A 121,896-nucleotide genomic window follows, 5' to 3' on the forward strand; every position below is an offset into this window, starting at 1 on the left:
ATGTTTAATCCTTTTTGAAACAGCACATTGAGCATGTCATCAACCCATACAGTCTGTGCAGCGAGAGTGCAGAAGAACAGGACATATTCGGCGGCTGTGTTTCTTCTTTGTTAGAGAGAAAGTAATAGATCGCCCGCACTTCTTCCTCCCTCGGGATGTTCAAACACCTCGCAAAAGTGTTGTTTGAAGCTGATAAATGAGGTGAATCTCGAACCCTCGTTAGACCACACGGCAGTAGCCCAATCCAATGCCCTCCCGGTGAGCAGTGAACATACAAAGCAAATGCGACTCTCCTCAGTGGGATAAAGTGTTAGCTGTTGGCCCACGAACATTGAGCATTGCATCAAAAATCCCTTACATTTAGAAGGTGTACCGTCAGACTTATCTGGGAGGGCGAGTCGTGGATTGGCGGTGATGGGATTCGGTGTTGTTGGATTCTCCACGGGAATTGGTTGAGGTGTTGGCGGAGATGGATTTACCGCGGGCAGGTGAAGGTTCTGCAGCATCTTCACCAAATTCTCTGTTAACAAGGTAAGCCATTGTAATTGTTGCTGATGAACTGCCAATACACCAGCCTGAGCGGAGAGCTTGTTGGAGAGCTGAAAAATAGCTGCTGGATCAGTAGGTGGCGAAGTCTTCTGTAACATAGACTCAGGAGAACCAGAAGTTAGAGCCATTTGCAGCTTTACTTGTAAAGTCACAGAGAATATACAGAGGTCAGTATTCAGGCAGAGGTCAGTATTCAAAACATACAGCAATGTAGGCAAATCTAATAATTGAGGTCAAAAACAGGCAGGCAGAAAACCATCACAAAGTGTATATCCAGGAACAGATCAAAGTCAAAAGGCAGGCAGCAGTGAATCAGGATGACAATAACAGGCAGAAGTTCAAACACAGGCAGACTAATACGGAAAAACGCTCAGAAATGTTAGCCGGGGAAAAAACAAGACTTCGCACTGAACCCAGTGTTTGCAGTGCTTAAACAGTCCATGAAATAAGGTACAGGTGTGTAGTAATCAGTCCCGCTGAGGATGATGGGAATCGTAGTTCGTAAGAAACAGTTAATACTCGGGTGACGGCGCTCTCTGGTGGTTATCGAGGGGAGTGTTCGTAACAATATATATAATTAAATATATATTTTTCTCCAAAACACATTTGCCACAATTATTGGCACCGCTAGAAATTCTTATGAATAAAATATATCTGAAGTATATTCCCATTTTTTAGTACACCTGGTTGACTAGGAACATGAAATTGTTAAATAAAGTTATGATGTGCGGCAAAAGGTTGTTGAGCTTTACAAAATGGGAAGTGGCTATAAGAAAATAACTAAAACATTGATAATACCCATTTCCACCATCAGGGCAATAATTAAGAAGTTATCAACTGGAGATGTTGGCCTGGAAGATGACGTGTTTCTATATTGTCTCCATGAAAAGTGAGGAGGATGGTTTGAGTGGATAAAAATTCTCCAAGGATCATAGCCTGACAATTGCAGAAATTAGCTGTGTCTTGGGGTCAGAAAATCTCCAAAACTACAATCAGACATCACCTAATTCACAACAAGTTATTTGCGAGGGTTTCAAGAAAAAAAGCCTCTGCTCTCATCCAACAACAAACTCAAGCATCTTCAGTTTGCCAGACACTACTGGAACTTCAAATGGGACTGGGTTCCATGGTCAGATGAAACAAAAATAGAGCTTTTTGGCAGCAAACACCAGAGATGAGTTTGGCACGCACCGAGAGGTAGCCATATGGAAAAGTACCTCATGCCCATGGTTAAATATGGTGGTGAATCTTTAACGTTGTGGTGCTGTTTTTATGTCAGAGGTCCTGGACATGTTGTTGGGATACATGGCATCATGGACCCTATCAAATACCAACAGATAATCAAAAATCAAAACCTGACTGCCTCTGCCAGAAAGCTTAAAATGGGCCCTAGTTGGATCCTCCAGCAGTACAATGATCCAAAACACACATCAAAATCAACACAAAAATGGTTCACTGACCACAAAATCAAGGTTCTGCCATGGCCATCCCAGTCTCCTGACCTGAACCCCATAGAAAAGAGGTGAACTGAAGAGGAGAGCCCACCAATGTGGTCCTTGGAATTAAAAGGATCTGGAAAGATTCTGTATGGAGGAATGGTCTCAGATCCCTTGCCACGTGTTCTCCAACCTCATTAGGCATTATAGGAGAAGACTCAGAGCTGTTATCTTGGCAAAGGGAGGTTGCACAAAGTATTGAGTAAAAGAGTGCCAGTAATTGTGCCACACATATTTGACAAAAATATTTGTTTTTTGATAAAACTTGTGTTGTGTTTGCAGTTGTTTGATATCCATTAGGGGATAGATTTTTGTCAATATTTTGAATACAATTTCAAAAGGATAAACAATAAAGACACATTTTTGCCTTCTTTGCTCATGTTTATCAAGGGTGCCAGTATTTTTGGCCACAACTGTATATATGTTTTTTTAATTTTTCATAAGACATTTCAACAACTAACATTGTTGCAGGGACCATAAGGAAAACCAGATTTTCAAGCACTTAAATTTTGCTGTGGATCTTTTGATATATGTAATATGATCTACTAAACCACCTATGGTTTTACAGTGATACATCAATAGAATCTTACTGTTATGTATGATGAAAAATAGTCTGTTCTTAAGTTATTTTGTACTTATTTTAAGGTACATGCCATACCTATAACAAAATGGGATCTGTATGGGAATTTGTTATATAAAATTGAAATTTACATCAGTACTGAGGCCTTATTGTTAAAGCTTTGGACTTCCCAAAAACATGTCAAGCGACAAGGAAGTTCATCAAAAGTTTACATGCCACTGGAAAAAAATCCCTCAGGTGATTTGTACCTTGGCTATGATGCACTGATACTAAATATAAATTTGACATTAATTGCATTAATGTTTGAAGTCTTGAGATTATTATAGTTAATTTTAAGATATCGACAAACTTAGGCTATGAGATCATGAGTAGAAATTAAGTGTTTAATTAAGTAATTCCACTAATAGACCAGCCGCGGGCCATGCATTTTAAGTCTAGGCCTCCAGTGTGATTCATGCCATTAAGAAAACACAGTTTCACAATGAATAAGATGCCGTATGCCCATCATACATTATGTGGCAGTCAATTAATAATACCAATTGACATTTTAAAAATACGTCCATGCACAAAAGCCAGAACCAGGGAGGTCTAATACCAAGAAAAGCTCTCTAATAATATTTGCGATTTAAATTTTGCTTGCAATAAATTTTGTTTCGTCAGGGTACACGGTTACTTTTCAAAACATGATCTGACACTGAATGCTCAAGCAGCCTAATTTACACTTAGAAAACTCCTGATGTTGCTATAACAAAAAATTTTTTTTTGCAATGCAAAAAGCACTTACCAATTTGCTTGAAGTGAAAATCAGTCTTCCTCTCCTGTTTAATAAATCAATCACACGATCATGCAGAACATCTCAGGTTTTAAATCCATAAGGATCTCTTTCTCAACGGCAATACCAGCAGTGATGGCAGCTGACTCGTCAGCAAGATCTCGTGCTCCTCGCTTTCAAATTACATACATCACTTAAAGCGTGATTGCGTCACTCAAGGCCAGCTAGAAGGACTGGACTAGGACATAACCTAAAGACCACACCCACAAGAACAAATATATCAAGCTGATGAATCTGACCATCTGACTTTAGATGCCTGTTCACTTACACTGTTGAGGGATTCTGTGGAAATTCTGAAGGGGTGGAGCTCAGACTCACGCTAAGAAGCTAAGGAGCATGGTTTCGGGCATGAGATTTGTGAAACTTTACTTATAAGCATCGAGGAATAAATTCTGATTGGATAATTTTTTTTGTTTTTTGCTATTCGTTTGTAGATTAATTAGGAGTTGAAAGTGATTGAAAATACATATGCAAAAAGGTCAATGAGAATGAAAGGATGAAAAAATATTTATTTATTAGGCATGTTACGCCAGCAGAGAAGGCTTTGCTGGCCCTGAGAAATTGCCACTGGTTAAATGTACAATTCAAGATATCCAAGTAATTATGCTAAATATTTATTGGAGGGCCTGAATTGGTCATTAAGAATGAGTATTTATCAAAGCATTAAAATATTATTCGACATTTGAAGTATCAACATAGAGTTTATGCGCTAGAGTTAAACGGAAAAATATTATGTCGACACTCGTGCAATTCTAGCGATAATTTGCATGTCCATCAGCTTTATTTTGATGTGCTAAAGTTGTTTTTGCAAAAAATCCTTGGATAGAAACATGATGTATAGGCCTATACCTTGTCGTCATGATTAACACAGGCTAACGATTGGGGTGAATTCTGTCAAGTGACTATATTTTTGCATTAATGCCTATTTTCTCGACAAAAAGTGTTTCCAAATCAAATTTTTTTTTTTTTTCGGCATTTGAACTATAGACATAGAGTTTATGCGCTAGAGTTAAACGGAAAAATATTATGTTGACACTTGTGAAATTTTAGCGATAATTTGCGTTCCCATCAGCTATATAGGTAAACTTTTTGATGCGCTACACTTTTTGTCACAAAAAAAAAAAAAAAGAAAAGAAAAAAAAGAACCTGGGAGGAAAGTGATGCCTTCAGTGTGTAAATGGGTGATCACTGGACTTTCCAGCAAGACAATAAAAGCAAGGATACATCTAAGTTGTCCAAAATCTGGTTCGGGGATGGGTCCTGGAATGTTGTCCTTGAATGGCCCTCCCAGTCTATCATTAAAATTCCAATGAAAATCTTTGTTGGGATCTGAAGGAAGCAGTGGCAGCACAGAAACCAAAGAATGTCAGTGAGCTGGAAACTTTTGCTCATGAGAAATGTGTAAAGATACAAATAGAGAGGTGTCCGAAGCTTGAGAACACTTACCTGAATCATTTATTTGATGTTATTAATGGTAAAGGATGCTCCACATGGCTGAATGATTTTGTCATGACATTTGTGGAGAGAATGAGTTATTTTTTATTTTGAAATTTAAGTAAACTGAACTCTTTGTTCTCAAAACCACTCAAATGTGTATTAAAAACATACTTTGTTTTAGTTGATGTGATTTAATTCACATCACCAGAATGTATTGCTGGTCAGGGGGTTGAATAATTTTGATTGCAAATGTATATCTGTATATCTGTTATCAGTTTGGCAAAGTTGTTTACCTGCTATAATGCTTGAATATGTGGTCTGGTAGGGTAGTTGAAGCTTACATTGGTTATCATACTTTTATGAATCAATACTCGTGCGTTAACCGATGGGGATGTATCTAAGTTGTCAGGGGAAGTTACTGTGACATGTTTATGTATGACTTCTGAAATGTACTTCTTGTAATTGTTAAATTGCATATTTGAGCATATTATTTTCATATTTAATAAAGTATATTTTATCCCCATCATTACTGAATCCTTGTTTTATATTTTTAGTTTACGGTGTTATTGTGTGCGTGTACAGACTTGTAGTATTATGGTTCACTTGCATTATCAACTGAGGCTGTACAATATATATATATATATATATATATATATATATATATATATATATATATATATATATATATAAAAGTTGTCTATTGAACTTGTATCAGCCATAATACGAGTTTCATTTCTTAAATGTACAAGTGTACAACAATACAAACCTTAATAGTAGAAAAAACACTTGAAAAATTTTATTAAAATATACTGGTAACTGGTGTATAAGGAGAGTCACCTATTCTCTATGTAACAGTGCTTTGAGTGTATAGTGTCAAAAAAGTGCTATAAGTGTAAAATTCATTCATTCACAATATGTAAAGAGTGTTTTTCATCAAAGCAAGTAATAATTCAGTTTTAATTGTTTAACTGTATAACATAATAGCCACATAAAAATAGCACGTTATGACTCCGGCTCTGAATATCTCCCAGTCATGATCACACACAGGCTATGTCCAGGTAAGCTCAAATCATGAGATTCATCTGCCAGAAGAGCAGTGCCGAAACACAACTGTGTTCTTCAGCAAATTGCTTACAATTTTATCTTCCAACCACAGATGCCGCTAGAAAGAACAAAGTTACGTAGTGCAGCTTTAATAAAGTGTTGGATAAGAGACTAGAAATTTGATGCCTGTATTGTATCTGAAATTGTTTCTGATATTCTGTTTATTGATTGGTTCTATGGTCTCTATTTTCCTCAATAGCAAAATAGTTGTGAAGTTTGTCTTTACATATGTAACATGCCTGCTACCCCCCACCAGATCACCAGAGTCCACCCTCGCCCAAGTTTTAGATCTCTCATTATGACCCTCATGAACATAGATGTGAATACCAGAGATTCTTCTTGTTATCACAATTTGTTTATCCTGTCTTTGCTGTATGGGTTTGCCTTCTCTTTGGCTTTAGATTGGGATTTGTTCCTTCATTTAAACTAAACCTATGTGCATGCCTAATATTTTAAAAAGTGTTTTGTCCAAAGATTTAATTTTTGTCATACAAGCAGTGCAGACGCCACCAGAATATGAATATGATTTTTTTTCTGCAGAGAGATGTCTTTCTCATGCACCAGACAGTCCAGTTGTTTTTGCTAGTGTGCTTTCTTAGAGCTAGTGTTGTAGTGAGTTGTCTGGAGTGCTGGGACCAGTCATGCCTTTATCTTCCTTCATTTGTTGCTCCTCAACCCTAGACTTGGATGTAACAACAGGTAAAACAATGTGAACTGAATTGGCCTTTACAAAGAGTCAAGTCATTATATTTTTATAGTAATTTTCACATTGTTTAGTCTTGTTTATTATCTGCTTTAAAGAAAATAGTACCTTAATAAAACCAGTGAGCAAGCCAAATGTGACTGTGGCAAGGAAGAACTCTCTACTAAAATGTTTAGCTAGAGAAGGACAACCTTGAGCAGAACCAGAGATTCCTGTAGCCCATTCTCCCCAGGCAGGCACATACAGAATGTGGTATATGTCACATAATGTGTAATACTAGCCATATGTTTATTCAATAAAGTATGAAAATTAGTGTGTTCAGACGATTACTACATTGTAGACATAATTAGACATAACTGACATAACAGAGGCATAATTATATTTATATATATAAATTGTAGTCTTTAAAGTCCACAAAGATTTTTTGAGACACAGCCCTTGACTGTGGCATTTACCGAAATGCCAATTCCAATAGGCAATGAAGTAACTAACAGACAGAACACATACGCACACAAAAAAAGCTTTCAGATGCAAATTTTCATCAGCCCCAGCTTATTCATCTTAAAATCTACATTTGAACCCACATTTACAAAAGAAAATAGTAATTAAAAATCATTGCACCTGTGTCATTGAGACAGCGGTCCTGGACTCCCACACATGCCAAAGTAATATTACACTATTTGTCTGTCAGACTGTTGCATGAAGCACACCTTAGACCATTTGGGGTTGTGTTGGGTTCTAGAATGTATTTTGTGCAGATTAACCCATTATACATTTTATATTCACAAAGAAACATATTTATTTCATTTAAGAATACATATGTATATAATGTGTTATGATATTGTTTTGGTATTGTGTGAATCACTCGATTGCTCTCACCTGGCAGACTGCCATTGTTACAGCTATCTGTGTTGCAGCAGGAAACACTGACAGTTGTGTTTAAAAAGCCATAACCAACAGATACAGTAGCTATTGAACTGTTTGCTGTCCCAAAGCAATTTTCAATTGGTAGGCAAGTCCGCACAACTAAAGAACTGCCTATAGCACAAAACTCAGAAATCGAAAACAACACATTTATGGTTTGAGTAATTAGATATAATACTAATTTGCTGAAATAAGAACATACAGTTAAGTTTAGCAACTGAAAATGTGTCAAAACAACCAAGGAAAGAACTAACCTACACTGGTTCCATCAGCTCTTATAATGGCACAAGACTGGTGGCAGCACAGGTTGTTAAAAATGCATTTTGACAGGTTGCACTGCCACACTGGAGATATTGCAGCATTTGAACTGTTCATCACAATAATTTAAAATAAAAAAAGGAAATGTTTTCAAAAATTAACACTGAGGTTTAATCCATTGATTACATACTCATAGAGAGTAATCTTAACTGTCATCAGTTACAGATCATCTCATTTTACATTACCCGAGTGGAGGAGTGAAAAGGTGAAACTGAGTCCCAATAGTAGCCACATGATGAGAAAGACTCAACTGTTGAATTAAAAATAAATAAAGTTGTGTGAAGGCAGCAGAAAAACAACAGAATATAGCAGTGGTGGGGTAATTGTTTTTTTTATTTTTTATTTTTTATTTGTTTTGTGACAGGTAGCTACCTACCTGTCATTTTTCAACTCAACTCAGACAGGTTTGTCAAGTCTTAGTTCAATAAAAGTATTCTATTTCTGCTTTATCAAGATTGTTCTCTGCATGGGAATAAAACTAGTCTGACATTTGAGGGTGACGCATAGGCATCATTTACGGGTGGGACATGTCCTACCACTTTTTGCCTTTGCCAGTTTAGTCCCAACCACTTTTTGAAATAGCTTCCAGCGATGGAGTTTATTTTTAATGTTATAATGTTTGCTCGTTGCGGCTGTTATTGTGACATTGAGTCACAGCAGGCGGCGATGTTCTCTCTACATCTGTGTCCACTTCCGCAGTTAATTCAGAATGGACTTTAAAGACTTTAGTCATTAATCTTACAGTTCAGTACAAAATCTTTTTGTCTAAACATTTGCCCTTTACTCTTACTTGCTTTACTCATTTTAAACCATGACTTGTACTACACATTAATAACTGATATTGGCATAATATTCATGTTGTTAGCCTCAGGGGAACTGGTCCCCACCGTAAGCCTGGTTTCCCCATGGTTATTTTTCTCCATTAACCAACATCTTATGGAGTTTTGCGTTCCTTGCCACAGTTGCCTTTAACTTGCTCACTGGGGGTCTAAATACAAATATTATTTACTATTTATTTTAAGGCACAATTTACAATCATGTTTTTTATCAAACCACAAAATTATGACTCTAAGACATTACAGATATTAAAACTTATTTTTCTGTTAAAGCATAATTTTCTGTAAAGCTGCTTCAAAATGATGTGTGTTGTAAAAAGCGCTATACAAATAAAAATGACTTGACTGTTTCACAGCTGGTGGTCCTTTCCAATTTAATAGTAAACCAAAATGCAAACAGATGTGTCCCCCAGTCTCATGATATAAATCAACTGGTGTACAAATGCAATCTTTGTTATTATAAAGTTATGTTAAATAAACTGTCCCCCAAACTGTCACCACCACTTTTTAAAACAAAGTGACGCTAGGGTGAAGAGTAGAATACGATCACCTTTTTTTCCCTTTGTCAGTGTGAGTGTGTATTTACATAAGTACTGATTAATAATAATTAACTACCCCAGAACATTTGTACATCTTAAATTTTTTAATAATATATATTTTGAGAAGCTAAAAAATATGCACCAATAGGGATATATTTGTAAGATGTAGAAAATATTTTTCACATTTATAGAAAAAGGCCCTTTTATACTCTGCTACTTGGCATCTGACATTACATTTATTCATTTAGCAGACACTTTTAATCAAAGTGACATACGAGGAAGAATACAACAATCTATTCATCTTAAGGAGACAGCACACAAAGTGCTGCATTACAAAGTTTCAACTGCATCAGAAAAGACAGCAAGGGAATCTGCTTCACAGATAGAGTTGGGAAGGTCTCTCCACCAACAAGCAGTGATTTGGGTAAATAGCTCATAAAGAAAAGGATTAGTAAACTAGCAATAGTAGAACATAATAATCAATATTTAGCTGTCCTTTCATGATGCATAGTAGAAAAGAGGTTTAACTTTCAATGAACGGAATCTGTGTCAGTATTCTTTCTGGTCTAATGACAGACTATCAGGTTTTATCGTTGTACTGTCATGTCTGTTTAATCAACAAGGGACAAAGAAATACCAAACAGTGGATGAATTCTTTCAATTGAAAGAATGAAAAGGCATACATCATGGTATTAATGTAACAGTTTGCGGTATATAAAGTTTTCTAGTGACAGCACAGCTTATCGTGGTGTTGTTAGTGTTAATGTGCAACCAACTAACCATGTATAATGCACAGTTAGGATAGCAAAATTCTGTTGACAGGCTTACCTTTATTTTAAAGGAAGAAGAAAAGGCTTCCCATATATTTTGCTGTTAAAGTCAAAGGCCATCAGACCACACAGAAGAAACAAATACGAAATGCATGTTTTTATAAAATGTATATTTTATCCATGCATATACTTCTATATACTCAAAAATATAGAATTGTAAATAAAGTCATTACATTTTAGGGTATTAGTTCACAGCACCTCCCACAAGATACTGTTGCACAGTACACATATATAAATTAATATTTTGTTCGGCTGACTTATTGATTTGTCATTAAACATATATCTTCATCACAAAGTTTGACACCTTAATTTCAAGCAGGCACAACGTACAGAGAATGTGACAACAGTCTAGCCCATTATTATGTGCTGCTTTAATTTGTGTCTTGGAAACTTATATTCAGTTTGCAAAATGGCAAGTTATAATGTAGTAAGAGCTAATATTGCAGCCGGTTAGAGTATACTGTAAACTTTGACATAGAATAAATGATAATGGATAAAATAAATTATGTCAGTCATAAAGATTCATTCTAAACTATTCAGTTGAAGGGAACAATGTTGGTATATTAACACATAGTTCACGAGTTTCATTGACCAGCATTTAAGTGCTTCAAACATTTCATAGAACATCATACTAAAGCTTTCTAAATCACCTCTCAGGTTTTTTCTTATCAGTCCCTCGCTCTCTGCTGAGATGTACAGATACTACAGTATGACGGGAGACATACTGGCAACATACTGTAACTATGCAACTATAAAACTAATTTCCCTGGAACGGTTCTGTACTGGGCCTGACACAATAACTCTCACATAGGACACATCAGGCTATACTGAGTCAGGCCTTACATACATCCCAGGGGGAAATGTTACAGAAAAGTGCAATAAAAAAGATAAATAAATATAGTGTGCATCTGATAATTACTTTGATAACATTCATAGGTTATTCTTCATCGCAAAAATATAGTCACATTACCTGAAAATAGAAGGCCAAAACATGTAACAATGTACCATGACTGATCAACGCAAATGTAACATTTTGAAAATAGCTACAGCAGCTGTGCTTCAGGACAAATGAGGACCTTATGTGAAGTTTAGGCAAGCCCACCCTCCATGGCCTTTTTTATAAAATGGCATATTTGCTTAGCGTACAGAAGGTCATTTCTGATTGGCCATTTGTTGTTAGGTAGAGAATCTGCAAATTTCTGGCAAGTGCTGTCTCGATATTGTTGACTGTTGAGCTGCCCAGTAGAGTCTGTTTGAGGCAGTAGAAAGATAAATGTGGCAGAGCCAGTTGAGGATGAAGACAAGGCCTTTGGACTCAGAGTGGAGCTGTAGGATCTGTGACAGCGGTTGGATCAGCATGAACATTCAGAAGGTCAACTATCTCAGAGTGGGAAAACTTCATGGCTACTGACAAAGCTGTATGTCCATCCTACAAGAGAGAGTGACAGGGGTAAGGATGTAAAATGTATACAGTGCATCCGGAAAGTATTCACAGCACTTCACTTTTTCCACATTTTGTTATGTTACAGCCTTATTCCAAAATGGATTAAATTCATTATTTTCCTCAAAATTCTACAAACAATACCCCATAATGACAACGTGAAAGAAGTTTATTTGAAATCTTTTCAAATTTATTAAAAATAAAAAACGGGAAAAAAACACATGTACATAAGTCTTCACAGCCTTTGCCATGACACTCAAAATTGAGCTCAGGTGCATCCTGTTTCCACTGATCATCCTTGAGATGTTTCTACAACTTGATTGGAGTCCACCTGTGGTAAATTCAGTTTATTGGACATGATTTGGAAAGGCACACACCTGTCTACATAAGGTCCCACAGTTAACAGTGCATGTCAGAGCACAAACCAAGCCATGAAGTCCAAGGAATTGTCTGTAGACCTCCGAGACAGGATTGTATCGAGGCACAGATCTGGGGAAGGGTACAGAAAAATTTCTGCAGCTTTGAAGGTCCCAATGAGCACAGTGGCCTCATCATCTGTAAATGGAAGAAGTTTGGAACCACCATGACTCTTCCTAGAGCTGGCCGCCCGGCCGACTGAGCAATCGGGGGAGAGGGGCCTTAGTCAGGGAGGTGACCAAGAACCCGATGGTCACTCTGACAGAGTTCCAGTGTTTCTCTGTGGAGAGAGGAGAACCTTCCAGAAGAACAACCATCTCTGCAGCACTCCACCAATCAGGCCTGTATGGTAGAGTGGCCAGACGGAAGCCACTCCTCAGTAAAAGGCACATGACAGCCCGCCTGGAGTTTGCCAAAAGGCACCTGAAGGACTCTCAGACCATGAGAAACAAAATTCTCTGGTCTGATGAAACAAAGATTGAACTCATTGGCCTGAATGGCCAGCGTCATGTCTGGAGGAAACTAGGCACCGCTCATCACCTGGCCAATACCATCCCTACAGTGAAGCATGGTGGTGGCAGCATCATGCTGTGGGGATGTTTTGCAGCGGCAGGAACTGGGAGACTAGTCAGGATCGAGGGAAAGATGAATGCAACAATGTACAGAGACATCCTTGATGAAAACCTGCTCCAGAGTGCTCTGGACCTCAGACTGGGGTGAAGGTTCATCTTCCAACAGGACAACAACCCTAAGCACACAGCCAAGATAACAAAGAAGTGGCTACGGGACAACTCTGTGAATGTCCTTGAGTGGCCCAGCCAGAGCCCAGACTTGAACCCGATTGAACATCTCTGGAGAGATCTGAAAATGGCTGTGCACCGACGCTCCCCATCCAACCTGATGGAGCTTGAGAGGTCCTGCAAAGAAGAGTGGGAGAAACTGCCCAAAAATAGGTGTGCCAAGCTTGTAGCATCATACTCAAAAAGACTTGAGGCTGTAATTGGTGCCAAAGGTGCTTCAACAAAGTATTGAGCAAAGGCTGTGAATACTTGTGTACATATGATTTATTTATTTATTTATTCGTTTTTTTATTTTTAATAAATTTGCAAATATTTCAAACAAACTTCTTTCACGTTGTCATTATGGGGTATTGTTTGTAGAATTTTGAGGAAAATAATGAATTTAATCCATTTTGGAATAAGATTGTAACAACAAAATGTGGAAAAAGTGAAGCGCTGTGAATACTTTCCGGATGCACTGTATGTATGTGGAATTTAGAATAAAATGGCATTAAACATCTCACTTGATCAAATGTTGTTATGGGCCAGATGGAATCTGTGCACGCAGATATCCACAGAAAACTCTTCAGATTTCCGCAGAATTGCGACATCTGTCATTCATAGAAGTTCTACGCATTTCCCATCACTTAAATATTTTGGCTAAATTCATGATGCTTTTAGCTACTAAAAAGTGTACTCTCAGGTACATTTGATTCATTTTGGTCTGTTTATATCCCATCCACAGAATTCTGCAGACTTTTCTTAAAAATCAGCGTAGAAAATAAAATTTAAAAAATTGTCTGCAGATTCTGTCTGGCCTAACATTCTGAGTCAAACAGCAACTAAAAAGTCTTTACTAAAAAGACTTTTTGAATGGATTCAAATTTTGGATCCTGGGAGATAGATGAAAGATGTCATAAACAGAAACAGAACAAAAAAGAGAAATCAATGATTTGCACAATCTTTTTTTTTTTTTTTTTTTTACCTGTATTCAATCGAAAACACTAAAAATTCTAAATAATTACTGTTTTAACCAATAAACTTTGTTATTTCATGAACAGTCATTCTAAGTTTGATGTCTTCAACACCCAAAAAAAAAAAAAAAAAAAAAGATGAAAGAAAGGGGGACTTTTCAAATGAGCTTTGTACTTTTGTACAGCTTTATTATTATTTTTATTTTTGTTTAATAACTACAATACAATAGTTTAAATGTACTATTTAAAAAAAAAAAAAAAAAAAAAAAGGATTAAAATTGAAAAACTAAACTAGTGAAAGGTGAATAACCCATTTAAGGCTACATAAAAATTAGCAAATAATTTTTACCACCGGGTGGCGGTGTTGCATTACCCTGAAATATAGTGTGGACAACCCATTGCACAAGCTTTATGTGATTCTTTGGTTGTGGTTTGAAGTCTCATATTTTCTCAGAAATGTTTCTTCAACAAGTTTTCATCTATAGCTGTCAATTGTACAGTAATAACAACTTTCAGCATCATTGCATCAGTAGGCACATTTCCACCATCAGGCCGAAGGGTTCTCGTTGCGGAACCGATCCGGTGTCGTGCCGATTTTTGACTCCCTAGTGATGTAACGATCTCACCAGAGGTGGAGGTTACACTATTAGAAAGTTCGGACCTCTGACACCACAAACACAAATTATAAATATAAAAGTAAACAGACCGCAAATGTAAAGGGTAAATAAACTGTGTATTATTAAAATGTACAAGTGAACAACAGCAAGATTATAAACACACTCCCAATAGAAATATCAAAACCCACTCATGAGTCTTCGTCTCTCACTAAGATACTATGAACGATTTCTCGCTTCGGGAGTCCATTTATAATATGTACATATATTTCTGTCAATATGGAATCGATCTCACCAGTAAACTAGGGTGACCATATTCTGGTTTTCCAAAAAGAGGACACTTTTTCAAAACAGTCCCGGATATTTTCGCAAATTTAGAAATCCCGGCCGGATGCTTTTTTAAGGTCAGATAAAGAGGACATGTCCAGGAAAAAGAGGACGTATGGTCACCCTAAGTAAACTGGTCCTGGGAGCGATGTTCCAATGAGCTACTGGGAATAATCCGATCCTCAATGTGAATATATCCAACCGTGCAATGGTCTTAACCAAGTTCAACGAAATCCAGGTCACGACAGACATTAATCCAAATTAGAGCTTGCTAGCAAAACTGTGTGTAAGAACATTATCCCCTTCTCGATAACCTGATTGCTCTCTGGAAGTAGCTGCTGCTACTTCCTTTTAAACAGTCTCTGAATGTGTGCCACATCACCACTTCCTGGTGTCGTGAGGTTATGATGACATGGGCACAGGTATGGCAAACAATATAGGATAAACATATACCACAGGATACCAAACAATTAAACACAGGGGAAAGACAGCAACTGGGTGAGTGGAATACAACTACATAGTGCAAAACCACAACATACAATGTATTGCACCCAGATCACTATGTACAGTGCATCCAGAAAGTATTCACAGCGCTTCACTTTTTCCACATTTCTTTTATGTTACAGCCTTATTCCAAAATTTATTAAATTCATTATTTTCCTCAAAATTCTACAAACAATACCCCATAATGACAACGTGAAAGAAGTTTGTTTGAAATCTTTGCAAATTTATCAAAAATAAAAAACGGGGGAAAAAAAACCATATGTACATAAGTATTCACAGCCTTTGCCATGACACTCAAAATTGAGCTCAGGTGCATCCTGTTTCCACTGATCATCCTTGAGATGTTTCTACAACTTGATTGGAGTCCACCTGTGGTAAATTCAGTTGATTGGACACGATTTGGAAAGGCACACACCTGTCTATATAAGGTCCCACAGTTAACAGTACATGTCAGAGCACAAACCAAGCCATGAAGTCCAAGGAATGGAAGCCACTCCTCAGTAAAAGGCACATGACAGCCCGCCTGGAGTTTGCCAAAAGGCACCTGAAGGACTCTCAGACCATGAGAAACAAAATTCTCTGGTCTGATGAAACAAAGATTGAACTCATTGGCCTGAATGGCAAGTGTCATGTCTGAAGGAAACCAGGCACAGCTCATCACCTGGCCAATACCATCCCTACAGTGAAGCATGGTGGTGGCAGCATCATGATGTGGGGATGTTTTGCAGCGGCAGGAACTGGGAGACTAGTCAGGATCTAGGGAAAGATGAATGCAGCAATGTACAGAGACATCCTTGATGAAAACCTGCTCCAGAGCGCTCTGGACCTCAGACTGGGGCGAAGGTTCATCTTCCAACAGGACAACGACCCTAAGCACACAGCCAAGATAACAAAGGAGTGGCGGCGAGACAACTCTGTGAATGTCCTTGAGTGGCCCAGCCAGAGCCCAGACTTGAACCCGATTGAACATCTCTGGAGAGATCTGAAAATGGCTGTGCACCGACACTCCCCATCCAACCTGATGGAGCTTGAGAGGTCCTGCAAAGAAGAATGGAAGAAACTGCCCAAAAATAGGAGTGCCAAGCTTGTAGCATCATACTCAAAAAGACTTGAGGCTGTAATTGGTGCCAAAGGTGCTTCAACAAATTATTGAGCAAAGGCTGTGAATACTTATGTACATGTGATTTTTTTTTTTTTTTTTTCGTTTTTTCTTTTTAATAAATTTGCAAAGATTTCAAACAAACTTCTTTCACATTGTCATTATGGGGTATTGTTTGTAGAATTTTGAGGAAAATAATGAATTTAATTTGGAATAAGGCTGTAACATAACAAAATGTGGAAAAAGTGAAGCGCTGTGAATACTTTCCGGATGCACTGAATGTTACATAGACACCCATGTTCATCCCACGTTTCATGCTTATCACTGATGTAAAAGGCAATCATCACCTTCAGTGTCCTGTTGACTCTCTCCATCAGATTGGTCTGTGGATGGTAGCTTGTCGTCAATTTCTGTGTTATGCCCCAATTCTAGCAGGTGGCCTTCAGGATCTCAGACGTGAATTGGGGTCCCTGATCAGAAATCAGGTATTTGGGGACTCCCCCAGCAGATAAAGATTTCCTCCCATAGGATCTTCACGATCTTGGGTGTCCTGCTGTCTTTCATAGGGAATAGCTCCACCCACTTGGTGTAATAGTCGACTATGACACGTAGATACGAGTTGCGATTATGGCTGGACGGGAACGGTCCCATCAGATCGATTCCCAGGGTATGCCCAGGCTCCGGTACTTCGGTTGACTGCATCAAACTGGCAGGCTTAGTGTTCTCGGCCTGATTCTGCTGACAGGTGGTACAACGCTTCACATACTCCCACACGTATTTCCTCACGGAAGGCCACCAAGATACATCCAATATATTTAGTAAGGTCTTTAGCCTTCCTAGGTGTCCTCCTAATGGATTATTGTGGAAGTAGTGAAGGGAGTCTGGTAACAAGGTCCAAGGCACCACCAGCTGGAACTTTTCACCTTTGTCCCGGAGCAGCAGTCTTCTGTATAACACACCCTGGTGACCTTCCAAAGTGATCCTAGGTGTTATGGAATTACGGTCCTGATTCTTGGTGGATAGATGTTTCAGCTCTTGGTCTTGTGCTTGGGCTAGAGCAATTTTGGCCAAGGTGTGAGGTAGGTTGGTCTGGTTAAACTGTTGGAGGCTGAGTGTCCACCTTGTTAACTAGACAGTTAAATGAACAGGATAATGCAGCATGGTCTGTGTAGACCTCAAAATCCACTCCTTCAAGGAAGTGCCTCAATTTTGCCACAGCCCAGACTACTGTCAAACACTCCTTTTCTGATGTGGAGTAGTTTAGCTTGGCCCCTTTCATCACTCTAGGTGCATAGATTATGACTCACTCTCCTTGGTCCATCTGTTGGGTCAATATGGCCCCCAGTCCCAGGTCACTGGCATCAGTGTGGACCTGAAAGTGCAGAGAGAGGTTTGGTACAGTACAGGTGGTTTCTGTAGTGCCCCTTTGAGTGCTTAGAATCCTGCCTGACACTCAGCTGTCCATTTCCATTGGACTCTCTTCCTTTTTAGGTTGTTGAGTGGAGCAGCCAGGTCAGCGAAACTGGGGATGAACTTAGGTACCATCCTGCCAGCCAAGAAAGCACTGGAGAGACTTTACCTACGTCGGTTCAGGGTACTCCTGGATTACTGCTGTCTTGGACGTGTCGACTTCCACTCCTTGGCCTGAGATGATATGCCCCTGGAACTTTACTCTTTTTTAAAGAAGTGGTACTTGTTCATGTTGAGGGTGAGGTTGGCTTGGTCAAGTCTTTGGAAGATGGTGCTGAGGTCCTTGGAGTGCTGCTCTGGGGTCTTTGAGTAGACAATGATGTCATCTACAGTATATATGTCAATATACCTGACCATGCAATGGTCTTCGCCTAGTTCAACGAAATCGATAATCCACAGGTTAAATGATATAATCCATACAGGTCACGAGTCACGACAGGCATAAGTCCAAATTAGACCTTGCTAGCAATACTGTGCGTAACAACATTATCCTCCTTCTTGATAACCTGATTTCTCTCTGGAAGTAGCTGCTGTTACTTACTTTTAAACTGTCTGTGAATATGTGCCACATCACCACTTCCTGGTGTCATGGGGTGATGATGTCATGGGCACAGGTAAGGCAAACAACGTAGGACAAACATATACCACAGGATACCAAACACTTAAACACAGGGGGAAGACAGCAACTGGGTGAGTGGAATACAACTACATAGTGCAAAACCACAACATACTGTACAACGTATTGTACCCAGATCAATATGTAGAGTTTCAGTGTGGTTATGTTTAGGGGTAGGTGTAGGGGTGGCCTTTAGGGATAGGGGACAGTGAGTCCCTATTATGGTCAGGGGTGGGCTTTAGGGATGGGACCAGTCAGGCAGCGAGGAGTACGAATCTGGCGGCGAGTCAGATTTCGGCACAACACAGGTCCATGCTCAAAACTGCTCAGTCCGATAGTTTAAAAGGCTTATAGTTGCATCACTATCATGTGCACCTACTTTGGGTGCTGACTGACCAATAAGAATTAACCTTAGATCTCACTCTTAAGTTTCACACACATTTCAGTAGCAACTATATGAAAAAAGTGAAACAGAGAAATGAGAATGAGTACCAAACATCCAGATAGCAGTGTAAACTTATCAAATAGTATATGCATATATGCATATAGTAGCCCCAAAGTATTTGGACACTAATATTTTGTGACCTAATGCAATGAAATTCATACATACTATCCTTTAAGAGTGACTTAAAGTGATAGTTCACCCCAAAAGTTCAGTAATCATTTACTTACTCTCATGTTATTCCATACCAATATGATTTTCTTTCTAACTTGGGACACAAAAAAAGGAGATGTAAGGCAGAATGTTAGCCTCAGTCACCATTCACTTTCTTTGCATCTTTTTTCTTTTTTCCTGGGCTGCCAGTCCCTAAGGGCATTTTCAGACCAGCAGACCATTTGCTTTGTTCTGAAATGGGGACTAAATTGTTACAATGTCCAAAACTATGTCAATAAAAGTCACATGTGAGCAAACTGTCCCCTTATTGGTCACTATGTTTGTTCGCTGTTCCAGGATTAAGCTCATCCGGTATTGATATACCGGTTAAAATTATATGCCTGTAAAAAATGTGTCAACCGTTACACATTTTTTAGAATTTTGAAGTGTCGCCAGTCATGGTTATTTTTATCCATCATTAGTTGCTTTGGCATTATTTCTCCATTGAAATGTGCCTGTTCTCACAGAGTTCTCACTCTCTCTCTCGCATGTACATGCACACACACACACACACAAACAGCGGAGTAAAGCTGCGTAAAAAAAAATAATATTTGTCAAAAAGTTGCTAATGCCATCCTACCAGTGTTCTGCCACTATCCAAAAGAGAGAAACGATCCTAGTAAAATTACCTCAGTAATAATAAAACAGCTCCTATTTTAAATGTGCAATTATATCTGATATAGTTGCCAAAAGGCTATATCCACGTTTTGATGATGAATTACAGAGAAGTGCTGATCTACAGATGTCTTCTCCAAAGATCCCTCAGTTATTTTCATAGTTTTTATAGGGATATTGCTTGGTTCATTGGTCCGTTGGGTCGGTTTGCATTCTCACCACAAGCGAACTGCTCCAGAGTTCGTTTGCAATCGGTCCGAGACCACCTCATTCAAGCAGTCTCGGACTGAATGTTTTGGTGTGGATCCGAGTGTGATTGCCATGTTCATTTATGCCTAAATGAACCGAACCAAGGGAGAAAACGTGCCAGGTTCCGAAACAAATGCTCCAAATGAGCCAGGTGTGACGCCCTAACATTCTGCCTAAAAACTCCTTTTGTGTTCTACAGAACACAGTTGTGTTTTGTGTCATACAGGTTTGGAATGAGATGAGGGTGAGTAATTGATGACAGAATTTTTATAGGTTTAAGATCAATGTGTCTCTTACCTTATCTGTGAGTGATGTGTCACAGTCTTGTCTCTCCAGCAGCATTTTGGCTATTTCAGTATGGCCGTGCTCACAGGTACACATCAGGGCAGTGGATCCATCCCGGTCCTGTATATTCACATCAGCCCCGCATTCCAGAAGAACCTGAACCATCACTGTCCGGCCATGACTAACTGCAAGCATCAGTGCTGTTTGCCCTGACTGGTGGAGAGAAATGAAAGAAAATAAAAAATCTCATTCAACCTCTCTTTGAATTTTTTTACAAAACAAATCCCTTACACCATTAACAGAAGAATTTCAATATTAAATAATAACTCACTGCTGCACACAAGCACATTTAGTCTCTTTAGAAGGCATTCAGTAGTACTGAGTCAGAACCCATTGATTGTTTCTAGTTGTGCTGTGTTGCAAACTCAAACTAATGAATTTTTAAATAGAATTTTATTTTTCAATTCTTGAAAAAAAAGAAGAAAAAAAAGAAAGGATTTTCTAAAATGACATTTTAAAATGAATATGGTTTGACATTTAGCTATGTTTTGCATGGCGGGGGAGAGAAGGAAACCAGGACCTATAAAATGTGTCTTTTGCTGTCCAGTAAGACAATTTGAATTGTAATATGATAAACATCTAAATGTTAAAAAAAAAAGGTTGCTGCGCTGCTCAGCACACACCTGCAAGAGGGTGCCACTTGATCATGCATTGCTGACTGAAGCGCTGAATGCAGACTTTTAAGGTTTTGTCGCCGCGAAAATCCATATCTCATTTTATTCTTAATTCAATCAATCGTGCAGCCTTAATGGATGTCTACGGGGTCAGAGTCTAAAAGTTTCAGAGCGTTTTGGATGGTTTTTCCCTCTACAACTGTCATGTCAGCAGTGCCAGTTTGTCTTCATTTATGTGAAAATGAAAAAGAATAAATATTAAATATTACAGGTTCTTTGGAGTGCCAACCCTTCTACATTCTGTGGCTACTATTATTTCAGGATTGTGCAATTATAGAATGGACTCTAAAAAAACAAAACAAAAACAAAATAAAAATCAAATTATTCGTACAGCTTTTTATTTAAATTATTCAAATAAATGTATTATTATTGCACTATTTTATCTCTGTGTCAGATTTAGAACCGCAGAACTCTAGATCTAGCGATCAGTTGATAATAACAGCTTTAATCAACCACTGCTGGCAAGTGCCCATGGTATAAGCAGGATAATTCACGGCTAGGTGTGCGTTAAATGATTTTTATGCACTTCGCGTAGGAAACCACCCTCAGCTTCGCCTCCACGTCGTGCTTTAAATAATTTAACGCATAATTACCCTTGGATTATCCCTTATAATTATTTTACAGTGTATATTATATGTATTATATACATTAATATATATACAGTGGCATGCAGAAGTTTGGGCACCCCTGATCAAAATTTCTGTTGCTGTGAATAGCTAAGTGAGCAAAAGATGGCCTGATTTCCAAAAGGCTTAAAGTTAAAGATGACACATTTCTTTCATATTTAAGCAATTTTACTTTTTAATATTCATCTTTTACAGTTTCAAAATAACAAAAAAGGAAAAGGGCCCGAAGCAAAAGTTTGGGCGCCCTGCATGGTCAGTACTTAGTAACACCCCCTGGCAAGTATCACAGCTTGTAAAAGCTTTTTGTAGCCAGCTAAGTGTCTTTCAATTTTTGTTTGGGGGATTTTCGCTCATTCTTCCTTGCAAAAGCCTTCTAGTTCTGTGAGATTCTTGGGCCGTCTTGCATGCACTGCTCTTTTGAGGTCTATCCAGAGATTTTCGATGATGTTTAGGTCAGGGGACTGTGAGGGCCATGCCAGAACCTTCAGCTTGCACCTCTTGAGGTAGTCCATTGTGGATTTTGAAGTGTGTATAGGATCATTATCCTGTTGTAGAAGCAATCCTCTTTTCATCTTCAGCTTTTTTACAGATGGTGTGATGTTTGCTTCCAGAATTTGCTGGTTTTTAGTTTAATCCATTCTTTCCTCTACCAGTGAAATGTTCCCCTGTGCCACTGGCATCAACACAAGCCCAAAGCATGATCAATCCACCCCCGTGCTTAACAGTTGGAGAGGTGTTCTTTTCATGAAATTCTGCACCGTTTTTCTCCAAACATACCTTTGCTCATTGCGGCCAAAAAGTTATATTTTAACTTCATCAGTCTGCAGGACTTGCTTCCAAAATGCATCAGGCTTGTTTAGATGTTCATTTGCAAACTTCTGACGCTGAAATTTGTGGTGAGGATGCAGGAAAGGTTTTCTTCTCATGACTCTTCCATGAAGGTCATATTTGTGCAGGTGTCGCTGCACAGTAGAACTCTGTGAGCAGTCTCTGAACTCCAGAGTCTGCTAAATCTTCCTTAAGGTCTTTTGCAGTCAAACAGGGGTTTTGATTTGCCTTTCTAGAAATCCTATGAGGAGTTCTCTCTGAAAGTTTTCTTGGTCTTCCAGACCTCAACTTGAACTCCACCATTCCTGTTAACTGCCATTTCTTAATTACAATACGAACTGAGGAAACAGCTACCTGAAAACGCTTTGCTATCTTCTTATAGCATTCTCCTGCTTTGTGGGCATCAGTTATTTTAATTTTCAGAGTGCTAGGCAGCTGCTTAGAGGAGCCCATGCTGCTGCTGATTGTTGGGACAAGATTTGAGGAGTCAGAGTATGTATAAAGATTTGAAATTTACATCACCTGGCCTTTCCATTTTCTGTCACAACACAACAAATTACTGTGAAAATAAATAAATTTGAATATTGCACTGCATTATGGGAAAATTGTGTTTCGTTTGAAGTCACCATTATGATGTTTAGTGTTCCCTTTGGATGGGACCTTCTCTTATGTATTTCTAATTAAATTTCTCCCAGTTGATGCAATTGTGTTTAAGAACACAATTTATTGTACTATAATGTATGGAGAAAATAGTAAATTTTATGGCTGACTTTATGTTGGCCTATGATGTATAAACTACAACATTTGAGTTTAAATAAAACAATAAGGAAGGGATGTTTGCAAGCAAGGCTATAATATGGTTGGTTTGATCGCTCATTAACTTTTTATCTTGAGTTGTCAGTCAGGCATGCAAGATATCAACACTTAGCATACAAAACTCAAAGATGGTGACAATTAACAAACACTGTAGATAAAAAAAATACAGATGATAATTTTGATTCTACAACACAGCACTGCTATATTACAGTAATTTATTGGTCCTGTTCACTGTGAAGTCACAGTATACAGTTATCTTAATTGTAATAATTTGTAGAAATACTACTCTAAAATATACTGATATAAAAATGTAAACAGACAGGCATATTTCTATGACAGTGACACGGAAATTTCACTTTGAATTAACGCTCTCACAGAAATTCTATAAGACGTGTTCGGTCGTTGTGCTTTGCATTGCGCTGTGCCTAGTGTGATCACAACAATAGAGCCCACCGTGTTTAGTGATTTCAAGGGAATCACCCTACGCATGGCTTACTTGCAGAAGTTACACACTTCAGCTTTAATTTCACAACCATTGGTACTGATGCTAAAACAGCTTTCACTCTTCTGGGAAATTTGCTCCCATTCAGATAAATGAGCATCAGTAAGATCAGGCACTGATTTTTGATAATGGAGCCTGATTCGGCATTCCAATTCATCCCAAAGTTGTTCAGTGGGGTTCAGATCAGTCAAGGGGCCAGTCAAGTTCTTCCACACCAGACTCGGTACACCATTTTACTGGTGGTATTCTATGACAGCTCCACGTTTATAGCCACTGAGCTCAATGGTATGCCCCATTCTAATAATAAAAAGTTTTTTTTAGGAGATTGCATGGTAATATGCTTGATTGAATGCACCTTTTAGTGATGGCTGTAGCAGAAATAGGTAAACCATTTAATTAAAAGGGCCCTCCACATACTTTTAGTTATGTAATACAGTATTTAGTTTTGAGACTGTTTACAATAATATTCTGTCTGCTAAGTAAATGCATAACATTGTTACATGTTGTAGCAGTACAGGATGATATGCTGTCTTGCTGTGTGTACCTGGCTGGCTCGTGCATTGATATTGCCCATTCTCAGTAGCTGCTGAGCCACTTCCATGTCCTCAGAGCTCTCTGCCGCAGTAAGAGCTGCCAACATTATAGCAGTGTAGCCCGCCTTGTTCTGGTGATCCACCTCACACAGCCCTGAATAATAGAATTAAAAAGCATTTTGAAATATTCAAGGGTTTGAAGTGAGAAAGGGAAAGATCTAAAGACCATCAGCTTCCATGATAAACAATAGACATATTAATGAGATACAAAAATGTATTGTCCATGTATGATAAGAGTGGAAATTGCAGCTGCAAATGTAAATCAAATCAACATTAATTTAAACAAGAACTTTAAATTAGCGATGGACCGATATATCAACCAGCACAAGTATTGGCAGATATAGTCTTTTTTGAGATTATTGGCATGGGCTGATAATCATGTCTGTTTGGCCGAAGTGTTAGTTTCCCCTTTTATCAGTTCCAAACTAATTACAACCTGTCCAATGGACTACAGCACATTTTTAAAATACATTTTAAGTACATATTGTCTGTAATTTCAGTAATCTTGTGGACATCTTATTTGCTGTCACTACATTTTATTAAATATATTAACATTTGATTACAGTCTTTACATCCAGTCTCTCTGGAATACTTGATTCTGATTGGTCAACTTTGATTCTGATTGGTTACACCATTTTGATTGGTCAAATATTTTTGTATAATGACCACTATAGAATATATTTGACCATTGCACATAGAAACCAGTCTCCTACAATGCGCTAGTTTCATCTATCTCATAGCACTCCACAGCCTCTTCCTTCGCACATAAAATAACTCAAATCAATATTTCATGTCCATTTATTTATTTATTTGGTAAGTAGTCTTGTAATGAGTGGGATAATGTGCAGTCAGTCGGTTATTATCACAAAATAAACCCCTTCAGGATGATACAAGATCCCTCCACTTTGCATGGGGGTCCTGATCACCCAATTGAGGTTTATTTTGCGATAATGACAGACTGACTGTACATTATCCCTGATATATCATCCATCGGCCAACTTGCTTTCTAGATATTGACATTGTTGACATTGTTGTTTAAAACCCCACATTGGACAACCACTATTTTAAAAAACAACTTTAAACTGTTGATAACAAATCCTTATATTTCTCAGGTTCATCTTGCATGAGGTATGTACATGTTTGTCTCTTACCTGTGTCTAATAGCAGCTTGACCACAGAGAAGTTGGAATGGGACACACTGTAGTGCAGTGCCATGTTGCCATTACCATCAGCCAGGTTCACTATGTAGCGCAGAAGAGTGGGTGTGTGGAAACCAACTTCCCTCAGGTACAGAGTGACTGTATCAGCCTCTGAGTCCTTCTGACTGGACACACGGAACCACTCCTGATAGAGCACCATCAGAACCTGCCTCTGAGATTCACACAGAGAGTAAGTGCACTTTAATACATTACAAGTCAAATTATGAAGTTATCACATCTATATTGGTAGGGAAGTGCCTTCATTTTCATGTTATATACAAAAGAGTGCAAAATAACTTTTCTAGACAACATGGAATATTTCACAAATGGTAGATATATGGAATAAACTCCTTCATTGTAAATACTATAGGTGTTAGGATGGTTTAGGATGTGTTTAGGGATAATTACTGGCTTACAGGCAGAGCTCAGATGACTCCGTTAGGACTGACTCCCATGTAATTTTGCATCATGCAAGGACAGATTTTTAAAGGGATAGTTTACCCAAAAATTAAAATTCTGTCATCATTTACTCAACCTCATGTTGTTTTTAAACCATAAGACTTCCATAGAACACAAAAGATGTTAGGCAGAATGTTAGGCTCAATCACTATTCACGTTTATCGCTACTTTTTTTTTTTTTTTTTTTTTTTTTTTTTATCCATACAATGAAAGTGAATGGTGAGTGAGGCTAACATTCTGTCTAACATCACCTTTGGGTGAAGTTGCATGTAGACACCTTGCCTAGTTTATATTCCATTGACAAACTGTTGGTATATTATACTGGCAGGGTTCACTTACCCTGTAACAAAGGTAATTAAAGTTATAAATCAATGATAACTGCTTACCATCTCTTTATTTGGGGTAGCAACTTCAGCCATGCGATCCTTCAGGAAATGACAAGCAGCCATGAAGTTCTTATCAACTAAATCACTGCAACAACACAGTCAACAACACATATTTTACTGCAATTCAAATCACAGTAGTACCTTAAAATGCATATTTCCAGGTCACTGTCTTTTTTTTTGCACGTATCTGTTTATAGAGAGAGCCTATGAGAAGCTACTACCTAAAATGTTTAATGTAGGGTTATTGTCAAATACAGATTGACTGCAGACCTGGGCTGATCTGTATTTGACCAAATGAAATACAATGCTTGAGAATCTTGGTAACATTATTTGAGACTGCCTCATTCTGGAATGCCCTCTCAAGCAAACTGTTACCAATATTTGAATGGCACATGCATCTTCATGACAACTTTTGGCTCTGGCACATGCAGTTTCTGCCAAAGGTCTGTCCCTTGAAGAGTATTATGAGCTTTGTTACATTGTGTTGCTTAACATGCTAACATAATTCAGGTGAATATGTATGTATAAAATCTATCACCCCACTCCATATACTGCAAAGAAAATCCTGGTATTTTGATAACCATAAAAGACCAAGCCCTCTGCTTTTCCCTTTTGGCCACATAGCTTTAAATGGTTCTGCCTATTCTTGTGGAACGCTCCTTTAAATGGACTGGTCACTGGGCATATTAAACCTATCACTCAGCACTTGTTTCACAGTGCCTTCCTGCCAGATGATGGGCAGAACAAAAGGCAGGATTGTGTTCGATTTATAACAGAGGCTCCTGCCCATGTGGATCATGCATGCAGTGTCATTGTGCATTTTAATGTGTTATGCCAGCTCATATTATAAGCGAATTATCTTTTCACACCAGATAGGAAAAGCAAAAGGGGCAACCACAAAATAAGTCCTGTGGATCGTTTTTCTCTGTATTCTCGCTGTCGTTTCCTTTCGGGTGGCGGTTGCAGACCCCCTTTCAAACCGGGCCCCAGTGCGGGCCCTTCCTGTAGTTATGCGCAGGGGTTAAATTGGGGTGGAATGGTCCGGAACGGCTTTACGGCACCTCCAAGTGTTTGTCATTTCATTCTATTTCCTGCAGGCATGCTCCAGTTTAGTATTTTTTTTTTTATGCATTACATATCCATTTAGATAGTGTGCTTGCTCGAAAACACCTTTAAAGTGAATTACATAAGCATTATGCTTCCGTCTAGTCTGTGTCTGAACCTGGTCCACTATATTCACCTAAAGCGGCACTCTTTTAACAGGGTGTCAGACATGTGCACAAGGGTAAGCAATATAAATTAACATTGACTTTATTTGTCCTTCCAAGCAGGACAAAAACACATTAGGTGTGTTTGACTTCAACTGCGCCTTGCCTAAATGGGCGGTCAAACTACACTTCGCTCTCCAATCACTCCCATTCAAAAGCATCAGAAGCAGAGATTAAGATTGCATGACAATTTTACTGTTATAAAAACACGGATTTGTGAGAGTTTAGCAGAACTGAATGTTTCAAAATAAACACCTTTGTAATGACATACTACCATACTTCTCTTTAAACTGATATGGCAGAAGTAGTAAGAGTAGTATGGGTAGTATGCCATTCCGAAATCAGCCTCTGAAGTGCACATCATCGTTGTCATCGCAGAGTCTGGCCAATTACGAATAAGCTGTCATCATCAGAGCTTGTGCAGCCACTTTGAAGCAACTACACCAGCTGACCCAGCCAACTCATTTATCCCAGAGCATACATCATGGTAACGTGGTGGTGGTGATGATTAAAGTCAGATAAAATTTCTAATCGACAAATACCACTTCAATTTAGGCGCCCATCGGTCTGCACACAGCGCTGCATGAAGTCAAACAACACCTACTGACTGAAAGTTCAATGTCCAATAGGCAATCAAATGCAGATCCAATGCAAATAGTGCTCATGAGGTTCCCATACGACTCCCAGAGGAGTTTCTGGTTGGGACCAAAAATGATGCATTTAGAGCCTCTTGTCCAAACGCGACTTCTATGGACATATTCATTTAGAATATGGATTGCGTTACTTCAATGAACAGTGCAATATTAATGTGTGATATTTTACACTTTTATTTGCTAAAATATTGAAATTCATAAAAAGTAATATGTATTTTATATAGATTATCTGTACATATATTAAACTTGTCACTGAAACATTACAAGCTGGTGCTTCTTGAATAGTCTTAAAGCAATCACTAGGCTAGCTATGCCCCTGTTGAAGGCTAATAGCCAACAAGAATGTAAAGTCACTCCAGTCCTCTCTTTTTATCATGGCCCTCTTTCTCACCTGACAGGCTGCTCCTCCTGGGGACTCATGGCAGCCTGACCGGCATCAGGCTCCACAGAGCCCTCTGCCACCTCTGCCTGAGCTGCGTCACCTTCCTCCCCAGTAGCAGCAGCCTCTTCCTGGGTCATTGCACTCTCCTCTCCCTGCTCCACCTCAGACTCCGAGCTATCCACCTCCTCCCCCTCTTCTTGATCCTCCTCCCCACTGGAGTCCTCACTGGAGGTGGTCTCATAGCTGGGCACACAGACAACTTGAGTCAAGGGGGTTCTTTTCATTTAGCCCCTTTTGTTGGGCAAACCTTCAATGATATGGATTTCCATAAAATAGTTAGTTCACCCAAAAATGAAAATTCGCTACTGGCCCTCATGGTGTTCCATACCTGTATGACTTTTACCCTTACATGGAATCCAAGAGGAACTATTTTAAAGAATGTTGATGTTGCTCTTTTCCATAGAATGAAAGTGAATAGTGACTGAATGCCTAACATTCTGTCTAACATCTTTTTTGTTAAACAGAGGAAAGTCATACGGGTTTGAAACAACATTAGGGTAAATGATGACAGAATTTTCATTTTTGGGTGAACTATCTCTTCAAATAAGTTAAACCTGAGTTTAGTTACCACAAATACCAACAGACTTGTATGTGCGTCAACACATAGAGTGCAAAATTCTTGAATTTTATGTGTAAAAAGTTTAGCTTAAAGAGAAAAGGGCTTTGGAATGTAGGGTTGATTAATCATTTATAGGTTTAGTGAATGTTTTATGTGTTTTCAACACAGTCTGTTCTTTACCACTAATGGCAAATTAATGTAATTAGTTTGTTGTGAATGGACATGCAAAATGCAAGAATGTTTATTCAAGCTGTTCAAATGAGAGGGACCTCTATGGGGTCTCAGAGAGGTTCTTGTTTGGTGAGTCGTTATGAAGAATGCAGCTCCTTCATGGATGTTTTTTAGATATACAGGAGGAATGGCATTCCCTCAATTCCTTAAGAGCATGGGTGAATGGAGGCCTATAGCTGCGGGTCAGGTGACTATACATTTATTAGGGTTTTGAGTATGAGGGCCTCTTTTGAGTATTTCACATTAGAGACAAGGGGCCAATGCATAGGTTGTTTGTCATAGATCTTTGTTATTTATAAAGACCACAAGGGCTTAATAGGATTGCTATGTGGCTACCATCTGAGTAACCATGATTTACTAATGTGTTTAATATAATACAATGGCTTTGAATCACATAATATGGCATATATTTCATAACCAAATGCCTACGTAATGAAAAATTTGATGGAGAAGGACAAGCTGGACAGCCAGTGATGGAGATAGACACTGTTATTTTTGGCTGACAGCACTAAATAGCAGAATGGAATGAAGTTATAGTAGTTTGGTCAGGACTGTGTGCAAATTCTGAAATCACCAGCTGTCATCTAACAGCAGCAGTGCAGGGCCTCTCTCAGGCTAATCACAGTCTATCAGACACAACTCATAAAATCTGCCAACACTGCTCACAAGACCTGAGTATTTTCAAAGAATACTTCAACACACCAATATAAATGAAAGGAATAGTTTATTGAAACATGAAAATTGATTTACATAAGTGAATGAGCTTCTCTCATGTACTTAAATTTCGGGTTGTTGCTCACCAAAACCTGCCATATGCTTTTAGAAGACTTGAAATATGATGCATGAGTCAAATGGACTATGTTTATAATACTTTTGGGTCCTTTTTAAGATTTAAAGTGAAGCACTATCCACTGCCATTTTATTGAAAATATGGACCGGGACATTTAAATATCTCCTTTTGTGTTATGCACAAGAGAGAAAGTTATACAGGTTTGGAACAACATGAGAGTGAGTAAATTATAAAAGAATATTCATTTTAGGGTGAACTATTACTTTCAGGGTCTTACCTGTTACTTGATGCAAAATTCACTGTTCTGGAAATAACTATTAAAAACTATTGAAAAAGGTTATGATGCAAACTTATTACCTCAGTTAGGTCCTAACTGTTTTTGTCACAAGTTATCTGTGCAAAATATTTCATGTTCAAAGCTCTTAAGCAAATAAATAAATAAATACATTTCAGTCATGACAACTTGCGGAAAGATTTAGAATGTTAATGTGGGTATGACATATTGATAGAATATTGGTCTTGGCTGACTAGATCTGTTACGCTGCTGCTGCAGAGCAAGTACGGAGACTTGCTACTGCTAGAACATACACAGACATACTGAGTTAAGTATGTGGACATGGTGCTGCACATTTAGAAAAACACAAGACATGCTGCATCAAGCATATATGAAATGCTGCTGTACAATTAAACAAATACAATCCCCATGTAGCAGATCTAGACCTAGCGAGCTAATTGGCTAACAGTGCACGGAGTGTATTCTAGCTAGGTTTGCCTTGGCCTGCTTGGCCAAATGGCATGAAGCTAGTGAACTAAATCTCTATGTGTGCCTGCTTAGCTAAAAGGTTTAAATGGCTAGACTAAATGACCTGACTCATAATATTTATCTGGACCAGGATATCCCAGACCTTATTAAACTAGTGACTTAGCCTAGCTGTGTGGATTTATTCAAACTAATGACCTAAGATATGTGCCAGTGCCTGATTTGGCTACGGCTTACCTTGATAAAGGGGCACTTCTATGTGTCATGCCAAAGCAGACCTTACTATGCAAGCTGGAAGAAGAAAAAGCCCCAGCAATAGAAATTTCGCAGCATGCTGCAGTGAAATCAGCATACTTGAAAACAAAGCTAATTTAAATGTTAGGCAAAAAGAGAGTACGCAAGTTGATTGGCTACCTGATTACACGTCAAAGGACCTATCAGCTTACACAATGTGAGCCGATTGGCTTCACATGTGAGCGAGCTGATTGGCTAACAGATAATAAGTTCAAAGAACCTATCAGCTTGCACCATTCAGAATTACATGTCTGAACCGAGTCATAAATCATCACAAAGGTCTTGTATATTTTTCTGATAAATCAATAGTAAAAATAACTGTACATGATACAGTGCTGACACACATAGCCATAGTTTCACAATTTCTGAAAACTAATGTGAACTAATTAGGCTTCAGCTTTTTGTTTTAGCTCAGGGGTCCTCAACACAAGTAATTGTGTATTAAAAAATAAATAAATTATAATTTACCTAAACCAAAAAGGCTAAAGTTCAGCATTCATGGTTCCATCCACATTAAAATGTATTACAAATGTTTAATTTAATGTACTAGTATATGACTCTATACATCAATAATTAGTATATTATTGTCTTTGCAATGTCAGCATCAAAACAAAATATGTACTATAAATACATTATACTCATGTTATTATAGGCCAGGCTTAAAATGCAACATTAAATTTTATAGAATATGTAACAGGGCGACTCTGTCTATCCAACAATGGGTCCTTGGCCTGAAAAGGTTGAAGACCCCTGGTTCCATTCTAATCAACTGTATGGAATGCCAGCTGTTTGACCAGCTCTATCAGGATAATTATCTTATTGTAGAAGGCTGGTCAAATCCAAATCTCTGCTGCCAAGCTAAGCAAATCATTCAGTACACAGTAACAGGCAGACAGACAGATAGACAGCAAATGTGAGAGAAAGTCAGAGAAAGGACTTTGTTCTCTGTTGTCCAAATGGCTTCAATCATCATGCTAAAGCACTCACAGAAGACAATGCAGACACCTCATGGGATATTTCTAACAGATCACTGTGATTAAGGATAAAACAGATTAAGGGATTCAAACAGACAGGCTGAACATATTGTTACATGATGTCATGGATGTTGATGAAATAGACTTATCTGTCAACACTTCACATGAAAACACCATTCACTGTGATTCTGGGGCAATTGTTAAAATCAAAATCAGAGTTTTGTAGCTTTTAGTCCAAGTCTATTACCTTTGAAGCGATCTATTTGTTAATGTACTTCTAAAGGTCTTAGAACAAACACATGTAAAAAATTTACAGTCTTTCTCTTTTGGGAAAACAAACTTAAAGTATAGCTGCAAGCAGAGATGACGGGCCCAACTACCATGGGTCCATTTCCACCCCGTGGCTTTCGGAAAACAATGCAAGTGGACACATGCATTTGGAATTTGACATTATTCTAAACTATTTTGAAGAAATTTAGGTAAATATAAGAGGACTATTTTAAAGTCTGTTGTAAGAGCTACACTTATGTTTCATGTTTTCTGCTTATGATCCGATCCAATGACTGAACAGCATGCATTTCATTGTGAGGGTCCACTGATGAAAATGAACTTAACCATTTTATTCAAAACATCGAAAATAGGGGGTAAAATGGGGAAAAAACCCAACTGATCCTCTATTTTTGTTATCATGTAATCAAACATTTATAATTTCAATAAAATATTGACACTAATTCATTTTATACTATCAAAATCGATGTCTCCCCTATTCTGTGGACTCTTCCATGTATTTTGAGCCCACCCACACCTTGATCTGTGATTCACAGCCAGAGCTCTCATTCAACACAGATGTCATTCAACACAGATTACAAAATGCGCATTGGCTATTTGCCTGGATCAATCTGGCCAATAGATCTTTAGTAATGGTTTGACTGGCAGGTCATGTAGGCAATAATGTGAGGTTTCCATGGTTACATGGGCTGGCCTTTCCCAGTTTAGAAAGCGACATCAACCACGTGATCATTTCGAGTGAAACAGAGGAGGGGCTCTTGACATCTTAACTGCCTGGAGGCATAACGTCTTCCACTGCTGCTGTGTGTACATGACCGATCGGACCAAAAATAAAATGTTCTCACTCCTTTTTTCGATGGATCTATGCAAATATACGATGCTTTGGATAAACTAATGTATTTGGTAGAAATTCCGCACAGTTTTGATGAAGAATACTCGATGTACGGGCGGGAGCGCATTGGTCTGCTCAGTCACTTGAGCAGCTAACGGCTATCCCTGCTAACACACAATGTACAAGTTACGTAATTTATTCATCCTTTTTGGTAATTTCATGACTTACTAACAGCCAACATCACAGGCCTGTAATTTCATTACCATTAAATTACTAATTCACAACATGGTCTTTACGTTCTTCTTATGTCTGAAGTTTACCCAGAATGGTCAAGTTACGTAATGTATTCGTAATATTTGGGTGATCCTGTGACTTATTGGCGATGTAATTGTAACGTCATAGGTCCATAATATAATTACCACTTCACCTTCCAATTCCATTTTTTTACATTCTCCTGTGATCCAAAAAAATCATAGTCCGAGCCCAGTCGCAACACAGGAAAATTGCATTTCTATTACAGATTTGTGTTATAGTAGTTTAATAATTGTCATCATTAAAATTTTGTACAATTTATTTGGATGATTGAGTGGACATGAAATGTGCTGTAACAGATAAACAATGGGCAAGGAGGAGGAGGGAACCGGCTGAACAGTAAACATAAAGTTTAATGGTAAACTTAAACCAACATAAAACAAAAATAAACAGACAAACATGCAACGCGGCCACGTGCGTCTCTCTCTCTCTCTCCCGAACTGGCGCTTCTGGCTCCCCTTTATCTCGCTCTCCCGCTGATCAGCTGATTAAGCGTCGGCCTTGCATCATCACGGCCCGTCCACACCCTCCTCATCACACTCCTTCCCCGCCCGATTCAGGCCAGGGCACCACCAGTCTGACCAACTCCCCCCCATCTCTGGAGGAAAGAAACTGCCCTTCTGGCTGTTCTGTCAGCCGGTGGTCCACCCTGCCTCCTGTGAACCTTGGGGAGAGATGAGGGGAGGCGTGGAGAGAGTAAAAGGGTGAGCGGAGAAACACAGAGAGAGAGAGAGAGAGGAGAGAGAGAGAAGAACTTGCTCGCCGGTTCCCGGACGAGTTGTCGCCCGGTCCTCAACCGCTCCTCCGCCCTCTGGCGGACACCAGCTCTCTCCTCCCCCAACGGACGGCAGCAAGTCCTCCGGCCCCTGGCAGACGGAACCACTCCTCCCCTTCTTTAGCAGACGGCAGTGATTCCTCCGGCTCTCGGTGGCCGGCAGCGACCCTTCCGTCCCCAGGCAGATGGCCACGGCTGCTCCCCTGGCGGATGGGAACGGCGAGGACTCCGCGACAGCGCATCCTCCTCCCTCCCGGAATTCAGCACCACTGTAACAGATAAAGGAGGAGCAAGGAGGAGGTGGGAACCGGCTGAACAGTAAACATAAAGTTTAATGGTAAACTTAAACCAACGCGGCCGCATGCGTCTCTCTCTCTGATGAACTGGCGCCTCCAGCTCCCCTTTATCTTGCTCTCCAGCTGATCAGCTGATTCAGCGCAGGCCGTGCATCATCATGGCCTGGCCACGCCCTCCTCCTTGTCACATGTGCCATTATAAAACAAAATGTTCCGCACCTCAGTGGATGTACACTACCGTTCAAAAGTTTAGGGTCACTTACTCATTCTTTATTTTATTTTTTATTTTTTTAATTCACATTTTAGAATAATAGTAAAGTCATCACAACTATGGAATAACAGAAATGGAAATATGGGAATTATGTTGTGACTAAAAAAATCCAAAAATAAATCAAAACTGTGTTATATTTTAGCATCTTCCAAGTGGCCACACTTTGCCTAGATTTTGCAGAAATGTACTCTTGGCATTTTCTCAAACAACTTCTTGAGGTAACACCCTAGGATGCTTTTTAAACAGTATTGAAGGAGTTCCCATCTATGTTGGGCACTTAGTGGCTGCTTTTCTTAATTATTCGGCCCAAGTCATCAATTTCAAAAACTTTTTTTTTTAAATACAATTTTAGTTTTGTAATTAAATAAATTAATATGTTGGCACAATTATATTTTTGTCTACAAAACTAATTTCAAACATTTAAGCATATGCCTTCAGATCAAAAGATTTTTAAGATCATGAGAAACATTTCAGTCAAGTGACCCCAAACTTTTGAACGGAAGTGTATATCTTGAGTGGGGACACATTTGTTTGTATTTTTCTATGGGATTCGACTGAAAAGAGTGCAAACTGCGGAACTTGCAGCAACGAGGAGCACTCGCCGCCCATTCTTGATTCCTCAACTACACCACTGCGGCACATAGGTTGCTATCTTCTTAATACTGTATAAATAATGCTTAAGTTGTTTAAAGTTAAAAGCAGTTCATGAGCATGCAGTTGTTATTGAGTATATACAATAAAGATGTTTATGGAGTGCAAAGTTATGAGGTAGAGAAGCAGAGACCAGTTCAATGCAAATGTCTATGAATATAGTACAAGGTGCAAATGAAGAAGTATAAACACTGAAGGTGCATTGTACAGAATTAAGTATAAATATGTAAATATATATATATATGGCCAGTGACCATAACAGTGCAAGTGGCATCAAGAGGTAGAAATTATGTGCAAAGAAATGTGCAAGGGAATGTGCAAAAAAAAACAAAAACAAATGTAGTCTGAGTGGGGTGTAGTGTTCAGCGCCTGAGTTTAGAGTTCAGTAGGCTGACAGCTGAGGGAAAGAAACTGTTCCCGAGTCTGCTGGTGCGACAGTGAAGACTCCTATAGCGTCTCCCAGATGGGAGAGGAGTAAATAGACCATGGTTGGGGTGAGAGGTGTCTTTGATAATGCTTCTCACCCTCCTTAGGCAGCGTTTGTGGTGAATGTCTTTGATGGAGGGTGGCTGAACACCAGTGATGTATTGGGCAGTTTTCACCACCCGCTGGAGGGCCTTCTGGTCTGAGACAGTGCAGTTGCCATACCACACTGTGATGCAGTTTGTTAGTATACTTTCAATAGTGCAATGGTAAAAGTTCAGCAGGATGTGGGGGGACAGATGAGCTTTCCTTAGCTTCCTAAAGAAGTAAAGGCGCTGTTTCGCCTTTTTGATCAGAGTGGAGGTGTTGTAGGTCCAGGAAAGATCTTCAGAGATGTGGACACCCAGGAACCTGAAGCTAGTCACACACTCCACTTCGTCCCCATCAATGTAGATGGGAGTGTATGTGTCCGCCGGTAGTCCACAATCAGCTCCTTGGTCTTCTGGGTGTTGAGTGTGAGATTGTTGTTGGCACACCACACTGCCAGGTGCTGTACCTCTTCCCTGTAGGCTGTCTCATCGTCGCTGCTGATCAGGCCTACCACCGTGGTGTGATCTGCAAACTTGATTATGGAGTTGGAGCCATGCTCAGGTATGCAGTCGTGGGTGAAGAGGGAGTAGAGGATTGGACTCAGCACACAGCCCTGTGGTGCACCAGTGTTCAAAGTGAGGGTGAAGGAGCTGTGGTTGCTGATCCTAACAGACTGTGGTCTGTTAGTGAGAAAGTCCAAGGTCCAGTTGCACAGGGAGAGGCTGATTCAAGATCAGTGAGCTTGGAGATCAGCTTGGATGGGATCACAGTATTGAAGGCAGAACTTCAATCAATGAATAGCATCCTGACATATGTGTTGTTTTTGTCCAAGTGAGTCAGGGCAGAGTGAAGAGCTGAAGCGATAGCATCCTCAGTTGACCTGTTGGGTTTGTAGGCAAACTGATATGGGTCCAGCATTGGGGGCAGGCATGTTTTCAGGTGGGAGAGGACCAGCCTCTCAAAACACTTAGCGGTGATGAGAGTAAGTGCAATGGGGCGGAAGTCGTTGAGGGCCACTGCAGCAGCATGTTTTGGTATTGGTACAATGGTGGCTGTTTTGAAGCAGGTGGGGACAATGGCCTGGGCCAAGGAGAGGTTGAAAATGTTGGTGAAGACATCTGCCAGCTGTTCTGTGCAGGCCCTGAGCACTCAGCCAGGGATGCCATCAGGGCCAGCAGCTTTATGTGCATTCACTCTGCTCAGGGTGGAGCACATGTCGCTGGTGGAAAATGTGAGCTGCTGATCATCAGGTGGGACCTCAGCTTTTATGGGTGGTTCTGTGTTTCCATGATCAAAGTGAGCATAAAATTGTTCAGTTTGTCTGGGTGGGTGGCATTACTGGTTGGGGGGGTACTGTTTGCTGGTTTGTAACTTGTGAGGGCATGGATGTCTGTCCTCATACGTCGGAGGTCATTGTTCTTAAATTTGTCCTCAATCCACAGTTTGTAATTGTGTTTGGCTGATTTAATTCCCCTCTTCAGATTGGCCCTGGATAAATTGTAGACTTCCCGGTCGCCAGATCTGAAAGCAGCATCAAGTGCCTTCAGCAGGTGTCAGACTTCCTTGCTCATCCAGGGTTTCTGATTGGGGTATGTTTGAATTGTTTTATGGGTGGTTACCTTGTCGACACACCTGTTGATGTGTTGCAGAACAGAATTTGTGTATGTATTAATGTCCGTGGGTGAGTCCAGGTTGGCCTGAGAAGCAAACGCATTCCAGTCTGTGTTCTGGAACTCATGCTGTAGTGTAGAGTCTGCTACTGCTAACTGCTAAGCAGTTACACATGCTTAGACTATACATAACAGTCTGCGCATGTGCGAGAAGTTGACGAAAGAGGGATCCCTTCTGGACACGACCCGCAAAATTCTGGAGGGACCGAGATGTGGTTTTTTGGGAATCATTCACCAATTGAGCATGGCTGTCCTCTGTTGGACATTTCTGGTACTGCGTCTGAACAAATTAATTGCCACTCAGAACTGGGTTAGACATATGGCTTTGATTTTCTAGTATTTTTAAATTTCAGTTGATATTTTTATTATATTTTATTTATTTAAATAATAAAAAGTTTGTGCAGCATATTTTCATTACAATAAATTTAAACTTCTCTAGCTTTTTTTATTTCACTTTAAAAACTGCTTTCACTTGCACAATAAACTGCCATGGCAACAGTATTTAAGATATCAAATATTCCTTTACAATTTTACATCAGCAGTGTGTTGACATTATTCTAAATAATTCTGAAGCAATTCATGTAAGCACAAGAGGGCTATTTGAAAGTCTTTTAAAATTGCCTTACTTCCTGCTGCCAGTTGGTGGCACTATGACCGTGACCCATAATAGCCGCATCCATGTGATCAATCCCCATTACCAAACATACAGCTGAATTTTCATAAAAATCACAGAATGCAAACACAAGATATAAGGAACTTCCTGTTTTCTATTTTTCGCCATAAATGTATTGCTTCGCCATGGCGACACTGTTCATAATATCTAATTAGCAATTTGGCATCTTCAATGTCTTGGCATAATATTGCCTAAATTTAGTGACAATCACATGAATCTGAAAAGGGATGTGTTACAGAGCCCCCCGAACATGTCCATATTCTAGGTGGCGCTACAGAGCCCCCTCTACATGCCCATGTATGAACTTTTGCCAAGCCCTAATGGCCAACGACTCTGACGCGTGTGAAAAAGTTCATGAGTTTTTGAGAATGTTAAGTGCCCCAAAAGCCCCCGAAACCTTGAAAATAATAATAATAATAATAATAATAATAATAATCCTTAGAAGAACAATAGGGCCTACACATTTTCAGTGCTTGGGCCCTAATTATTGATGATTAATCTAGCATTATATAGATTTTTGTCAAATCAAATGCTCTCAAAAAATGACATTGTCCCTCCCTCTAAAAAAACCTGCACCCAAGTAGCAAGTAGCAAGTAGCAGATCATGTATATTGGCTATTTTTTGTTTTTAAAACGAGGCAGGGACGAGCCCTTCTATTTGCACCTGCGCAAACTTAATGTTTCAATAGGATATATGTAAACAAAGGAGTGAAATCTTCTATTTTATGGAGTCTACATCAAAATAAAAGGCAAATCTTAAGTATGCTTCTCGCTTAGAAGTTGCTGGAATTGTACTACCAACAGGTTTTGAAGGAGTTTCCTAACATCCTATAATGCTTAATTACTTAAAATATTCTTTTATAACTTCAACACAGATAGTGATTTTATGAAAAGCATTACCATCAACCACAAAAAAATGTAATAATGTTCTGTTTCAAGTAGGCAAATATGCCAAAAATGCATAAAAATCATACCCTCCATTTACGCCAACAAACTTCAAGTTCTTCTTTGCTCCCCCGTTGCTCTGCTTGTCAGGACAGTCATTCTTCTTCATGATGGATTTTAGGCCTTATATGGGGAGATGGTCAGATATGTGAAAATGTTAGCCAAGCCTGCACCTGTTCATCCTCCCAAACACCTGTTTCACATCGCACGCCAAAGCGGTGTGTCCGTAAAGCTACAGCGTAACTACAGCAGCAGACTTGCAGTGGTTTTTCACACTAGAACAGCTGCAACTTTCTACAGAAAATAAAGTGTTACAATATTGAGTATTTCCTTTATTAATGACAATAGCTTATAAAATGGTTTTCAGGAGTAGATCATTGATAAAAAGGATTACAAACTTGACCGTCATGACTCTGGTTTACATGATGTTGGTGTAACCCTAATGTACTCTTGTAGAATTATTTCAGTTAGTGGCAGCCAACACTAGAAACTCTGCTCTATACAAACATCATCATTCAGTGAAGAAACTAGGTTTGTAAATGAAGGTGGAGGGCAATGAGCCATCAAATGTTGTTTGCACAACACGGGAAGGCGATAACTCAGTTCGGCTCGATCAATCGGCTTTAAAATATAGTCAGAAATAATCTCTTTGTCAAACACCAGCTGAAACTTTTAAGTGTTGAGTACTTTCCTTATATGAAAAAAGACACACTTACAAAGAATATATTAAAATGTTAACTTACTATCTGCACCAACAGTCAAATCAACTGCATCCTAACCTTTTTCTTTTGTTAATTAACCCTTATAGACCATTTCAAGAGCGTAAACAAAAACAAATAAATTAGAAAGGTCCAAACGTATTTCCGGATCCTTTCAACAAATCTCTTTTTCAAGGTAAGTCTGTCCATTCGGCGGCCGTTTTTGGAACGCTCTTGGGCAGTTTGGGCAGCTATTTTTCTATGTAAACAAGCATCATGACAGTGCTCCTATCTTCTTGAATGGGAAAAGACCAAAATCTCCAAAATGGTTGGTCAAGATTATGATAAAAGAACATATTTCAAATAAGCAGTAAAATTTTATTGGTCCGAGGCACGTGTGGTGGCCTGGCCACGATGCATACTCCAATCCCAAGTGTCATATTTAACTCGCACTGGGGGTGCGGGTCCGGAGTCGCATCTAACTCACACCGGACCCTCACTGCTCCGTTCCTGGACCCGTGAAGATGCCAGCAGGTAGAGATTAGTCTCCCGAGGAGAGGCGCACTCTGTGTTTAAAGGCAGCGGTGATGAGGCTGTATTTTTTTCATTGAACATTGGCTGCCGTTGGGCATTCCAATTTCTTCCATTCATTTTAATAGAAATGACCCATTTCTACTAAATGGTTTCTGTTTTGACAAGCAAGAAATGTTCACGAAACAGTAACGTCACTTGACGTCACCAACGAACAGTCCTTGAAATGGTCTATAAAAAGTGTGTTGAGGGTCATAGAGAGCTTTGATTCTTCACATCCACAATCAGTGTTGTCTTATCCAATGCTGTAGACTTGCGAATACAAGAATGAAGTAAGCTGCAAATTTACCGACCATCTGGGCTGTTGCATGTAGTTTACTACTGCCAGCACACTCGGCTGCATACGGGTAGTATTGCTGTTAAGCCTATAGACCTGCTTTCTGTATTAAGCATATAACTTGTAGTATACTGTAGCTTAAAATTATAAAACTGTACTTCTGCTTGAGCTATAATTAAATTAATTTCAATTTGTTTTTGTGTCATTTTACTGGTAATAGTGCTTTCTCTTTTTTGATGTTGTTTTCCCACGTGCTCTACATATAGAAACACACTAGATTACAATTATATGCTTTTTGGTGAAATTTCTACTTTTTCATGTCATCTCATGTTCATGATGTCAATCAACAGTGTGCTGTCACTTTAATTCAGCATGAACAGTGCTGCAAAGATAGACTGTGCCAAAACTCTGGCAGCACTGCTGCTCACACTACGCTCCTGCTACTGTCTGCCATGCTTCTTCAGCTCCCATGTGTGAATACTCTAACCTGTTAACATTGGCACTGAAAAATATATGTCCTGCTTACGCTTGCAGTGTGAAATAAGCCTAACAATAACCAAACTTTGTACACTATGCAGTCCATTTGACTGACCTAAATATAAAGCATAGTCTATGTAGTAGATAGGAGAAAGAAACACTTGCATCTTTAAAAACTGCTCATAGAATGAAAAATACCCTCAATAAATCCTTAATCCTTAAATTAATCTAAATAATGTGCCTCATGTGGGCATGTTTGATCATTAAATACCCTGCTAAACTTAAGTTTAAACACTCTAAACTGGTTGTTGGGCATTTATTTCATAGCGATAGAATGCAGAATTCTGAATCAATTTCTTCTGAATAAATGTCTCAGTATCCCTGTACTAGAAATAATGTGAAAGACAAATTGCTGAATCTTTAACTTCCTGTTCTCCACAGAATAGGAAGTCAGTTGCATTCATCCATAATGCAGTACACCATACTGTCAAAACAACTGTTACAGTCACAGAGAAACTGATGTTTAATTAAAAATGGCTCTCAAAAAGAGAACTGCCACAGAAAATGTTCATCAATCATGTGATCCTGAAAGGGTTGGAGCAACACAAAGCATTTGTTCCCATGTGTCAGTGTTTGTTGTAGAGAACAGATGTGCATAACAGGCAGTGGAGCCTGTGGATGCAATTACAACAAAACACAACTCATCAAATACTCTGGAATGCTTCCTCAATTTGGCAAAAACCTCAGAATCTCATAAGACTATGTGCATTCCACAGAACATTACATGGTAAGTTTGAATCAAAAATAGTCAGGACACTATCCTTTTACTAGTAAGACTGGTTACTTTTAAGTGACAATATTGATAGTGTTAAACAGAATTGCTACCAATGTAGAAAGTAAATACCTGATAAGAACCAAAGAGCACAGTTAAGCAACTGTGTTCGCACAAATGGTAATGTATGCCAATATTTACAGTATGAGACAACAACATCTTGTAAGCAATGCAATATGAGCCAGAAGCTTTTAAAATGTCAACACAAATTCCCAAATAGTCTTGACATACAGTAAGCAACTTCAGTATCAAAGCATTTTAATACCACTTGGTCTCTGCATGCCAACAGACTTTCTGTGCAAGTTCCTGTGCCACACAAGCAAAAATATGCATATTTGAACTTATTATTTCAAGTTGACTTTGTCCAACAACATATGTTTTAGCTCTTTAGATTGTCTGGCTTTGCATGACTCTTAAAGCCTGCACTTCAAACTCACTGAGGCAAAGGCCTGTCATTTTCACCTAGTGTGTACAGCTTGTAAGTGGTATATTTTCATTTTGGTAGCCATTTTAACAAGTTAAAGCATCTACACAGCATGCATAAACAGCACATAGTAGCAGAAGCTTTCCTCTGGCATTGAATATGCAACTATTATCTGAAGAAAGTTTTCAAAGTATGTGCATGCTTAGCAGAAATTATGGAAAACAAATGTACTGTAAACTTATTTATCAACAGGATCTTTTGCAATAGCCTATGTTGTTATGAAGCTACACAAAATAATGGAGTTAATTACTTGCAGGGTTGGGAGTGTTACTTTTTAAATGTATTCCACTACAGATTACAGAATACATGCTGTAAAATGTAACTTGTAACATATTCCATTAGATTACTCAAGGTCAGTAATGTATTCTAAATACTTTGGATTACTTCTTCAGCACTGGTAGATTTTTTTCACTTGTTTTGACTATAAAAACTCTGCCAGTACAGTAAGACAAAATACACGTTAAAAATACATTCACTGAAAAACCTAAATATCTTATGCAGTGTTGTTTCTAAAACAAGATTAATCAAATTGATCTTGTTTTAAGGATTTTTAGATATTTTTACAGGAAAACAATACAAAAATTATTATCAAGAATATGATTTTTGACCTAATATCAAAGGTCTTACTAGAAAAAAAGAAATTATGATCCAACGTGAATTTTCTTTATAAAAAATATGATTGTGCCTGGTAACATGTGCATGTAAAATGGCTAGAAACAGCATTTTAGATTAGCGTAAAGCTGACAATTTACACAAGGTTTATTTCTATTTCTTCTGCTCCAAACTTACTTCAAACTTACTTCTCTGTCTGCTCGTATGAATGTAACACATCATAAGAAAGTGTTTCACCGCTGTTCAAATGCACTTTGGATCACATCATTTATATGTATAAATGTTTCCATCTGAAAGGACTAAATATTAAATGAAACAAATGACAATAAAATGCAAAGTAATCTCTTCAGTAATCAAAACACTTCTTGAATGTAACTGTATTCTAATTACCAATTATTTAAATTGTAACTGTAGTGGAACACAGTTACTTATATTTTGTATTTTAAATACGTAATCCCAATACATGTATTCCGTTATTCCCCAACCCTGATTACTTGTATGCATTGAAAATTTTCTATACAGGAAGTCTGACTGAATCCAGTTGATTTAAGCAGTTTAGCACACTTTGAGTTTTGTGTAAATGAATTGCCTTTTTTGGTGTAAATGTGTTTTTTCATGACAATTAAGTTTGTAAAAGTTCTCAAAGGCCAACTCCTGATAACCATTTAAAACGTATGGCAAAATTTAAAAATGGCTAAATTATAATATATGAATTTATTTAATGTTATCTATGGAAATACTCAGGGGGGAATTTACTATGAATTAATTGCACACAGTAGAAGCACACCTTACAGTATATGCATGCGCTGACTGTGCTGGTTAAGCGCTTGATTCACTAAAGGAATTATGCACAGCAGACAACCGCATAATCTGTGCTGAACGCAATTTGCATGGCGCAGTTCGGATCTTGCAGGCCAGTTCTGAGTGCTATTTAACGGAGGATGCAGCAGACCACTGCGATCTAGTACACTCTGTCAAGACTGTACAGCATCACTCCACCACTGTGATCCATTCCAGACACCTGAATCATCTTTTTAACATGCCGAAAGTGCGCTCGACTACACAGCGCATCTGGATATAAGCTATGTTATAACGCTTTTCTCCATCATTTGAAAATTATTTGATGAATTACTACTGCCATTATCAAAAGAAAATGCATACAAACATCTCTTTTTAATAAAATTCAGTTTACCGCCTGCTTTCCTTGGGTTTTGTGAATGCAGTGCAGAGTTTTGTGCATGAAGCGCAATCTACAGTATAATGAGCCTAATTTTACACAGAAAGGAAGCATGTTTGTGCGGAAAGAATGACAATAACTTAATTTGTACTCAAAACGTAGTGCTATTTAAGCACTGGTTGCGACTGCTTAAACTTGTTTGCAGGTGGTTAGTGAATTAGACACAGGTTTCTGTGGTGAAATACCATGCGTACAAGTTTCGTGAATTTTCCCCTCAATGTGGTAACCCAGAAATCACTAATTCTCTTATTCAACACAGACTATCACATATGACTTAGAGATACGCAATAAGTTGAGATCATATTTTGTTTTTATTAAAAATTTAACTATAATACTTAACAAGGTCTACACTTATTATGAAACTGCTCAAATCAGTCATTACTGTCTATTAAATGACCATGCTGAGAAGGCACATGAATGACAACATGGAAAGAGACTTCATCCTACCAGATTGTTGTGCAGCCCCTCCTTTCTGAACAGGTGAGTAGAAGGCAGACAAGGCACTAAGGGAGCCTCTCAGGTGGCTTTGAATTGAGCTTATTTTGGATGCATGAGGTTTCTGGGAGCTCTCTCCTTTTGCATCCTGGCCCCCACTTCCCAAGCTGGCCCACTGCTCATTGAGAAGCCCCTGTATACGATTAACAACCTGACCGATTGCAGCCGGAGAAGCAGAGGCCTCAGCTGCCCTCTGAGGCTGAAGGTGTGGTTCTTCTTCTTGTGTGTACTTTTGCTCCTGTTGTGTTTGTAAACCTGTACTTTTTTCAACTCTTGTTTTATCTGATACTGTGCTTCCAACACTTGCATTCTCAACAGATTCTTCCTCTGCAACTGAGGTCTTAAAGACTTCACTTTCACTGGCCATATTCTCAACCATGACACTTTCTATCATTACGTATTCTTCAATGTAACTCTCTGCAACCACATTTTCACTGACCTCGGTTTCTTTAATTTGACTTGATACACTTTCTTCGATATCACCCTCTGTTTTATTGTCTTCTACTGCATCTGTCTTCCCTAACATTTCAGAGACTTCTCCATGACTAATATCTTCAAGATTATCCTGGACTTCATTCTGCATTGCCCGGTCACACATGACAATCTCTACTCCTACAATTTTGTCTTCTGTAGTGACTTGTGCCAAGACTTCAATGTCTCTTGCTTCCACAGAATTTGTTTGAGTGCTTGAGCATTTCATGTCTGTTTCTTTGGGACCATCATCTGGTTGAGGTTCTGTTGAGATTGCTTTCTCCAGGACACTTTTGCTGTCTGTACTGACTGATGCATCACAAGTGAGAACAAGTTCAGGACCTTGAGTTTTTTGCTCCTCGACTCTGTCGATCAGTTCCTGTATTCTCTCATCCTTTCGTCTATTCTCGTCCATCTGCTCCCTCAGTAAGGTGTTTGTCATTTCCAGTTCACAGCTGGCCTTATTTAGACATTTTTCCAAAGTTTTCAGTTTTACTTCTAGCTCCTGGTTTGTGAGAAGCTTCTGCTCACCAGGTTGGGAGATTGTATTCTCTGCAATTATAATTACACTTGGTCCCTCAGCCAGCATTTTTACAGCATCTCCTTGAGTGGACTTACATTCAAATGTAGCACCTGATTCCTCTGTTTCTGAAATTCCTTCTGAGATTGTGGACTGTTCATCTCCTAACAAAGTCTCTGATGATTTCTCCTGCTTTTCAACTGGATCTGAAACATTCTCTGATGCTTCTGCCTGAAGTATAGAATCATTCAAAAGTCTCTCTGATTCTTCTGGATCAGTGGGTGTTTCTGCCTTCTCTATGAGTATCACTGGCACAGACACCGGAGCTGGCACTTGTTCCTTCTTTGACTCTGCATCAGTTACCGGTTCATATTTCTCAAACTCTTTCTCTACAACATTCTGTGCCAGAACATTTTGTTTCTCCACCTGTTGTTCTGTGGTTTTGTCTGACTGTACTACTTGAGGCTTTCCATGATCAGATGTAGTGTCCGTGGAAAGGGAGGGAGTATCTGTCCACTCTATTATAACTGGACAGACAGCTTTGTCTTGAGATTCACTTTGAGGAACCTTACTCTCCAAATGCAAAGGGATCTTTTGTTCAGACTGCTGCTGCTGAATTCTTTGAAGCAGTTGCTCCCTCTCTGCTCTAAGAGAGCATATTTGAGACCTCAGCTCTGGGATGGTCCTGACTTGATCCTCTAACTCACGAACTCTTTTCAGCGCAGCCGTGATCTGTTGGTGTATGCTGGCCCTGTCCTGGGGAACACTGCCTCTCCTGTCGCCATCGTCTGCCGGCCGAAAAAGTTTCTCTGCTGAGCCATTTTGCGATTGTGAACTCTGTTCATCAGTTGAGTCTGAACCTTTCCGGCATGGGACGTTAACAGGCATGCTAGAGGCTCTAAACAAATTAGGCCTGACATTAAGGCCCATGGACTGTTCATTGGAGGTCTGTATTTGAGACTCTTCTCTAGCTTTGGGGGAAGGGAGATAAGTATTTGCAAGCACCTTTGACTGGCTGGCAGGGGAGCTTCCACTACTGCTACTACTAGTGGCATCACTGGCTTGGAACTTGAAAAGCTGCTGGACTTCAGTGACACGTGACTTAGGTTTGGACCCTAAAGTGGAAGTATTGGCCCATGTATCTTTGGCTAGAGGTCGAGCACCATGCCCAGGAAGGCTGAAGTTCCGTGGCAGTGTGCTGTATTTTGGCCCCTTGTTCTTGCGCTGGATGTGTACCCTCTTGATTGTGTTCCCCTTTTCGATGTCATCTACATATTTCAAGAAGTCCAGATCCAGGTGAAACCCATAGGGCGTCTCTACGGAATACGGCAGCTGTTTCCTCTGCAGTCCACTCTCAGATGTCTTGGAAGGAAAGCCATTTGCTGAAATAAAAGGTATATGATCACTCATTTTGCATTCTTTGCTTGTAATTCCAATTCAAGCAGGCATTGTATTATGGAGCATATTGGACATAATTAGACAAGACAACAAAGCAGTTGATGGTGTCATCATTGTACATGATTTGGAAAACATGAAATGCAAACACACTTTTGCTTTGCTAACTTATTCCTGATGAAGAGACGCAGGAATACATTTACACATTTGAGAAATGACAACAAAAAGTTTGGTATTCTTACCACTTTTCTTATCCATTATTTTAGTTTTTTGGGGTCATGGGATCTGCTGAAAATGCGGAAAACCTGTGGGCAGATAAAAAATAAAAATGAATAAAAAATAAAAATGATTATTATGCATTAATATTATAAATCATCTAATATTTCAATGACAACAATATTTACAGTTTGTACAACACTACACACATCAGTGTGATCAGGGTTCATTATGTGAGGCAATGACAAAAAAATTACAGACTACACTTCCAGTGCAATGATTTTACCTGAGAAAAACATGAATGTTTATGGCATTTAAAAACCCCACACTACTTATTCAAAGCACAATGTTGTCTATGCATACGTTTTATTTAATTTACCCCAGATGGGGACGCTAGAAGCCGAGGCTCATTGTTTACGTGGGATTGATGTAAGCAATGGAATTTATTTTATTTTTATTTTTTTTGCCATTTTAGATTTAAGATTCTTCAGGGGCTTACGTAAGGCCGCTGATCAAAATGCATCATGTTAAAACACACTGAATACACCCTCAGACTGAAGGTCTGGAGATTTACTTCCCAAAAGTTCCCAAAATATGTGCCCTGTCATATTTTGAAGTCCCTCTAACTCATGTAAATGTGTTGAACAACATATTACAGACAAAAAGACAGTTTCACATAATAATGTGAGAAAAACTGCCCATGCCTTTGATTTAGTGTATGAGCACTTACTTTTCAGAAGTCACAACAAACTGCAAAATTCTGTAAATCTGAAGCAGCAATATACTGTAGGTTGCCCTTTAAGTTTTCTTACAAAAATGTTATAATCTCAGTTTACTGTGCCTTTACTAAACAAATATACTGTATGTTACATTGTAACAGTGTTTGATGTAGCTTCAGACAATGTATCCAAAAGAGCCCTTGAGATGTATTTATATTAGTGGTCGACCGATATTTTTTTTTTTTAATGGCCGATGCTGATATCCAGAGAGCAGGTTGGCCGATAGGCTGATACAATGCTGATATATCACACAATTTAATATAGTAAATAACAAACAAAAAAATTATAAATAATAAAAATAACAATAAACTATTATTTAGAACTATATTTACTCAATTTCACACAAAAATAAAAAATTATATTGTATTTTAAATGGTAGATAGCAGTTTTTTCACATATCTGTTTAGTCATCAAATTTTAGTAATTTATTTGCACATGATAAAATTGTTAATATATTATAAAGAAGTAAATAGCAGTACACACAGTATAGTAGTCCAGCAACCATGGATGTCATGTCCACTTCATCAATCGCATTTTCTCAAAACATACCGAATCAAACCAACTGTACATACAGTGCACAGTGAATAAGACGTTTACTTATAGCACACGTGAAGCGCTTTTACCTTGGGCTGCATCCAAAAACGTAGGCAGCTGACTTGCTAACTTGCTGCCTAATCAGTTAATGGCTTAACTGACAGCTGTTTTGTATGAATGGAACTCTTAAGGAAACTGGTATCTGAACATTTTGAAAAGCACATTATTTTCCTACCTCCGTATACAGCCTCCAATGGCAGGATTTTTTTTTTATTTCGGACACAGGCTTGAAGTTACATTCACGCGCTCGTACGGATCCAGCGCAGGCCTCAATCTCCTGACAGTTTAAATGGCCTGGATCACCTGCTTGAATTGTGACCATTTGTGACTGATTTGTGAATCAGAGGAACTTCTGATCCTGATCCTGAAGTTTTTGATCTGGCTGATAGAATACGCGCTTCAGAGGAAGATAATAGATGAGCGCTCGACGGGAAAAAACGCTGGATTTTCGTGAATGACATCTTTTTAAATGAGATATCTTCATATTTGTAAACTGTATATAATACAAGTTTTCATTGACATTTGCCTTTTTATCATTAGACAAGACAGTTAAAAGTTACAGGGAACTGTTGAGGAGAGAGAGGGAGAATGAAACAGGCGAGCACTTTAATGAGCCCATATTATGCTCATTTACAGGTTCATATTTTATTTTGAGGGTCTACTAGAATAGGTTTACATGCTTTAATGTTCAAAAAAACATAATTTTTCTCATACTGTACATTGCTGCAGCACCTCTTTTCGCCATCTGTCTGAAACACTCTATTTTAAAGCCCCCTTTCTGAAAAGCCCAGTCTGTTCTCATTAGTCAGCTGGCCCAGTCTGTTGGGATTGGTCAACCGCTTAGAGCGTGTGTCGGAAATGTAACGCCCCTTACCATAACCGAAGTAGCCCTTAGGTGGGCATTATGCAAATGTGTTACATAGTGACATAGCTAAGTAATGGCTGGACTGCAATCCAGGCGTTTCAGGCAGATCAGTAGCAGTGTTTTCTGTGGGAGAGAGTAACTCCCTTTGGTATGGACTTTGTGCTTTGTAACTTTGCAGACCTTTTACATGCACAAACAGCTATATTACACACTAAAGGAAAGGTAAAATCCAAAAAAGCATAATAGGGCCTCTTTAACATTATGAGCTCAAATGCGTCTGCCGCGGCTCTGATATGTGGACCGTTTTAATGACACTGTGTTGCACACCGGTCTATTATTGTAGTAACACGATGGCATGTAACAACAAAACGAACTGTGACTGGTCATTCACATGTCTCAGCCATTTCACATGCAAGCAGGCGATTTTCAGTGACCTCAAGAAAAATATCAGCCAAACAGGAAAATTTATCGGCTGATGCCGATAATTAAAAAAGTCAGAATATAGTCTGATTTATCGGCCTCGCTGATATATCGGTCGACCACTAAATTATATAGTCAAATGATACATGAAATATAAACCTTCTGCTAGTGATGATGATCCTTCTCATACCTTTTGCTTCAGCTGAACCACAGTCAATCCCCACAGGGCTTGTTTGCAGATCTTAACTACGCATGGCACTTATGGGAGAAAGATTACTCAAAGATGTGTCATCTGGCTCTGATTTCAATGTTGCAATTTGGGCCAGAGGTTTGCAATTCAAGCTAAGGAGGCTTAGGGCAGTTTGGAAAAAGGATTTTCTTCAAAAGTGCTATATGACAATGTCTCATGAAAGCTAGATCATGGGATTTATCCTGACTGGTATAGATAAAAAAGCTAGATGCTGAAATATTATTTCATACCTCTCAACCTCTTGGAGTTGAAGCTACAACAAAAAACTGTGCATTGAGCTGTGCGCCATTCAGAATCTTTGGGGTGAAGTTGTTTCCTGTTTGAAAGGTGTATTTCAGTAAGTCAAACAGGGATAGAAAAATGCCTTAGTTGCTGTTTAGAAACAGACTCTGAGCCTTGGTTTTGTTGAGAACTCAAGAGCTAAGCATTCTGAAGCAAAGAGGTATAACAGAGTGCCGACACAGCATTTGGTGAGTCAAGCATCGATCGACTTGCTACCACGATTTCCTTTCACAATACATTCACTTTAGAGAATAATGTTTCAAAAACCATAGTAGCGTGAAAGAGAAATAGGGTGGTGTGGCATAGAGTTAAAAGGGATAGTTCACCCAACAAAACTGAATTCTGTCATCATTCACTCACCCTCATGCATCTTTGTCCATACAATGAAAGTGGATGGTGACTGAGGCTAACATTCTGATTAACATTTCCTTTTGTGTTCCATGTAAGAAAGCAAGACAGATTTGGAACAACATTAGTAAATGGGTTAGTAAATGACAGAATTGTCATTTGTGAGTGAACTGCCCCTTCAGCATCAGTTTCTTCCAGTGGGTCTGTCCCTGTAAGAAGTGTACTACAAGTTGTTTTCAATTAAAACATTTGCTAAAGGACTAGTTATTAAACAACAGATATTGACAGAAAATTCTGAAAGTGCAATAGGTCTTAAAAGTTAACTTGCAGGTAAAAATCATTAGGGTGACATTAGGGTGACCAAACTTCAAGATTTTATGCCATTCTAAGCTATATCCTGCATCCTGACAAGCCTTTTGCCCCGGTAATTAGTCTTATCTTTAGTTTGATTGCTATAAAAGAACATTTTAAACTGACATTACTGTGATCCTGCTTTTGCTATATTGGGAAAGCAGCAGCATTGTGATTTGTCCCATATTTTAGCTTTGCACACCCAAATTGCTAAGAATGTTTCCTAAACCTAGAGAAATGGACATGAAACACACACCTTTTACATGAGATATCGGCTGTGAATCTTTACAAGGTCGCCACACTTGACATAAGCGGCTGGGGGAAACATCAATGCATGTTTTCTGTCATATTTTCAGTCAGATGCAGGTAATTTTGCCATACATAAATGTTTTTGTATAATTTGACATACAGCATTCGAGTGCATGATTTTGTTTATCACCATTTTGATTTAAAAAACACCAGTAATTCATTATGTGAAATTACATTGCATATGTCAGTGCTTGTTCTGGAAAAGAGAAAAACAGCAGCACTTTTAATACAAGAGACAGACACAGTGGGAGTGGCATCACAGAAAAGGGGAAATAAAGTGTCAGTGGGGAAATAGTGTCCAAAAGAAAGGGGGAATCTGGCATCCTCGCTGTGAAAAGGGGCTTATTAAATTGTGCCCCTCCTATCTCCTGCCCAGTACTGTTGTGAGCCTGGCTGAAGGACGGCCAAAACAATGACACTGTAATCGAAAGATAAATGCACTATTTCATGCTAAGTGTTTTCTCTCCCAAAAAAATCCATTACAATGCATGGTTGCTTAAAACAGTAATAAGATTTGTACTGAGACAGTGGCCCTGGAAGGCAACATTATTTTTTTAGTGATATACTGTATATACTATTTTTAACACATTAGTCACATACTGTCTGTCTACAAACTGATAAGCCCAATTTTAAATGGAAAGTGGGTTCACTGAGCTTTAAAAATGGAAAATCCTTAAGCTTAATTATGGGGAAGAAAATGCTTGACAGAAGAAATATTGTCTTTCTCCTTTTATTGCAGCTTCGTTCTTTTGGCAAAAAGTAGTGTTTATTAAAAGTGAAGATTGAAAGATTTGGTTCTTCCTGTTGTTGTATTAAAGCTGTATTCAATCTAAGTGCATTAGGGGCCGTTCACACCAAACCTGCTTTTGCGTCCATCCGTGCTGTTTTTTAATTATTTTTCTATGGCATCAAGCTCTAGGTTGACCTCCTTAACCACTGCGCAGCATCTCACACCGGAGCACAGTTTAAAAAAACAGTCCCGTATTTAAAGCTGGAATGTCCCGTATTTGGCTGATAGAAAGTTGGCAATGCTAGTCATGGCGCTATCTTGTAGTGTGTACATGTGATTGTGACGTGTGATTGACTACACCTCTAACTTTGTCTCGAATGCAGCATAACAAGAGGGTATGTTGATTTTTGATTCATTAATAGAATGGTAGCAATAATATAAAAAGCTACATCTGTTGCTTCCTCCTCAAAAAATATGGATTTGTTAGTTGAAAACCACTGGTGCACCATTTTTTATTTATTTTATATGCTGGCACTTGATAAAGTGATTTAAGCTAATTGCTTAGAAAATTAAACCTACTGTACTCACTTTTGAAAATGTTGCAAACAATTTCCATTGCCAGTAATCTCAAAAACATTAGAAAGAGAAATTTTAAGCTGGTCAGCAAAATTTTTCAATAAGTTTGTCTCATTGTAGTGTCTAAAAATCTGGTATATCCAAGCCATTTTAAATAAACATTGCTTCTTTAATCTCCTTTTCATTCTTTACAAGCTTGAATTAAAACAAAAACCAAAATCAAACCAGGTCGGATTCAAATTGGATTTTGTGTTGCCCAAATATAAGTGATTTCACACAACATGTTGGAGGACACACACACACGATCTACCAGAACACACCTCTGGCATGTCCCAGTTTCTATCACTGTCATCTTGTCACCCTAACTAAAATATTAACAAATTAATTGTTTGTTGTGATGGCACCAAATTCTAATGCATCATTGCTACAATGGTAATTAAGGAAATATTAAGCATCTTAATAAGACTCCTTAGTGTACAAACAGCCAGCATTTATCCCAGGATTCTGCTCAAGGCAAGCCCCATATACTGTAACAGTGTGAGTCTGAGCTTGACTGACAGCTGAATCCCCAGAAACTGACACACTGCAGCAAGCATAGAAAATTTTCAGCTTCTTAAGTCCTCCTGGAGAAGGAAGGAACAAGACAGGGACAGCAGGGGATAAGGGGCATACCCAGCCCAAGAAATGTTTAATGTGATCCAAATACACCATCTGTCCTTGAGTCTTAATAAGCCAGAGCTGGAATGCTGTTGTAATTGCTGAATAAAGTAAGGTCTAGCCCCTTGTCAATTATCCACATGGAACAGGAGAACACAACACTGCCTATTTAATTAGGTACTAAAAGAGAGAGAGAGAGAGAAAGAGAGTTAGAGAGAGAGCGAACAAGTAAGGAAGTGAGTGGGAGAGAAAAAATGAGAGATGGCAATTCATGTTCCCTGAAGATAAATTACTTTAATAAGAAGACTACCATGCAATCCTCTGTTGGCCTTGTTTAGAGGAATCTGTTTTAACTTATATAACTGGTGGTGATATAATTTGAGTGAATATAGCTCAAGACTTAATCAGTTTATGCATTTGATAATAAATTTATTATACACATTATTATAAACAATTATTGCTTGGATATTGAGTTTTCAGGTTGTCCCAAGATTAGTGAGTCGGACAATATTATCGACCGATATTAGACTTTCACAGATATATCGGTTTCCCTATCTGTCACTCACTCGACGTTGTGTCAATGTAGTGACACTAGGGGTCACTCTTGGGAGCCCCAAAACCTCTGCTTTTTGAAAAAAGGCCAATGGGAATTGGCGAGAGGAATTTGCATTCCACTCCCCCGGACATACGGGTATAAAAGGAGCTGGTATGCAACCACTCATTCAGATTTTCTCTTCGGAGCCGAGCGGTTGTGTTCAGCGAGCTGAATTACTCTGCTGATCCATTTACCTCGAAAAGCTGTTGGATTTACGGCGCATTACAGCGGCTTCTCCCCCTCTTGCACTGGTGAAGTGCAGAGAACGCCCCGGCTCATCTAAGGGCAAGTTTGCAATCTCGTTTCGGCGCTCGCGAAGTGGATGAGCTCTCGATTGCAACATCGGAGAGTGGACTGTCCAGTCTGATGCTGAGGACTCGACTGGGCTCCCACCTTCAGGTGCGGTCGCCCAGTCGCAGCCTGATGCGCAGCTGGCAGCCATGCTTGCACAGGCGGCTGCGTGTATTGGGCTGGAGTGGAACCCTCCACCCCCCTGGAACCCTCACAGCCTGACGATTGGTTCCTGGGCCCAGAGCGCCACTCACGGCCGCGCCTCGCCCCGGTCCCTTTCTTTCCGGAGGTGCATGAGGAGCTCATGAGGTCGCGGTTGGCACCTTTCACTACCCAGACCCGGTCTCTGAGCTTCTCCACTCTCACTACCCTCGGTAGTGGGGCTTCCAGGGGGTACTTGGCGACTCCCCAGGTGGATAAGGCGGTTGCGGTGCACCTGTGCCCGCAAAACGCCGCCACTTGGTGGGGCCGCCTGAGACCCCCGTCCAGTGCCTGTATGTCATCTCTGGTGACTAAGGCCTGCGGTGCTGCTGGACAGGCCACCTCCGCCCTGCACGCCATGGCTCTCCTGCAAGTACACCAAGCCAGGGTGTTAAAAGAGCTGCACAAGGGTAGTTCTGACCCGGGATTGATGCAGGAACTGCGCTCGGCGATCGACCTCGCTCAGGAAAGTGGGCGTCCGCATCCTCAACTATCTCGACGACTGGCTTATCCTAGCTCACTCTCGGGATGTGTTGTGTGCACACAGGGACCTGGTGCTCACGCACCTCAGCCGACTGGGGCTTCGGGTCAACTGGGAAAAGAGCAAGCTCTCCCAGGTTCAGAGCATTTCTTTTCTCAGTTTGGAGTTGGACTCAGTCTCGATGACAGCACGCCTCATGAACGAGCGTGCACAGTCAGTACTGAACTGTCTGAAGGTGTTCGGACAGAAGACAGCGGTTCCACTGAAACTTTTTCAGAGGCTCCTGGGGCATATGGCACCCTCAGCGGTGGCCACACCGCTCGGGTTGATGCATATGAGACCACTTCAGCACTGGCTTCAGACTCAAGTCCCGAGATGGGCATGGCGCCATGGGACACATCGCGTGGTCATCATGCCGATCTGTCGCCACCTCTTCGGCCCTTGCACTGACCTTGCATTTCTACAGGCAGGGGTTCCCCTAGAGCAGGTCTCCAGGTGCGTTGTGGTTACGACGGACACCTCCAAGATGGGCTGGGGCGCCGTATGCAATGGGTACACAGCCGCCGGCTCCTGGACTGGCCCACAGCTGTGTTGGCACATCAACTTCCTCAAGTTGTTGGCAGTACTGCTCGCCCTGCGGAGGTTCCGGCCGTTGATCCAGGGCAAGCACGTGTTGGTCCGGACAGACAACACAGCGATGGTAGCATACATCAACCGTCAAGGCGGTCTACGCTCCATTGCATGTCACAACTGGCCCGACCGTCTCCTCCTCTGGAATCAGCAGCACCACAAGTCGCTGCGAGCCACTCACATCCCGGGCGACCTCAACACCGCAGCGGATGTGCTGCCACGACAGGTTACGGTCAGGGGAGAGTGGAGACTCCACCCCCAGGTGGTCCAGCTGATTTGGAGTCGATTCGGTCGAGCACAGGTAGACCTGTTTGCTTCCCGAGAATCCTCCCACTGCCCGCTTTGGTACGCCCTGACCGAGGCACCCCTTGGTATAGACACGCTGGCACACAGCTGGCCACCGGGATTATGCAAATACACAATTCCCCCAGTGAGCCTACTTGCACAGACCAGGTCAGGGAGGACGAGGAGCAGGTCGTCCTAGTAGCACCCTACTGGCCCACCCAGACGTGGTTCTCGGACTCATGCTCCCCCTCCACCTTGAAGGTGTATGTAGCCGCCATTTCGGCACATCACGATGCAGTGGATGGTAAGTATTTGGGGAAGCACGACTTGATCATCAGGTTTCTGAGAGGCGCTAGAATGTTGAATCCCTCCAGACCGCACCTCATCCCCTCATGGTACCTCTCTGTAGTCCTTTGGGGTCTACGGGGAGCTCCCTTTGAGCCCCTGGAGTCAGCTGAGCTTAAGGCACTCTCTTTGAAGACTGCCCTCCTGACTGCGCTCACTTCCATCAAGAGGGTAGGGGACCTGCAGGCGTTCTCTTTCAGCGAATCGTGCCTGGAGTTCGGTCCGGGTTACTCTCACGTGATCCTGAGACCCCGATGTGCCCAAGGTTCCCATGACCCCTTTTAATGATCAGGTGGTGAACCTGCAAGTGCTGCCCCAGGAGGAGGCAGACCCAGCCTTGGCTTTGCTGTGTCTGGTGAGTGCTTTACGCATCTATTTGGATCGCACACAGAGCTTTAGAAGCTCCGAGCAGCTCTTTGTCTGCTTTGGTGCACAGCGGAAAAGAAGTGCTGTCTCCAAACAGAGGATCGCCAACCGAGTCATTGACACCATCATGATGGCATATCACGCTCAGTATGTGCCGCCCCCCGTGGGGTTACGAGCCCACTCTACAAGGAGTGTAGCAGCCTCCTGGGCCCTGGCCAGTGGCGCCTCTTTGGCAGACACCTGCAGAGCAGCTGGCTGGGCAACACCCAACACCTTTGCAAGGTTCTACAATCTTTTGGTTGAGCCGGTTTCGTCCCGTGTATTGTCAGGTACGAGTAGGTAAGTTTCGGGACAGCTGGCCGGGTGTACCGCTTGCGCATAGTGCTTTTCCCCTCCCTTGAGGTGAAGATGTGCGCTTTTGACTCCCAGTCGTGTTCACAAGCTGTGATCCCTGGATGACTTTCCTCCTTAGCCCTGTGGCAGACGAGTTTGCGGAGAAACTCGCTGCCGGCCCAGTACGTGTGCTAATTAGGCCCTGTACTGAGGTAGGTGCTCCACATGTGCTGGTTCCCCGTAGGTGACCCCATGTGATATCTTCCACTAAATCGTTTCCCTGTCGGTAAACTGCATCTTCCTTGCCCCTCTGCCCCCGGTCACCATGAATGTAGAAACTCCTCCCTCCTCGGGTAGGACCTACCATGGGACTTCTCCACATGACATACTTCCGACAAGACTCGGTAAGACCATGTGATGTATTTCCACTCAAAATACCCCCCTTTTCTCTGGGCGGGGTGTGGTCTCCACGGTGTCTTCTCCTTGGGAGTGACACCCCCCCGAAGTAAACATTTATGGCCCCCAGTCGGTTAACAAATTCCACTATTTTTGGGGAGGAAAAAAGAGGAAAAGAGGCCACGGCTGGGCTAGCCTGTCCCTATTTTTTGGGCAGTCGACTTGTTCCCGAAGGACCGTTCGAAGCTCATAAGAGCGTTGGGGGAGGTTACATGACAGCCTGGTGCGCTGGCTACGAGGCACACAGCGGTCTGCCCGTCTCGCACCGCCAGTCCACGTAACACAGTTCAGCTAGTTGTGGAGTTTTGTATAGGGACCCCTAGTGTCACTACATCGACACAACGTCGAGTGAGTGACAGATAGGGAATGTCCTGGTTACATTCGTAACCTCCGTTCCATAATGGAGGGAACGAGACATTGTGTCCCTCTTGCCACAACACTGAACTACCCGCTGAAATGGCCGGGACCTTGTCTCGTCTCCTCAGCACAAAACCTGAATGAGTGGTTGCATACCAGCTCCTTATATACAACAAAAGAGCGGTTTCCTTGTTCCTTGTTTCCTTGAGTGAATTCCACTCACCAATTCCCATTGGCCTTTTTTAAAAAAGCACTACATCGACATAACATCTCGTTCCCTCCATCAGGGAACAGAGGTTACGAAAGTAACCAGGACGACTGGTGTATATGTTTACCGATATGTGCAGATATGAAAACTTTTTTTCAGAACATATAATGCAGAAAACAATGCTTTAGAATTGGTGTCATAATGTAGTTTGTCCAGCAGAGAGTGCTCCGACTCTATTGTTTACAGAGATGAGCTGACGGTGGTTCTGGTGATGGTGGTTCTGCAGACAGTGCAGAGTTAAGTGGTGCGGAGTTAAGCGGTGTCTTCACAGTAAGTTGCTAACTAGTTTGTGAAATACATACTGGAAAGTTAATAAAAAATGACCCCATCATTTTCCCTTTTCAATATAACTAATATAACGCTAACCCTGTCCCTGACAACCATGTCACGCATGTTTCTCACATAATTTATGTTAGCCAGCTATAGTTTGTCAGAGCATCTTTATGCAGCTCAGCTTGTGTCTGTTGAGTGTTGATTTCACGCTACATTGTTACCTAGTTGGTGAGACACAATGCTGGAAAGTAAATAAAGCCCATCTTTTACTCTCCGTGACAACAAGCTACTTTCATTGCTTGTCAGCTGAGTGGAAGCTAATGTGTAAAAATGTATTCACCAAACTGTTTTGTTCAGGATTCGCAGTTTGGTACCACTTTCAGCCGAACAATTCCAGTCATTGCATTTACAAAATATAATATTTAAAAGTCTGGTTTTCCACTGTTGAAAGTTTCCCCTGAACTTGTATAGCAGAATACAGGGTAATACTGCTGCCGCTGTTTATCTCTTGACTCGGCAGGTGTAAATGCTTCTTGTTTTACAACCTGCCCCTAATTGACTGGCAGTATTAAAATCAGTACTACTGATGTTTATTTAGCTATTTATTTTATTTTTATTTATTCTTTATTTAAATGGTCAGTAAGTAACTGACTGATACTGAACATACAGTACTGATGTTTATTTAGCTATAATTTTAATTTATTCTTTATTTAAATGGTCAGCCATTGACTGATACTAAACATACAGTACTGATTTGTATTTAGCTATTTATTTTATTTTTATTTATTCTTTATTTAAATGGTCAGCAACTGACTGATACTAAAGATACAGTACAGATTTTTATTTATTCTTTATTTAAATAATCAGCAACTGACTGATACTAAACATACAGTACTGATTTTTATTTAGCTATCATTTTAATTTATTCTTTATTTAAATGGTCAGCAACTGACTGATACTGAACATACAGTACTGATGTTTATTTAGCTATTTATTGCATTTTTATTCTACATTTTCTCAGTGTTCATTTCTAGAATTTGTTGAAAATGTATAATAATAATGTCAAATATTCTTTAATAAAAATATTTGTTTAAGAAAGCAGCCTTCTGAGTACCTTTGCATAGTCATATTGGTGCAAAATCGGTGCACAATCCACATAGAAAAGGTCTGTTTTCATTCCAGTTCAAAAATTTGCTATATCGGCCACTATATCGGTAATCAGTGAATTTTCCCCCTCTAAAATCTGTATCGGTCTCAAAAATCCCATATCGGTCGGGCTCTACTCAAGATTGCCTTTCCTTTAAAAGATAACTTTTAGTGAAGGTCATGTTTATGATCAACAGTTTTCATTGTGCCTTTGAAATAATTAAATTTGATTACACAGAATACACTATGCATAATATAAAATATAACATTTAATAGGCTGACCTTTTTATTCTACTTTAGCTCATGAATGGCCCAGCTGACCATGTATTGGTGAGCAATAATAGAAAGTAACTGTTTATTTACCTATTCAAAGCAGATTTAATTCAATCTAACTAATCAAATTGCTGTACAAGGAGCGGAAGTGAGAGAAGGAAATCAATCTCATTTGCCTTTGTTGTAACTGTGTAGGGGCAAAATACACACAGTGTCATGCATACACACACAAACACACACACAAGCTCCACCTGCAAGCCTACAAGCTCAGCATCTAGTGCTGATTAGGAGTGCTGAAGCCTTGAAAAGAAATCGAACCAAGCAGAGCCAACAGAAACTGCATGAACAGCCAACAAAACAACATCTGTAGGAATTTTCAGGCATGCCAGCTGGACAAGCTAGGAAAGATAGTTAGTATTCCACAAGCCTGCCCTGTTATCAGTTATTCCCGCTATAACCCTCAGATTTTAGGATACACACACACAAACACACACACACACATTGGTACTCCTGTCATTACGAGGACTCTCCATAGACATAATGATTTTTATACTGTACAAACTATATATTCTATCCCCTAACCCTACCCCTAAACCTAACCCTTACAGAAAACGTTTGCCATTTTTGTATGTTGTTTAAGCCGTTTTAATTAAAGAGACACTAGGGGTGTCCTCATAAACCACATTTATAGCATAATACCCTCGTAATAACTAGTTTGTAACCTAAACAAATCCTCATAAACCACAAAAACCAACTCACACATACACACACAGAATTGATTTTATTTTTAAAATCAGTTACTGTATAGGTACATGCCTTAATGTCTTGGCTACAAAGAATGTTGAACATTTCCACCATTTCTGCCCATGTTTACCCTGCCCCAATTGCAATGCATTTTGAACCATGTTGTTATGGGGTAAGTTTTCACAATGGAACCTGCCATTAAACAGCTTATTGTAGGCTTTTCAGCTAAATTTAAACAGCAAAACAATTATGGAACACAAAACAATTCACAAAACAGCAAAAATGGAAAATTAAAAATATAAAAACCATTTTTTTGGCCAACAAATATTGTAATTAATACATTGTATAAATGTTTAAAACACAACATTTAAAACACACAACTTGCCTGACCTGACATTTACTGTATGAAGAACACTCGTCCTGAGAACACAGTTCAAACTTTGAAAATCTGTTAAAATCTGCCTTGATTTTCCAGTTGACCCTTGCCTGCATGTATGCCAGTGTGGTTTTATTGTGTTCAGTTGTTTACCCAACAGCTATACTGTGGCTAAAATATTTTGATATTGAAACTTTACTTTGTAGGATCGAATTCACAAATGATTCTTAAAGGTGCATTCAGTATTTTTTTTCCTCATATAAAAAGTTCAAATAAAAAAAAATAATAATAAATAAAAATCACATTTATTGTCACACAGCCATATACACAAGTGCAATGGTGTGTGAAATTTTTGGGTGCAGTTCCAATCAATATAGCAGTCGTGACAGTGATGAGACATATACCAATTTACAATAACATCAGATTAACATAACACAATTTAAAGTCTAATATACACATAATTACACACAACACAATATACAAATAATAACATACACTGTACAGTATACAATACGCACAATAGAGAATGCCGTCTGGGCCCGCGGCTTTGTGGATATTCACCCGTCGGAAGGATCGGGTTACATCTGCTACAGAGACGGAGAGTGAACTAACTTCTGTAGCTTCAGCCGCGAGAGCTCTTTCCGTGAGGGCGGTGTTATTTCCCTCAAAACGAGCATAAAAACTATTTAGCTCACCCGGGAGAGAGGCAGCGGTGTTTATGGCGGAGTTTTTATTCCCTTTAAAGTCCGTGATGATGTTAATTCCCTGCCACATGCTTCTAGAATTGGTGGTGTTAAACTGTCCTTCAATCTTGTTCCTGTATTGGTGTTTTGCTGTTTTGATACTGGTTTCATAACTGGCTTGTTTATGCTCCTCCGCGTTCCTGGAATTGAAAGCGGAGGTCCGCACATTAAGTGCCACGTGAACATCGCTATTTATCCATGGCTTCTGGTTCGGATAGATCCATATTGTTCTGGTCGGAACGACGCCCTCCATGCACTTTTTGATGAAACACATTACGCTATCAGCGTAAAGCTCGATGTCGTCATCAGACGTGGACCGGAACATCTCCCAGTCCACATGATCAAAACAGTCCTGTAGCGTAGAGTCTGATTGGTCCGACCAGCACTGGATCGTTCTGAGGGTGGGTACTTCCTGTTTCAGTTTCTGCCTGTAAGCGGGCAGAAGCAGAATGGAAGAGTGGTCCGATTTGCCAAATGGTGGGCGGGGGAGGGATTTGTAGCCATCCCGGAAGGGAGAGTAGCAATGGTCCAAAACCCGGTCCCCTCGTGTGTTGAAACTAATGTGCTGGTGGTATTTTGGTGCGACTGATTTGAAACTGGCTTTATTAAAGTCCCCGGTCACAATGAATGTGGCCTCAGGGTGCACGGTTTCCTGCTCACTTATTCTCCCATACAGTTCCTTGAGTGCCCGGTCTGTGTCGGCTTGTGGCGGGATGTACACAGCAGTGAAAATGACCGCTGTGAATTCCCTCGGTAGCCAGAATGGTCGACACAGAAGCATGAGAAATTCCAGATCAGGAGAGCAGAAAGACTTGATAGAATGTACGTTCCTCTGATCACACCAGGATTTGTTGATCATAAAACATACACTACCACCTCTGCTTTTACCTGAGAGGTCTTTCGCTCTGTCCGCTCGGTGCACGGAGAACCCCGTGGGTTCAATGGCTGAGTCTGGAATCTCTGCAGACATCCAAGTTTCTGTAAGGCAGATAATGCAGCAGTCCCTTGTCTCTCGTTGGAAAGAGATCCACGCTTTCAGCTCGCAGAGCTTGTTATCCAGAGACTGAACATTTGCCAGTAAAATAGTGGGTAGCGGGGGTCGATTTGCACGGCGTCTTACTCTGATGAGAACGCCGGCTCTGTTTCCCCTTTTCCTCCTGCGTTTCCGCATCCGGACTGCTCAGACAAAGGGCTCCGCTTGTGTGTTTGTAAACAGCGGGTCGGCATTGAGGAATTTGATGTCCGGTTTACGGTGTGAAATTGCTGAACCAATGTCCAAAAGTGTTTGTCTGTCGTAGACAATAAGGCAGACAACATCCAAGACAAAAAACATAAGAATTGTGAACAAAACAAACAAAACACTGCCATGTTGTGTCGGAGCTCGCAACGCAGCAGCCATACTCGGCGCCATCTTGAGTCCAATCTTTTTTTTCCTCATATAAAAAGTTTTACTTCTAAAGAAATTAATTGTAATTTTTAAGCATATGAATAATATTATGACCACTCACATGAGATGAAGACTCCAGTCATATCAGTAACCTTATAAAAGCTATTTTATTCTACATGGAGAGGGTCCCCTCATGGGGTCTGCCATGTTAAAATCACATGATTAGCCGATTACTACTCGCTTATTCCCATTAACTGCCCTGTTATTAGACACTTTCACTCAGGGATTAAATTAATGCTGGTTGACTGTGAATTGTGAATTTCTATAATGGCATCGATGACTGAAAACTATTGCGTTTGAATAATGCTGCATCCAAGCCACTAGGTGTCAGTGTAAGTCCAAGATGACATATTCAAAACATTTATGAGTGTACCTTTAATTTAAGGTAGTTTAGAACTTGGTGTTAAAAACCAACATACAAAGCCTCTGCAAGAAAAAACACACATTTGCACAAGTTACTGCAATTTAGCCCTTGTGACAACTTTTCTTTGTGACAGCTATGGTAGTCCTGGTCTCCCCTATTCAATTACTGTATTGTAAGACATTCACACTAAACATTTTCATCCATGCAGGGAGACTTTTTAAAAATGTCCTTTCCCAAACTACTCTCTTATGGTCACAGTCATCTCCCACTCTTCTCCTTCCCAGAAGCTCATCTCTCTTGCAGTCGCAACTGCACCCATCTAATGACAATAAGCAGATAGTCAGGTTTGGGGAGTAACGGAGTACATGTAACGGGATTACGTATTTAAAATACAAAATATAAGTAACTGTATTCCACTACAGTTACAATTTAAATAATTGGTAATTAGAATACAGTTACATTCAAGAAGTTTTTTGATTACTGAAGAGATTACTTTGCATTTTATTGTCATTTGTTTCATTTAATATTTAGTCCTTTCAGATGGAAACATCTATACATATAAATGATGTGATCCAAAGTGCATTTGAACAGCGGTGAAACAATTTCTTATGATGTGATACATTCATACGAGCAGACAGAGAAGTAAGTTTGAAGTAAGTTTGGAGCAGAAGAAATAGAAATAAACCTTGTGTAAATTGTCAGCTTTACGCTAAGCTAAAATGCTATTTCTAGCCATTTTACATACACATTACCAGACACGATCATATTTTTCAAGAAAATTCACGTTGGATCATAATTTCTTTTTTTCTAGTAAGACCTTTGATATTAGGTCAAAAATCATATTCTTGATAATAATTTTTGTATTGTTTTCCTGTAAAAATATCTAAAAATCCTTAAAACAAGATCAATTTGATTTATCTTGTTTTAGAAACAACACTGCATAAGATATTTAGGTTTTTCAGAGAATGTATTTTTAACATGTGTATTTTGTCTTACTGTACTGGCAGAGTTTTTATAGTCAAAACAAGTGAAAAAATCTACCAGTTCTGAAGAAGTAATCCAGAGTATTTAGAATATGTTACTGACCTTGAGTAATCTAACGGAATACGTCACAAATTACATTTTACAGCATGTATTCTGTAATCTGTAGTGGAATACATTTCAAAAATAACCCTCCCAACCCTGCAGATAGTAAGTGGGCTGTCTGGCCAGAAGCAAAAGATTGCTGCTTTTCCCCTCCCTGATAGAGAATTATACGATCTACAGAAATGGCTCTGCAAAGCTTCAGGCATCTGGAGGAGGTAGAGAACACACTACATCTGTCCCACTGAGATGAGAGAAGGCCTGGAGAGAGCAGTGTTGAAATGGTTGGACCACCAGTGAGAAAATGTCTCTATATTACTATCCTATTCAATATACACTTTCCAGCAGTGAGTGCAATAGGCAAGGACACTCCCACAAAGATGAAATCAGATGTTAATATTTTAATACACCAATAAATGTGTGCTGTTGTACTCAATATCAGCTGTGATTCAGCCCTATGTAATCACTGGTATTGTGCTGATATTCCGTACAACAGCATGATTGTGAATGTGATATTGCTTTTATTGGAAAATTATTTAAAATAGAAGTTAATATCAAGTAACGTACATTTTAGACACAGTATTACCAGTTTTAATGACTATTTCAGTTATGACAACTCTCTGAGTAAGTTTTAAGTATTATAATGGATATGTCAAGTTAGCATGTTTGGTTTGGTAGGCTAGATCTCCTTACACTGCTGCTGCAAAGCAATTACAAAGACTTGCTAAAGTGAAACACAGACATGCTGTGTCAAGCATGTAAGACTGGCTGCTACTGCACCATTAGACATCTGCATAAACATATTACATCAAGCATGTAGAATACATTCATACAATCCCTGTGAATCAGACAGGTGGTGCTGGGGAGGAGGAGGAGGGTTTTAGTTTGAAAAATCTTGTAGCGCACTGCAGTGAAACCAGCTTACCTGTAAAAAATTGAGGCAATTTAAATGCTAGACAAAGAAGTACGCTAGTTGACTGGCTAACAGGTTACATGTCAAAGGACCTATCAGATTGGACAATGAAGTGTGTGAGGGAATGGCTAACAGATTACATGTTCAAAGGAACTATCAGATTGCGCCATGTAGAGTTTCATGACTGCACTTAAAGTAATTTTTGCCACACTAACGAAAATTGTTTCAAACAAAACCAAAGCAGGATAAACTATTGTGTGTCGCAGAGCAACACATAGACTGGCAGCTTATTTGGAACAATGTGAACTAGGGATGGGAATCGTTAGGAATTTAATGATTCTGGTTCCAATTCCGATTCCTCTTAACGATTCCGGTCCCTTAACGGTTCCAGTAACAATTCCAGTAGTTCTTTTAATACATTTGAGGAAGATTTATTTGAAAATGAGAAATGCAGTTCTTATTAGATTTACTGTCCTCTGCAGTCTGTTGCCAAATGATGAGATTAATATTTCAACAGAGCAGATATAACAAATCAGAAATAAATGTAATACAATTCTAGTAAATTTGCTGACTTTTTAGAGACATATATCCAAGCCAATAATAAATCCTAACTAGGCTATATCTGGACTGTATCTAAACAAACAAGAAATGTGATGGCATATTAATTTTTTTATAATATAAAATTCCTTGTATTACACAACTCTTTGTTTTATCTTTGATTAAACATTGTCATATGAACAACCAGTCAGTAACTGCGCTGCTTAATTAAAGTCTCACAGGTCTAAAGTCACATGACATAACAGTAACAGTTCCAGAGACAGTTTAGATTGTGTTCTGTTGTCTAATGTTTTACTTCAAGCTTGTAAGACTTCAACAGTTCTTTTTTAATTTCGAGTTAGACATTCATAACTTGCACACCAGTGTAAGATTAATACTGTACTGGACTAGACCGGAAGCGCTGTATGCTTCGCGCTTTAGATTCAAAAGAATCAGCTCATATGAGTCATCCTTTCAGGAATCGGACTGTTCCGGAAGCGCTGTATGTTTTGCGCTGTAGATTCAAAAGAACCAGCTCATCTAAATCACTCTTTCGGGAATCGGACCATACAGGAAGCACTGTCTGTTTCGAGCTGTATATTCAACAGAGCCGGCTCATAAGAGTAATTTGTTTGTGTGTTCTACACTTTTGACCCAGTAGAGTCAGCGTTGCTGCAGAAATGCGCTGCTGGAAACACTGTCAGAGTATATAAGTATGGTGTTCCAGCCGCATGGACCAACTGTTAACGGAACCATAAGTCACGAAGATCATCCGATTCTGGTATTTTGTACCCTAATGTGAACACAGAGAAGCGGAGTAATACAAAGAGTAAAGCGTTATACTTGGACTATTTTCGTAACTGCCCTAGGCACAGCGCTATGCATAACGACCGTGCGCTGCACCTTATCCAATTTTCGTGAGAGTGCTAAGCGTTAGTGGCTGTGGGTGGGAGTGCTTGCACTATCTGTGTGAGTATGTGCACAATCTGTTGGTGTATTGTATCTAATGAAGTGGCGCAATGCGTTATTTGCTATTTTCCTGAGAAATAGGTCTTTGTGTTAAGATGTCTGAGAACCACGTCTATTCTCGGCTAATAATAAGCTATCAATCACTTTTAATACTAGTCATGATTTGTGTCAGTAGATTAATATGATTAATAATAAATAAAATTATAATTATTATTATTTATTTTGGAGCTTATTTTGTATAGCGCTTTCCACAGCTCAAGGATGCTGTACAGAAATTAAACATAAAATTATACAGAGAAACGTGTAACAAATACAGTACACTGTACATTAAAAAACAATGAACAATGGGAGAGCAGCAATGCATGTCTCAGAAGGCCAAACAGTCCCAGAGAGGCTGATAAAGAACAGATACAACACATATATTGTTGTCCGGAGCACCACAGCCAACAATACAACAGAGCAGGGGATTCCTCGAGGCAGGAAGAAACACAAACATCCTTGCTAGTATTTTACTACCAAGCACTGGAACGGTGGCATACAAAATGGGAGAGAGTTCAAAGCAGCAATAAAAAAAGAAAAAAAGCACTAGCACCACATATATCATGCGTATATAAGGAGCGTCTTACTGTCATCGAAATATGCCTGACATTTAACAAGGACATAGTTAATGCGCATAAGAATGCAAGACACAAATGGTCCATATTTCTAATGCATTGCATACAGCCCATTTACACTACCGAATTCCTATCAATAGGCTGTTTTCATTTATATCGACGTTCCTTCACAGGGAATGAAATATATAAGAAGACACAGATGGCACAATAACCAGAGAAGAACTTCTGAATTAAATTGGACTTCACCCAGCCCATTAGTGCTTTGCTCTCGCAATTTCACCAACCCATTTGCGTTTACAATTATCGCATGCTTGCACGAAAATACTAAAACATGCCCACTTACTTTGCATAAACGACGTATCACATGGCGCTGCGCTTAAGCCGTAGCATTCTTAAAATAGGGCCTAATATCTTAATTTATACTAAATATCAGCACTCTTGGAGTGCGTATTGTCTAGTCAGATTAAATGACCGGAACTAATTGTGGTATTCATGAATATGTACACATTCAATTAAATGACTTCCTGTTTCAAAAGCCAGAAATAATGGAATTAGTTTTACCCTCATTCTTGAGTGTGTCTGATGGGTGAAGTAGTGAGTCAGTGAGAGAAAAAGACCAGCAGAGAAAGTGAGAGAGAGAGAGAGAGAGAGAGAGAGAGAGAGAGAGAGAGAGAGCAAGTGAGAGAGAGCTTTCATTAAGGATGTGAAGCAAATGTCTATAAATTATTCAGTCATACCCTGTTTGTAACACTACAAGCAGAGCAGTCGTAGGTTCTAATTAGTATGGATTACAGAGTGATATGCGAGACAGAAACTGAGAAAGAAAATGTCTAACCATTCATAAACCCAGGAGGCTGCAACAACATGCAAAGCCTGAAATGTATTTAAAAGGTGTTCCTCAGAAGGGCACACAGAGAAGAGTGAAGAGGGGAAGGGATGAAGGGATACAGGGAGATGACAGAGTAGGAGGGAGGGGTTGGTGGCAACAGAATGGAGTCAGGGAGGAGGACTAATCGATCTCCGGCAAGTGACAGCCAGGTGCTAGCTCTGTCTGCAGGGATCTGTCACATCCCACGAGATCCACAAAAGAAGACACATACATACAGCCAGTTTCCAACAGAGATAAAACACATGCCCCATATTGATAATCATTTACAAATGGCAAACATGTTCTATCATGAGAGTCCAACACATGTGGTGACACACAACCTTAGCCAGGCTAATCCACATTTCATACAAATACTAAACACCCACCGTCCCCTTTTCTGTTTTTGCAATCATTATCGGAAAAACATATGCACATGCACGCACACCAAAACAAATGCACAATACTCTCATTAGGTGCTGCCTTTTTCAATCGTTGCTGAAAGTCTGCATGGCACCAGGAATACAGCTCTACTCCAATGCAACAGAAATCTCAGGGCACTCTCCACACTATATATACAAATAATTACATTACAAGCAAGGTCAACACAAATTCACATACAAATAAAGGAGAGGTTACAAGCTGGCTGTTTGATTGAGAGGGAATACAGGTGAAAAGAAGAGCCCGGTAGTTATTTATGCACTGCAGTAACAGTAACAGAGACATTTAAAAAAACGATCGACATCATTTTTGCTTAGTCCAATAACACATGCACGTACAAGACACAGAGTGTTATTACAGGCTGATATTCTCACCTCCACTAACGTGCTACATGCCTCCCAGAGCGTGTGAGAGTGAATGCATCATGAGAGGGAGAATAAAATAGAGACCGAAAGAGATGGAGAGGAAGAGTGATAAGGGAGAGGGAGATACATAGACAGTCCAAGAGTGAGAGAGATGAAGAGAGGAAAGGAATTCCTCTTACCTAGCATGTGCAGTGAATGCTGTTCCCCTCCTGTCTACCAAAAACACGCAGCACCCCTCCCTCTCTTGCTTTGAACTTCAACCTGACAACGCAAGAGAAAAAAAAGAGGAATGAGGAATGGGTTTGATAGCTATGAAGGAAAGAGAGGGAAATAGAAAAACAGAGACAGATAGACACACTGCAAAAAGGCATTTTCTTAATCAGTCTTCTTTTCCAATATTCAGATATCAACAATATGCATTTACTTGAGAACCAAAATTATGTAAGATAAGACAGGTAAGATAGTTTATTTTTCTTACCCCACTGGCAATTTTTGTTTTTGTGAGTAAATCTCACTCAATTTTGTTAGATTTATTTTTAAAATCAGACAACAAAAGTTTGCCGGTTGAGTAAATAAAATAAACTTAATTCAAGATGAAAACTTGAACCCTGAAAAAAATTGAAACCTGCATTTTTTACTTCAAATATCTATTTCTATTGGTCTAACCCATTAAAAAAAAGAAAAACAGTTAAACAGTCCTTTGAACAGGAATATTCCAGCTTCAATACAAATTAAGCTCAATTGACAGCCTTTGTGGCATAGATTAGAGTGAGGCACTAACAATGTAAGTGAATGGAGCCAATCTGTAGATGTTAAACTACTTGTCAAGTTAAACATAGTTTGAAACTTAGAAAAACACATTTAATTATTTTTTTTTTAATTGTGGACCTCCACAAGTCTGGTTCATCCTTTGGAGCAATTTCCAAATGCCTGAAGGTACCACATTCATTTGTACAAACAATAGTACATAAGTATAAACATCATGGGACCATGCAGCCATTGTACAGCTAAGGAAGGAGACGCATTCTGTCTCCTAGAGATGAACGTACAGTAATTTGGTATGAAAAGTGCAAATCAGTCCCAGAACAACAGCAAAGGACCTTGTGAAGATGCTGGAGGAAACAGGTAGACAAGTATTTATACCCACAGTAAAACGAGTCCTATATCGACATTACCTGAAAGGCTGCTCAGCAAGGAAGAAGCCAATACTCCAAAACCGCCATAAAAAAGCCAGACTACAGTTTGCAGGTGCACATGGGGTCAAAGATCTTACTTTATGGAGAAATTTCCTCTGGTCTGAAGAAACAAAAATTTAACTTTTTGGCCATAATGACCATCATTATGTTTGGAGGAAAAAGGGTAAGGCTTGCAAGCCGAAGAACACCATCCCAACCATGAAGCATGGGGGTGGCAGCATCATGTTGTGGGGGTGCTTTGCTGCAAGAGGGACTGGTGCACTTCACAAAATAGATGACATCATGAGGATGGAAAATTATGTGGATACATTGAAGCATCTCAATATATCAGCCATGAAGTAAAAGCTCGGTCGCAAATGGGTCTTCCAAATGGACAATGACACCAAGCATACCTCCAAAGTTGTGGCAAAATGGCTTAAGGACAACAAAGTCAAGGTATTGGAGTGGCCATCACAAAGCCCTAACCTCAATCTGATAGACAATTTGTGGGCAGAACTGAAAAAGCGTGTGCGAGCAAGTAGGCCTACAAACCTGACTCAGTTACACCAGCTCTGTCTGGAGGAATAGTCCAAAATTACAGCAACTTATAGTGAGAAGCCTGTGGAAGTCGACCCAAAATGTTTGACCCAAGTTAAACAATTTAAAGGCAATGCTACCAAATACTAACAAATTGTATGTAAACTTTTGACCCACTGGGAATGTGATGAAAGAAATAAAGCTGGAATAAATCTGTTCTATTATTCTGACATTTCACATTCTTAAAATAAAGTAGTTATCCTAACTCACCTAAGACAGGGAACGTTTTCTACGATTAAATGTCAGGAATTGTGAAAAACTGAGTTTAAATGTATTTGGCTAAGGTGTATGTAAACTTCTGACTTCAACTGTATTGAGACTTCAACTGTATTGAGTCAACCTCCCACTGGTAAATGTTTAATATTACTTGAATTGGTGCTATTTTATTGAATTTCTATATTTATACTGTGGAAGGCTTTGCTTGGAAAATGTTAATAAAGCATTATTGTTACAAAATAAGGCATTGGCATTAAGGCAATAAGGCATTTGACAGGAAAAGAAGTACATATAGTGTAAAATTTCAGCACTTTCAAAATCTGCAATTAATCTCGGTTAACTGAAAAATTCTGCGATTAATCACAATTAAACATATTAATTGACTGACAACACTAGTTTGAACACAAGAATGCATTCTTATCCTGTGCTATCTGCTGACAGTAGGTGTGTTTTCATTTTTTTTTTTTTTTTTTTGTCTGTACAGATGTGTGTTGCTTGTCAATAACCCCTGCTGACCAAGATTTGTAAAAACATGAAGGTGAACATCCCTTTTTAAAAGACGTTCACACTTCACTTCATGCTCCATTCGCTCCCATTCAAATGCATGCTGGAGACAGGAAATGCAAGCTCATGCGATGAAATTATGAACTATGCAAAGTTCAAGTTTGGTGAACTCTGACCTGCGAATCTGGATGACAGCGTGTGACCAATAGAAGATCGAAATGTCATACACTGAACTTTGGCTCAATTCAAAGAATACATATTTCAAAGATGTGTTTTTATTGTTGCTGGAAAAATAGTTGATGGTATATTCTAACATTTAGAATATAATATTATTTGTTATTTATCCTTTTTTTTTGGAACACAGAACCCCTCTCGCATAACATCTTATCCATGACATCTGTATGGGATCAAAATCCCGTCAAAAGTATTGTGGTCACAAATCCAAAAATAATAAGCGTGAATCAAAATAATAAGCGTGAATCAAAAAATAATAAGCGCAGATAAAAAATACAAATAAGCACAAAAATAAATAAAAAGCTCAGATCAAAATAATAAGCGCAGATCAAAATAATTAGCGCAGATCAAAAAATAACAAGCATGAATCAAAAATATATACACACATTTAAAATGCTGCAAAAAAAACAACAACAGAAAAATTAAAGCAAAGTCATCAGAATTGCAAACAAAATCATGTTTTCCTTTATTATATTACCGTTTTTTGTTCTCTCTGATAATTTTGCTCATATTTTTTTTGTACGCTTATGCTGTATTTTTCTTTGCTTTTGTTTCCAAGTCCTGCGCTTGGTTTTCCAAAACTTGTGAGTAGAGTTTCATGTAAATCAGGGGACGTTTTGCATCCCCATTGTTCCACTAGTTCTTGATCGACAGCTCCTCCTCTAGCCAATCATTCGAAGAGGGGAGGTGACGTCACTCCAATGCAACTCCGACGGCTGCTCAATATTATATTATTTATGGTTGATAGATACACTGCTTGTGTCTGTTTTGAGCATTTTCTGCCAGCTCTAGGAAACAATGTGTTGTCCGAGTAGGCCATTATCATAGTCCGTTAGCACATGTATCGAGTCAGTTGAATTTAGTTAGCAGATTTTTAGTTTAGGCATTATTTAAGACTTCCTTGTTTGTAGGTAATTGGCTGCATATCTATAAAAAAAAATTTTTTTTTTTAAAAAAACAAGGCTGGGTTGGTGTGGATGTTTGATGCATGTTTTTACTAGCTGTACCAATGTAGTCGTGAGTTCAGAACCCAATTTAATGTAAGCGCTTTTATAATATTATAAGCTCCACATTTCTGCCTTTAAACCCTCTAAAAATTGGCCCCATTCACTTCTTTTGTGCTCTCAGTGCCTTACTGTAACCTTCTTTTTACAGAAATGTAGGGTCAAAATTACTTTTTGTGGTAATCAACATTACGCCACAAACGCGCTTAACAATTGAGCTTAACTTGTATTGAAAAGAGAATATTTTTTTAATTTAGAATTGACCACATGAAACACACATGTGGTTACCTGACAAAACATTTTTTACATTGTATATTCTCTGAAAACAAATCTTAATATCTAATGCAATATTGCTAATCAATTAATTGAATCTTTTTTCAGGATTTTTAGATATTTTTACTGAAAAACAATACAAAAATACTGATTAAGAAAATATATTTTTTGCACTGCACTCTATGCATTTGGATAGGCAATTGCTATGTTGAAGAAAATGGTCCTGGAGGGAAAATAAAAATACACCAAAAGAAAGAAAACAGCAGCAAAGATGAGTCAGAAAATTTAGAAAACAGTCCTTACACTCTCTTGAAGGTTCAGTCCACTACTGCAGTAACTCCCCCTGCCCTCATTTTGACACAGACCATCTGAGTGTTGAACTTATGTGGGCTGCCACCTCAGATGAAATGGCCTGTGGAGGGGAGCTCTCTAATTTCTCACCCTCTTTTTCCTCTGTGCTTTTTCTGCTTACATTCTCCCTCTCCTTCAATATCTCTTTCTCCCTGACTAACTTCTTACTGATACTCTGTTTTGAAAAGCTGGCTGTTTTATTGCTGAAGTCAATGTTCCTCCCTCTCTCTCTGTCAGAAAAGTGGGTGAACCCCACCACTCAGCAGTGTAATCATTAGTACTGGGTGGAGGTAAACCATTAACAATGCTGCACCACATCTCCACCTACTTATCTTTCCATAACACCTGCTTCTCAAATGCAGGCTTGCTCTGAATAACAGGATCTCTATCATCCTTGGGTTTGTTACGTGTATGTGTGTGAGAGACGCAAGGAACAGAAAGAGAGATGATTAGCCTGATGATTAGACATACATAATGGAGAAAATGACCATGTATTATAAAAATATAAGATCTTCCATCCAAATCCTACATTTTATATTCAAGACATTATATTCAGTATATTCCACTGGTTTAGATGAAACGCTTTGTATAATAATTAATGTTTATTACTTCCACATTTCCTTTCAAAAGGTACTGAAGTGGTACACGATGGTATCAGATGGTAATATCATGGTACTAAACAATTACATTATTGATTTACATTTATGTACCTATATTAAAGCATACTGTAGCAGTCCCCTGTGTGTGTGTGTGTGTGTGTACAGTATATATATGTACACATATTAGGGCTGTGAATCGATTAAAACATTTTAACTAATTAACTGCACAGTTTTCTGTGATTAATCAGGGTACTTGGTACATTAAAACATAATGTAAAATATAATCATAAATATATTAGCTTTATTTTATTAGTTTCAGAGAACTTGCAAGAAAGTGGTTAGTAATCATTTATTTTAATTATTTAAATATGTACATTATTTTTTATTTTATATTATTTTTATTCTCGGACAGAGTTAAATACGTTTTTACATGTATACATACATTTTTGATTCAAGTATATGTATAAATGTCATAAAATCAATGAACATGCTGAAATTAAAAGTTGGGCAAAATTCTCTGGCATTTTCCGGTGAACTTTTTTAATAATAGGATCAAATGGGTAGATTCAGTTTATATCAAGCTTTATTGGCAAGATAAACTTATGAGTACATTGCCAATGCATTATTAGACACTATGCATACAGAAATAAAAACAAACTGAATGCTGAAGTTTAATTTGCTGATGTATAAAATCTCAAAACTATAATTTTTGTCTGGCTACCATTCTGTCTCGGCCGCACACACGCTGAGTCTTTCTAGTGTGGTTTTGTTTTTGACACTGGTTCAGACAGACAGTGAGTGAGCTTTTTCGAGTGATGCGAAGAGATACGTCAGCTTACCCATATCTCTCCCACACCTGGCTTACCATTTGTGGGAGAAGTCTCCATCCTCTGTACAGTAAATCTGCTCCTGTGTTTATTTGCCTGGGACATGCCCTGCACATAGTGAAAAAGCATGCATTGCTCAACACAATCAGTTTTTGTGCAAGGAAATATGTTGAGCATGTACCGCTTGAAAATGTATGTATGCCAATTTTAGCCACAGGAAGTGGGGAAAAACATTAGTGAAGTATCAGGAAGTGAAAAAAACAGATACACCATAATTTTTTTTTTTTTTTTTTTTTTTTATGTCATAATTTTTTATGTCACCTTTATCTTGATATGCCAAAAAAAACAAAAAAACATGGGAAAACAGTACTTTTTCTCAGGAAAAAAGTGCCTGAGAAAATTCCATGCAAGAGCTATCTTGAATATCATGTCACAAGTTTTGCATTGTAGTTTGGCCATGTGTATGGCTTTTTCATTTAGTGCAAACAAATTGAAGTGGCCCTCTTAAGGAGGAAGCTATTAGACTCTGGTATGTGGTTGAGAGGCCTGTCTAATCACAGAATTGAGATGGCCCTGCCATGACCATATTTCACTTGCGTCCAGGGTGAGTCATTGCCCAGTGTCAGCATCTAGATTAAAAGCAGCCTGGAAAAGTGGAGGTGTTGAGTGCTCAGCATATCTAGTGTAGACTGGTGGAGAATTACACCCTGCAACCATAAAGTGCTCTTCCTCCTCTAGTCAACAAAGTGGTCTTGCAGACACTAATAAAAGTAAGCAATCACAAACACAAACAAACTCTCACCCACATATTTCCATCCTCTCTGACACATATACACACACACTCATATTCCCATTAATACACAAATGCTGTAAATTACTGTTTTTTAGTAGTGCTGTCAATCGAATAAAAGTTTACCTCAAATTAATTACATTATATGCCAATTAATTAATCAAATGAATCACAAATAATCGCATACAGTATATCAATAATTGCCCAATAAGCCGCAAAATAAAATAAAAAAATGTAAAAACATTACATTATTGTGGCAGACATGTAAAACAATGCATATATGTTACAAAAGAAGTCAGCTTTAGAAGTCAGTATATTGTTTGCTTTATTTCCATATCATTGAACATAAGCAATCCATTTTGCAATCAAGTTTTGCAATCTGTCTGATGTAGGACACATTCTCTGTGTGTCTTATTCCTGTCTGTGTATAATAATCTGCAATACTTTTTAATGTGCAGACTGACATATTTGACCATTGCAGTGCATCTAGCTGTTTTCCACAAAAAAATATTTGTGTTCCAAAGAAGAAAGTAAGTCTGAGTTTCAGACAGCAAAGGCTCAGATATACTTTATACGAAATTGAAGAACGAACGGGTATGACGTCATTTAGAACAAAATCTGGCCAAAAAGATGGTTTTCCCTTACGACTCAGTACACTTGACATTGCTTTTATTAATGTATATGGGGAGTGCCTTCCCACATGACCTAGTTGAAACCTCTCTACAATAATGCCAATATTCTATTATTGGCTATGGTGTTTGAGCCCCGCCCGTTTTGCAGCGAAGCTGTCTGCTATAAAAGCAGGTGCACAAACACCATTTCCTCAGAATTTCTTCCTTCAAGACAGCAATCATCTCTTGTCTAGAAGCCCTCTACCTTCACCGTCGATATACATGAGTCAGCGGGCGGAATCTTCATGGGAAGACTTGCCGCTCCCCTGCAGTGCTCCGGCGAACATCACACCGCCTCACCGATTGACGCTTTGCTGGTGAGCGGGCTTCAGCATCCTGATTCGCCGCAGCGCTTCGGCAGGGTTTGTGTATCCTTACAAAGCAATTGTATATTGTGTATTGTATATTGTGTGAAATATAAATATTTTACGTGTTCACATCTTTTTAAAGATGTCGTTCCGTAAGTGTTCCTAGTGCGAGAGGTACATCCCGCCGTCAGATCAGTATGAGAGCTGCATTTACTGTCTGGGCCACGCCCACACAGAGACAGCTCTCATGGAGACAGACTGTCCTCACTGTGAGGGCATGAGTCTCAAGACGCTTCGCTCGCGAATAACCCTCATTCTGAGGGACGATTCAGCCTCATGCGCCCTCCCACACGCCACTTCTGTGATACCCGAGGATTCACATGAGGCGGCACGGCGGGGCCGCGAGGTCGAGCAGGATGATTTTGAGATGGTCCTCGTGCCAGCACACACCCCGCGAGCCCCTCAGTCTCCACGAAGCAAATGTTATCTGATACGCTATGTGCGAGATGAGCTCTGGCCTTCTGAAAGAGCTGGGGATAATAATGACGATGTTATGTCTCTCGCTGCATCGGGCGAGAGGTCAGTGGATGGTGCTGCCGCCCCTCCCCACATCGAGGGCAGGAACCATTCATTGAGGCGAGACTGTTCAGGTTCCTCTGGGGGAGACCCCTCAAGGTGAAGATCTTCAACTGGCCTTTTATGGACATGGAGCAACTCCACGCGCCACTGACAGGGAGATGCTCTGTGTCCTTAAAAGGCCGGTCGAAGATCTTCACCTTGAGTGGTCTGCCCCAGAGTAATGTGAACAGTCTCGCCTCGATGAATGGTTCCTGCAGTTTGGATGCCGTCAAAGAGCAGCGTCCCGCAAATCTTCCCCATTCTTCCCCGGAGTTCATAACAAACTGTCTAAGTCCTGGCACGCGCTATTCTCAGCATGCTCGCGCAGTGACACCATCCTCTTTAATGTGGATCACGGGGAAGAGAAAGGTTATGCCCAACTACCCCCTGTGGAGGAGGTGGAGGAGGCGGTAGTGGCACATCTCTGCCCAGCGAGTAATAGGGCGTGGAAATCATGCCCCATACATGCTTCCAAACCGTGTCGACAAATGTCCGCACTGGTGGGAAAAGCTTACTCAGCAGCAGGACAAGCTGGATCAGCACTCCTCACAATGGTGGTGTTCCAGGTATTTAAAGCCAAGCTCCCCAAGCAAATGGACAAGCAAGGCTTCGATCCAGAAACATTCAAAGAACTCCGCACCGCTACAGAATTAGCACTGCGTGCCACAAAAGTCACTGCGCAGGCCATCGGCAAGTCTATGGGCACTCTGGCAGTTCTGAAACTATATATATATGTGACATATATGATAAGGAAAAAGCCACTCTGTTGGATGCTTTAGTGTCTCCAGCCGGCCTCTTTGTGAATAAGTTTGCTGAGCGTTACGTCACGACTCAGCAGCAGTCACATGCTATGAGACACTTCATGCCCAAACAGAGTATATCACAGCTGGTTCGCCCTAGCTTTGTTTAGAGCCAGCGCCTGACTAAAAGCCCCATCCCTGCTGTCCCACCGGCACCTGCATATCAGCGAAACACCTGTGCAGAAGAAGCGCTCCTGATGGGCACAACCCTTTGAAGCGGAAAGCAGAGCCCGCGGTTCCCTCCGGGTCTGCACTGAAAAAGGCTTGACTGGAGACACAAAACACTGTTCCCTATTGCCCCACTGCTGTTTGTCGGGAAAGGAATATTGTTGTTCAGAATATTGTTCAAAATGTTGTTTCTGTGTCTTGCACTCAAATAAATGCATTAAAAAATGCAATAAGTGCAAAAATACAATACAACACTCATTGCAAATGCACGAGATGCTCACACATTTTCAATAAAGAGCCCTTTTCCTCTTCAAAGCACACACCCATCTTCCCCACTGCTGTTTGTCGGGAAAGGAATATTGTTGTTCAAAATGTTGTTCAACATGTTGTTTTCTGTGTCTCACATTAGTCACATGCAATAAAGTTTGCACATTTATATCTTGTAATGAATTACAAAGTTTGAAAAAAGATTATAGCACTCGTTGCACATGCACGACATTTACTCTTTTCAATAAAGGGCTTTCCCACTTCAAAGCCCACATATTACATGCAACCGCTTCCCAATGGTGAGCGCCACATTATATCTAGTAATGAATTACAAATATTGAGAAAAGATTACAGTGCTCATTGCACATGCACGACACACTTACACTTTTCAATAAAGGGCTTTCCCACTTCAAAGCCTCATATTATGCGCAACCGCTTCACAATGGTGAGCGCCACATTATATCTTGTTATGAACATACCAAATTGCCCTCTGTCCCATTACGCGGACGTGTGGCGAGCTCTTACTGGCATTCTGACTGGGTGCTAAAAAATGATCAAACATGGTTAAACGATTCAATTTGCAGGTCGGCCGCCCCGTCCGAAGACGCGGCAGTGTTACTATACAATGCTTGAAATTGCCAAAAAACTGATGATTTCATGCAAAGGTGTACACTTAGTCTTCAAAGACAAAGGACAACTGGCTCTAACAAGGACAGATATGGAAGGCCAGATGTACAACTAAACAAGAGGATAGGTACATCAGAGTCTCTAGTTTGAGAAATAGATACCTCACATGTCCTCAGCTGACAGCTTCATTGAATTCTACCCACTCAACACCAGTTTCATGTACAACAGTAAAGAAAAGACTCAGGGGTGCAGGCCTTATTGGAAGAATTACAAAGAAAAAGCCACTTTTGAAACAGAAAAACAAAAAGAAAAGGTTAGAGTGGGCAAAGAAACAGATAATTGGAAAAGAATGTTATGGATCTTGACACCATTGAGCTTTTTTGGGATCAGCTAGACTGTAAGGTGCATGATAAGTACCTGACAAGACAGCCACATCTATGGCAAGTGCTACAGGAAGTGTGGGGTGAAATGTCACCTGAGTATCTGGACAAACTGACAGCTAGAATGCCAAGGATTTGCAAAGCTGTCATTGCTGCATGTGGAGGATTTTTTGATGAGAACTCTTTGAAGTAATTTAAAAATTTTCAAATTGTAATAGTAATTTTTCACATTATTAATGTCCTGACTATACAATGTGATCAGTTGAATGCCACTTTGGTGAATAAAAGTACCAATTTCTATCCATAAGAGCAAAATCTGTACATAATTCCAAACTTTTGGCTGCCAGTGTACTTCTAAGTGCCTCCCACAGTGGTGTGACTGGTGTCTGAATGTTCGCAAACAGCATACCGTTGCTCAGCTGTTTAGAACTTCTCTTCTTTTACACCTGAATGAAGAATGAAGAAGAACATCTCCGGAAGTATATCGGGGCCTTAAGGGTGAGTAAACTATGAGAGAATTATCATTTTTAAATGAGCTATTCCTTTAAGACCTTTGGGTTCTTTTCCATTCTTTTGCACTGTATTCAGTTGTCTTTGAACACTACAATGCATCCTGTGTGAACAGCTCCTCATTCAAGTGTTGATTTACGAGGTGTGTTGCCTATAGTCGCAGCTAAGGCTGCGCCGAATGTGGACTTGCAAAAACATGAAGGTGGTACTTTAAGCTTGAATTGTTCTGATGTTAGGATTTTTTTTTTTTTACAGAATTTACATACTGGTCAGGGAACATGATTAATAGCATTTTTTTATCACAATATTTTTATTATTAACCCCACTTAATTAAAATGACAGCTCTAATTTTCAAGATCTACAGAGATACATCTTTGGAATGTGTTCTGTATTGTGAGTTCCGGCTGATCTTTTAAGCAGCTTACTAAAATTCAGAATCTTTCCTCCTGCTGTTTCTTTCACTGTCTTGGCTGAATTGGAGAAAACGTGTGCAAACACACTCAAACAGACCACCTCATTTTACACACGATCTGGCACTCAGTCAAACACACAAATACTATATAAACATAAACATGCACATGCTCATTACCACATAGTTGGTTCAGGGTCTATGGGGAAGGAGAGCAGGAGAGAGCACATACACAATCTATTTCAGTACTGTTCATAAAATAGGTCACATAAATACCCTACGCCAAAACACAGGCATCCATATCAGCCATAAAAGCCAACAATGTTACACTGTGTACACAGACTTAAGAGACTTATGGCCCTGTCTATTCTTTTAAGGTCCGGTGAAGCTGCAAGATATCATTTCTGCCCAAGCATACGCCAAACTCACATATTTTACTTGCATATTGTGCTGCATATTTTTAGTTAGTGATAACTGCATCATAGCTCTAGCTTTCCAAGTATATTTACATATTTTATGAAAATGGTAAACAGTGTAGAGTGGGATGCGCTCTACATTACTTGATTCATATTCATTAGAGAGATAAGAGTCTAAACGTAGGCAGGACCCCCACCACTTGGGCAAAAACCACTAATAAAATGCAACAGTAAGCAACAGGGGATAGTGCTGTAAGCCACACAAAAGATTTTTTTTTCCACTAACAATAACAGCAGACATGAATCACCTGCAAAGTCAAATGGATACAGATCATGTTCACCTGTGCAAACCAGTGGTGTAGTCGGGCCAAAACGCATGTATACACCGTATGCTTACTTTTTTCCCAGGGCTGTTTGCGTATAATGACTTCTAAAGATCAATATTTGCGTATACCCTTGGTATACCCACTTGTTTTGCTGCTTCAGAAGTCCATAATCTACTGTCGTGTTAGTTTCCCTTTAACTGTATTGGATGCTGTTTTGTGAAACTGGAGATTCTTTGTTGTAATTGGTGCATTATCACTTGAATTCTACCATTCCCCGCCACTGAAAACAGTTGTCGCCGCCATCATCAACTGTATGAAATCCATACTCGATGCCCTTTGTCCTGTATTTTAGTGTCACACATCCAAACTGCTGAGAATGTTTCACAAATCGAGAAATGGACCTGAAACACACACACACCTTTCGCGTGAGTTGTGTGAGATATAGAATGTTACTTTACACGGACGCTACACTTGACAGAAACGGCCGGGGGAAAGATCAGTGACAATCAGTGGACGTCTTCTGTCGAGTTATCTGTCAGAAGCAAGATAATTTTATCAAAATCATATTGCATTCAAGTGCATGTTAATTGTTTCCTACCATTGGGATTTTAAAACACCAGTAAATGCACCTATTTATGACATGCCATTACATTTTATTGCATATGTCAGAGCTCGTTCTGGAAGAGAGCGAGAGAGAGAGAGAGGTAAGAAAAACTGCATTACTGCATTAATTCAAAATAAAATTGCAGTACTACAGGTTTAGTTAAAACACTTAACATGATTTTCTTACATTTCCCTTATGATAAACACTATTTACTGCCAAAACAACTACACTAATCCAATGAGAAATACACTATTTTCATGTTAAGCCTTTTCTCCCCCTTTCTCTCTTCTTCCTGGTCGTTGTATTTAAGCATTTTCATTTTAAGTTTAGTAGGGGACGTTCACACTGAATGTGTTTATGCGTCCGTCTGTGCTGTTTTTCAATGTTCTGCAGCGTCTCGTGCAGGAACGCCTGTAAATATGGGTAATTCCTACAATTCTGTGTCATTTAATTCCCCATTACAAGTGTGTGTGGTATTTATATTGTTTAATTTCAACCGATTACAATTTTGATAGGCTTGTTAAAAAGAATAAAGACTTTTTATAATGTTTCACACATCTGTGAGCTTAAAAGTTCATATAAAGTAATTGAAATCCTTTTCTATTGCACTTCATGTGTCACTTCCACATGTTCCAAAAACTGCACGTCAAACATCTTTGACAAGAATAAATGTTAAATCATTGGATTTCTATTTTCCCCCACATACATTTATGTATTGAGTTTAGTGTTACATTGTCTCAATAACTTTTATTCATTTGTGGTAAATGTGTAATTTTAACACTGAGAGTGGAGTTTTTTTTGTGTCCCTTGATTTTTTGCACACCCTGTTATGTCATGACCATTCATTGAATATATATGTTAGGAAATGACATCACACACACTGGAGGTGGACATCATCCATTCTGCAAAATTACTTTGATTTATTTGAAGTTTATAACTCTACTGTTTTATTTATGTTTTCATTTATTTTGTGGTGTTAGTCATATGTGGTCAAGCATAACATGTCCACCCTATTATGGGAAGATATATGGGAAATTTATATAATTTTAAAATGTCAATATACAGTATTTATGTTAACAGAAATAAAATCATAAATATTAGTTTACAAATATGTGATAGAAATCAATCACAGACCATGTTGTGGCTCATTTGTCCACTGAATGTCCACCCTGTTACTGTCCACCCTGATGCTGTCCATTTAACTGGATGGACATCTACATTTTTTAGTAATTTAGCTTGACCAGTATGACTAGCACAAATGTCCCTGTAATGATGAAACATGAAGAAACTTATAAAAGTATGTTTTATTTTTCAAAAGTTTCAAAGCCGGAGTGTCACAGAATAGTAGGAATGACGCATTTACGATATGTACAGAGTTGCAGTTCTGCAGCTCTCTATACACAGATTACGCAGTCTACAGTAACAGTAAAGTACAGTCTATAGTAACAGACAACACCTTTAGTGAATGGGGCAAGAAACCAGCATGCAAATAACCTGCGCTTTTACCAGACAAATTTCATTCTTAGGGAATTCCCCCCTGTGTCTAATCAAACCTTACAGTACTTTGGTACAAATACATTTGTCACTTGTTAGAAGCTAGCTAAATAAGGTAGATGCCAACATAGCAGGTTGCATGACATGCCTTCATCCTCAAATACCATGCACAAAACTAGAAAATATAACCCAGACTACATAAAATACAGATTAAATTTGGTACTGTGTTGGGTCACCACTTGATATCCAGTGTAAAATCTGCATCTTGAAGCAAAACCACTGATATAGATGGCAAAATTTTGTTATCTCATACTTGAGTGACACTAAATAGTGTTATGAACCATGTTAGGAGGTAACTTTCACTAGACATATGCAAGTACCACTTTATAATCTACCTAGTTTAGCAATAGTGCATGCATCTACACTTAGCATAAGAAATATGTTTGGTTTGTTAAATACTTTATTATTTAAATTATTTCAATAACCAAAATTATTAATGGCTCTGCTATTGCCAGCATCATCTCAACTTAATGCAAAAACTGGAAAATATGTGAAAACTACAGTGTCAACACACACTAAATCGTGAATGCCCTCCACTGGTTTTAACCACAATCCTGTATCAAATTCTGCTCTTTCCTTAAGGCTTCACTGCACACTGGCATCTGTGTCATGTGCCTCTGTGAAGATATGAGAAGAACTGATGTTTATGATCACACAATGTGAAGTGAGCTATGTGAGCATCGCTGTGGATTAGATTACAGAATATATGACCTTACTTATCATTTTACTTAATCATCTGTAATCTCAAAACCCCCTTGGGTGGAGTAAGGGTAACCAAACTCTTTAACTTTTAAAAATATAAAATGTTCCCACATCAAAAATGGCATAAAATACGTTTATATTTACTGAGACTGTGGAAATGTATCCTTGAAATATGAACAGACAATATGGAGGAAGACTGCATATGAATCAGATACTGTATGAACCACAACTAACATATTACATTTCTTTAAAAGTAAAGTGTGTCATTTTTTGGATGTTAAAATACTTTCTCCTGACATAGCAACATTGGCTCAGCCAATGGGATGAGTCTGGAGCAGAATTATCTTTTTGTCGACCAATGGCAGATGGGGGAGTATTCCAAAAACCTGTTTGAAATTCCGTTTGCTGATGCAAGTGCCACAGAAATTTCTGAAGCTGGAAGTGTTGTTAAACAAGTTTCTGGATGAAAAGTCTACAGAGTGGCACCAAAAGCAAGTTGTGTTTTTATTTAATTAATTTTTTTATGATTTAATACAGTCCACAGGAATGGATATTTTATTAACCATACACCCTAACCCAAACCCTAACCCTAAACTTAATTAATCAGTGGAGTAAAAATGTAACTGTAGAGCGAAAATCCTAATTCTGCTCACCATTGTTTATGTGAATGTGATTAATTCCTAGTTTCCATGGGACCAGAACCCTTGTTTCAGGAGGTTGCTCATGAAACACAGTAACGCCAGAGGGAAAGTTAAACACATTTGAATTGATGCAAAACTTTCAAATTGGGGTTGCCACTTTTCAGTAATTTTTCAGAATGGGGTTGATTTCAGGGTGCATGAATAAAGCAACATGTCGATTTCCTGTGTGATCATGTTGGAAATTACACACTTCACCAGTAAATATATAAAAAATATTACTATAAAATATTATCTTTTACTCCATAATATGGGACAAGTGAATAATTAAAACGGACATTAAAACATAAAAACAGCAAAAATATCTTAATACACAGCTTCATCATAATGCCAAGGGTGGAATTTTAATTGAGTTCCATGATGAAATACACAAACCACAGACAAGCTGCTTGCAAAGTTTGCAAACTTCAACACTGGTATGAAGCCACATGATTGTTTCATTTAAAAATGGTGTACTGCCACTTTAAATAGAGCTATAGCAGTCTCAAGACACTGAAGCACATGACTAACACAGACTTTCACAATAAGGGAAAAAATGCAGGAAAATATCAAGTGGAATAGCCATGGACGACTCAACACATGGAGCAAAGGAGCTATTGAGAGAGGAAAGAGAAACAAATGCCGCTATTAAAAGTGGAAAGATGTGTAATTCTTAGGTAACATCTTAAATGAAGAGAGGGGAGTGAGAGGGAAGGTATATTCTGTGCTTGTGAGAATGGCTGGGGCTGAGGGAGGAGTGCAAGGGTGAGCGTGTGATAAAGAGAGTCTGAACGGGTTTCCTGGGGAAGAGTGCAGTGTGAGAAAGACTGATAAGAACCTCAGGCTGTTTGTGTTCAAACCGCCATGCCCGAACAAAGCAAGAACACAGACTAATGGAAAAGTCTGAGAAAGAGAGAGAGAGAGACCAGAATAATACTGTGTGGCCCTGTCAAGAGTATCTTGCATAGATTTAGTCATTAGGAACTGGCATGGAAAAGAGACTTGCAATTACACAGAAATGTGAGATGGTTAAGATTCACACAATCATGCAAGATACAGTATATTTTTCCACTGCTCTGCAACAGCATCCATGATTCATTGAAGTAAAAATAAGTAAATGCCTTAATGAGTTATACAATCACATTTGACAGCTTTTGAGAGTGCAAAGTTTGATTAGCTCATTAAATTTCATTAGAGGCCTGGCCAATGGAGTTTGATAAAGTGATGGACATCACTACACATTCTAAACACACCACTGCCTTTTTTCATAACCTTAATTAGTGATTTCTGGGTTTATATGCGTGTATTGGTGAACATCAATTGAATGAATGTTAAAATCAATTAATCACACTTTTTTAAAAAAGATGTGGAGAATAGCAGTGTATAACTAGATAGGTACATTTCCTGAAGAAAATGTGAGTGGTGCTTGCGTGGCTAAACTTGTCACATAGCATGTTCTAGCATGTTGCTAAGCACTGTTATTATGATCCTAGCATGTGTTTGCATGATGCTAGCATGTAGCTAGTATATTTTAGCACTTCGTTAGGTGTTGCTAGTATATGATAGCATGATACTAGCATGTTTTAGCACATCACTAGGCATTGCTAACATATGTTATCATGATGCTAGCATGTTTTTAACATGTTTTAGCACTTCGTTAGTCATTGCTAGCATGTGTTAGCATGATGGTAGCATGTTTTTAGCATGTTTTAGCACTTTGCTAAATGTTGCTAGCATGTGTTAACATGATGGTAGCATGTTTTTAGCATGTTTTAGCACTTCTCTAGGCATTGCTAGCATGTGTTAACATGATGCTATCATGTTTTTAGCATGTTTTAGCACTTCGCTAGGCATTGCTAGCATGTGTTAGCATGATGCTTGCATGTTTTAGCATGTTTTAACACTTCGCTCGATGTTGCTAGCATTTGTTAGCATGATGCTAGCATGTGTTTAGCACGTTTTAGCACTTCGCTAGGTGTTGCTAGCATGAGTTAACATGATGCTAGCATGTTTTTAGCATGTTTTAGCACTTTGCTATGTGTTGCTAGCATGTGTTAGCATGATGCTAGCATGGTTTTAGCCCTTCGTTAGGTGTTGCTAGCAAGACACTGAGTCAAACGAGCCAATCTTTCTACAATGCTGTGATACAGAGATATGTGTTTTGCTACTTGGTTGCTAGTGTAAGCCCATGTGGTTGCTAGGCAGTTGCCAGGGTGGTACTAAGAAGGCTGCTTGCTGTCCTGAGTCTTTCAAGCCAACAATGAAGTCTCTACGACATTCTGATCCTGAGATACCCATCCAAGCGATTTGGAATCGAAGTAAATGGGGTTTGGTTGCTAGGGAGCTCTAAATGGATGCTAGGGCATGGCTAAGTAGTTTCCATGATGATACTTGAAGACTGAGTGCTCACCCAATTAAAACAAGCCAACTCTCATGTCTCTAGGACATTCTGATCCAAAGATATCACACGGAGCCATTTTGAATGGAAGTCAATGGGGATGGTTGCTAGGGTGCTCTAAATGGTTGTTAGGGCATGGCTAAGCAGTTTTTCAAGTGGATACATGAAGACTGATTGCTCACCCAAGTGAAATAAGCCAACTGTCATGTCTGTAGTACGTTCTGATCCAAAGATAACCATCTCAGCCATTTTTAATGGAAGTCAATAGGGCTGGTTGCTAGGGTGCTCTAAATGGTTGTTAGGGCGTGGCTAGCCAGTGACCAGAGAAATTCTTATTGGCTGATTACTAATCTGACTCAAAAGAGCCAATCCCCAAGTGTCTTCGACATTCTGTTCTGAAGATATCCTTCTGAGCCATTTTGAATGGAAGTCTATGGGGGCGGTTGCTAGGGTGCCGTAAATGGTTGCTAGTGCATGGCTACGCCATTTCCAAGATGATCCTTAAAGACTGATTGGTAGCCCGATTGAAATGAGACCTCCCCCATGTCTCTACAACATTCTGATTGGGAGATATGATCCTTAAAATTTCAGTATCTTGTCATAGTAGGAAAAAAAGAATTGTTTTCATGGGCGAGACCCTTGCCATAGTATGCCTATGGGACATTTTCGGGAAGTTTTTTGCCCCCCAAGGGTGCACCGTACCCCCAACCCCTTAGAAAAGTCATAGCACAGGTGTCATCAATAGGCCGGTCGATTTGACACCTAATTCATGGGTCTACTTCTTTGCTCCGCAAGCACCACTAATTAAGTTATTCATTTACTCATTTAATTAGACTGATTCCATTACTCTATTTACTTGATCCTAGAAGAGTCATTACCTGGAATGGAGCACATAGTTAGTAAGAAGCCTCATAAAAGGTATACTACAATGATCATACAGATCATAACATTTTTTTATTTTTTTTTTATGAATAGAAAAGGAGTGTTAGACTATATGCAACAGAAAATTTAAAGAATAGAAATAAAATAAGAGAATATCAAGCTCTTTTCATTGTCTCTCAAGGACAAGGTCTGTTTTGTGCATGCAGGCAGATTCTGGAAGTCTACAGATCTACTGCTGGGGGCTGTTTGTGCTCTGCTGCTGAGGATGTGGCCAGATTGCTCCCACTATCATTAATCATGAGGCTCTCAGCTAAGCATATGGCTTACCACAAGGCCTCATAATATGTACAGTGGATTGCCTAACAATACTATTTTTACCTCCATTTTATTTCCTTTCTCCACTGTTCACTACATCTACTGTTTCATTTTTCTTTCCTTGAAAATATGTATATGTTTTATTATTTCATATTATATTTATATTTTAAATTAGAAATATAGTTAAAATATAGCCTATATAATAGAAATATAAAAACAGTATTGATAAATCAGCTTTGCAAATGTTTTCAAATGTATACACAAATAGGTTTTTGTTCAGTAAATACACAATAATTCAAATAAAAGCATCTAGTGTACAATAATTTCAACATACAATACACTGTCACAATGTATAAGCATAAACTACATATTATGTAAAGTAAGTCAGAGTATGTTACGATTACAACTGTAATCCCGGTTCCCTGAACGCTGTCAGTTGCTGATGCTATGGGAAACTCCACTCAGGAGTGACGATCTCTGAAGCCCTTTAGAATCACACCAGTTTTATTGGCAGATATTGCTTGACACTCCATCCTATGCATGTCACTGTGAGCATATAAGGTGGAGCAGGTGCTTATCTGATCAGGATTTTTGACTGAAGGAAAGAGAACGCATCTCTTGAACCCTTTAGAGTGAGAAATCAGTAGTGTGGCCAGCACGTGCAGTGTCTCGTTCCCTCCTTTCAGGGTTACAGTCATATCAGTATCATTACCTTTCAAGTTGGTCCCTTCAAAGCTGCGTCAGTTGCTGACGTTATGGTAATGTATACCATCACACAGTGCTACTGATCCACATGTACTAGCGATGCCTACTAGTCAGTAGGATAGTAAAAGCATTGGAAAAACTTGGTGGGGCACGTGGTGAGTTGTGCGTAGATGCCACGGAGAATAGCATGGGCCTCCACAAGTGCTACGTCTCCGTGGTATCGCGCTCAACAAGCCACATGATAAGATGTGCGGATTGACGGTCTCAGACGTGGAGGCAAGTGAGATTCATCCTCAGCCACCCAGATTGAGGCGAGTCATTACACCACCACGAGGACTTGGAGTGCATTGGGAATTGGGCATTCCAAATTGGGGAGAAAACGGGAGAAAAAAAGAAAGAAAAAAAAGAAGGTCAGACACGTCAGTTACACTAGCCAAACCGGGTAGTGGAGTACTGCAAACTATATCATCCATACTGTGGTGAGGAAGAGGCAGAACTGTCCATTACTGCCAGATAACGTAATGCCACAAGCCAAAAGGGTAGTAGAAACATAAACCAAGAACAATACAATGGTCACCATGGTAGCGAACATTAAAGAATTAACCCTCCTTTATAGTACGAACTTTAGAAGAGAGGGAGGAGACGTCCAAGTTATAAAACCTAGAAAAGGTGTTAGGGAAAGCCCAACCCACAGCCAGACAGATGTCCTCTAAGGAGATGCCCTTAGACCACGCCCAGGAGGAGGCCATGCTCCTTGTAGAGTGAGCTTCAACACTCATGGGACATTGCATGGCTTGCAAATAATGTGCAAGTGCAATGGCATCAACAACCCAGTGAGAAAGTCTTTGCTTGAAGACAGCCAAACCCTTTGAGCAACCTCCAAAGTAGACAAATTGCTGATCCGTCAGCCTCGTTTGACAAGCCTGGTCCAAATTCTAAATAAGAGTCATTGACTGATTAAGGCCTGAAGTTCCCCAATACAAAGAAAGCAGCGCAGTCTTTAGAGAGAGTAGGCCTATGCTTACAGTGTCAAGTAGCTTGAATGGGTTCAGCACCAGTGTCAAGTCCCAGACTGATACTGTAGCTGGATGAGGGGGCCTCTGCTGCCTTGCACCTTGAAAAAACGTAATGATCAAGGGGTGTTTGCACATAGACAAACTGCCTAGGGGGACAGGGCAAGTCGCTATTGCGGCAACATACACTTTGAGCATGGAAGGAGCGAGTTCTGCATCCAAACGCTCTTGCAGGAAATGAACTATTGACTGCAGCAAGCAATGTGCTGGGTCTTCAACTATAAAGCAACACCATTCAGTGAAAAACTATCCATTTTAAGGCATAGGACTGCCATGAAGAGGGAGCTCTGGCCTGTAATATGGTGTCAGCACTGGCAGCGACAGCCCCACTGTTTCAGACAAGCCCTGTTCAAGGGCCAGACATGAAGCTTCCACAGATCCGGACGTGGATGCCAGATTGTGCCTCTTGCTTGTGAGAGCAGGTCCCTCCTCAGTGGAATTCTCCACAGGGGGCAACCAACAGCTCCACCAGCTCTGGAAAGCAAGGGCGGTCGGGCCACTCCGGTGCTACCAACAGCACTGTTTCTCACTCCTCCCAGATTTTGCACAACACTTGAAGCAAATCAATGGGAGGAAACACATATTTGCATTTCGCTGGACACCTTTGAGCTAGGACATTCGAGCCCAGCAGTGCCTGGGTCATGGAATACAAGAGGCGACACTGCATGGTCTCTGGGTAGGCAAACAGGTCCACCATGACTTCCCTGAACAGTTCCAAATTATCAGAAATATCTGTGGATGAAATCTCCATTTCTTGTATCACACCCTGACGCGAAAGCAGATCTGTGCTGCAGTTTAGGTGACCGGGACGTTGCTTTTCACAATGTTGCACATTGCATGTATCGACAGGTGATCACAACAGAGAAGAAACAGGTGTGCCAAGATCATAATTGAGTGCAACCAAACACTCCCTGACTTTTTATGTACTTATGCTACGACTGCAGTGCTGTCCAAATGGACCAGTACCTGAAAGCCTTGCATGACTGACAGGAAAGCTTTAAGAGCTAGAAGAACTGCAAACAGTTCCAGGTGATTTATGTGGCATGTCGATTACGCACCTGTCAGGTGCCGAAGGCTAGGCGTTCGTCATACAGGGCTCCCCAGCCTGTGTTGGACACATCCATCGTGACAAATTTGCATATGGTCACTTCACCGAGTGCAACACCTTTCTGCTAAAACACAGGCATTTTCCAAATGTTCAGCAGCGTGTCACCACAAGATGTAAGCGACCGTGTCACCATGAGTGGCAAAGTACTCCCAGTTCACCCAACACTTGAGAGGCCTCATATGCAATAAGCCCAGAGGGGTAACAGGCATGGCGGTGGCCATCAGCCCCAAGGCTCGTTGAAATTGTTTCAACAGAAAAGCTCTTCCTAGCTTAAATTTCATCAAGCACCAGAGAATATACTGAGCACAATCGTCAGACAGATGCGCTGACATGGTCGCCGAGTTGAGTTTCATTCCTAAGAAGGAAACCTGACAACTGGGTACCAACACACTCTTTGCCCAATTGACTCTGAGGCCCAAATGCTCCAAACGTGCAAGCAACAGATCTATGTGTTCGTAAATCTGTTCTGTTCCTCTGACTGCGCTAAAAGCAATCAGTCAACGAGGTAGTTCAGGACATGGACACCACTCAGCCTCAGTGGAGAGAGCCCTGCATTGACACATTTTATGAATGTGTAAGGAGCCATGGACAATGGACAAATCTCAAGAATGGCATGTTGCGAGGGGCAATGTAAGCATGAAGCATGTGTCTTCCACACCTCAAGTCTCAAATAGCCTTTCTTTTTGTTGACTTGGAAGTAGCAGCTATAAAACACGCTCTGAGCATTGCAAGCCTCTTTTGCATCCTTTGTGAGAACACTTAGTACCTCTGAGCGTAAAGCCAGCACGTCCCGTACCAGCATGGTAGAGGATATAACACTGCTGAAAAGAGGCAGCTGCCTTTCAAACTGCAGAAAGAAGCCACATTCGATCGTGCTCGGCACCCAAACTGGTGCGGAGGAAGACCACGCCACATGTCCGCCTAATAGGCCAGAGGACACAGGGGCATGCCTGTGTCACCACCATGCTTTAGATGGAGAAGAGGAGAGATGCAAGGCTGAGCTGGTGACAAATCATCCTCAAACCCTCTTTGCTCTAAATCCTGTCCTCACATGCCTCTCTCGTGCGGTCCCCCTGAAGGTGCTATATCAAAGGCGAAGTGAGGCTCGTCCATCCATCGAAGCACGGCAGAGAAGCAGAAATAAATCCACTCGCTGACGATGTGCAGTATCAATGCGGAAGAGAAGTCTCATCTGTTCGTCGGAGCACAACAGGGAAGCAGAAAACAATCCACTCGCTTTTAAAGTGTGCATTATCAATGACGATGCAAAGATACAGGCATCCAGAGCACGAAAGTTGATTCTATCATGACCCTAAATAAGAACAATTTTGATCAGATAATCGCCTGCTCCAACTTTAATGCTTGCGGTGACATGTGCATTGGGGCGGAGCATCAAGTGCTACCTGCCCAATAAAGTTGTAGTGATTCTAAAAGACGTCAGAGATCGTCACTCCTGGGCGGAGCTTTCCATAGCAACTGATGCAGCGTCAAAATGACCAACCTGAAATGGAACTACATTTCAATTAATTTTAACATGGTAGCATTTGGCATTACTCTGATTCAAAGATAAATTCTGCATTGCATGACTATGCAGTGCTTTAAAAAGCTGAAACCTGATGTTTTGTGTTATGGTTAAGTAAAGCAAAACAATCCCAAACAGTTGTGGAATTATCTGACCTGAGGGGATTATTTTGTTTAGACTATGTTTTGTTTTGTTTTGTTTTTTCAATGGAAAAGGAGCACTGAATGAATTAATCTTGAACAGTCAAAGAGTACTGTGTTTAGAGCATAACTATTTTAAGGATCCCACATGGGTAAACAAAATATTGTTTTTATTGTATTTAGTTATTTATTTAGATCCAAGATTTAGACAAACATGCACAGGCTGATGGAAAGCGGGTGGTCAACATATAAACAAAAAAACATCAATAGTTTTCGAATCATCTCTCAGACAGGCACAAAAGCAAATAAAAGGAAACTATGAGACATGTACAATTCTGGAAAAAGAAAGACAAAAGCAAGCCTGAAAATGTATGAATTAAAAAAAACATCTGATTATCTAAGCAGCAGTCTATCATGCATAATTCTACATGCTATTTATCTCCTACTGCCTGTACTTCATTGATTTTCAGTCTTGTCATGTAGGTAAGACCTGGGGCAATTGTAACACTATTCTTTAATGAGCAAAGCTAGAGAAATGACACTTATTTAGCAGCAAAAATGGGTTTTTCCAATATTTTTCTTGTGCAGTCTAAAGTTTTGATGCAGTTGAATTTGTTTTACCACTTGGTTCTTGGTTAAAAGTTAACACAAATAAAACATGCTAACACTAGTTTGTAGCTACAAGATATTATCATGGCTGTAAGGCTGGGCCTCACACACAGAGCGAAGTGAGGACGAGATAATGAACGTGTGTGAGGGATGGGGCTGTCACTCAGCTGAGATAAAGATGCTCTCAGGAAATGTAACCTAATGTCAACAAATGAAAAGAGGTGTATGTGTGTGAGGGCAAACTCATATGTGATTTGGGTAATTTTTCCATCTATCCTGCTTGATTTACTTCATGACGTGATACTGCAGTTTTCTGGGCCATTCAACAATAACTTATTGTCAATCTTTCCTCAATCTCTAGCTTCATATCTTTCTCTATCCATAAGCTGTTTCGGTCTGTCTATTACTCACACTGTTATACAGAGTATAGTGCAACAAATAAAAGGAAACTGCAAATGGAAAAAAAAAAAAAAAAAAAAAAAGGATATAGAAGAATACTTGCAAACTAATGCCACTTCTAGAGACTAATGATAAGGTACTGACAAGACTATAGCAAAACAATGGCAAATAGTTACTGGTACTCGCTAAGGCAAGAATCACCATTCTCTATTGTTCATTATTACTGTCCTGTTCACAGTTTTGCTGTGTAAATCTTCCCGAATCATTTGTGTGATGGATATATATAATACCTCAAATCATGTGGCTTAATGAGGAAAGGGGATTGCTTTTCAGAGTTACAAAAAAAAAAAAGTAAATGATAAAATGGGTGAAAAAAAATCCCATAGGCTTACATAGAAGGAGGGAATCAAGCCATTTCTAGTTTGTTTTTTTTACTTGGACTAGTAAACAAGCACTTAGCAATACAGCCAATGCCCTAGCAACCACATAGCTACACCCTGACAACCACCCACAACACCCTACCATATGGGCATTTTGAGCAGGCAAGCACTATACACATTACTGTCTGCAAAATATGTAAAAATCCAGTTCATGCATTTATGTTCCTGCTCGAGTGCCATGAATTCCAAACTCTCATATTCCCATATCTTATGTCAGTCAACAGGAACCAGACCTGCTGAACTTTTCATGTAAAATAAGACATCCCTGAAAAAGAAAATTAATTAACATTAACCTTGCACATTTCAATAGCAATCATTGAACAATATATAAATATTTACAACATATAAATCATTAAACACATAAAACATTCACATGCTTTGAACACTCAGTCTCCAGCATGACCTTTCTGATGAAGCCGGTTAAGCTAGTTTAAAAGCCTGGTGGGGACACCAGCACACCACCATTCAATGCTGAGGGACCAGCACCCAAAACACAACAAAAGCTGGTCTTTTCAGCAGGGTCAGCTGCTCGTGTGGTGTTGTGAAAGGCAGGTTAGAATAGAGCATGCCCTCTCATTTTATCATCTTATCTTTCACCAATAAATACAAAAAACAAGCAGCTGCAAACAAGCAAGAATGCTCATATAGAAATGTGAGGACAGACAAGCAAATCCCCGTGCAGGCAGCTCACACGAGCTATATCAACAAGTATCTCTAACCCCGGGGCACAAGAAAACATATACAGCAAATATACAAATGCCTCAACAGACGGACTAGTACACAGGAAATATAAATACTGATCTCAATTTCAATAATTAGAACAATTTTCCTGTCATTTATGGACATACATTATGTTACCAAGATGTTTTGCCATTCTCCTGCTGCAGAAGTTCTCTGATAGTCTTCTTATCAATGTAATTGACAGGTTTCACTCGATATATACATTACATTGTTGATATGAGACATAAAGAGCACATTTCTAGTTTGGTGTTGAAGACTGGGTACTTGAGTCTTACTAATGAGGGTGTGGGTACATACTATAAGACAAAAACAGTTTGGAAAACACTGGCCTAGGAGGCAAAAAACGATTCAGTTAAAAGCCCTGTATATGCTCTGTTCGATAAGCTGTCTCATCAACTGGGAACTTATAGACACTTTTATGTGTTTCCCAACTATTTGCTACTTTCAGGCTTGCAAATTTGCTTTCAGCAGAATCAATGTCAAAACGCTGCATGCTAGCTCTCTTGTGTGTTTCTTGGTATTATGAGAGAGAGAAAAAAGAGAAGGGGGGGTGGGGGATTGATTTTCCAGTCTTTGCAAGTAGGAGTAATTTATCTCATTTTGGTATCACTTGGTTTTCAGAGGGCGTTTGCACTGGCAGTGGTGCAGTATGGAATGGATCGAAGCGCCTGACAAAAGCATATTTGTGATTTCTCAATTTTACATCTGCCAAAGAACCAGGAGGATCAGATTTAGTATATATCGAGTATCATCAGATAAACCTAGAAAATACCAAAGAGAGATCACTTCTGTATTGGTACTGATTGTCATCTTCCCTAATATATCTGGCATGATCCTAATGACTCTTATTTGGGAGGAAAATGGCAGGGCACCTTAATCAATATATTGCATGCATTAGCTGAAATGTTGTTTATATCCATTATATTGGATATTTTAATGCGTAAGATAGATCTTGTCACTGTAACATCATGGTTACTCCGTTCCCTGATGGAGGGAACGAGACGCTGTGTCGATGTAGTGACACTAGGGGTCATTCTTGGGAGCCCGAAACACCTCTGGTCTTTGATAAAAGGCCAATGAAAATTGGCGAGTGGTATTTGCATGCCACTCCCCGGACATACAGGTATAAAAGGAGCTGGTATGCAACCACTCATTCAGGTTTTATGCTGAGGAGCCGAGACAAGGTCCGGCCATTTCAATGGGTAGTTCAGCGTTGTGGCAGGAGGGATACAACGTCTCGTTCCATGATGCAAGAAACCATGATGTTCCCTATCTTTCACTCACTCAACGTTGTGTCAATTTAGTGACACTAGGGGTCCCTATACAAAACGCCGCAACTGGCTGAACTGTGTTATGTGAACTGGCGGTGTGTGACAGGCAGACCACTGTGTGCCTCGTAGCCAGTGCACCAGGCCGACACGTAACCTCCCCCAACATAGTTATGAGTGTCGAACGGCCCTTTGGGGACAAGTCGACTACCCAAAAGATAGAAACAGGCTAGCCCAGTCGTGGCCTCTTTTCCCCTTCTTTTTTTTCACTCCCTAAAAAAAAGGGGGATTATCTGACTGGGCCGACCAGGTCTAGTCGGGGGGTGTCCCTCCCAAGGGGAGGACACCGCGGAGACCACACCTCGCCCAGAGAGAGGGGGGGGGATATTTAAATGGAAAATACGTCACATGGTCTTGCCGATCATGTGGAGAAGTCTCATGGTAGATCCTACCCAATGGGGGAGGAGTTACTACAAACATGGAGACTGTGGCAGAGGGGGCTCTGCCCAAGGAAGATGCAGTTTGCCAACAGGGAAACGAATTAGTGGAAGATATATATCGCATGGGGTTACCTTACAGGGAACCGCCACATGCGGAGCACCTACCCCAGAACAGGGCTCTTAGTTAGAATGTGTACTGGGCCGGCAGCGAGTCTCTCCGAAAACTCGACAGCCACAGGGCTCGGAGGAAGTCAACCAGGGAACATAGTTTGTGAACACTACTGGGAATTAATGGCGCACGTCTTCAGCTCAGAGGAGGTGAAAGGCGCTATGTGCAAGCGATACACCAGCCGGCTATCCCGGGCTTATCCGCTTGTATTACATGCCACTGCCTGGGACGAAACCGGTTCCACCCAGAGGTTGTAGAACCTCGCAAGGTGTTGGGTGTTGCCCAGCCCGCTGCTCTGCAAATGTCTGTTAGAGAGGAACCCCTGGCCAGGGCCCAGGAAGCCGCTATAGCCCTGGTAGAATAGGATCGTAGCACTACCGGGGGCGGCACGTCCTGGGCATGATATGCTATAGCTATGGTGTCAATGAGCCAGTGGGCGATCCTCTGCTTGGAGACAGTGCTTCCTTTCTGCTGTGCACCAAAGCAGACAAAGAGCTGCTCAGAGATGCTAAAGCTCTGCGTACAATCCAAATAGATGCGTAAAGCGCGCACTGGACACAGCAACAACAGGGCTGGGTCTGCCTGCTCCTGGGGCAGCGCTCACAGGTTCACCACCTGGTCCCTAAAAGGGGTCGTGAGAACCTTGGGCACATAGCCCAGTCGGGGTCTCAAGATCACATGAGAGTAGCCCGGACCGAACTCCAGGCACGTTTTGCTGACAGAGAACACTTGCAGATCTCCTACCCTCTTGATGGAGGTGAGCACAGTCAGGAGGGCAGTCTTCAAGGAGAGTGCCTTAAGCTCAGCTGACTGAAAAGGCTCATAGGGGGCTCTCTGTAGACCCTGAAGAACTACAGAGAGGTCCCATGAGGGAACGAGGCGCAGTCTGGAGGGGTTCAGCCTCCTGGCACCTCTCAGGAACCTGATGATCAGGTCGTGCTTCCCTAAGGACTTACCGTCCACTGTGTCGTGGTGTGCTGCTATAGCGGCAACATACACCTTCAAGGTGGAAGGGGACAGCCACCCTTCCAACCTCTCTTGCAGGAAGGAAAGCACCGATCTGACTGTGCATCTCTGGGGGTCTTCCTGTCGGGAAGAACACCACTTAGTGAACAGACGGCACTTAAAGGCCACCGCTAGTGGTAGACCGCTTAGGTCTTCCCCGTCCCGTCCAGGGGCCAGACATGGAGATTCCAGAGGTCTGTTCACATGTCGCGAGGAGCGTGAGGTCAGAGAATCATGTCTGGGTGGGCCAGTAGGGTGCTACCAGGAAGACCTACTCCTAGTCCTCCCTGACCTTGCACAGAGTCTGTGCAAGTAGGCTCACTGGGGGAAACGCATATTTGTGCAGGCCAGGGGGCCAGCTGTGTGCCAGCGCATCTATACCGAGAGGTGCAAACAGGTCTACCTGTGCCAGTCCGAATCGACTCCAGATCAGCTGGATCACCTGAGGGTGGAGTCTCCACTCTCCCCTGAGGGTAACCTGCGTGACAGTGCGTCCACTGCAGTGTTGAGGTCGCCCGGGATGTGAGTGGCTCGCAGCGACTTGAGGTGCTGCTAACTCCAGTTGTGAAATACAACGAGAGCGCAGACCGCCTTGGCGGTTGACATATGCTACCGTTGCCGTGTTGTCTGTCCGAACTAACACGTGCTTGCCCTGGATCAATGGCCAGAACCTCCACAGGGCAAGCAGAATTGCCAGCAACTCAAGGCAGTTGATGTGCCAATGCAGCCACGGGCCCGTCCATAAGCCGGAGGCTGCGTGCCCATTGCAAACAACACCCCAGCCCATTTTGGAGGCATCTGTCGTGACCATGACATGCCTGGAAACCTGCTCTAGGGGAACGCCTGCCCATAGAAATGTGAGGTCGGTCCAAGGGCTGAAGAGGCGGTGACAGACCGGCGTGATGACCACGCGATGTGTCCCGTGGCGCCATGCCCATCTCAGGACACGAGTCTGAAGCCAGTGCTGAAGCGGTCTCATATGCATCAACCCGAGCAGGGTGGCCACCGCTGAGGATGCCATATGCCCCAGGAGCCTCTGAAAAAATTTCAGTGGAACTGCTGTTTTCTGTTTGAACGCCTTCAAACAGGTCAGCACCGACTGTGCGCGCTCATTCGTGAGGTGCACCGTCAACGAGACTGAGTCCAACTCCAAACCGAGAAAAGAGATGCTCTGAACCGGGAGGAGCTTGCACTTTTCCCAGTTGACCCGAAGCCCTAGTCGGCTGAGGTGTGAGAGCACCAGGTCCCTGTGTGCACACAACACATCCCGAGAGCGAGCTAGGATTAGCCAACCATCGGGATAGTTGACGATGCGAATGCCCACTTCCCTTAGCGGGGCAAGGGTTGCCTCTGCGACCTTCGTGAAGACACGAGGGTACAAGGAAAGACCGAAACGGAGGACCTTGTACTGATACGACCGACCCTCGAATGCAAACCACAGGAAGGGTGTGTGCCGAGGTAGAATCGAGATGTGGAAGTACGCGTCATTCAGGTCTACCGCCGCAAACCAATCTTGATGCCGGATGCTCGCTAGAGTGTGTCTTTTCGTCAGCATCTAGAATGGAAGTCTGTGTAAAGCCGGTTCAGTACTCACAGGTCCAAGATTGGCCGCAACCCACCACCTTTTTTTGGTACAATGAAGTAGGGGCTGTAAAACCCCTTCTTCATCTCGGCCGGAGGGACAATCTCGTCAGATGTACCGGCGGGTGGGGCCTTGCGGAACAGCCTGGGACGGGGGAGGAAGAGGCCTGTCCTCGTGACCCGTGGAGACTGTCACATCAGGGGCGGATTTGTGCCACAGCTGGGTGCTCAGGTGCGGGGAGACCACCGCTGGAGCGCCAAACCTGCCAAATAGAGTGGTGGACGGTGGTCGTGATGACGGCCGTGCACACCGGATACGTGACCCAGGGAACAAGGAAACTGCTCTTGCTGAACTCTTGGGTACTGCAGCCACTTGGGCATGCAGCGCAATTAAATGCAAAGGTAACAAAAGATTCTCCTCCCGGCCCTCGACCGGGGGATGGAGTGGTCTGCTAACCAGCTTCAGGGCAGTGGGTTTCGTCGTCCCTGGGTCGCCCGTCTCAGGGGCGCTTCGAAGCCTTTCGCAGGTTCTTGGCGGCCGCGAGACGGGTGGCGTCTGTGTCCTGCAGTGGGCTCCACGCCGGGGCCAGGCCAAAGGGGTGGGCTGCGGCAGAGCCAGTGCAGTCACCGTAGGGGGACACCCTTGGCGACAAGCAGACGGGTTGCGGGATCTTGAGCCGCGCCAGGGCAGGATGTGCCGGATAACCTCCGTCTGCTGCTTCACCGCTGAGAACTGCTGGGCAAAGTCCTCGGTGTCGCCGGACTGGTCACCTTGGGAAATGGGGGCAGCAAGGAACCGTGCCTTGTCGGCCTCTCCTATCTCGACCAGGTTGAGCCAAAGGTGTCACTCCTGGACCCCCAAGGTGGATATCGCCCGCCCGAGAGACCACACCATAGGCCTTGGCCATCAGAGATGACGTACACCTACAGGCCTTGGACGAGAGCTTTGGGAGCCCGCGCCAAGTGGTGGCACTCTGCGGGCATATGTGCACCGCGAGCCGAATAGCCCTTGGCTGTCCCACCATTGAGGGTAGTGAGGGCGGGGAAGCTGAAAGATCGGGACTGGGCAGTAAAAAGTGCCTCCCATGACCTTGTCAGCTCCTCATGCACTTCCGAGAAGAAAGGAACGGGGGCGGGGCGTGGCTTTGAGCAGCGCCGCGAGCCCAGGAGCCAATCATTGAGCCGCGAGGGCTCAGGGGAGAGTGGAGGGTTCCACTCTAGCCCAACGCTCGCGGCTGTCCGGGAAAGCATGTTGTCATCTCCGCATCAGCCTGTGACTGGGAGACCGCACCCAAAGGGAGGAGCCCAGCTGAGGCTTCCACGTCCGACTGGACGAGCCCGCTCTCCGATGCTGTGCTCAAGAGCTCATCACTTTCGCAGGCTCCGAATAAGAGGTTGAACTCACCGTGAGACGAGCCAGCGGACTCATCTGGAAGCCCGATCGGGGCAGATGAGTGTGCTGGGGAATGGGAGGTCCGTGGGGGGATACCTGGTGGAGGTGGTCCCATTGGGGTCCCCAAATCACCCCCAGTGTAAGCCGCGCTGGCCTCATAACCGTGGGTAGAAGGACCGAGGCGGGGAGCCTCTGGGGTGGCTTGCTTTCTTACGAAGGTAAGCCGCGACCGCATCGTTGCCATGGATATGTTCTTGCAATGAGTACATGACCCATCCACGAACGCTGTCTCCACGTGAGCAGTGCCCAGACACGAAAGACAGTGATCGTGACCATCAGAAGGCGAGATATAACGAGCACAACCAGGAATAACACACAAAGGAAGGCATCTTTAAAAAGACGCGTCTTTAAAAAGATGTTATGTGTGTGCTGCTCTTTTAGAGATATATACTCTTTTAGAGAAATATACTCTTTTATTTCTGCCAAAGCGCCCAGTGGCATTCTCTGCAGTGCACCAGTGCAGAGGAGGGAGAAGCCGTTGAAATGCACCATCAGATCCAGCAGAGGTGAATGAACAGTCATTGGAATTCAGCTCAGTGAATATGACCGTTCTGAACGAGTGGTTGCATACCAGCTCCTTTTATACCCGTATGTCCAGGGGAGTAGCATGCAAATACCACTCACCAATTTTCATTGGCCTTTTATCAAAGACCAGAGGTGTCTCGGGCTCCCAAGAGTGACCCCTAGTGTCACTATATCGACACAACGTCGAGTGAGTGACAGATAGGGAACTGGCGATACAGTGGTGTGGGGGTGGCCACAAAGTGAGTGCAGCCTTTTACCTGCCATCCTTGTGGGAAATAAAAAACTGATTTGTTACATTTTAGTGGGCTGTACACAAGAACTCTCAGGAGACCAAAAATTATTTGACAGAGAGAGCTCCAGTCTGTCTGTGTGCTTTGACCACACACACTAATGGCTAAACTAGGTTATCTTCTTTTGCAAAGAGAACTTACTATAAACCACTGCAGAGTAATGAAAGTTTTTGAGTAAATTAAAGCATACAGCTATTGGTTCCTTCAACACATTATAGACTCAAATTACTCATGAGTTCCTGGGAAAGTGCAGATGCCTGTTTATATATTAAAATGCTTCTAGACAAATGTTTTCAGGCTACTTCTTGAAAAATTAGGCTCGGAATTCGTACTGATTTAAACGATGGAACCGTAAGTCTATCTCATTCCTTGACACACTACTCACAAGCTTTGGCTTCTTCCTCCTCTAGCAGATAAGCAGCATTGTGCTGTTCTTTGATCTGCCTACTCCATCTGTCTTTTTCATCTTGGCTATCCTCATTTTTCCAAAGGCTAGAAGCTTGGGAATGTTTAAGAGGTAACGGCTTGAAAAAACATATCCAGTTTTTTTTTTGTTTGTTTTTTTTTTGTTTTTTTTATGGAATCTTCTCCCACACCTGGCACCATTTCATTTAAGTTACAACTTGAACTTGGAGTGCCCTCTTTTATCAGTAAATGGCATGTGCTGTGTTTTTCAGAGGGTATCTGGAAATTTGATAAACCTGGTGAAAAATAAAAAGTCTAATCCCCACATTGAACATATCTGAAAGAGTATTGGTATGTTAACAATTGATTTGGCAGGTCCTTGAATGGCCTTATGTGTAATGTCAACATTGATGTTGGGTGGGCCTATGCATTGCTTTAACAAATCAATGGTTAACTTAATGTATTATGCATCTACACTGTAAAACTGTCAGGTAATCAAAAATGTGCTTCATGTGATAACATCTAGTTTATGTTAGTTCATAATTTAATAAGTCATGTTAATATATACAACTTTTAAGGTAAAAATTTTATTAGTATATGTAGTTATTACCATTAACATTAATAAATGCAGTACATCATGTGGCAAGATTGCTTTCAAAGGAAAGCTCTTTTAATCCTAGCACAACTCCTGAGGATAGATAAAAAAAGAGAGGAGGAAGAAAATAAATGGAACACCACTTGAAATGCAAAATTCTCCAATTCTTTCTGAGTGGAAATAACACTGTACAGAGTTCCCAAGGTCACATTCATGTAGTCTGGCCTGTCTCTAAGGAACTGTGGGCAAGGCTCCTATTCCATTTTCGCTGATGGTAAAACATCTGATCATTGCATCTCTGAAGGACAAAATCAGTCCCACTGAAGACAATTCCATCTAAGCATGTCTTACTTGAACAGTAAAAGCCCAGGTATACTTCATTGTTCGAAGTTCCGGATTGGATTGGATTTCCAGTTGACCGCATTGCCTTTCAATGAGTACTGTTTTGACCGCGAGCAAATACGAACGTGTTCAAAGCATGCGCATTATGACTGCTTTGTGATCCTCTTTTAGTACAGTCAATGGCAGGCATATGCACCGACAATGCGCACAGACTGGGACTGTCCATGTCTATACAGGAGACATAAGGAGGCAGAAGTCTGTAATGTCACAGTTTGATATACAGTTGTGCTCAAAAGTTTGCATACCCTGGCAGAAATTGTGAAATTTTGCCATTGATTTTAAAAATATGACTGATCTTGCAAAAAAATCGTCTTTTATTTAAGGATAGTGATCATATGAAGCCATTTATTATCACATAGTTGTTTGGCTCCTTTTTAAATCATAGTGATAACAGAAATCACCCAAATGGCCCTGATCAAAAGTTTACATACCCTTGAATGTTTGGCCATGTTACAGACATACAAGGTGACACGCGCAGGTTTAAATGGCAATTAAAGATTAATTTCCCACACCTGTGGCTTATAAAATTGCAATTAGTGTCTGTGTATAAATAGTCAATGAGTTTGTTAGCTCTCATGTGGATGCACTGAGCAGGCTAGATAATGAGCCATGGGGAGCAGAAAATAACTGTCAAAAGACCTGCGTAACAAGGTAATAGAACTTTATAAAGATGGAAAAGGATATAAAAAGATATCCAAAGCCTTGAAAATGCCAGTCAGTACTGTTCAATCACTTATTAAGAAGTGGAAAATTCGGGGATCTCTTGATACCAAGCCAAGGTCAGGTAGACCAAGAAAGATTTCAGCCACAACTGCCAGAAGAATTGTTCGGGATTCATAGAAAAACCCACAGGTAGCCTCAGGAGAAATACAGGCTGATCTGGAAAAAGACGGTGTGGTTGTTTCAAGGAGCACAATATGATGATACTTGAAAACAATTAGCTGCATTTTCGAGTTGCCAGAAAGAAGCCTTTACTGCGCCAGTGCCACAAAAAAGCCCTTTTACAATATGCCCGACAACACCTTGACACGCCTCACAGCTTCTGGCACACTGTAATTTGGAGTGACGAGACCAAAATAGAGCTTTATGGTCACAACCATAAGCGTTATGTTTGGAGAGGGGTCAGCAAGGCCTATAGTGAAATGAATACCATCCCCACTGTGAAGCATGTTGGTTGGCTCACTGATGTTTTGGGGGGGGGGGGGGGTGAGCTCTAAAGGCACGGGGAATCTTATGAAAATTGATGGCAAGATGAATGTAGCATGTTATCAGAAAATACTGGCAGACAATTTGCATTCTTCTGCACGAAAGCTGCGCATGGGATGCACTTGGGCTTTCCAGCAAGACATTGACCCTAAGCACAAGGCCAAGTTGACCCTCCAGTGGCTACAGCAGAAAAAGGTGAAGGTTCTGGAGTGGCCATCACAGTCTCCTGACCTTAATATCATCGAGCCACTTTGGGGAGATCTCAAATGCACGATTCATGCAAGACAACCAAAGACTTTGCATGACCTGGAGGCATTTTGCCAAAACTAATGGGCAGCTATACCACCTGCAAGAATTTGGGGCCTCATAGACAACTATTACGAAAGACTGCACGCTGTCATTGATGATAAAGGGGGCAATACACAGTATTAAGAACTAAGGATATGCAGACTTTTGAACAGGGGTCATTTCATTTTTTTCTTTGTTGCCATGTTTTGTTTTATGATTGTGCCATTCTGTTATAACCTATAGTTGAATATGAATCCCATAAGAAATAAAATAAATGTGTTTTGCCTGCTCACTGTGTGTTGTGACACATTCCTCCTGTAACCATAGTTACAATTTTCTGTGACTTGTGCCACAGTAGACCTTCTGTCAGTTCGGACCAGACGGGACAGCCTTCGTTGCCCTTGCGCATTGATGTGCCTTGGGCACCCAACACCCTGTTGCCGGTTTGTGGTTTATCCCTCCTCAGACCACTGTCGGTAGATACTCATCACTGCTGACCGGGAGCACCCCTCAAGCCTTGCCGTTTCAGAGATGCTCTGACCCAGTCATCTGGCCATAACAATTTGGTCCTTGTCAAAGTCAATCAGGTCTTTACTCCTGCCCATTTCTCCTGCATTCAACATGTTGAATATGAGAACTGATTGTTCACTTATCATCTAATCTACCCAGACCTTGACATGTGGCCTTGTTAGGAGATGATCAACGTTATTCGCGTCACCTGTGAGTGGTCATAATGATTTGGCTCATCTGTGTACACACACACACACACACACACACACACACACACACACACACACACACACACACACACACACACTCACTTAGCACTTGTACACCTGTACACCTACTTATTCATGCAATTATCTAATAAGCCAATCATGTGGCAGCAGTGCAATGCAGAAAAAACATGCAGATATGGGTCAGGAGCTTCAGTTAATGTTCACATCGACCATCAGAAAGGGGAAAAACTGTGACCTCAGACCCCTTTTCCACCTGGTATTACGATGCATCTCGGGTGATCTGATCAAATGAGACACATTGCTGTTTACACTTGGTCGCTTAAATGCGTCCCCTGTGACCACTTGTAATCAGATTTGGAGGGGAGGGTCTCTTTTTCATGACAACATACATCATTCACTTAGTCAATGTGTTACTGCATGATAATAAAGTGCAACAAAGTCAGAAAAGACAAAGAAAGCATGAAAACAATTCCCAGATGTGGTTGAAATTGAATCAAAGCACAACCTCAACATGTCAAGCAGGATTTCTGCTATTTTATTGGATTATCTGTATTAAAGGAGCTTCAGGTGTTCATGCACTTGTCTGTTTTGAAATCAGACACACTGAAGGACAGCCATGAAGCTCTCGTGATTGTGTATGTATGTATGTAATTTTTCGATCCAATTGTTATTTCCTTTTAAAGCTGCTCATAATCGGCAAACTTTTGTTTAAGTGCAGCGGTTGATTGACAGGTGAGAGGTGGGGCTTCACTGCTGCCAGGACGCATACAGAACGGATTACTGTTTACACCTCAAATGCGATTTGGTCACATGAGTTTTTGGCCACATTCGTATGTGGTTTTTGCAATCCGATCACAAAACATTTTAGATCCCGCTTAGACCTGTATTTAGGGCTGACCACATGTGATGGGATCACCTGAAACGCATCTTTATACCAGGTGGAAACAGGGTCTCAGTGATTTTGAATGTGGCATGATTGTTGGTGCCAGACGGGCTGGTTTGAGTATTTCTGTAACTGCTGATCTCCTGGGATTTTCTAGTTTACTCAGAATGGTGCCAAAAAACAAAAACAAAAAAAAAACTACAATCATAACAGTGGGTGTTTACTGTCAAATCTTAAAGGAGAAGCAGCACCAAAACCTAGCATTTATGACAGAGGGTCAGAATGAGGGTGGAAAATGATCATGTTTTACAAATATATGACTATTTTTTGTGCAAAAAAAAACTTTACTAATATTAAGTGAACCTCAATGAACATATTAAAATAATAAAAATGGCATGTCATGACCTCTTTAAATGTGTGCATAATAAATGTAATTATTTTTATTTTTTTGGCGGAGTTAATTAGACACTTTGATAAATCTTTGATACAAGCAGTGGCAATTTCTCAGGGCCAGCAAAGCCTTCTCTGCTGGCGTAACATTATTATAAATAATAAACATTCTCATTGACCTTTTTGCCTCTGTATTTTCAATCACTTTCCACTCCTAATTAATCTGCAAACAAATAGCAAAAAACTAAAAAATGTATCCAATCAGAATTTATTCCTCAATGCTTACAAGCAAAGAGTGACAACTGTTTCACAAATCACATGCCCGAAGCCATGCTCCCGAAGCAGCGCGTGAGTCTGAGCTCCACCCCGTCAGGCCTTCAGAATTTCCACAGAATCCCTCAACAGTGTAAGTGAATAGACGTCTAAAGTCAGATTGTCAGATTCATCAGCCAATCAGATTGATTTATTTGTTCTTGTGGGTGTGGTCTTTAGGATATTTGTCCCAGTCCAGGCCTTCCAGCTGGCCTTGAGTGACACATTCACGCTTTAATTGATGTACGTAATTTGAAAGCGAAGAGCGCAAGATCTTGCTGACGAGTCGGCTGTCATCACTGCTGGTATTGCCGTTGAGAAAGAGATCCTTATGGATTTAAAAACCTAAGATGTTCTGCATGATCATGCGATTGATTAATTAAACAGGAAAGAAGGACCGATTTTCACTTCAAGCAAATTGGTAAGTGCTTTTTGCATTGATATAGCAACAAAATTTACATAAGTGTAAATTAGGCTGCTTGAGCATTCAGTGTCGGATCAAGTTATGAAAAGTAACCGTGTACCCTGACGAAACAAAATTTATTGCAAGCAACATTTAAATTGCAAATATTATTAGAGAGTTTTTCTTGGTATTAGACCTGCTTGTGTCTTACTTTTGTGCGTGGTCGTGTTTTAAAATTTTTAATTGATATTATGAGTTAACTGCCACGTAATGTATGATACGGTGTCTTATTCATTGTGAAACTGTGTTTTCTTAATGGCATGAATCGCACTGAAAGCCTAGACTTAAAATGCACGGGCCGTGGCTGGATACAAGTACTGTATATGTTTACATGCCATTCAATTAGTGGACATGCTGTTATTAAAATTTGGACAAAATCATATGACATTTTCCAGCTGGCTTTTTTAATAATAGAATCAAATGGGAAGATTCAATATATATTAAGCTTTATTGGCAAGATAAACTTAAGTGTACATTGCCAATACATTATAAGACAATATATAAAACAGATAAGAAAACAAACTGAATGCTTAAGTTTAATTTGCTAAAGTTTAAAAGTGAAGTTTCAGAAAGTGAAAAAACAACAACAACAACAAAAAAAACACTGCATTAACTGCTTTCTTTTAATGCGTTAAACAGTCAACCAATTATCGCAGAAATTAACGTATGACATTTCCCAGCCCTAATACTGTATGTATATATATATATATATATATATATATATATATATATATACACACACACACACACACACACACACACACAAACACACTTGCAGCCAAAAGTTTGGAATAATGTACAGATTTTGCTGTTTCGGAAGGAAATTGGTACTTAAATTCACCAAAGTGGCATTCAACTGATCACAAAGTATAGTCAGGACATTACTGATGTAAAAAAAAAAAAACCCAGCACCATCACTATTTGAAAAAAGTAATTTTTGATCAAATCTAGACAGGCCCCATTTCCAGCAGCCATCACTCCAACACCTTATCCTTGAGTAATCATGCTAAATTGCTAATTTGGTACTAGAAAATCACTTGCCATTACATCAAACACAGTTGAAAGCTATTTGTGTCATTACATGAAGCTTAACATTATCTTTGTGTTTGTTTTTGAGTTGCCACAGTATGCAATAGACTGGCATGTCTTAAGGACAATATTAGGTCAAAAAAAAAGAAAAAAAAGAAACAGCTTTCTCTAGAAACTCAACAGTCAATAATTGTTTTGAGGAATGAAGGCTATACAATGCTTGAAATTGCCAAAAAAAAAAAAAAACTAAAGGTTTCATACAAAGATGTACACTACAGTCTTCAAAGACAAAGGACAACTGACTCTAACAAGGACAGAAAGAGATGTGGAAGGCCAGATGTACAACTAAACAAGAGGATAAGTACATCAAAGTCTCTAGTTTGAGAAACAGATGCCTCACATGTCCTCAGCTGACAGCTTCATTGAATTCTACCCGCTCAACACCAGTTTCATGTACAATAGTAAAGAGAAGACTCAGGGGTGCAGGCCTTATGAGAAGAATTGCAAAGAAAAAGCCACTTTTGAAACAGAAAAACAAAAAGAAAAGGTTAGAGTGGGCAAAGAAACACAGACATTGGACAACAGTAATTGGAGTGTTATGGATCTTAACCCCATTGAGCTTTTGAGGGATCAGCTAGACTGTAAGGTGTGTGAGAAGTGCCCGACAAGACAGCCACATCTATGGCAAGTGCTACAATGTCACCTGAGTATCTGGACAAACTGACAGCTAGAATGCCAAGGATCTGCAAAGCTGTCATTGTTGCACGTGGAGAATTTTTTGATGAGAACTCTTTGAAGTAGTTTTAGTTCTGACATTTTTTTTCAAATTGTAATCGTAATTTTTCACGTTATTAATGTCCTGACTATACATTGTGATCAGCTGAATGCCACTTTGGTGAATAAAAGTACCAATTTCTTTCCATAAGAGCAAAATCTGTACATTATTCCAAATTCTGGCCGCCAGTGTATATATGAAGAATCAACTAATTAATTCCACATTACCGCAGAACTAAGTGGCTGGGAGTTTATTCTGTGTATTTGTTCTCACACAAGGATATAAACGCATCCCCTGTTTGTGGTCTGGAGTTCAGTTAGAGGTCATGTGCAACAGGAAGCATCTGGCACTCTGAGGACCTTCCATATTCTAAATGCTCTGATACCTTTTCAAAAGGCCAAAGCAAAGTTAGAGGCAATGCTGCACATTACATCGATCTCTTCTCGTTATCACTCTCTCGTTCCCTCTCTCTCTCAAATCCAGTGATGCCATCTTATTCTTATCAGAGCTGCTTTCTGAAGCAATTTCTGTTCTCCACTCATATCACTATCTGTTTTGTTTTTTTTCCTCTGTGTCAAATCCATTTTGAATCTCAAACCATCTCAAGCTGCTTTTTTGATATAGCAAAGGTTGGATGAGGGCTTTATTTCAGACAGGAAAGATTTGTAATCTAACTAGGGCAACTGGGTGGTTGGGACAGTAGGAGTAAAGCACTCAAAAGCAGGTGGCTACATACTTTCTCTGAGGTGGTTATTAACCAAAACTCTGAATTATCTGTGTAGGACTCCACAATGAAAAGCACATTTGTTGTCCTGAATTATAGTTTGAATTCTTTCCCTATAAGGTTTTTACTGTTAGATCGTGGGAAAGGGCAGAAGTTGTGGGAAGGATGTGGCTGAATTAATAACAAGCATAAAACCATCTTCCTCCTTTAGGACCAACAGTATTTTGTAATGTAATGTAATTTAATGAAGACAGTATTTTGTCTTCTAGAGTTCTGACCAATAATAACAAGACAAAAATGTGGGGCTCTTCCAGCGGACAATTCAATTTAAGAGTGCAATACAGAAGCAAGAACATCTGTGTTTCAAACTAAATGAACAGAGAACTCTGCCGTGGAATGAAGAAATTTATAACGGACAGTTTTGACTCTAAATTCTGACTGGATGAGCCACTTTGAAGCCATTGTGAAATGACTGTAAGTGCACACCTGAGAGCGCACATTTCATTATAATGTGGCAAGTTGCTATGTTACCTGTCAACCACAAATTCCTATCTTAAATGGTTAAGATAATGAACTATATTACTTGGAGGAAGAATTGTTAATCCTTTTACTATTCATGATTAGGGATGATCCAATCAATAGGCCACCATATCGAAATCGCCCGATATTCACTTCCTTTGACTTGATCAGCGGTCTCATAATTTGGCCGATCTCTTTAAACCAATCACCCAAGTCGCAAAAGACAACTGGCTCCTTTAAGACTTCACCGTCACTCTCATGCCATCACAGGTGTGTAGGCAACACTGGCCGAACACTGATTCACATTAACAATAATTAAACGAAAAGGTGATAAAGAATAAATAACCAAATCTGTCACATTAAGCTTGATTACACTTTTGGTTATCAGTTCATCTTCAGTTTGACACTAAGCCTCATTATTTATAGGGCTATCTATCCTAATGTAGATAACATTTAGTATGCCTTCTTGTTTTAAAGGCTGATTAAAAAAACAACAACAACAAAACTTTCATTTTAAAAATGAATATTCCTGTTTTATTTATTTGACTATCAAGTAACCAAACTACAGTAGTTTTTTCAGCAAGAACTTGGCAATAGCAATGGTATTACCAACAGGGAAATTCAGTTAACAGTGAGCAGAATGCTTATATATAACCGGTTATGACAGAGCTCCTGATAAAAGGTTAAATGATCAGTGTCAAGATCAGTATCAACCGATCAGATGACAAGACAATCGGTATTCTGTATCATCTGTAAAAATCCTGATCAGAGCACTCCTATTCATTATATATTTAAAGGGATAGTGCACCCAAAAATTACAATTCTCTCATCATTTACTCAACCTCATGTCATCCCACATATGTATGACTTTTTAATTCTGCTGAACACAAAGATTTTTAGAAGAATATCTCAGCTCTGTAGGTACATACAATGCAAGTTAATGGTGGACAGAACTTTGAAGGTCCAAAAAGGACGGACATTTGCACAAAGAATGCGAATCGCCAAAAAACAAACACCGTTAAAATTAAACATTAATTTGTTTCTCAGCCACATCTATTATATCACTTCTGAAGATATGGATTTAACCACTGGAGTCATATGGATTACTTTTATGATGCCTTTATATGCTTTTTGGACCTTCAAAGTTCTGGCTAACATGTATTTGCATTGTATGCATTTACAAATTTGGATATGTTTCTAAAAATCTTTGTTTGTGTTCAGCAGATGAAAGAAAGTCATACACATCTGGGTGGCATGATGATGAGTAAATGATGAGAGAATTTTCATTTTTCCCTTTATTGAAATAATGTAATTTATCTTTTATATTTTTTCACCACGTTTTATAAAAGCAAAAAATCAATCAATCAATCAATCAATCAATCAATTTGTGGGGTACAGTGATTTTACCACTGGTAAGGGTTTTAGGCACTCAGCTTGACTTCATGCCTAAGAACACTGTCATGGCTCATGACGTCATGGCTCATTGCTTTAATATGTTGTTTTAGAAAGAAATGGCAATCTAAGTATGAAACAATGCCTTTTGGATGGTTAAGATTAAGAGATGTGAAGAAAACAACACAATCAGCAGTGGAAGTGTTGGTCCCATCTGCAGAGCTGTTAAATGTGTATGCTCATCCTTTAGGATTAGTGTCTAATCAGTTTCAGTGGCAGCTTTCCTCTGCATTAATCTAGCAGGATGAGGCCATAAATCAAGCTTTCTGCTTTGCAGTGCAATTTAAGTCTCCTTATCTCGGCATCATCAATGGAAAACATTAGGCTGCAGCAAGGTATTTTACTCGTACAGAATGTTTTCTGAAAATAAACAATATTGCTGCCTTTTGTTTTAACATAAAGCATCCATTTCAGGTGGAAGTTATTCTGGGGTGCAATTATAATTAAAAGGCTGAGAAAATGGGGAAAAGCTGAGTCTGCTAGGTAAATTAGAAAGAATTAAAAAAAAAAAAAAAAACATGTGGAGGGCAACCTGCAAGACATTCTGACCAGCTTCAAAGCTCAATGTGCCCATTTTTTCTCAACTGTAAAGTATGTAATTTTTAAATCTTGCCAATAGCCCAATAGGTATGAATCAAATCATCAAACAAGTGTTTAGGAGTTTTTTGGATTATATCATGCATGGTAAAAGCAGATAAATTGATTTTCGTTAAGCCAGGCAAGATACATTGAGTTTAGCCAGGAGCAAACATCTTTGCTAATTACGTTCAGTAATTAATCAATCTATCAGTTAATCCTTTTACTTCAATTAATCACTATAAATTATTCCGAATTTTTTTTTATTGACAACATTTTAAGGCATGTACTGAATGGACTGAATTGTATGAAACTAAACATGACCTAATTCACCTTAATTTACCTATAATCTGATACATTAATTTATAGTGTATATAAAGTATAACAAAATAAAAGTTGATGTTGCTGAAGTGTGTAATTTCTGTGCCACTAGCGTCACCAAAAGGAATTGCAAAAATTGCTGTTTTCAAACAGGTTTCCCGAACACTCACCCCATCCACCATTGGTCATCAAACAGATAGTCCAGCTGGTTGAGCCAATGTTGCTTTGTAAGGCTAATCAGGATGTTCAAACAAACAAAGAAATGTAAACAATAGAGTCATTGTTTACACTTTTAGGGGGAATCAATCTACAAAATGCTTAATTATGCTTGCTTTACTAAAAATAAAACAAGAATAATCATAATTTTCTATGGCCAATATTGAATTGTGATTGAATTATTATGTCAGAAAAGCTAGCCGAGAACATCATCAGTAGTTCATGCCAATAACCCATTCCTCCATCATAACCAAAAGCAGCAGGTGTGGACATCAAAGAAAAACTTAATAAGAAACAGCTGTTGGACAGCTTAGCAACATACCAGCTCTTCAAAAGACACACATTATTAATATTAATGTTCAACACCTTATTACTGACAAATCTACTATGTTGACGACGAGTGAAATGGTCAGACAAGAGGTTTAAACATCTGACAATATAAAGGCTCATAATATCTGTAACAAAGCTTTTCAGATTGTTTCTGACGTGCTGCCAGCATGCTGGGCTATCTACTAGGTTACACTATTCTCATATAAAGACAAGAAGTTTGCACAATGAAACATATAAACCCAGTATCAGATATGCCATTATTAAACAAAAGATTACTTTAAAAATATATTTACATATGACCTACATCTCTTGACACCACTACACCCTGAACAGTCTGGAAAAATAATGAATCCACTGAGAAATAATAAGGCTCCAGTATGGTTTTTTTCTACAAACTGCCTCAGAATACACATGATAATTTTAGCAGTTGTTAGAAAGTGAATGTATTTATTATTCTCTCTTTCTCTGTATCTGAATGTAGGCTGTCTGTAGGCGACTGCTACATCAGCTCTCTCCTAGTGACTGCTGATGTCACTGCATATTTGAGAGGGCAAGGAGGGCAACAGAAAAACCTCCATCCTTTCAAGATTACACAGTATGTGACGGATCATATTTATAAGAACCAGTTAAGGTAGTTAAGGTACATAGGTGAATGTGAATGAAGTATAAAAAAGGTGTAAAGGTATAAAAAAGGTGCTTTGCTTCCATATGAATGAATTCATGAAAAACCATGTTATGCAGTACAACTTATGTCTTTCTGGTCCAAACAGTAAATCTTTATGGCTTCTAACATAAATTCCACTGTTTTCATGAAATAATAATAAAATGTGTAGGATGCTTATGTTTGGACAGTTGTGTAAGTGTCTTTTAAAGACTTAAAAAAAAAACATAAAACAGACAAGAATTCAGACAAAAACATGCAAAAGCAGACAGAACAGATTGGCTTGAAATGTCAGAAGGTTTTTAACTCCTCCATTACGAATCTGTTCCAAGCTTCTCTAAGGCTGAAGAAATGAGGATGGGAAAAACCCATATGGACCACAAAGCCCAAGCTTTCTTGTGGATTCCTCTGGTTCAGCACACTGAGCACGTTTACATGCACGTTCTTACACCGGGTATGCTTAATAAGTTGACAACACATGCAGTCATGTAAATGTAATAAACTGCATTCCTTTAACAGCATAAAGGCCATAAACGGCTTATGAATAACCCGATCGACATGGGTAGATTTTTGCCCATTACACCGATTTCGCTTGCCATGTAAACACTTCACCCCGTGTTCTTATCGGCTCATCCAATGTGCGCACGTGTTGAGTGCATGCCTTGTCACAGTTTGACGTCAAAAATAGAGTATAACGTGATTATTTCAGATGTCATGTAATCTCAGATTTCTTGCCTTGTCAGATTTTTTTTAAATAAGATGATTTTAGAGTAATCAGCATATTACATGGAAACAGGCTCAAAGACCACGTTTACATGCACCAGGTTTTTTGCGGAAAAAACATCATGTAAACGATAACGCCGCTTTCCTTACGCCGTTTAAGGGATTAAGAGAAAACGGTTTAACATTCCTAGGTTTCTCCCGGAGAAAGCTGCTTATGTGGCCATGTAAACACATAAACGCCGTTCTAACAGGTTTTTGAAGAGTGAGCATGTGCATGAACAGACCGGATAACAAACGTCATAGGATGGTGCCCAACAACAAGTCAACAAAACATTTCTGGGAGTACAGTGGGGAAAGCACATACACTATAAACTAAACCCATTTATAAACAATGTAAAATATTGACTGTCCCTCACGTTCGCGTATATGTGCTGGTACATTGAGGAAATCCTGGAGTTTTACATAAGAGGGAAACCCCACTATTGAAGTGCAATTCAGCTGCAGGTCGTGATATAAAAGTAAGGAAACAAACACAGCAACAACTCTGGAATATCTGGAAATAAAGCGAAGTAACAGAGAATAAAATAGTGAAGTCTTCCTCGGATATCATGTTTGTTATTTACACAAGCGTCGCAGGGAAATTGCGTTGTTGTGGAGAAAGCTGCTTTCTGACCGAGATGCATGTATACAGAAATAAAGAATATGTCACTTATACAGTGCAAGTAAACCAGAACACTGCTTTCTCGCAATAACCCACTTTCTGGTGTCCATGTAAACGTAGTCAGTGTGAACTAAGCACATCTAACTGCTGACATACATATTAGGCTGTCTGAAATGATTCCAGATCACCAACTAAACTGAACATTCATTCAAGATCTCAACCACAAGCATGCACTTAAAGACAAGCATTTTTCTTTGAACATTCACACTGAAGTATGTGATTGTGTATACACACACAAGCACATGGGTGCTCATACTCATGGACATGATGGAACTGATTTACTGATACAGTGGTTGATTCACTGATATGGAGCAAGGTATATCTATATTCCTTCGCTTGATGCGCCCCATTTGTGCTGCCTTCAGTGATAGAGAGTTGGAAAAAATAGAATGACAGCTCAGTGTAACAATCACCCAATCCCTCAAAATTATCATCTCTCTGCTCTCACTCCAGATGCAGTCCACTTTAGCTTACTGGCTGACATTTTCAATTCCATTGTTCAAGTGATTATTCAGGATAGATAATGTGTGAAATGCAAATGGAAAAATGCTGATTAGCTCAAGCAACGCATTAATACATTATGTACAATAAGTGAAAAAAAAAAAAAAAAGCACTAAGCCACTTTAGGCTCGGCATTCCATTGATTTTACCACAGGAAAGGGGTGTTCATTGGCACAACTCAGAAATGAGTGTCTAAAACACCCTTAACCATGGTAAATCATTGTAATGTATGGCCTCGAGTGACTTTATTTTTAAAGTACTTTTAACAATGGCATCAACAGCAAATTGTTCAATAAATTATCAATGAATAGTTACATTTATGAATAATAATAATCAGAAGAAACAATTCTATCGTCAAGTAATATAGTTATTTTACTGTCTACCAAGCAAAGTAGCAACTTGGTGTGTTAGTGGTGCATAAAGGTGTTTATGGCAAAATCTGAAGTTATACAGTACTAATAAGGCTTAAACATTTGCCAGTCCAAAACTGCTATTTTGCTCCCGTCTCTTAATCATGAGCTACACGCTCAGCCAAATCATCTGGTCTGAGACAAACGCAAGGGTTCTTTGAGGCCAAAGTGTTTCCACCTTCCAACCAGTCACATCCACTGGACCCTCAGGGATTTCCTAACACGAAAACACAATGATATGAAAAGTCCGGTTCTGATACAAATCCAAGTTCAAATGTGTTTATTATGACAACATTATATCCATGAAGCAGCCAGCAATTTGCATGTAAGGACATGTTTTTTATTGTACTATAATTTAAAAGAAATTCTTCCATGTCCCTGTGTATGGTCCTTCTAATTCTACTTTTTTTTTCTTAATGCTCATGAGGAATAAACCTAAAGGGCAGAAGCAACGTGCAAATCATATCAGCCATTGTTTCCATCTCTGCTCTGTGAGAAATGTCCTTCAGCAGAAAACAATGGACAAGGAATCGCTCCCACAGAGCTTCACATCTGCACTCCCCAAGCGACCTCGCTATGTCAAATTCCATAACCTCCCCAACAAGCTCTATCATGCCCACCACTTTAGATATTCAAGAAACTAAGAAACTTTACCCACACAATACGAACATTTTAGTGTAATACCAATATTCCAGAGAGTTCAAAATCTGGTAGATTTCAAAAACTCTTTATAGTCACTGACTCTACTAATGGCCTTTCTCAAAGCTTACTGAGTCAGGGTTTCAGGCTATGGCATTAGTCACTGGTGCAATGAAGCCCACATGAGTGATCACAGGAACGCTCATTTATTTCTCTAGTTGTTTATGCTCTTAATTACAAGAAGTCTTAGTATTTTTTATTTTTTTAACAAACTGTCTTTTAAAAATATAAATACAATATAAATAGCCAAATAAATTCATTAAAATAAATAACTTGGCCAATTTCATTTGAGTCCAGTAACCAGTAACATGAATGAATGAATGAATTCATGTTTTGCAATTCTTGCTAATCTCCTTTTGAATGTATCTGATGGAATCTGGCCAGGTGTATTTCTAAAGTCTGTCCAAAAATATTGTTTATGCTAGGGTGGCTTTGACTGAATCCAACATAGGGCTGGGAGAATGAGTAAAGTGCATCGCACCAAGAAAGGCCCAATATTTCTGCCATGATTGAAGGAATTCAGAATTCTTGCAATATATGAGGTGTATAAGTCCTGGGTGGCCAATGGGTCACATGCTTACTATTTATCTGCATTCCTGAGAACATCAAACAGCCAGTAAGTTCCCAGAGAGACTTTAAAAGTGCAAAGGCAAAGAGCTGTGTGCAATTAGATAATATATTGTACAACTGAACAGGTGAATGATATGCCTTTTTGGCTTGGAGCTTAGTGAATAAACAATGAGGTAAACACAGCTGACACAACAATATACAATACGTCAACTTTGTCCCTGTAGACCACTAATTTACAAGAGCTATTCGTTCTGCTACAGTCAATAAGCCATTACTTATGCTAAAACATTGCTTAAAGGGATAGTTCAGCCCAAAATGAAAATTCTCTCATCATTTACTTGCCCTCATGCAATCCCAGATGTGTATGATTTTCTTTCTTCTGCTGAACATAAACAAAGATTTTTAGAAGAATATCTCAGCTCTGTAGGTCCATAAAATGCAAGTGAATGGTGACCAAAGCTTTAAAGGACCAAAAAGAATAATAAAGGTAGCACAAAAATAATCAACATTTAAGTCCTTTTTTTATTATAAATTCTCCTTTCTGCCCAGTAGGTGGCGAATTGCACAAAATATTGTGAATCGCCAAAAACAAAAGAAGAAGGTGAAAGTGAAGATTTAAAGCAAAAAAGGACTTAAATATTGATCTGTTTCTCACTCACATCTATGATATCGCTTCTGAAGATATTGGTGTCATATGGATTACGTTTATGCCGCCTTAATATGCTTTTTGGACATTCAAAGTTCTGGCCACCTTTCACTTGCATTGTATGGACCTACATAACTGAAATATCCTTCTAAAATCTTTCCTTTGTTTTCAGCAGTAGAAAGAAAGTCATACACATCTGATGACAGGAGGGTGAGTAAATTTCATGAGAATTTTCATTTTTCGGTGAACTATCCCTTTAAGAACGCTGACCTGTGTTGTGCTAAAATAGACATTTAGACCAACACCATATAACATCCAAATCCCTCTTGCGGCTGAAACTGATAGAAATCAATCCCTACACACGAATGAAACAGTAACCTCTCTCCATGGCTGGATACCGCCTCGGACACCGCGGCATAGCAGAAAGATCTCGGACAGCTGAGCTCACTGCCTCTGGATCGCTCATCAACAGCCAGACATCATTGCTGCATGCGTTCCCGCGGCGCGAGCAGCATTGCAGACGCGTGACGCGCTGCACTACGGGGCCTTTCATACCGAACGCTGTTTTTGCTTCCGTACGCTTTTTTATTTTTATTTTATTTTTTTATATAAACATGTGCTAGACGGGCGTCATTAATACTTTTGGCGTTCCATAATTTTTCCAGCGTCTCGCGCAGGAGCGCCGTGTTCATTAGACATTCAACTGCATCATTCAACTGCAACCTGCGACCTGTTAAATTCGTTGCGTGAGTCTAGGTTTTTGTTGTTGTTGTTGTTGTTGTTGCGCAAAAACACGTTCGGTCTGAACGGCCCCTACAGTCAAAAGCATCGCTCCCCGCTCACGTGTCTCGCATCTCTGCCAGATTGACACACAGAAACATCCAGTTGGTCGACATTAGGACAGCCCAGCGGGGAGGTAAACGGTAACATGGCACTGTCAAGCGTAGAATGAAATGATACATTTGTGGTATGACAATAAGAGCGAGAGACACTGGCTGTCTTAAAACCTAGCAAGATACCCAGACAGCATTTATGCGCCTATGATGTCCAAAAATGCTGTCAAGGTAGGCAGCTTGGGAGACTCAGCCATAGAATAATGAAGATCAATAAGAGCCAGGTCTGCAATAAGGGATTTGGTCCATTCTGGACTATCAGTCAAAATCTGAAATACTGAAACAATGAAATATTAACTGAAAAACAGCAAATAAATCAGACTAAAATAAAAAGAAAAGGGGTGGCTGTGAGGGGTGTTGTATAGAGGTGTGTTGCATTTTCCAAAGGTAAACGAGAAAAGTTGAAAAATGGAGCTGACAGAGGAGGAATGTATTATCTCACATCACTTACCTCAGTCTCTGGGGGCCCCTTATTTTTTCCTGGGCACTGCAGAGGCAAGACAGACCTTCAAGGAAATCCAGCACAGGGAGGCAGCAGCAACGGCGGTAGAGGCGCTCCTCTCTCTGCTTCACACACATTTAGCCTCCAAGGCTGCAACACTGTTGTTCATGAGGTTTGTGGAAGGGGATGGCAGAAGGCTCTCATAACACAAGCGCTATACTGTGAGCCTGAACACACCCCCTCCCACACAGAGCTCATCCAATGGCAGGCGACGGGTCGGATGCACACACATGTACACACAGCAGCCAACACCCCCCATCTAGCTTCCCCATCACTACTTTGCACATACAAATATTTGAGGATTAAGAGTAATATAGTCCACTGATAAAAGATTAAACTGGTGCTTTGCCACATTTCCTATATGCTCCTTGAGTTGTGCCTCAAGAAGCGACATCATCAAAATGTCTGGATAGTTTATGATCTGGCTGGTGTTCATATCTTGACAATGTTTATATCACTGGCACTGAGACAGGTTATGACGGTTAGTGTGCAAAAGGAGACTGCTTGTTGTGATTTAAAAAACAGCTCTCAGCTCATTTGGGGTTCAGAGAGAGCAGGACATGCCTCACATTCTTCCAGTGTGCTGGTCTATTTCTTTGCATTTCCAGACTCAGAACCTTCATTTCAGGGATGTTTTGCCTCTGACAGTCACTACACAGTATGGATCTGTTCAAGGCTTCATGGTCAAAAATGAAAATTCTGTCATCATATACTTAAGTACAAATATTTCATGTAGTCTTTCAATCAATATGAATTCATGCAGCAAAAAAAAAAAAAAAAAAAAAAAAACTGCATGCATAATCATTAAGAATGAGAAAACACAGTTTCAAATGGTTTTAAATGGAATATAGCATGTCACACAGGAGGACACAGCTGTCGCTGTTGTGACATGTAATTTCACCTGACCATGTGCACTTTACCCCATACAGAGGTCTCTTATATGTAGATATGTTTAAAAGGCCCATGTATACTATATAAAAAGCAAAGGGTGATCTGAAACCATTTCAAATCATTTACACACCCTCATGTCATCCTAGATGTGAATGACTTTCTTTGTTTTGCTGAACACAAATTAAGATTGTTAGAAGAATATCTCAGCTCTGTAGGTCCAAACAATGCAAGTGAATGGTGACCAAAATGTTGAAGCTCTAAAAAGCACATAAAGATAATCCATAAGTCTCCAGTTTTTTAATCTATGTGTTCTGAAGTGATCCAATTGGTTTCAGGTGATAACAGACCAAAATATAACTACTTTTTCACAGTAAATCTTGACATCTCTAGTGTCCTTGGCCATCATGATTTCAAGCTCGATTACACTTCCTAGCATCATGCGCAGTGCATCTGCGCATGCGCCGAGCACTAGGAAGTGTATAGTGGTTGAAATCATGAAATCAAGAAGTTATATTTTGGTCTGTTCTCACCAAAATCAATTAGATCGTCAGATGATATAACACTTGCACACTCAAAATTCTTATGATTATGCATGCAGTTTTTATGAACTCAAACTGATTGAA

General features: G+C 40.1%; 1 protein-coding gene across 4 annotated transcripts; it reads right to left on the reverse strand.

Moving 5' to 3' along the window:
- Positions 1-10,241: 10,241 nt before the first annotated feature.
- Positions 10,242-120,642, reverse strand: LOC127445811 (KN motif and ankyrin repeat domain-containing protein 4-like). Of its 4 annotated transcripts, XR_007898052.1 has the most exons (12): positions 74,067-74,336; positions 69,940-70,021; positions 47,865-47,927; positions 45,189-47,609; positions 39,563-39,656; positions 28,649-28,882; positions 26,337-26,421; positions 25,444-25,663; positions 24,244-24,386; positions 20,206-20,406; positions 16,651-18,144; positions 10,242-11,577 (listed from the first exon to the last, which is right to left on the reverse strand). XR_007898052.1 is itself a non-coding variant. In XM_051706158.1 (11 exons), exons 3-11 carry the CDS (start codon positions 47,878-47,880, stop codon positions 11,464-11,466), a joined length of 3,528 nt encoding a protein of 1,175 aa, XP_051562118.1. In that variant the 5' UTR covers positions 47,881-47,927; positions 69,940-70,021; positions 120,332-120,642; the 3' UTR covers positions 10,242-11,463. The 4 variants fall into 4 exon arrangements, 3 of the variants coding, with proteins under 3 accessions (XP_051562118.1, XP_051562117.1, XP_051562119.1); XM_051706158.1 differs by lacking the exons at positions 16,651-18,144; positions 74,067-74,336 and adding an exon at positions 120,332-120,642; XM_051706157.1 differs by lacking the exon at positions 16,651-18,144.
- Positions 120,643-121,896: the final 1,254 nt, after the last annotated feature.

The sequence above is a fragment of the Myxocyprinus asiaticus genome, chromosome 9, assembly GCF_019703515.2.
Source record: "Myxocyprinus asiaticus isolate MX2 ecotype Aquarium Trade chromosome 9, UBuf_Myxa_2, whole genome shotgun sequence".
Lineage (NCBI taxonomy): Eukaryota > Metazoa > Chordata > Actinopteri > Cypriniformes > Catostomidae > Myxocyprinus > Myxocyprinus asiaticus.

Coding starts and splice junctions, on each gene's coding strand:
- LOC127445811 (XM_051706159.1), bottom strand. Junction 39,657..45,188: donor AGGGGCTGCACAACAATCTG/GTAGGATGAAGT, acceptor TCCCCATATAAG/GCCTAAAATCCATCATGAAG. Junction 28,883..39,562: donor TTTGTTGGCGTAAATGGAGG/GTATGATTTTTA, acceptor CTGTGTGCCCAG/CTATGAGACCACCTCCAGTG.